Genomic DNA, 112,659 nt, shown 5'->3' on the forward strand with positions numbered 1-112,659 from the left:
TAATTCCAGATGCTGTCTTGGACACAGGGTGGTAAAGGTATAAGATAAAAACAGTTAAGAACTCCATCTTTACAGAAGCTTATACTGATATACAAAACCAGGGTGCACAAACCCAGTGCTCTCAGGATTCAGGCAAGTACTGTAACTGGATGAACCCTAACTCTATAGCAAGACAAGGAGTTGAAAAGACTGTGGGAAGCCTTAGACTACAGGACCCACCTAAGAAATAACTGCTACTCAAGGCCAGAATTTCTGCCTTCGGGAATGTGAGACCACTTGCCAGTTTCCAGCTTGAAATCTGAATCTTTATGTGAAAATTTCTAATATTTAACACAATAAGCGGTCTCTCCCCCCCCAAAAAAAAATACATACACACACACACACACATATATATATATATATCTGAGGGCCAGATATAGTCCATGGGCATGCAATTTTTCAACCTCTGGGAAAGATACGTGTATAAAGATGTTCACTGCAATAAAAAAATTGGTTGAAAGACAGAAACCATTCTCAAAGCCAACTCTTCGGGCAGGGATAGGACTGGACTATATGATAGAAAATGATACTGGCGAGGAGTGAGCTTCTTGGCTCAAGTAGACACATGAGACTATGTGGGCAGCTCCTGTCAGGAGGGGAGATGAGAAACCAGAGGGGGACAGCTGTCTGAATGGACGTGGAAATAGAGGGTGAAGAGGAGGAGTGTGCTGTCTTATTAGGTGTATATAAATTTTTGTATGAGAGGCTGACTCAATTCATAAACTTTCACTTAAAGCACAATAAAAATTTTTTTAAGTTGCCTGAGTAAGTTGAAGCTGTTAAAAGAATGTTGTCGCATCTCCTGTCTGGAGGGGAGATGGGAGGGTAGAGGGGGTTAGAAACTGGCAAAATGGTCACGAAAGGAGAGACTGGTAGGAGGGAGCGGGCTGACTCATTAGGCGGAGAGTAAATGGGAGTATGTAGTAAGGTGTATATAAGTTTATATGTGAGAGACTGACTTGATTTGTAAACTTTCACTTAAAGCACAATAAAAATTATTTAAAAAAAAGAATATTGTCTATCTACATGCACTGATAGGGAACCAAATCCAAGATAGATGGTTAAATGAGAAAAAGGTAGGCCCAAAAGAGGGCTATGGTATGCTCCCATTTGATACGGGGAGGCGGGGGCGGGGGGCAATAGGAACAGAACAATATGAGGTAGAAATTGAAAGGTAGAGCTTGACTATGCACAGAATAGCTCTAGAAGTTTGCAGAAGAATCTGGCAGTTGTGGTTACCTTTGAGGAAGAAGCTAGAAATCTGGGATAAGAAGAGAGCCTTACTTTTCACTGAACATCCTATTAAAAATGCCATAATTTTCCCCCAAGTACATGTATCATTTTTAACTTTTAAAGAGTTAAACTTTTGAGAAACAATAGTAACAAAACAAAAAAGGTGCTCTGCATATGGCTTAGAAATGCTAGAAAGGGGAGAATTCTGCTCTCCATGGTTAGAGGTGGGGGGGGGAATCAGTGAATTCTCTTCCTCTATTTTTTCTGTTTTCTGGTTTTATTTTTCCCCTTTTCACCCCTTCTCGTAGTCTTCCTTATTTCTGGTTTGTCAACATTTATTTCTCTTCATCTCACGATCCACCCTACCCCCATCCCATCCCGTCCCCCGCCCACATCTCTCTTCTCAAAAAAGGAAAAGGAGCTGATGAAAATAGAGTGATTGGGGGAAAAAAGTTAGAATTGCCCCCAAACCCAAGACTGGAAAAGCAGACCTTGACCTTGGATTTTCTAATATCAGAAGCTAGTGGTAAAATACAGGAATACCTCAAGCATTTTTTTTTTCATATAATTCTCCACAGGGACAAGCCATAGACACGTTACAGCCAAATAAACGTACTCCTTTCCTGTTCTTCAAGCCCACACTCCATCCCCAAGTCCTATGGGTTCCACCTCAGAAACATCTCTCAGGTCCACTCTTTCCTCCAGCCCCATCTCCCATTTCCTGCTGCTTTCAGACTTTTACATAGTAAACTATGTAGGAGGTTCAGAAGCATCTGAACTCTCATCTACCTTTTTACAAAATAGCACAGACTCAAGAGCCTGAGTTCAAATTCTGACTGAACCATTTACTACCATGTGACCTTGGGCGAGTTATTTAACTTCTTAATACTGCAGTTTTCCTCATCTACAAAATGGAAATAGTACCTACCTCATAGAGTTGCTGTAAAGATTACACAAGTTATAAATGTGAAGCTCTCAGTGCCTGGCACATAATAAATGCTTAGTACATGTTAAAAAAAAAAAAATTTTTTTTTTTTTTTTTAGTACATGTTAGCTGATATTATTTACCAGCTGGGAAACGCTTGCTCATCCCAAGACCCAGGCCAGAACTAGCTCATTTCTCACTGATACTGTCACTGTTTCCTCTGCTCCACCATTGCTCGATCCGGTCTCCAATGCAGTCCTTTTTACTATGTTATCATTAACTATTTACATATCTGTGTGCTCCAATAGATCTTGTAGCTCATGAAGGGCAAGAACTCTCTTACTCATCTTTGTAGCTTCAGCATCCAGAATGCAGTAGTTCCTCAATAAACAATTTCCCAGAAAATCAATATAGTCCCAATGGGATACCTGTAATTCTCAGACATGCTAGTTTGTTTTATGACTCTGTGCCTAGGCACATGTCTTTCCCAGCTCCTCTCTTATCCCTTGGTAAATCCATTCTTCCATCTTTTCTACGCATACTTTCTCATTCAAGGCCTAGGAGTTAGTTCAAATGTCACTTCTTTTGAGGAGTCATCTTTGACTCCTTCCTCCCTTCCCAGTGAGAATTATTTCCATGTCTATATCCTCCTGGCATTTTATAGCATCTGTCTTTACAAATAGGAACCCTGGTGGCACAGCAGTTAACAGCTTGGCTGCTAACCAAAAGGGTCGGCAGTTGGAATCCACCAGCCATTTCTTGGAAACCCTTCGGTGCAGCTCTACTCTATCCTATAGGGTGGCTGTGAGTTGGAATCGACTCGACGGCAATGGGGTTTATCTTTACTAACTCTTTTAGATATTTTCCTCCACTAGACATACTTTTGAGAACTCAGTGTGTAGTACCGTGCATGGCATATAGTAAACCAGTGGCCCTTGATTCTAGCTATGTATCAATTATACACACAGTTTTTTAAAAATACTGATTTGTAGGGTTCTATCCTTAAAGAGTCTTATTCAACAGATTTGGGGTTTGGCCCCAAATTGCTCTTTCAGGTAGCTGGTAGACAGCCAGGGTTGAGAACCTCTGTAGTAGCAGCTACACAAACTTATGCTGAAGGCCTATATCCATCCATCGAAGGGAAGACACAAAGCCTGTTCCATTAAACCTGAACCAATTCTGAAGGTTCCTCACTCTTAAGAAACATAGGGGTAGTATGCTATCTACCTCACTAGATGCTTTGGTTCGTGACTGTAAAACTTACACACTTTAAAAGTTCAATGGAAGGTAGCAAAAGTTGTTAAATGTGCTAGGCCCAGCCAAGGTAATGGCACAGGTGAACAGAGACCAGGAGAAATAGCTTTATTTGGACTGAGAGCTGGAGAATGTGAGTAGGACCTGAGATACCATACTGAGCTAAAGAGTAGAGATGAGGTTCTGCAATGGCAGTCAGAGCTCACCAACCAAAGGAACTCCACTTCCCAGCAGGCTTGCAGTTAGTACAAACAATAAAAGGCTTACTGGGAAATGTATTTGCCACTGAACCATTGAATTATACCACCATTACAAAAAAGGTACAGGATTTTTTTTTTACATTGTCAAATTTCCAAACACACCCCCATCCACCACTATTACAAAATAAAGTTTTTTTTCAAATCACATTTTACAGATCTTAAACTTGTCTTCAGCATTTAGTTCAAAGGGCTCACCATCTTCAAAAAACAACGCCCCTGCTAAACTTATTAGCTAAAAATTCTATCCGGGAAGCAAGAAGGCCTTTACTAGCCCATGGCAATCCTTTTCCCACTTTCCCTAGCCAGTTGGGCTGAGCGGCAGGGTGAGGTTCAGGCGGGAGGCACAAGGGTTAATTTCCCTCAGTACAACATGGCATCTGAAGCTTGATGGGAGAGCAGAACTGGTGAGACTTGAGGGAAGGGTCCAGGCCCTGTATTCAGTCAGAGTCACTGCTGGAAGAAGAGGAGGAAGAAGAGGAATGCTGCAAGGGGAAAGGGGAGAGGAGATAGCATCAGATCCAAATGATCCTTGATCATCCCAGTGGCCATTCCTTAGTGCCCCACCCCTACACCCAGGTACCCCTTCCCCAAGAAAGTCAGGAGTTGGGAACCAGACTGTCCCTTCAACAGCAAAAGCAAGGGCTTCTTTCAGCAATAAGCATACAGGAATGGATGAAACCATCCTAAATCATTGCACAGAATATAAGGTATTGCATTTGGAGCAAGTATGCAGCTTTCTTTACCTAAGTCAATGCCCAGACAAGGAATCAATTGTAGGCACTAGAACAGTACAGCGCTTAGAAACAGCTGCTACCTTATAAATACCTGTTGATTAACTGCATAAAAAATTTCTAGTGGCTATGAATCTAAGAAAAGTGAGTAGAAACCGCAGCTGTATGTGCATGTATCTCTACTTTTTCCTAAGCCTCACTGGGAGAAAGTGGGGAAGATGGGAGAGAAGGCTAGGGGAGTCCCATTCAAGGTTCCTTATATGCATAATCCCATCAATACCCACTGCCATCCAGTGGATTCCGACTCACAGCAGCCCTATAGGACAGAGCAGAACTGCCCCAGAGGGTTCCCAAGGCTGTAAATCTTTAAGAAAGCAGACTGCCATATCTTTCTCCAAGGAGTGGCTGGTGAGTTTGAACCACTGACCTTTTAGTTAATAGCAGCGCTTTAACCACCGCACCACCAAAACCAAACAACCAAACCCATTGCCATTGACTCTGACCCACAGTGACCCTATCGGACAGAGTAGAACTGCCCCATAGGGTTTCCAAGGAGCAGCTGGTGGATTTGAACTGCCGACCTTCTGGTTTACAGACATAGCTCTTAACCACCGCGCCACAGGGCTACCATTAAAAACGTTTCTGAGTCTCCAGGGTAATTTCTTCCCCGTTCAATCTCATCTTTCATTCTCCTCAAATTTTAATCAAAGACTCAGAGTCAGGATTCAAGGCCTAATATGGGCCTTAAGAGGGAGTCCTGGTGGTGCAGTGTTTAAGCACTCAGTTGCAAACCAAAAGATCAGCGATTTGAATGCACCAGCCAGTCCATGGGAGAAAGATATGGCAGTCTGCTTCTGTAAAGATTTACAACCTTGGAAACCCTATGGGGCAGTTCTACTCTGACCTACAGGGTCGCTATGAGTCAGAGCCAACTCCATGGCAACGAGTTTGGTTTTTTGGTTTTTATGGGCTTCAAGAGGAGCCCTGGTGGTGCAATGGTTAAGTGCTCAGCTGCTTACCAAAAGGTTAGCGGTCCAAAGCCATCAGAGGCTCCTCAGGAGAAAAGACTTGGTGATCTGCTCCTGTAAAGATTTACAGCCTAGGAAACCCTATAAAACAGTTCTACTCTGTCCTATAGGGTCGCTATGAGTCGGAGTCTACTCAAAGGCACACCAACATAGGCCTTAAGAAGGAGCCCTGGTGGAGACCGTTATGCCCTAAGCTGCTGAAAGAAAGGTTGGCGGTTTGAACCCACCCAGCTGCTACACAGGAGAAGGATCTGGCAATCTGCTCCTGTAAAGATTATAGCCTAGAAAAACCTATGGGGCAGTTCTGCTCTGTCACATGGGGTCGCTATGAGCTGAAATCAACTAGATAGCATCTAACAACATGGGCCTTAAGATGCAAATTAAGGCCTCTTCAAGATCCAGGTAAGCTTAACCCTTCTGGAGTTGTCCTATGAGCTGCTCTTACCCTTGCTAATTAACACTGCTAGAACAGATAGCAGCCCTAGTGGCACAGTGGTTAAGAGCTCAACTGCTAACCAAAAGGTCGGCAGTTTGAGAATCTGCCAGCAGCTCCCCGGAAACTCTACGAGGCAGTTCTACTCTGTCCTATAGGGGCGCTATGAGTTGGAATCAACTCGACAGCAATAGGTTTGGTTTGGTGAAAACTAAGTATGAAACCCTCTTAGTTCCTGGCTTTGTTTGAGGCTAAGTCTTTCACCTGTCCTTGTCCTCAGTATCCCTGATGAATGGTAGGACAAAAGGCCTAGTTAATTAACAATACACCTTGAAAACACCAAAGGAGACAAAGGAGCTCCAGGAATTAGGGCTAGATTATTATTCTGTTAATCATTATAAAGGACTTTGCTTTGTCCAAGGGCTGACCCTATTAATCAGCATTTTGACAAACTCAGTGGATGTGTCCAACTTGTTAAAACAGGCTTCTGGAGGGGGAGGCAAAGGGGACAAAAGCTTTGGGAGAGGGAACACCAGACAAGAAGGGCTTTTGATTCAGCTATCTATTCTTAGGCTCAGCCTAGACCCTGATAGGTCCAATAAGCTAATATTTCTTCTCAGGATTTCAGTGGGAATCCTTCACAAAAAGGAAGAACTATCTACCAAAGCACCACGATCACCATCCCCTATGGCATAAGACTGAGAATCCCCCTCGACCAACCCCAGCCTGCATAATCTTTCTGAGGGAGCAGGCCCTCTCTACCCAGACTCCAGAGGAACACTGACCTTGCCATGCTTGTGGTGTTTGTGCATCTTTTTATGAGCTTTCTTCATTTTCTTCTGCATCTTCTTGTCCATCACTATTCCTGGTCCTACCATGCCAGGAGCCAAGGGATTCATTGGAGGCACTCCAGGGGCAGATGGTGGGTATGGAGGAGGGCAGGGGCCAGGAGGTGGGCAGGGTTTTGGGGGTTGGCATCCTGGATACCCTGGTTGTGGCACAGGTTGAGGGGGCCCACATGGGGGGAAAGCTGGATTCCCCTGGGGAACTCCTGGGGGTGTGGGAAAGGGACCTGGAGGAAAGGCAGGATTGGCAGGATGTGGATAGACAGGGTTGGGACATCCAGGGTTAGGGCGACATGGATTTGGCCCTGGCTGCCCTGGTGGAAGAAGTAGAGAAAAAATTAAGGTTAGAAACTACCCAGAATCTCTGATAACAACAACAACAAAGAGTAGCAGATTCAGTTTCTCACCCTGTACTTAAAAAGGAAAGGAGCCCTGGTGGCACAATGGTTAAATGCTCAGCTGCTAACCAAAAGGTTGGTGGTTTGAATCCACCCAGCGGCTCAGGGAGAGAAAGACCTGGAGATCTGTTTTCATAAAGATTAACCATAAAGATTACAGCCAATAAAACCCTATGGGACTGCTCTACTTTGTCACATGGGGTCGCTGAGTCAGAATCGCCTCCATGGCACACAACACTTAAAGGAAATGGAAAGGCGAGAACGGAGATAAGAAGGGTGGGGAGAGAAGCCTGAGTCAGGGAGAAAAAAAACGAACCTGGAAGAGCTGAGCAGAGACAAAAGCAAATGAACTTTGTAGTCTAAGGACTTTGCTTTTGGGGAGGGAAGAATCTGGGAAAAACTGACACAGAAACTTCCTGGAATGGGGCCCATCTGAAAAGGCGGTGGGGAGGAGAGAAGAGATCTAGCAAACACCTACCGGCATTGGGATTCCACATTGTTCAGGTGTTTCCCTACGCCTGAGGAGAAACAAATGAGGCAAAAAGCTGACGGCCCCCGAGGTGGGAAGGAGATTTTAGAACCCGCGACCACCCTCAACGCTTGCCGCCCCACAGTGGCCTCGCCCACTGTACTTTCAACTACCAGGACCCCTAAGAAACGTTTTCTTCCACTCGTTTTTCGCCCTGAACACCTGTTCTATTCCTAGTACCCTAACCACAGGAACCTCTCTCCCATTGCCCCTCCACCTTCCGCTACCTCCGCCACAGATGGAGGTCTCTAACCCCTCACAAGCAGGGCAGAGTCCTTGAAGCTCGCAGTTCCCGTCACTCACCCTCCCCTTCCTCAGACAGAGTCGGAGGGCTTTAACCATCCCATCGCACTGGATAAGGAAGGATCTCAAACAACTTTACCGCTCCCCAGGAAAGGAGGTGGGGGCAGGACTTTCACCCCAGGTTAAGAGAAGGAGAAGCGAAGAAGGGAGCTCAAGACAGATCCTTAAACGTTTAAATATGTAGACACATCCTCTTCCCCGTTAAAAAAAAAAAAAGAGGAAATGGCGATCTTAGCTCCCAGCGGCGATATACCCCTGACCTAGGGATGGGGAAAGGACGAAGTAACCTCGGGCTTAAAGGATGGGGAAAGGAGGGAGTTGGGGGATCCAGATACCCCATTACCTTTACACCACGACCTGGACCTGGTTTCGTCCTTCCTTCCAACCTCAGCTCCCACTTCCTGGTCACCTCTACTTCATGCTTTGGTACCCGCCTCTGCTACCGTCTAATTGGTAATAAGTGGTCATTCAGCGTTAGGACTGGAGAATACTCTCGTCAATCACCTCATCCCTACTAGGTTGGAGGAAATGCTACCTCTAGGGGCGGAGCGAGGTCCTTTAAGGCGAGGCCAGTCCAAAGGGCGGGAAATCCCGTGGGTGCGGACCTAGGAGAAACGGAATGGGGGAAAGGGCGGAGCCACGCCCTGGGCAAAGTCCTGGAGATGCAGAAGTACTCAGGCCGTCTTCCGAGCCCACAATCTGGTGGATGCAATACCGTGTATTGCGACTACACCATGGTAACTGTTGTGATACAGATATATACAGAGCTCTAGGGAAAGCTGCTGAGTCCCAGGCCCAGTCCCAGCCCCAAACCCTTAACATTGCCAGCTTCCTCCGGTCATCCATAGGGGGCTAAGAAACATTATTGAGGGATACATAAAGATTTCCTAATCTTTCCCAGGATTCCCCATCTCAATTGTACAGCTCCAACTCTCGAGTTGCATAAACCAGAAGCCAAGGGAATCATCCTTGAGGTCTGTTTCTCCATCTCCCCTCCCTCACCCCCATCCAACATGAGAACATGTCCATTTTGTCTGCTGAATAAATCTGGAATCACTCCACTCTCGCCTGGATTGCTGCAATGCTTCCCCCCCCCCCTTTTTTTTAACAACCCAGTTTACAAGGTTGATTTAAGGAACATGTGTAGAACCATGCACTCAAAATTCGAGGAACACTGCTTTTTCTTAAACATACCTAGAACATTTATAAAAATTGATCACATTCTAAGTCATACAAGTCTCAGCTGATATAATTCAAATTTTAAAGAATTGTATAATACATATGTTCTTTGACACCAATACAAAATATAAATAAAAACATACATCTGGAAATTAAGGGGAAAAAAAGCCTTCCAAATAACTCATGAGTCAAAACCATAATGGAAATTACTATCATAATGAAAATACTACATCCAAAATTTGTGGGATACAACAAACAAGAAGAAGATAAAGGTTATGCTGAGTTTATCATCTTGAACCAGAGCCTTTGATGGATTTTTTAAAACTTTTTATCTTGAAATGGAGTCCCTGGGTGGAGCAAACCATTTGAGTTCGCCCAGAAGCACCTCAGAAGAAAGGCCTGGCAGTCTACTTCTGAATAATCAGCAATTGAAAACCCTGTGGAGCACAGCTCTGCTCTGATACAAATGGGGTTGCCATATATCAGAATCTACTTCATGGCAACTGGTTTGTTATTTTGAAATAATTTTAGACTCATGAAAAGTGCAATACTACCCAGCATTCCCATATACCCTTTCCCCTAATGATAATATCTTACATAACCGTAATACATTCTGACAGATTTTTATATCAGGGTTGTGCTAAATACTTGAAATGGAACGTTTTCCATATTTTCTTAAAGCTGAGGGCAATTTATCTATTCATGATCTTTTTCTTAGAAGATTATTGAATTTGAAAGAAATTATTGATGTATCCATATGGGCATGATACCTTTTAGAAATTAAATATTTCACTTACTGCTTTTTTTAAAGCAGCTTTATTGAAATATAATTCACATACCATACAACTCACCTATTTAAAGTGTAGATTCAATGGTTTTTAGTATATTTAGATGGTTGTGCAACCATGGCCATTATCTAATTTTAGAACATTTTCATCCCCCCTAAAAGAAATTCTACACACATTAGCAGTTAATCTCCATTTCTCCCCCACATTGTCCCCGCCCCATCTCTAAGCAATCTCTAATCAAAGTTCTGTCTCTGAATTTGCCTAGTCTAGACATTCCCTATAAATGGAATCATATAATATGTGGCCTTTTGTGTCTGGCTTATTTCACTTGGCCTGTTCTCAAGGTTCATCCATATCAAAGCATACATCAGAACATCATTCATTTTTATCCCAAATAATATCCCATCGTATGAATATACCACATTTTGTTTATCCATTCATTTGTTGACAAATACTTGAGTTTTTTTTCCATTTTTGAGTTATTACGAACATTGCTGCTATGAATACTCTTGTACAAGTTTTCAGGTGGACATACATTTTCAATTCTATTAGGTATACACACCTAGGAGTGAAATCGATGAATCATATGATAACTCTCCATTTAACTTTTTGAAGATGGCCAGACTGTTTTCCAAAGAGACTGCACCATTTTACTTTCCCACCAGCAACATAGGAGGGTTTCAATTTCTCCACATCCTTGCCAGTACTTTTTATTGTCTTTTTTATTGTAGGCATTCTATTAGGTGTAAAATGGTATCTCATTGCAGTTTCCACTGGCCTCTTAACCACCTTATCAGCATCCACTCTGACCTCTTCCAATTCATTCTCCATATTGCAGCCTAGGGCGTGTTTTTTAAAAGCCAAATCTAAGGTGCCACTCCTTAAAATTTTTTAATGGCTTTGTATTATCCTTAAAGATAAAAATTATCTTTTTACATTTATGTATGTATTTTTATATGTATTTTTGCTTGGACAGATATAGTAAAACCTGTAAAAACAGTAACCTATGTAAGGCAGAAACCTGTCAGAGAAGGAAAACTCAAAATTTTCCACTAAAAGGAATATTAGAAAAATGGTAAGACTGCACCCTCTCAAAGGCAAAAAATGTGTAAGACTCTGAAAAACAAGGCAGTCCCATCGAATTTCACTGTAATATGTTCACATGACTTAAAAACCAAAAAGGATAAAGAGGTATAGAGTGAACATGAAGGGTTCTTCTTCATCTATCAAGCCCCCTTCACAGCCCCTGTCATTAGTTTCTTATATTCCATTATTTTTTTATGTTGTTGTTGTTAGGTGCCATTGAGTCAATTCTGACTCATAGCAACCTTACGTACAACAGAACGAAATACTACCTGGTCCTTCACCATCCTCACAGTCATTGCTATGTTTGAGCCCATTGTTGTAACCACTGTGTCAGTCCATCTCCTTGAAGGTCTTCTTTTTTCCTGACACTCTACCTTACTGAGCATGATATCCTTCTCCAGTGACTGGTCCCTCCTGACAACACATACAAAGTATGTAAGAAGAAGTCTCACCATTCTTTCTTCCAAGGAGCACACTGGCTGTACTTCTTTCAAGACAGACTTGTTTATTCTTCTGGCAGTCCATGGTATACTCAATATTCCCCAACACTGTAATTTAAGGGCATCAATTCTTCGGTCTTTTTTATTCGTTGTCCAGCTTTCACGTGTATAAGAGGTGATTGAAAATACCATGGTTTGGGTCAGGAATACCTTAGTCCTCAAAGTGATATCTTTGCTTTTCAAAACTTTAAAGAGGTCTTTTGCAACAGATTTCCCCAATGAAATATATTGTTTGATATCTTGACACCAGAGCTTCCAGACTAAGACAGATTAGAAAGAAAGACCTGGAAGTCTTCTTATAAAAAAAATTGGCCAGTGAAAACCTTATGAATCCAAAACCAAAAACTAAACCCATTACCATCAAGTCAATTCTGACTCATAGTGACCCTATAGGACTGCAGAGAACTGCCTCATAAGATTTCCAAGGAGCAGCTGGTGGGCTCAAACTGGTTAGCAGCATTTTGGTTAGCAGCAGTGCTCTTAACCACTGCGCCACCAGAGCTCCAACCTTATGAATGGCAGTAGAATATTGTCTGATATAGTGCCAGAAGATGAGCTCCACAGGTTGAAAGGCACTCATAATACGACTGGGTTAAGAGCTGCCTAGAGTCAACCTTAATGGCATGGATGGAGTAAAGCTTTCAGGACCTTCATTTAATGAGGTGACATGACTCAGAATGAGAACAGCTGCAAATATATGTTAATAATCAGAACATGTAATGTACAAAGTATGAATCTAGGAAAATCAGAAATAGTCAAAAATGAAATGGAACATAAAAAGATCGATATTCTAGGCATTACTGAGCTAAAAGGGATGGGTATTGGCCATTTTGAATCAGACAATTATATGGTTTACTGTGTTGGAAATGACAAATTGAAAAGGAACGGTGTCACAGTCATCGTCGGAAAGAACATTTTAAGATCTATCCTGAAGCACAACGCTGCCAGTGATAGGATAATATCTGTATGCCTAAAAGGAAGACTAATATAATTGTTTTTCAAATTTACATACCAACCACTAATGCCAAAGAAGAGGAAATTGAAGATTTTCCAACTTCCGCAGTCTGAAATTGATCAAACCTGCAATCAAGATGCATTAATAGTGACTGGTGATTGGAATGCAAAAGTTGAAAACAAAGAAGGAGGATCTGTAGTTGGAAAATATGGCCTTGGTGATAGAAACGATGCAGGAGGTCACATGATAGAAATTTTGTAAGAACAGCAACTTATACTCACTGCAAATACCTTTTTTCAGCAATATAAACTGAGGCTATACGCATGGACCTCGCCAAATGGAAAACACAGGAATTAAATGCACCACATCTCTGGAAAGAGACGATGGAAAAGCTCAATATCATCAGTCAGAACAAGGCTGACTGCAGGACAGACCATCAATTGCTCATATACAAGTTCACACTGAAGCTGAAGAAAATTAAAACAAGTCCACAAGAGCCAGAGTACGACCTTGAGTATATCCCACTTGAATTTAGAGCCATCTCAAGAATAGATTTGACACATTGAACACTAACAACCAAACACCAGATAAATTGTGGGATGACATCAAGGACATCATACATGAAGAAAGCAAAAGGTCATTAAAAAGACAGGAAAGAAAGAAAAGACCAAAATGGATGTCAGAAGAGACTCTGAAACTTGCTCTTGAATGTAGAGCAGTGAAAGTGAATGGAAGAAATGATAAATTAAAAGAGCCAAACAGAAGATTTCAAAGGGTGGCTTAAGAAGACAAAGTAAAACATTACAATGAAATGTGCAAAGACCTGGAATTAGAAAACCAAAAGGGAAGAACACACTCAGCATTTTCCAAGCTGAAAGAACTGAAGAAAAAATTCAAGCCTTGAGTTGCAATACTGAAGGATTCTACAGGGAAAATATTAAACGACGCAGGAAGCATCAAAAGAAGATGGAAGAACTACACAGAGTCACTATACCAAAAAGAATTGTTAGATCTTCAACCATTTCAGGAGGCAGCATAAGATCAAGAACCGAATGGTACTGAAGGAAGAAGTCCAAGCTGCACTGAAGGAATTGGTGAAAAACACAGCTCCAGGAATCGGCAAAATACCAATTGAGATGTTTCAGCAAACAGATGCAGCACTGGAGGTGCACACTCCTCTATGCCAAGAAAGTTGGTGGACAGCTGTCTGGCCAACCGAACGGAAGAGTTCCATATCTGTGATGTCTTTGAATTATGGTGATATCAAAGAATATTGAATACAACATGGTATTTTCAATATTGAATACACCATGATTCAAATACATCATTTCTTCTTTGGTCAGGCGCTGTATCCATTTGTTGAACCCTCAACTGATAAGCTATCAATTCCTGGAGCCTTGATTTTCACCAGTGCTTTCAGTGCAGCTTGGACTGCTTTTTGGTATAGTGACTCTGTGTATTTCTTTCATCTTCTACTAATGTTTCATTGGTCTTGCAAAATGCTATCATATGATATCCTGTGTCATTTCTATCACCAAGGCCATATTTTCCAACTACAGATCCTTCTTCTTTGTTTCTAACTTTTGCATTCCAATCACCAGTCACTACTAATGCATCTTGATTGCATGTTTGACAAGTTTCAGACTGCAGAATTTGGTAAAAGCCTTCAATTTCCTCATCTTTGACCTTAGTGGTTGGTGTGTAAATTTGAATAATAGTCACATTAACTGGTCTTCCTTGTAGGCGTATGTACTTCAGGATAGATCTTGAAATGTTCTTTTTGACGATGACTGCGACGCCATTCCTCTTCAATTTCTCATTCTCTACGTAGTAGACAATGTGACTAACCAATTCAAAATAGCCAATACCAGTCCATTTCATCTCACTAATGCCTAGGATATTGATCTTAATGTGTTCCATTTCATTTTTGATGACTTCCAATTTTCCTAGGTTCATACTTTGTACATTCCATGTTCTGATTCTTAATGGACATTTGCAGCTATTTCTTCTCATTTTGAGTCACGTCACATCAACAAATTAAGGTTATGAAAGCTTGACTCCATTCACGTCATTAAGGTGGACTCTACTTTGAAGAGGCAGCTCTTTCCCAGTCGTATCATGAGTGCCTTTCAACCTGAGGGACTCGTCTTCCAGCAATGTATCAGACAATGTTTTGCTGCTATTCATAAGGCTTTTACTGGCTAATTTTTTCAGAAGTAGACTGCCAGGTCCCTCTTCCTAGGCTGTCTTAGTCTGAAAGCTCAGACCAGTGTTCATAGCAGTGTTATTTACAATAGCCAAAAGATGGAAATAAACCTGAGCATCCATCAATAGGTGAATGGATAAACAAAATATGTTGTATATATACAATGGAATATTATTCAGTCATAAAGAGAAATGAAGTTCTCATACGTGCTACAACATGAATAAACCTTGAAAGCATGCTAAGTGAAATAATCCAGACACAAAACGACAAATATCCTATGATCCCACTTACATGAAATATCTAGAATGGTAAAAATAAATGCATAGAGACAAAAGTAGATTAGTGGTTACCAGGGACTGGAGGAAGAGGGAAGGAGGAGTTTTTGCTTAAAAAAAAAAAAAAAGAGCAAGGGGAACCTGTGCTGTCAGTGGGGCAGGTCAGGCAGTGGTGTTTTCACGGAGGAGACACTGGAGTTGGGGGCAAAAGAAGAGGCAGGAGGATGAGAAGCCCTAGCAGAGGGAATAGCACATGCAAAAGCCTAGAGGCATGAGAAAGCTGGCCTTGTGCTTTCCTTTGAAGCAGACCTACTGAATGGTGAAGGCTTTTCCTTTCTCTGCTGCTTTTCTCCACCTCCTCCCCTCTCATTTTTCTCTTTGCTTGTCTTACACAATCCTATCACCTAGAACAGGAGTTCTTAACCTGGGGTCCAAGGATAGAACCATGGGGGTGGGGGCAGAGGATCAAACTCAGGGGCCTGTGAAGTTGGGTGCGGAAAAATTACATTCCCTTTTCAACTGCCCCTAACTGATAAAACATTAATAAAAAGAAGCTCATTGACTCTTTGCAGGAGTTAATCCCACTGGTTGGAGGCTTGTTAGCACCCAGAATTTATAGGTTGGGAGCCAAGTATACATAGATAACCAGGCTTTCAAGCGTTCAAGCACACCAGGAGAGGGAGGTGGGGAGTAAGTAGGTTAGTGGAGTGAAAAAAGGGTGTACGGATGAGAAAAATGAGGCTCAGAGAGGAGAAGTGACTTATTGCAGGTTCCACCCAGGTCAAGAATCCAGGACACCATCCAATCCACTAGGCTGTATGCAAAGCCCTAAATCCATTGCCTTCAAGTTGATTCTGACTCATAGCAACTTTATATGACAGAGCAGAATTGCCCCATAGGGTTTCCAAGGCTATAATCTTTACAGAGTAGACTGTAACATCTTTCTCCTGCGGAGCGGCTGGTTGGTTCGAATGACTGACCTTTGGATTAGCAGCCAAGCTTTTTAACCACTGTGCCACAAGGGCTCCTCAAGGCCCTAACTAAACTGGGTGCTATAAAGGAACCAGAGGAATATAAACTATGTTCCCCCACACCCTCCATACCTTCGGTGACAGTCCAGTTAAAGATATGAAGCTCACAAATGAAATAAGAATTTCAGCAAACAACATATCAATAAGCACAAAATATGCTATAAGTTGTGCTTATAAGTGCTGACGGGTGGGGCTGTAAAGTCGCATGTGACTGGTAAGGAATATTTCCTAGTCATAATAAATGTGTTTACATGTTTTTCTTAAATTGTAAACGTAATACATGAGAATTAAAGAAAAGTTGGAAAATGCAGGAAAGTAAGATCAGAAAAATAAACTACTTTTGAGGTCCTATCAGTCAAACAGAATCATTATCGTTAATATTTTTGGTGTATTTCCATGTAGTCTTTTTTCTAGGGATAAACAAACAAACAAAAAACCAGTTGCAATCAAATGGAATCTGACTCATGGTGATTCCACATGTGTCAGAGTAGACTTGTACTCCATAGGGTTTTCTGTGACTGATTCTTCAGAAGTACATTGCTAGGCCTTTTTTCTGGGTTGCTTCTGGGTGGACTCGAACCGCCAGTCTTTCGGTTAGCAGCCAAGTGCATTAACTGTTTGGACCACCCACAGGTTTTTAAAAATCTTAGTTTGTTAGGGCTGCCTTAACAAAAAATAGTGCAAATGCATGACTTTAAAGAATAGACATTTATTGTCTCACAGTTCTGGAGGGTAGAAGTCCAAATCAGGCATTGGCTCTAGAGGAGAGTCCCTCATCAGTAATCCTTGCGTTTCGTGGCATTCCTTGACTTGTAGATGGTTCATAACATGGTCTCTTCCCCCTCACCACCCCTGTGTGTGTGTGTGTGTGTGTGTGTGTGTGCATCTGTTTTCCCTTTTTATAAGACACCACAATAAATAGGAAATCAATGCAAAAAAAAAAAAAAATCAGGGCATTGGCTCTAGAAGATTTCTCCGTTAACATTTTACATCAAGTATGGCACATTTGTCAAAATTAATGAAGCAATATTGATACATGATTATTAGCTAAGGAAACTCTGGTGGCATAGTGGTTAAGAGCTATGGCGGCAAACCTAAAGGTTGGCAGTTCAAATCCACCAGGCGCTCCTTGGAAACTCTATGGGGCAGTTCTACTCTGTCCTATAGGGTCGCTATGAGCCGGAATCGACTCGACGGCAACGGGTTTGGTTTTTTCTTTTTTTTTATTATTAGCTAAAGTTCATATTTATTTCAGATTTCTTTAGTTTTTATCTTACGTCCTTTTTCTGTTCCAAGACCCCATCCAGAATATCACATTACATTTAGTTCTCATGTCTCCTTAGTTCTCAAGGCCCTTCTTGCTATGACAGTTTCTCAAACTTTCATTGTTTTTGATGACCTTGACAGTTTTGAGGTTTTGGTCAGGAATTTGTAGAATGTCCCTCAATAGAGATTTGATGTTTTTCTCATGATTAGTCTGGAGTTTTGGGGAGGAAGACCACAAATGTAAAGTGCCATTTTTATCACATCAATCTTGTTACTCAAAGTGTGATCATGAGACCTGAGAGCTGGTAAGGCAAGTAGCATCTCAGGCCCCACCCTAGATCTAGTGAATCAGAATCTCCATTTAAATAAGATTTCCAGGTGATTCACAGGGGTGTTAAAGTTTGAGAAGCACTCATCTACAATTTCTAGTGGCTCTGTTAAATAAAAAAAAGTACCAACTGAGCTTGAAGTTAAACCAGTACACTTTTGTTTCCACCGTATGATTTGCATGTTAACCAGGAGGTACCTGTTTGTTCCCAATTCTATTTAAATCTGTTGTATTTGTATTATAATTGTAATATTATTGAACTCTTATAAATACATAATACATAAACCAAGAAAATATAAGTGTGAAAGAATTTTTATTTTATAAAAATTAAGTTCAGTGCTTTGGAAAAAGTTGATAGATTTGAATTGCTAAAAAACATACTCTTAATTTTTTTTGTTTTTGAATTAGGTGTCAGTAAGACAACTGTGGAGCCCTGGTGGCCCAGTGGTTAAGAGATCAGCTGCTAACCAAAAGGTCAGCAGTTCAAATTCACCAGCCACTCCTTGGAAACCCTATGGGGCAATCCAGCTCTGTTCTACACTGTCAGTCACTATGAGTCAGAATCGACTCAATGGCAATGGGTTTTTTTTTTTTTTAAGATGACTGTAAAATGTGAAAGAAAAAAAAAACAAACCCATAAGATTAGAATGATTCCTCTTCAGATTGCTTAAAGTGTATCTATTTTACGCCCCTTGGGAAAAAAACATATACTGGAAATTGTAAGTCTTAAGCATATAGCCACAACTGTATTACATAAGGTTTTCAACGGCTGATTTTTCAGAAGTAGATCACTAAGTTATTCTTCCAAGGTGCCTCTAAGTGGACTCTAACCTCCAACCTCTCGGTTGGCAGCCAAGTACAACTTCTGTACCACCCAGGGACTCCTCACCCAGGGTACTTACAAAAAAAAAAAAAATTTTTTTTTTTTCACATTTCATTTAATCACCATGTCTTCTTAGACTCCTCTTGGCTGTGACAGTTTCCCAGATTTGCCTTGTTTTTGATAACCTTGACACTTTTTTAAAGAGTACTGGTCAGTTATTTCATAAAACGTCCCTCTACTGGGATTTCTCATGATCATAGCTTTATTTTTTATTTAGTTTAACACTATCATCATCAGTATATGTTTGTATGTGATGCTTTTCATGTGAAATTACCTATTTCTAATTTATAGAGTCTTCAAACATTATTTTTAATGGCTGAAAACCCTTGTTATTTTAAAAGCCATGTGACCTCGTACATGTTTTCTAAGCTTCTCTGAGTCCTTGGTTTCCTTCTCTGTAAATGGTGTTCACAGGTGAGAACGGCAAGTAGACTGTTGAGCACAGGTAAGACATAATGAAAGTTTTATTGAAAAATTATCCAGAGAGTGGTGTTTAGGACTACACTTGAGGAAAGATAGCCGATCAAGAGGTAACTGCAATAGTTGGGGCCTGCCATGCCTAGGATGAAGGCAAAGGGGAGACGCCAAGAAGCAGGCCCGGCCCAGGAAACCTCAGGGGGAACTAGGTAGTGGCAGGGTCAGCTGGGTCACAGGAGGGGACAGAACACCATCCTAGTTGGTTAGGACCCTCTGGGATCAAGAGAAACTTGGTGCCCTTGTGAATCGGGAAGAAGGGGAGGTGGGAACTTGGATTTTGACGTGTTTCGTTTCGGGTGGTAGTTGCCGACCCAAGTGATAATGTCTTGTACAGAACTGGAGATCTAGGTTTGAAGGAAGATGAAGTCTCAGGGCTTGAGAGCGGACAGTCTCTCCAGAGGCTAATTCTGGAACTCTAGAACAACTAAGCTAGAAAGGGCCTAGGGATCATTGCAACACTCAGTTGCAACTGCTGCCATTTAACGAGTGTCCACTACAGCCTTGGTGATAGAAATGATGCTAGAGATCACATGATTGAATTTTGCAAGACCGACTTCCTCATTGCAAATGCATTTTTTCAGCAACATAAACGGCAACTATGCACATGGACCTAGCCAGATGGAATATACAGGAATCAAATCGACTACATCTGTGGAAAGAGACAATGGAAAAGCTCAATATCATCAGTCAGAACAAGGCCAGGGGCCAACTGCGGATCAGACCATCAATTACTCATATGTGAGTTCAAGTTGAAACTGAAGAAAATTAGAACAAGTCCACAAGAGCCAAAGCACAACCTTGAGTGTATTCCACCCGAATTTAGAGATCATCTCGAGAATAGATTTGACACATTGAACACTAACGGCTGAAGACCAGATGAGTTGTGAAATGACATCAAGGACATCATGCATGAAGAAAGACATGCATTAAAAAGACAGGAGAGAAAGAAAAGACCTAAATGGATATGAGAAGAGTCTCTGAAACTTGCTCTTGAACATCGAGTAGCTAAAGCAAAAGGAAAAAATAGTGAAGTAAAAGAGTGAACAGAAGATTTCAAAGGGCAGCTTGAGAAGACAAAGTAAAGTACTATGATAACATGTGCAAAGAGCTGTAGGTAGAAAACCAAAAGGGAAGAACACACTCAGCATTTCTCAAGTTGAAAGAACTGAAGAAAGAATTCAAGCCTTGAATTGCAATACTAAAGGATTCTACAGGGAAAATATTAAATGATGCAGGAAGCATCAAAAGAAGATGGAAGGAATACACAGAGTCACTGTACCAAAAAGAACTGGTCGACGTTCAACCATTTCAGGAGATAACATATGATCAGGAACCGAACAGTACTGAAGGAAGAAGTTCAAGTTGCACTGACGGCACAGAATACCAACTGAGATGTTCCAACAAACAGATGCAGCATTGGAAGTGCTCACTGGTCTATGCCAAGAAATTTGGAAGACAGCTACCTGGCCAACTGACTGGAAGAGATCCATATTTATGCCTATTTCCATGAAAAGTGGTCCAACCAAATCCAGAAATTATCGTACAATATCATTAATATCACATGGAAGCAAAATTTTGCTGAAGATCATTCAAAAGTGGCTGCAGCAGTATATGAACAGGGAACTGCTGGAAATTCAAGCTGGATTTGGAAGGGGATGTGGAACCAGGGATATCATTGCTGCTGTCAGATGGATAATGGCTGAAAGCAGAGAATACCAGAAAGATGTTTACCTGTGTTTTATTGACTATGCTAAGGCATTTGACCGTGTGGATCATAACAAAATATGGATGACATTGTGGAGAATGGGAATCCCAGAACACTTAATTGTGAGCATGAGGAATGTGTACATGGATCCAGAGGCAGTCATTCGAACAGAACAAGGGGACACTGTATGCTTTAAAGTCAGGAAAGGTGGGTGTCAGGGTTGTAACCTTTCACCATACGTATTCAATCTGTATGCTGAGCAAATAATCTGAGAAGCTGAACGAGAGGAAGAAAAATGGGTTATCAGGATTGGAGGAAGGCTCATTAACAACCTGTGGCGTTATGCAGATGACACAGATCTGCTTGCTGAAAGTGAAGAGAATTTGAAGCACTTACTGGTGAAGATCAACGACCACAGCCTTCAGTATGGATTACACCTCGACATATAGAAAACAAAAATCCTCATAACTGGACCAATAAGCATCATCATGATAAACAGAGAAACTATTGAGGTTGTCAAGGATTTCATTTTACTTGGATCCACAATCAACACCCACGGGAGCAGCAGTCAAGAAATCAAAAGACACATTGCATTGGGCAAATCAGCTGCAAAAGACCTCTTTAAAGTGTTGAAAAGCAAAGGTGTCACCTTGAAGACTAAGGTGCGCTTGACCCAAGCCATGGTATTTTCAATGGCATCATACGCATGTGAAAGCTGGACAATGAATAAGGAAGACCGAAGGAGAAGAACTGACGCTTCTGAACTGTGGTGTTCGTGAAGAATATTGACTATACCATGGACTGCCAAAAGAACAAACAAATCTGTCTTGGAAGAAGTACAACCAGAATGCTCCTTACAAGCAAGGATGATGAGACTACGTCTCACATACTTTGGACGTGTTAGGAGGGATCAGTCCTTGGAAAAGGACATCATGCTTAATAAAATAGAGGGTCAGCAAAAAAGAGGAAGACCCGCAGCTATATGGATTGACACAGTGGCTTCAACAATGGGCTCAAACATAGCAACAATTGTGAGGATGGTGCAGGGCTGAGCAGCGTTTCGCTCTGCTGTGCATAGGGTTGCTATGAGTCGGAATCAACTCGATGGCACCTAACAACAACATCTAAGGCCAGGTGCTGGGCAAGACCTGTCACATGTTCATTCTCCCCCTGAATCAACTCTGCAAGTAGGTTTTTGCTTGTTGTTGTTGTTTTTTAATTGCAGTGAATATATAGGTAACAAAACATTTGCCTATAACAAAACAGCAATCTTCACATATACATTTCAGTAAGCGTAGGTGTTTTTATCCACATTTTACAAATGATAAAACTGACATTCAGAGGGTTAAGTAACCTGCTCAAGGACATAGAGCTAGTTGGTCACTCACCAATTGGGAAGCAATCCCGCTGTAGTGACTTTAAAGCTTTCCATTCTGGGATAGGCCAGAGGCCCCCAACTCCCTTATTTTGCAAACAAGAAACCTGAAGCCTAGAGAGAGAAAGTGACTTGCCCAAGGACACTCAGGTAGTTAGACACTGAGCTAGAGCTGTAAACCAGGCACCTGCCCCTGAGGTAACTCTGAGGGGCACCCAGACTGGCTAGGGTGGGAAAGAAAAGCCAGTAAAGACAACACAAAAAAGTGATGAAGACCCAAAGAATATAATCAATGGTCACTGAATTGTACATGTAGAAACTATTGAACTCGTGTATATCCTTCTGTGTATATTCTTACAACAACAAAAATAAATTATATTAAAAAAAAAAAAGGTGAAAGAACTTCTCAGCAGGGCTTCAAGACCTTGCGTACAGTTCTCCATGTCACCTCACCTCTCCTGTCTCCCTCTCTTAGGCTGGGTTCTCTAGAACAGCAAAACCAGTAAAGCCTATAATTATATATAGAGAGAGATTTATATCAAAGAAATGGCTCAATGCAATTGTAGAGTCTGGAACGTCCCAAGTCTGTGGATCAGGATAGAGGTTTCTCTTGATTCACGTACCCACAGGGGCTGGCAAGCCCAAGATTGGCTGGTTGGAGGGCAGGGCTCTTGCTCACAGGCTGTGGAGATTGACAAATCCCAAGATTGGCAGGCAAGACCACAAGGCTTCTCCTGATACACGTAGCTTCAGGGACTGCCGAACCCAGGATCAGCAGGTCAGAGGGCAGGGCTCCAGCTCACAGGCAGTGAAGATCGATGAATCCCAGGATCAGCACATAAGCTGGACAGTGCAAGTCCCAAGAACCAGAGGTCAGATGAACAGGAGGCAGCTGCAGGATCCAGAGTGAGCAAAAAGCCAGAATGTCTGCTTATATTCAGATGCAGGCCACACCCCCAAGGAAACGCCCCTTCAACTGATTGGCTACTAACAGCAGATTCCATCATGGGGAGTGATCCTACATAAATACGGAGAATCATGGCCCAGCCAAGTTGACACACAGTCTTAAACGTCACACTCCCCATCACATACCCTACACTTTTGCCATCAAGATTACTTGTAGTTTCTTAACCCACCAGGTGATATAACACCTCACTGGGCCAGGAATGCCCTACTGCCCCCACATGCTCTGTAAAACTTCGGCTCATTAAACACTCAGCTCAAGCATCCTGTGCTCTGTGAGGCCCTCCTTGACCCATTCAAGCCTAGAATGTGCCTCTCCTGTTACTCCCAGGACACTGGACAGAACCTCAACAAAGTGAGTTGCAGGTTTCTGAGTACCTTCAGGGTAGCAATTTCATTTTATTATTTCATCTTTCCCCAGTTCCCAGCATGAGATCCCAGCAAATAAATGGTTCTGGTGAAGAAAAAGCAGGAGGGACATGAGGAGCCCAGGATCACAGGAACAGAGGAAGGCCCCAGCACATGGAGTCAGGAAAGTTGACTTTAATTCTTTCTTGCACACACCTACCCTCAGTCACCGGCCAGGACTGCAGTGGACTGGATGCCCACAGAAGGGTCTAAGGATCAGCAAGTGGGAAACCAGACGGGCATACGATCACCACATTTATGTCTGCGTGTACATAGGTTACATGTAAACTGCATATTTACACATGAGACATGGTACAGGCAGGTTAAGGATTCCTGGAAGAGGGCCTTGTTGAATGCTGCAGTGGCAGACTCTCAGGTGAGACCTACAAGGGAGCATAACAGAGGGCAGGAGTTGAGGGACAGTCTTCTGGGCAGAGAGGTAGGCGGCTGTGTGGACAGCACTCTGGGCAGGGGTGGGCCTCTTAAGGATGGGCCAGGGCGGCCAGGCGCTGCTGCACACACTCAGCCGTCAGCCGTGCTTCCGGATCTGCATCCCAACAGTCCTCTAGGAGCTCCTGCAGCCCACCAGGTTCCTGGGAGGGATGACCAGGAGGCAGGTTTGACCCCGGATCCTGAGTGGCGCCATGTGCTCGGGGGTTAAAGAGCATCTTCAGTGTCCACCACACCCCTGTTTTCAACACTCCACTTCTGATCCTTTCTAGAGTCCCCTTTTCCTCCCCGACCCTGAAAGCCAGCTTCCTGCACCTTGTTCCCTATGGAAGGGTCTTTGGGTGGCTTCCACGGGGTCCACTTTTTCATCTTAGCACCATTATGCTAAAAAGCTTAACATGCTAATGGGAAATTATTCTCCTTTCTCTTGAGCAATCAGGGTCTTCTGGAGACAACACCTAGGCCTCTGTTGCCTGATCCAACAGACGCTTGTTTAGTGGAAATCTCAGACAGGTAGCAGGGCAAGGGGCATCATGTTAGGAAATTGTGCAGATGCCTGAAATTTCACTGTGAGGTCATTTCTTTATGCCAAGACCTGGCTTTTATTGGGTCACAGGCAGGAACATGAATAGAGAAGACAGAATGGGGAGTTAATTTTGGGCTCCAATGTACCAGGACAGGAACCATCTTGGGGGTAGAACTCAGGGCAGAAGCAAAGCCAGGGAGGGCTTCCTGGAGAAGGGAACTGAAGAACAGAGCTAACCAAGGATGAAGAGGGCTGAGACATACTGGGCAAAGGTGATCAGGAGGTTTGTGTCTCAGGTGCACAGAATGGGTGTGTGAGATATCGGGTAGGAGAGAGTGAACTGAGGATGTAAGCAAGTTTGAGCAAGTTTGCCTGGCTCTGGCTGAACGTGAGTCAAGGAGTGGTTGAAGATGACAGAAGATAGGAGTAGATGGGCTGGCTCTGCATAGAAGTCCTTGATGCCATGCCCAGCCCCATTCTCCAGGTCCCCAGCCAGCCAGTCTGTGGTCTCTTACCATGGCAAAGCAGTGCCAGGTGGATGGGATGTAGGGGCGCCTTCTCTCTTCCACTGCCAAGGCCCATAGCTCGCAGGTGGTGGGGGTGCTGCCCAACTCTGCCTCATAGGCCAGTTGGAAGGATGGTGGTCTGCTGTCTGGGAAAAGGCACAGGGTATAGATGTCAGTTAGCCCTGGGGGTGCCTCCTATGTGGAGAGGCCAAGGGGGAGAAGGGCCGGGCTTCCTAGGAACCATGTCAGTAGGTAGGTGGGGCTTGAGTGGGTGGGTGGGGCACCACTGTCCCACTCATCCTGAAAACCCACTGCCATCGAGTCAATTCTGACTCATAGCAATCCTTTAAGACAGAGTAGAAGTGCCCCATAGAGTTTCTGAGGCTGTAAATCTTTATGAAAACAGACTGCCATGTCTTTCTCCTGTGGAGCAGCTGGTGGGTTTGAGCTGCTGATCTTTCGGTTAGCAACTGAGCACTTAACCACTGTGCCATCAAGGCTCCTTCCCACCCATCCTTACCGGGCTGCAAATCTGGGCAGCGGCTCAGTATCTCCCACAGGAGCAAGGCCAGAGAGTAAACATCAGCTCGCCGGAGGGCTGTGCCCCAGTCCTGTAGGTCCAGAGTCTTGTCTAAGAGCTCTGGTGCCATATACCTCTGGGTGCCAGCCTGGAGAGCAAGTGAGGAGTGTCAAGTGTCATCTCCGTGGCAACCCTCAACACAACGTTGGTTCCATGCAACATTCCCCCAACTACAGACTCAGCTATGTCCCAGACACTGTAGGCATGCTGTCCTGTTGCCACAGCAACAGTCATATCTCCATCAGTACTACCACCAGCATCATGGGCCTCACCTCTACCCAGAGTATTCACCTCCATGATAGTAGCTGGGCCTTGGTGTTGAGTAGGGGCCCAGGCAGGGGGCTGAGTGAGGCCAGGGAGCACCAAGGCGAGGCCCAGGTCTCCAATGGCGCACGACCCATCTTCCCGAATGAGTACATTCTGGCTACTCAGGTCTCGGTGGGCAATACCTGGTTTATATTGACCTGTGGGGGAATCCAAGGTCAAAGGATCAAGGATCTTTTTCCTTTCACTTTTGACCTAATCTTTCCCCTCCAAACTAAGGGAGAATCAGAAACATAGCAGTGTGGTTCCTGACTCCCCTGGCTTCCTAGTCCCAGGTCACCTACCATCTTGCCAGCGTTCCTCATGGAGAAATGCCAGGCCCTGGGCCAGGGACAGTGCCATCTGCAGGGAGCTTCCCCAGTCACTGGTATGCTGGGTCAGGTAGTGGCACAGGGAACCCTGAGGAGAAGCAGGGAGAACAGGGGACACACAGAGCTGAAAGGGGCTGATCTATTCCAGGGAGCAGAGATCAATTCACAGGCATCCCTCTTGCATCTTCCAGCAGACAGATACGCTGAAATCCAGGCCAAAGCAACAGACAGTGGAGGGGTGAGAACATGCACAAATCAGAGTGACGGGAAAAATAATAACTATAGCTCAAGTGTACTGAGCACTTACTCACTGAGCCAGGTCCTGTGCTAGTTTAAACCCAAAACCAAACCCACTGCCATGAAGTTGATTCCAACTGATAGTGACCCTACGGGACAGAGTAGAACTGCCACATTGGATTTCCAAGGCTGGTGCTATAATCCTTACAACAAACTGTAGCATGGGTACTCTTATCTCTCCATTTTACAGATGAGGAGGTGTAGAGAGATTTAAGTAAACTTGCTTGAAGTCACTTGGTGACAGAGAAGTGGAGTGTGAGTCCAAGTAGTCTGATTCTGGAGTCACTCACTATTAACTACCACCCTTTACTGCCTCAGAGAGCTGGGACGAGGCAGAAACAGAAGAGGTGAGACTAAGGCAAGCTAGGCAGGGGTATCCTCAGTTAATCACCTGGCCTGAAGGATCAGGCCTGTGTAGACACAGATGGGTAGAACAGTGGGTGAGAGAGTGAGTGGGAATTAGAAGGGAAGGAGCAATAGAGTTCCTTGTTCAACAAACATTATTGAGCACCTCGGTGTGCCAGTAACTGTGTTCAGACACCAAGATGAATACCTCAGGAAGCTCAGGGACAGGTAAGAGGTAATGAAAACGTATAAATATAGAATGTGGGAAAACGTGATGCTGGGAGAATAAACTGAGTGCTGTGGGGCATTAAGTAGGAGAATTAATTTTTTTTTTTAAGCTATTTTTTAGCTGGGCCTTGTGATATGTGATCAGAGAGGACTTTCCAGAACTTAAGATTTCAGAGGTGGAGCAGCTACAAAAAAAAAAAAAAAAAAAATTGAATGTTCTGTTGTGTACTTTTTCACCAAAAAAAAAAAGTTGCCTTCTATTCTGACTCATGGCACCCCAATGGTTGTGATCTTTCTGAAGTAAATAGCCAGGCCTTTCTTCTGAGTTGCCTCCAGGTAGATTCAAACCTCCAACCCTATGTGGCTAGTAGTGCTCAACTGTTTGTGCCACTGAGAGACTCCAGAGCAGCTGCAGGTGGTAATAAAGTCCAGGAAGGGGCCACTGCATTCAGCACTAAAATAGCTTGAAGGGATTGAGCTACAGTGAAGCGAGGGAGTTGTGCAGGGGTCTTCCACATGGACAGAGAAAAAGTCCTGATGGAGGGGTTAACAGGAGAAAAGCTGTACCATAACACATGACAATGAGCCAGCCTCCAGCGTCACACAGACCCTGGACAAATAATTTCCCTTTCCTGAGCCCCATGTGGGTAATAATTGCTACCTCACAGTGTTTGTGTGAAGGTTAAGTATGAAAATGTGTTCAGAGTGCCTAGTGCAATGCCTAGCACAAAGTAGACAGTAAACCTGTTCCTATGGAGTCTATTCTGTACACAGAGTAGAACTGCTCCATAAGGTTTCCAAAGAGCAGCTAGTGGATTAGAACTGCCAGCCTTCATGGTTAGCAGCCAAGCTCTTAACCACTGAGCCACGAGGGATATATAGAAGCTAAAGCCAGCTTAAAGTCCAAAAGCCTTAGCAGGTCCATAAGACGAATGGTGGTGGTCTGACCCTGTCTGCCTTTTCCTCTTCCTTCTTCTTGCTTATTGTCCTCTCCCTCATCTTCAGTCGTCCTGGAGCTGGCCAGGGTTCCCCTTCTCTCACAGGGTAATTGCCCACCCTGGTTCTACCCTCTACTCACTACCACCATTAACTTTCACCTCCCCTCCAGATCCTGCTCAGCCATCACCCCTTAGGAAAGCCTTCCCTGTACCCCAGACTAAGCCAAGTCTCCTCATTATTTGTTCTCTCTTACGTTACCATAGCCCTCTCTTTCATAGCACTTAGCACATTTGATATTTTTGTGTTTATTTGATCCATTTCTGTCTCCCCGGTTAGTCCATAAAATCTGTACAGGCAGGGACTGAGTATGTTTTCCCCAGCACTTAGCACAGAGCCTGACAGATGGGTCATATATATTTGTTGAATGAATATTTGAATGAGTTTGGAGGGCTATGCCTGGAGGTATTTCTTTAACAATGGCTTTCTTTAAGATTGGAAATGTGAACTGTTTTGATTTCTCCCTTTCCTTATCTATATTGTATGGGTTAAAATAATTCATGTGTTTTCTTTTGTTTTTAATGTTTTGAAGAAAATCTGAGGCAGAAAAATAAGCATGGACAGGGTCTCCGCTGCCATCCGGCGCCCCCCTCTCCGCCACACATATATACATTCCTGGATCCTTACCTTGGGGTGCAGTTCCAGCACCAGTAGGGGCCCATAGGGCAGGGGGCCAGGGCTCCCCCGGCTGGCGGTGATAAAGCGGACAATGTGCTCATGCTTTAGGCCTGGCAGCTCATACAACGCTCGCTCAGTTCGGAACTGGGCCACAGCCCTCGGGGGGAAGGCCTTGATAGCTACCGGCTCCCCGTGCAGTCTCCCGGCCCACACCACCGCATGGCCTCCTTCCCGCAGGACCTGGTGGGAATATGATGCTGGGTGCGGGCCTTTGAGCTAGTGCCAGGGCCAGGCTCCCTCCCCAGCATAACCTCCGGGAGTGCCCAAGAAGCCTTTCCCTCCTTCCTGGGCACCTGGGAGAAGCACAGCTCTGGCAGCTCTGGCAGCTCCTCACTCCAGTCTCTGCTTGAATCTGGCTCTGGTTCTGGTCCCCCTCGCACTCTGCAGGCCTTTCGCTGTAGCATGCCTGGAGCAGAGAAGGACCTTGGGGTCAGGGTGCACAGGCGCAGGGACAGGGAATGGAGGGTTGTGGAGAGGGAGCTTTATGAGAGGTAATGAGGTCAGGCTAGAGATCCCAGGACCATGGAGTCAGGGGAGCCTGGAGTGGGGTCAGTGCTTTGGAAAAGTGTCTTGGGGTCAGCAGAGAGGGATGGGGCAAATTAATACTCAAGATGATGCTACCCAGAAGCAGCAGGAGGAGGAGGAACAGCCCCAGCAGCACCAGCGCCATCCAGATGGACTCGCCTGGACATCAAAGCAAGAACGTAGGCTGGTGAGCCCTGCCTCAAACCCGCCCACTGCTCCTCTCCCCCTCCTCAGAGTGCTTGCTTCTCCACCCACCTCTGCCCTGGTCACAAGCACTGTATCTCCTGGTCACCAAGGCAACCAACTTCTCAAGGCCAGGAGAGAAAAGCAAGGGGCGGGGGTAGGGTGAGAAGTAGCCCTTGGTTCTACTGTTTTTCCTACCCTGGGCCCCAACCCCCACTCAGCTCCAGCACCCATGAGGATGGCTACCTGGGGCAGTCTGGGGACCCTGGGAGCCAGGAGTCCCAGGGCTCCCCAAAGGAGGCAGATGGCTGTAATTGGCATTGCAGAAGTCAGTGCCACAGGAGCAGGTGAAGAGAATAGAGCCGGGGCTGGGGTGGGCTCGGGGGGTTGGGTCACAATGGGGGGACTCACAGCCTGGCTCATCACTGTCTCGACATCCTGATGGCGTGGGATTAAGAGGAGAGAGAGAGCGTAATGGGGTCTCAGAACAGAAAGGATAAATTCTTTCCCTGTCAGAGGCATCCCTTCCATCTCACGTGGGCCTTTCTTTTGCTCTACACATTCCATTTCTCCTCTTCCCCCTCTGCTGCCACCCCTCTCCCAAGGATGCTCCTGTCTCCCACCATGGTTATCACCTGCCATATACTTTGCCATTCACCTTGCATTTCCACTTGTGCCTGGTCTTGGGTCAAGTTCCAGATCCCAAAGCAGCAGTGGCTGTAGAGGCAGCGGATAACCCTGGGGGGCCCTGGTCCTGCATCTAGCAGCTCCCCCAGTGTCTTTGCACTTCCCCGTACACCAGGGGCTTCAAAAAATACACAGGTTCGCTTTCTTGGGGGTGCTGCAGCCCAGGATGGGGAAAGGAGAGGGTTCAAGATGGGAGTGAGTGCAGGGGCAAAAACAGCAGCCAAAAGGAAAGATCAAACATGTTTTATATCCCAGAGTCAGCCTATAAAGCCACAGGAGCAAATAGGGTCAGCAGAGGCCTGGAACCTGACCCCCCCCCCCCCCGCTAACATGGGGATACATAGCTCTATCCTTCTCCCTCACTCACCGACCCCGCTCACCCTCCTTGGCTGCTACTTCAAGTGCCCTTTTCCTTCACTGGGTGGGTGGAAAGACCCCGCCCCTCCCCGTAGACACTTACCCTGCACAGCTGCTGGAAGCAGTGCCCAAAGCCCCAGAGTCCCCAGCATCTTGCTGAAAATGGCAGCAGGAGGAGAACAGCTGCCCTCCTCCAGAGTTTCCTTCAGATACTGGGCACTGTGGGCTTTTCCACCCCTCAGTCCCCAACTCCGCCTCCCTTGCTCCTATCCTAGTTTCTGTGGGGGAGACGGCTGCTGTGGAGGAGAGGGTGGTTGTGGGGGATAACAGGGAAGAAAAGGGAGGAGCAGAGAACCAATCTCATAACCTCCAGCCTCTTCAGCTACCTCTTCTTTTCTCTGAATAGCTAGAGGAGGGGGCCAAGCTGAGAACCCAGTGATGCCTGAGTTCAAACCTCTGCCCTTTGATGACCCTGGAAGAAGGTGCTGGTCTCTGTCAGCCCTTCTCAGGCTGGAAACCTAAGTATGCACCAGTGCTCAAATCCACTCAGCAGTACCCAAGATCCTTTCTAATTTATGTTTTCAGGGCTTAGGTCTGCAGTCCCCAGAGGGAGGCACACAGCCAGAAGGGCCTTCACAGCACATAATTAGAATTGTAATCCATACTGAATTGTGTAGTCTTTGATCTTCATCAGTAAGTGCTTCAAATCCTCTTCACAGTATGGATTACACCTCAATATAAAGAAAACAAAAATCCTCACAACTGGACCATTAAGAACATCATGATAAACACAGAAAATATTGACGTTGTCAAGGATTTCATTTTACTTGGATCCACAATCAACACCCATGGAAGCAGCAGTCAAGAAATCAAATGGGCAAATCTGCTACAAACAAACAAAAAAAAACAAACCAATTGCCGTCGAGTCAATTTCGACTCATAGGACCTCTTTAAAGCTAAAAAGCAAAGACGTCACTTTGAGGACCATGGCCCCAAGCCATGGTATTTTCAATCACTTCATATGCACGTGAAAGCTGAACAATGAATAAGAAGACCGAAGAAGAATTGATGTCTTTGAATTATTGGGCTGGCAAACAATATTGAATATACCATGGACTGCGAGAAGAATGAACAAAACTGTCTTGGAAGAAGTACAGCCAGAATGCTCCTTAGAAGCAAGGATGGAGAGACTTCGTCTCACGTACTTTGGACAAGTTATCAGGAGGGCCCAGTCCCTGGGGAAGGACATCATGCTTGCTAAAGTAGAGGGTCACTGAAAATGAGGAAGACCCTCAACGAGATGGATTGACACAGTGGCTGCAACAATGGGCTCAAAATAGCAACAATCATGAGAATGGTGCCAAGACTGGGCAGTGTTTCGTTCTGTTGTAGATAGGGTCGCTATGAGTCAGAACCAACTCAGCAGCACCTAACAACAATTAGAATTGACCTCACTTTCCAAACTCAGAATCAGGAAGCATTTATATAAAACTTCTCAGAGTTTAAAAATCACACTGAGAATGGTTATGAAGGTAAATTTTATATTATGCGTATTTTACCACAATACAAAAAAATCACATCGAGTCACACACTGAACAAATCACCATTATTGAAGAGGTAAACTTTTTTTTTTTTTACTGAGCACCTACTGCATACTAGGAACAGCTAGTGCTATGCATTTTACAATCACCTCATCTAATTCTCCCACTGAGATGTTCATTATCTTCACTACATAGGTAAAAACGCTGAGTTTAGGTAACCTGCCCAAAGTCACTCTGCTAGAAAATAGAGCTGGGATTTGAACCTAGATAAGTCTGACTCCAGGAGCCCTAAAGGTCAGCAGTTCGAACCCACCAGCCTCTAAGCAGGAGAAAAGACCTGGCGATCTGATGCCATAAAGATTTCAGCCAAGGAAACCCTTTGGGGCAGGTTACTCTGCCCTATAGCATTGCCATGAGTCAGAACTGATTTGATGGCACACAAAAACAACAGTCTGACTCCAAAGCCCAGGCTCTGCTCTTTGCATTATATCATCCTGCCTAAAAACAAATAACAAAATTCAGCAATCAAAATGCATTTAATACTTGAATATTTGACTTTGGATTGTGGAGAAAATATACACCACACTACCTGCCAGCAGCCCACTAACTAGGAAGGGAGGATATAGTTCAAACTACCACCACCAGAGGTCAGCAGACATAGGAGAAATTCAGGCTGTGGTGAGGGGGCAGAGGACGCCTCCAGTGATGAATAACACACATCCTACACCTCCCTAAGTTGCAGAAGCTATAAAATGTGAAGGGATGTCAGCAGGGAGATGGAAGGAGAGGTCTATGGCTTGTGTCACAACGCAGCAACCGAAGTCCAGCTCCGTCTGGCTCTTCCCTGGCGTTGAGAAGCAACGTAATAGGTAATTATTTCCACACCTGTGAGCAGCTGGGTTCCATGAGAATTACGGTCAGAGGGAATTAGTTCCCTGCTAAATTTTTTTTTTTTCTCCTAGCCTTCTGTCCCCCTGGTGGCTGCCTGGGAACCCTTTCTGGGAATTAACTAGTTTGGACCAGGCATGAGGGTCTGAGTACTAACTTTAATTCTAGGACCTTTCTCCTGGGGTAGCCTGGATGAAAAGAGAGGGCAAAAGCTACAATAGTTGTGAAGCAGAAGCTGGAGGAATGACCAGAGCTAGGGGCAAGTGGACTATTGCCTATCTTTCTGTCAGCCCCTCCAGGAGTCTGCAGGGCCCTGACAGGACGGTGGAATGTTATTCTTACTTCTGGCATCATCTTCCTTTACCAGCTCTCAGATCAGATAGGTCTGGGGGACAAGGAGGAGGAATGGAAGGATAAATAGCTTCTTATGTCTGGAGTATCTCAGGAGACTTTATCTCCTCAGAGTGGGAGCAGGGATAAGAGGCAGGAAGTAAGTCTCCGTACCCCATGGCCTTAGATAATTACCCTTCTCAAAGACAGACATTCCCTCCAAGTTTATGGGAACTACACCTGCTCTGGGTGATCAGGACTTAAAATTAAGATGGTGATAGAGAAAGAACCTGAAAGCTGAGGGATTAGGAAGGTCCAGAGAAATGACCTCAAGGGAAGAGTAAAGGCTTCCTGGATTCCACATACACAAGGAACTTCATTAACAGTTGCTGTCAATTCTGACTCATGGTGACCCCATGTGTGTCAGAGAACTGTGTTCCATAGGGTTTTCAACGGCTGATTTTTTGGAAGTAGATCCCAGGTGCCTCTGGGTGAACTTGAACCTCCAACCTTCGTGTTAGCAGCTGAGCAAGTTAACCTTTTGCGCCACCCAGGAATTTTCATTAGGGTTCCCCAATTCAAGCCTGCAATGGCCCAATAATTTACCTTTGACCCCACTGACTACAGGGATACAGTGAGCTGGCTATTCATTCAATTCAGCAAGTATCTAGTAGGTCCCAGTCTTAAAAAGGTACTTAATTAGGTCCTGCCCGTACAAAGATAGAGCTGTGATCCCTGCCCATAGCTCATGGTTGAGAAAGGCAGGCAGGTATATCAATAAGCAACCAGAATATTCTGTGTCATACTAGGGGTATGAGCAATGAAATATACAAGCAGAAAGATTAAATAAGCTAATTCTGCCTAAGGTATTAAAAAAAAAAAAAAAGGGCATAGAAGGGAAGAAATATGCCCAGAGGGTTTCATAAAGAAAGGGATATTTAAATCATGTCTCACAGGTAAACAATGATGTAACAAGAGAAAGGTGGTTATTTTAGACAGAAGCAGGGTGGTGAACACAAAGTGTGTGCATGTGTGTATAGTTTGGTGGGGGTGCTGAAGAGGGGACAGTGAGCAGGAGAGATCGGGTATATAAGGCAGAAAATCACCTTAGAAGGGTAGACTGGAATCAGATTGGAAAGGCCTTCAATTCTGTATCAAGGAGTTCAGCCTTTTCCTAAAAGTAAAGTTTAAGCAGAGGCCTGGTGGCAATGTGGAAGGTGGATGACTGGAGCTCAGGAAGACTAAAAACAGGGAAATTAATTACAAGACCTAAGACCTGAGCAGTAACCAAGGTTGAGTACTAGACTACTGGACAGTGAAAATAAAAATTAAAAGGGAAAATTTTGAGATACATTGTCTAGGTAGAATTGTCAGGATTTGGTAATCAAATGTGAGAGAAGTAAAAGATGACTTTGAGGTTTCAAGTATGAGTGATCAAGGGAAGGTAATGCTTTCAAGGGAGATAGGGAACATAAGGGTTATTTCCTCTTTTCACATGTTGAGTCTGAATTATCTGTAGGACATTCAAACGAAGAAGTCCAGTAGGCAGGTTTCAGGTCAAGAGAAAAGTTAGGGCTTTAGGATTTAGGAGTACCCAACATGTATATAAATAGCTAAAGAGTGGGTGGGACTTGTTTAAGGGTGAGAAAGGTAAAGGAAAGGGTGAAAGACAAGGAACACCGACGTTCAAGGGACAATTAGAAGTAAAAAAAAAAAAAAAAAAAAAAAATTTTAAGAAGGAGAATCTCATGGTGGTAAAGATTAAACACTAACCAAAAGGTCTGGTGGTTCAAACCCACCAGCCTCTCTGCAGGAGAAAAGACCTGGAGATCTGCTCCCTGCACCTGTAAAGATTAAAACCCCCCAAAAAACCCATTGTCATCAAGTCGATTCCAACTTACAATGAATCCATTCAACGGCCACAGGATAGGCCAGAGTGGAACTGGCCCATACAGTTTCCAGGCTGTAAATTATTAAGGTAGCAGACTGCCACACCTTTCCAGCAGAGCGGTTGGTGGATCCGAACTGCTGACCTTTTGGTTAGCAGTCCTGTGCTTAACCACTGTACCACCAGGGTTTCTTCCATAAAGATTATAGCCTAGGAAATCCTATGAAGCAGTTCTACTTTTGTCACCTTGGGTCGCTGTGAACCAGAATTGACTTGACACACACAACATAAAGAATAAAAAGAATATTCAGAAAAACAGAACCAGGTGAGTATCAGTTTCACATTCTATGGGAAGAAAGCTTTAAGATGGGGTGGTAAACAGTGGTACATTGTTGCAGAGAAGTCTAAGAGGCCAAAGACCCAGATCACTGGACCTGGCTGCCAGGTTATGATATGTATGAGAAAAATGTTGGTATATGATGGGTACTGAACAAAGTATGCAGTGGCCTGAGGGCTGAACAAAGAAAGAAAGAAAGAGTGTAAACTACTTTCAGTAATTTTGGAAATAGAATTAAATCAGTAGCTTGAAGAGGAAGCAGAAAAGTTTTTTCAAAACGGGGTCGGGGAGTGATTTAACTATGCTTGCGGGCTGACAAAAGAGAACCAAATGGAGAGACTGAAGATACAAGGTGAAAATATCAGTGAAACAAAGAACAAAAGGAAGTCAAATAAAATGGGGTTGATAGCCAAGCGGCAGGAGGGGCCCTGCAAAAGAATATTTCTCTCCTAGGAAAAGAAAAAAAAAAAAAAGAGAGAGGGGCCGTGTAGACTTGTGACTGTACATATGTTTGTAGGAAAAACCCAGTGCCGTCGAGTCTTTTCTGACTCATAGCGACCCTATAGGACAGAGTAGAACTGCCCCAGAGTTTGGAGGATTCAAACTGCCGACCCGTAGCACTTAATCACTACGCTACCAGGGTTTCCTTTTGTAGTAAAATGAAGACGTTTAAGGAAATTCATGCTTCCATTTTCTCCATTGAGAAAGAGGCAAGTCATCTGCTGAGAATGGGGTCAGGGTTGGGAAGCCCGCAATTAATGCTATCTGTCTCACTCACCAAACTATTAAATACTTAGTGGCAGAGCTGCCTTTTTTAACCATAGTATAAACTGGCCAAGGATTCTTTGATGGGTAGAAAGGGAAAGCCATAGCCTAATGGGAAATTGGAAAGGCTATCAGGAACTTCAATTTCAATTTCAGAGGGGACACAGTCCAGATTAAATCATGTTAAATGCTGGTTTGTATTAACTGAATGTACATACCAAGGCCCCTTGTAAAAAAAAAAAAAACGAAAAAGGCTTATTCTAGGGTTGGTGCAGGAATTTATAAGCCTAAAGCATCTTGTGTATCAGAAAGTAAGAAAAAGCTCAAAAAGCAAAAGAATAGGGACATGTCAAAGGGACATAGGAGCCAACCCAATGGCCAAAGCTGGGACAATGTGAGCAATAACATAGTAACGGATTATAACCCAAAGTATAAAATAAATGTACATGAATTCATGCTAATATAAATGATTGAATAAACAGACGAATCTTCCTTACAGAATTCTGGATATGTATACATTACCCTCTCCAGGAAGTAAAGCTTAGTACCCCTACCCCAACCCCATTGAGGCTGGGCAAGATTTACCGATTTGCTCCCTAAGAATAGAGCAGGGAGAAAAAAATCATTAACTTACAGTGGGGAGACCTGGCAACACTACCTTAACCAAGCAATGAAGGTTATCATCACCGATGTCATGTGAATATCACATACCCCTGATACATTATGATGAGAGGGCACCTCACCTCTCTGGTATTCTTTCCAAAAACCCATAAGCTCAGTCTTACGAGAAAAACATTAGACAAACCCAGAGTAGGGGATAGTCTAAAAGACACATGGGCAATACTCCTCAAGACTGTCAAGGTCATGAAAAACAAGAGAAACGTCACAGACCAGACTGGGGTAACATCATTGTAAAAACTGGTGAAACCCAAATAAAGTCTGGAGTTGAGCTAATGTACCAATGTCAGCTTCTTAGTTTTGACACATGTACCATGCTAATGTTAACAATAGCGGAAACTGAGTGAGGGGTATATGAAAACTCTCTGTACAATTTTTGCAACTTTTCTATAAATCTAAAATTATCCCCAAATTTGTTTAAAAAAAAGTTTATTAAAAAAAGTTGGGGCTGCCTCCATCCTCTTGGTCCTCCACATTTCTATGAAGTTGTGACACACTAACCTGGCCGTGGGATTGCTTACCTGGTAAGTGTGGTACAGCTGCACTGATTAACATGTATGGAAGCACAACATATTGTAGCTGGAAACCTTTGTTGGTTTCCGAATTTGAAGTTATAATAACCATATTCTTTCCCCCATTCCCAACCCTCAACACACCAGAGACATGGCTTTTTATTAAAAAACTTTTTTTTAATTGGTTTACAAAGAAGCTACAGACTACATTGAAACTAATCTTTGTACAAAAAGGCAAAAAAAAAAAAGAGAGAGAGAGCCCCAAAACACCCAGAGAAAAAAGGTAGGGGGGGAGACAAGACAGGAAGATATAAGAGAGCAGGAAGAAACTGAAAGACAAGAGATTAGCTTCATACATACACAAGACCAAGGAAAAGAGAGAAAAAAAAAAAAAAGCCCAAGAAAGATGAGAGTGCATTTAAAAGTATTTCCCCACACAGCCCTGGTGATAATCAGATTGGAACCAACAACAAACACAGCATGAGATTATTAAGAGGTTTAAAAAGGCAACAGTGGTATGGAGACTGGTTATTGCCAGTGTTAAGAGAGAAATAAACTTGTTTTAGGCACCAGAGATTGGAGCACCGCCCCTTCCCCCAGAGGATGACAGAGGAGGGAAGAGGAAGCAGGCCCTAGGGCAGCTGCCATGGGTATGTGTAGAAGGGGTATTCTCAGTCAATCTCAGCATATTTTCCCCAAAGTCTATATGCCCTAGATTCTGGTGAAGGCTATGGATGCCATTGGGAGAAAAGGGTAAGCAGAAATATGAAGGCCTGCCCTTGTCCACACCGTTCAAGGGCAGTTGCCGACAAAGTGGAGGAAGCCCATCCCCCAGGTGAAGGCACAGTGTAATTCCTGAAGGTGAAATATAGGAAAACACACACCCCAGGAGAGGTAGCAACAAAGTCCTCATTACCTGAAGCCCCAACCTAACCCCGTTTTTCCAATACTGAGCTGGAACTTAGGGGAGCTGCGGGACAGATCATCGTATCTGTTTCCTTAGCAGAGACAAGGAAGGCCGGGACTGTTCGATGATGAGGAAAGGGTAAAATGGAACAAAATACTCAATTCTCTCAAATGAACATTGAGAAGGAAATCTTTTTGGGTTTGGGGAAGTCAGACTGGAGAAGATGTAGGGAGAAATGAAGCCAAGGACTCCCTTCTTTTCCTTTCCCAGCCTTCAATCTGAGGCAAGTGAGCCAAATCTGGAAGAGGGAGTAGGAATTTAAGCTTAGGGCTGCTTACCGTCTTCCTGGGGACTGGTGTTTAGGGAAGGCAGACAAAGAAAAGAAACAGGTCAACCTCAAAGCTGGTCTGCTCATCCTCCTAGAAGAGGTCTGTACCCCAGGAGTAGAGCCAAGAGAGGCACCAGAGAGAGCACAGGCTCCCAAACAAAAGTAATAACCTGCCCATATTTTATCAGCAGATTTCAAAAGCAATGTTTTCCGGGGTTGGAGAAGTGCCATATCCTCCTCCCTCCCTTTCCCCAAAGCTACTGCTTCTACCTTTCATCCTTGCACACAGTTACTGGCTCTCTTCTAAGGGAGATGAAACTCTGAGATTTCAGGATTCTCCTCCCAGCCGCAAAAGACTACCCAGCTTCAGACAGGAGAAGCTGAGCTATACAAAGGGACCCTCACTTCAGGCAGCTACACTATCCTCATTTCCTTGGTATGTAATTTCCAAAAATCTTTTGATCTGATCCCAAGGTCCAAAAGGCATCAAGATACTTACAATCGAATGAAAACTTTAAGCAAGTAGCACCGGGGCTCCCCCAAAGCAAACAGGGGCGTGATGCGCACCCCTAGAAGAACCCCTCAAATAGTATATAAATTTATTGCGTCCTAGCAAAGATCTGCAACTTCCAGTATTCACATAACGTGAAGATATCAACAATACAAAATATATTCTGAAAGTCGAACACCTGCAGTTCATAGTGCTTTCTCAGATTTGTTAAAAAAATACAATGCTTAGTTTCCTATATAGGATATACAAAAGCAAAAAATATATATATGTATATAGTAGAAATAAATCAGCCATAGTAATTTACAGCTTTTGTCTCCAACCCTCCCCCAATCATAATCTTTACCCCACACTTCAGTCTATACTTTCTGGGATCAAGGGTTCTATTTACTCTGAACCAGGCTGAGAAACATCCATTAAATTGCGTATCTTCACAGCACCCACAGCTATACCAGCTGGGAGGCCCCTGAAGGAAGATGGTATGGGTTGTTACTGCTCTGGTTTAAAAGTGAGACAGTCAAATGTGATGAACAGATGAGCACGAATGGGTAACTTGAAAGGATAAGTGTATGAGTGCCTTAATATTACTACTCCTCTGGGTAACCTACCCCTGCAAGGTTTGGTCATTAAAAAAAACTAATAAAAAAAAAAAAAACAGAATCAATATGCCTGTCAGTTCCATTAATTTCTGCTGGCCAAAAATTCAGGGAAAGGGAATTTTCAGTAATGAGCTCCTGACTGAAGGAATGTAAACTCCTAACTTCCTGTGGAAAAGACAGTGGCTCACTGCTGCTGGGAGACAAAAGCAGAAGCTGTTTCAGTTTTGGGGCTAACTAAGATACTGAATCTGGAGCTTCCTTGGTGAGAAGGGAATAGGGAAAGCGGAAAGAAGAATTTAATATAAATTCACTTACAGTAATGCTAATGAAGTAGGTTGAGGATAAACCAGCAGCTTTCCATCCAAAAGAGAATCAACATCATCAATTAACCATCAAAAATCTTGCAGTCCTCAGCATCATTAAGCTAGTTTATATGCAATAATTTCATATTGGAGATTTCATTCCTTGAAATGCTCTAGAGCAAAACACTACACACTCCTGTGAGTTATCCTGCCCTTTCCTCCAAAAGATGCCAAAGTACATGATTACAGACATAAAATAATAGGTTCTGAATTCCACCTTTCAGTAGAGAAATGAGGGTTTCATAGTGGCTGTGCATGCATGCCTTTTACTTTAGCGTTAATGAATTAGATCTGGGGAAAGCTCCTTGCAATAGTTCCTGAGTATTGCAAACAGGATTCAGTCTGCGAGAAAGGACCAAATGAAGTGAACTATTGCTAAGAATATTAACAATTATTCTATATTAGGTTAAACAACAACAATACAAACTTATCCAAACCCTAATTTAGATGGATTTTATATAAAATATATAATAGAATCACAGCATCATCTATCTGTAGCCAAGGCAAAAAGACTTATGAAAAGAACTAGGACTCTGCCATAGATCTGGATGCTGGTTTCACTTTCAAACACAAAAACAGCTTCCTCTTTTAAAAGTGCAGTAGAACAGCCCCCATTCATAATTACAGCTGATTTAGCATAAGCAAAGAAATGACTTCAGGAACATACCCAGGTTTTAAGATAGATTTCTAGGTAATGGGCCTGAAAGGCATTTGATCTGGATTTGATTTACTTTCTAACAATTTCAAATATAATGTTTCATCCGTGTGTAGATATATACAGGCACGAACACACATTCGAACACAGTCATACACAAAAACTTCACTTTCTATCAGATCAGGGTAAATTTTTATTGCAGGTCTCTTTTAGAATTGGCTAACAGAAAACCTATCCCCCAATCTAACAGATTACACACATACGCACAGTCATTTCCACACTTCCTCACAGTGAAAAGCTCTCTGACAAGATACCAGAAGGTCAAGAGAGACAATGCTTTAATGGCTGGGCCTTGAGGACAATTCTGGTTGCATTTAAATCTTAGTGCCAAATGCACCAAGAGTTCCCTGCCGCTGTAATTTTTGGATCAGTCTCTTCTGGAATCAGGCCATGTAGAAAAGCAGGATGATTTCTCCCAATCTCTCCTGTAAACCACAGTGGTAAGACAAGATTTCTTTTTGTTCTGGGCTATCACTCCCATGATCCTGTGCTTCCTTTTCCCTTAAGAACCACCCAAGTACATACAGGAAGAGTTAAGGGAAGAGAACATAAGAACCACTGCCTTGCCACTAGTACATGCTCTGGAGCTCTACAGAATGGAAACCCACAACAGATTCATTAGCTGATGCTCCTTAGTAACTCAACGGGAAAGAAACTCTGAAGATGTTCAAAAGAAATGTATTTCCTTTCAGAATGAGAACACAAAGCCCACACAACAAAGCCTAGAGCTACCTTGGAAGGAAGACAGCTGTACAAAAGTCCAAATACTCCACTAACTCCTGAATCCAACTACTCTGAATCACCTCCTTTTCTGAACACATCGTTTTCCCATTGAAACCCCTATCTATTATTTAACCATCTTTGGACAGTTTATTCATTCTGATCCCAGATTATCACCTTCAGAGGGTCTCTTCTCCATTTATATAGAAAACTTCTGAATCTCGATGCTTAGAGCAGCTAGGGAAGGGAGGTGCCTTGACTCTCCAGCGCCAACAGGGTGCCTGCGTCAGTAGTTTTTTTAAACACTCCCCCCACAGCTACCTCAAGCATCAGCCTGGGCTTCAAGGCTTCTCTGTTCTGCTGCTAGGACTAAGGACTTAAAATATTGACAGAAGAGTATCGTTCAGGGATCACTACCAAAAATAAAACATGACGTGATCAGGTAAGAGAAGGGGAGATTGAATCAGGAAAGGAGCACAAGAAGCTGATCCCAAATAAAGACAAAATTAAGAGAGGAAAACATTATGTATGTATATATAAACTAAAAGCAGAGCATATGAATGCTTAATCTGGTGGGAAGCCAGGACAACATCTACAGAAAAGCTTGATGTGTCACAACAAGGCTCAGCCATAGGGAAATAAGGCAATATAAAAAATGACCAAGGTATTTTGGTCACAGAATGGTCTCCTTCCTCCTCCCAGCCAACCCCTGTGAATGCATCTCTATATATCTTTATATATATATATTTATATATATAATATAGAATCTGTTTTTTGTTAAAAAGTATTTCAATGATCATATATATTTATCAAGGCATGATGGCTTTAGGAAAGGGGAGGGGAATCCATCATGGGGGAGCTAAGATGGGAAAGGCAGGAAGGGGAGGCTGGGGTAAGAAGTGTAAGAGGAAACTGTCTGGGGTCAAACAAATGCTCATCAAAGGGTGGCACCAACAGAATTTTCACTAGTTTCACACTTCAAGGAGCCACTGATGATACAGGTGGGTGCCAAGACCCCATCTTTTCTCTCGCATCCCTCCCCCAATTCATCCCACCACCATACATGTTAATGCCTCATGGCTCTCTCTCCCACATGTCTCTTGGACCCATGCTACCTTACATCCCGGGGTTGATGGGTATGGCCCATATATGTCTCTGGCCCCGGGAGCCTGATCTCAGAAGCCATTGCCACTGATATTAATGGACTGCAGATCCGCCACCTGCATGACGTTGATGCCACTGTTGGCAAGACGAGCAATACCCTCAGGACAGATGGCCTCCATGGCTACCATATTGGTGGTAATAAGAGCTGAAGGAGTGGCAGTGCCACTGCCTTCTGAACCTGCCCCACTGTCCAGGGGCAAAGTGCCCACACTCAGGGCTACACCGGGGCCCCCTTTCTTATTCTGGTGGGTCTTGATATGCTTTGACAGATGGTCACTCCTCATGAAGCGCTTGGGACACTCAGGGCAGGCAAATTTCTTTTCACCTACATAAAGGAAGAAAAAGAAGGTAAGAAAGTTGACATCGTAAGAAGTGGGGATACCCTGGCCCGATTCACTGCCACTAAACTATATTAGGCAGAATAAGATGATAAGAACAAGAGAAAGCTGCCTTTTTTGCTTTTTGGGAGAGAAAAATAATATAAAGCTGGGGAGTACTCACTCAGTAAGGAAGGTGGAACTTAGCAGAAAGTTAAAGCAAAACAGAAACCATGAAGAATAATGGGTCAACTCTCCCCCTTAAAATTCCACTCAAAACCCTAGCTTCTTTCTTCTTGAACGTTTTCCAGATTAACCCCAATTCCATTTGTGGCTCATATATTCAGTTTCTAATGTATGTTTTTCTTAATTTTTTAGTTATTTCATACGTACATTTTATATCTTTCTATTTTGGTCTATTATTATTTCTTTCTTCCTCTGGTTTCTACTCACCTGTGTGTGTACGTTTGTGCCTCTGCAGCTCATCTGAGCGTGTGAAGCGTTTTCCACAGTATGACCAGGTACACATGAATGGTCTCTCGCCTGTGTGCCAACGCAAGTGTGCCCTTAGGTGTGAGGTCTTGCCATATACTTTGCCACAACCTTGGATGTGACAAATGTGCTGTTTCTTTTTGCCAGGGTCCCCAGAGCCCCTGCAAGTGAGGACACAATTATTTATCATTTATTCTAGAGACAGAATTAAACCACAAAGCATCAAGAGCAACTACTTAACCCACTCAAAACTAACGCAAATTATTATTTTAAAAAAGGGCTTTTCTTTAGTATCAGAAGATAAATCTTTATTTGATTATGGTTCTTAACACCCCAAATTCAAGTTGTAGGTTTGTTCTCTAATGGATATTTGTGCTTTCCTCCTCTACTGTTGCTTAATCAATGAGTTTCTCACTCAAAAATTTATACACAAATTGTTTTTGTGACATTGGTTGCATTCCCCACAATGTGTCAGCATTCTCCTCCTTTCCCTTTCCACTCCGGGTTCCCTGTGTCCATTCATCCAGTTTTCCTGTCCTTTCCTGCCTTCTCACCTTTGCTTTTGGGCAGGTATTGCCCATTTGGTCTCGTATACTTGACTGAACTAAGAAGCACATTCCTCAACTGTGTTATTTTTTATTTTATACGTCTGTATAATCTTTGGCTGAAAAGTGGCCTTTGGCAGTGGCTTCAGTTCTGAGTTAGCAGGGTGTCCAAGACCATAGTCTTGGGGATTCTTCAGTCTCTGTCAGACCACTAAGTCTGGCCTTTTTTTGTGAATTTGAATTGTGTTTTACATTCTTCTCCTGCTCTGTCCAGGACCCTCTATTGTGATCCCTGTCAGAGCCGCTGGTAGTAACACCATCTAGTTCTTCTGGGTGCTTAATTTTGATGTTTGAATGTTTGGATATTTCTCGTGCGACTTGTGCAGTTGGTGAGGCATTTTCTTGAAATTTTCAGGAAGTTTAAGTCTCAATCCAAGGAAATACTGTGATTTTGGTGATATTTTGGGCTGGGAACTTACTTAATGAGCAAGAGTTTTCTTTTTAAGACCTGGTGGAGAACTTTAAGGAAAATATAATATTTTGCAACTATATAAATTTTCTCCTAGAATAAGGGTCAAGAGGTAAAAATGGTGAAGACTGAAAACTGAAAAGCTGGGACAGTATTAGTGATTTCAGTGGAAGAAAAGGATGGGTTGGATCTAAGTTAAAAAAAGAGAACATCAAAACTGATTAAGCAAAAGGAGAGCAGAAAAGAGCAAATATCCAGTAGGGAAGAAACCTAACTAATTCAAAGTATATAAAGAAAAATTCCCTGTATAAAGAGATCCCAAGGTTCTCTCAAGAATTAGTTCTGCAAGGTTTTTTTTTGTCAGACCAATTTATTCCATGTGTGATCCATTAGTAGGCACTGGGGAGATTTCCAACAGGGATTTTACTTGGGTTTTAACAGCACGTTATTGGCAGGGGAAAAAAAACCCTAACAAAAATGAAATCACACTTAGGTGGAAATCAGACGATTTCCTTCAGAAACTTAAATCCACTTTAAGCTCTGCTAGAGAGAAACTGTACTTACTCAGTACTTTTGACTCAGGAGGACTTTGCTTTTCCTGTGACTTATGGTTGTGGTTAGGTGCCGTCAAGTTGGTTCTGACTCACTGTGACCCTACCGGACAGAGTATAACTGCCCTGTAGGGCTTCCAAGGAGCAGCTGGTGGATTTGAACTGTCGACCTTTTGGTTAGGAGCCAACCTCCTTAACCACTATGCCACCAGGGCTCCTTTTCTGTAACTTGGGTTAACCTATAAAGAATTCAAACTATTTTTTGTTTTGGTGCTTTTCCTGTTTCTTGTATTTTTGTACTTATTTGTATTGGGACAAAACTTCTAACAGATTTTTCAAAGGCATTTAAAAGACCAAGTGGCTTAGTTTACTCTTCCTATTATCTTTCAAAAGCAGTGACACTACAGGGAAAAGAATTTAGAACTCTCTAGAGATATTAAATAACAGGTATTACTAATGAAAAAATTCATCAGACCTTTGCTCTGTAGGACACTTTAGATTCTCTGATGGAAAGTTTTTCTATCTGGAGTAAGCATTTTTGTCTATTTTAAAGAAAGGCTCAAAAAACTTATGATTCCCACATAGCCACTATAAAAAAAAAAAAAATCATTACAGTAGGTAGGTAGGCGTAGTTTCTTTTTCTTTACAAGGCTGTTTAGCAGGCAACTTTGTTAAACCCATCTCAAAACAGACATTTGGTAGCAACTATCAGACCTGCTGGCTCACCTTATTTCCTTATCTCTAGGTGAAAGCAGACACCTATTAAGGTTCAAGGTCTTAATGGATGAAACAGCCAGAGCTGGAACCAAGATCCTGTAATACAATCTATTCAAATGTACCATCTCTGATCCCTTTGTAAAGCTGCTGAGTCTTAAACTTGAAAAAGTTAATCCTCTTTCTCTTATATCTAAACCCATTAACTTTTCTTTCTTATACTCTTAAGAGACTGAGTGGGTAAACTCACCTTCCTTCACTGTCTTTACAATAGGGACAGGTGCATGCTTCCCGCCGGGTCTTCCGACCAGGCTGGGGTTGGGGATCTGGGCTGTTTTCTCCTTCTTCTCCACCTGCTGTGTCATCGTGTATTCCATCACCACCAGCCCCATGGAGGCCAAGCTGACCTCCATGATCACCTGAAATTGGGAGAGAAGAGTCAAGGCGGAAAGCAGAGGAGGTCATTACAACTTCAGGCATTTAAGTGACATCCTACATTCACAGCACCATTTCTTCAAAGTTCTGAAGCCACATTCACTGATACCACTCATGCCTGACATCTAAAGAATCACCTTTGGAAAAAAGTCAATAAATATATGAAAATATGGTCAATCTCACAACTTTAAAAATGCAACTCTACTTATGATGAATTTTTTTCATTCTTCACATATCAGATTATAATACAGAGCACTTGTAAAAAAAAAGGCATTTTCATATACATGTGGTGGTAAATTGGTACAACCTTTGTGAAGGCCAATTTGGCAATATTATCAAAAATTTAAAAGCACATCTTTTTTGAACCAGCAATTCTGCTTTGAGCCAGCAGTGTCTAATGGATATACTCATAAGTACACAAAGATATGTGATGATAACGTTTCCTATAGCTCTGTAATAACGAAAAACTGGAAACAATCTAAATGTATACCATTAAGGAACTAAATAAGAAAATGATAGATTTATAAAACAGACAATTAAATAGCCACTAAAAAGAACAAAATAGTTATGTACTGTTATAGAAAGCTGCCTGGCAAATCTCTTATTCACTTCCAGGTATCTCCAGAGCTAAAGTTCTATGGAACCAACCAAATGGAAATGACTGAAAGTAAGGCTTCACGAGATTCCAAACCAGAAATCATACAAAATCTAAGTGTTTTAGTCATCTAGTGGTGCCATAACATAAAGACCACAAGTGGATGGCTTTAACAAAGAGAAATTCATTTTTTCAAAGTAAAGTAGGGTAAAAGTCCAAATTCAGAGCATCACTCCAGGGGAAGGCTCTATCTCTGTCAGCTCTGGAGGAAGGTCATTCTTGTCAATCTTTCCCTGGACTAGGAGTTTCTCTGCGCAGGAACCCCAGGTCCAAAGGACGTGCTCTGCTCAAGGTGCTTCTTTCTTGGTGCTATGAAGTCCCCCCTCTTTGCTAGCTTTCCTTTCCTTTTTATCTCTTGAAAGATAAAAGGTGATGCAGGCCACACCCCAGGGAAACCCTCTTTACACTGGGTCAAGGATGTGACCTGGTAAAGGTGTTAGAGTCCCACCCTAATCCTCTTTAACATCAAATTACAATCACAAAATGGAGGGCAACCAAAGAATACTGGGAATCACGGCCTAACCAAGTTGACACATATTTTTGGAGGCCACAATTCAGTTCATGACACTAAGCTAGCATGAGGCTTAGATGGTATAGACAGAAACTCATCACTCTGCCTTCTGAAAATGAGCAAAATTGTGGCTGAATATCCAGCAGAGAATAGTACATGTATATTTTTAACTTTGACACAATGAGGAGAGAAAAAAACTGATGTCAAAGTGAATTCTGTATAGCTAAGCTATACACTCCAAGAAGATTTTGATTTGGGACTGTATGTTTCTTAAAATGCTAAAAGAAAGAAAATATCGAGTGTACGTTCTAGTATGGTATTTGATGTCATGTGCTTTTACAAAAACTTTTTGTGATCTCACTATAATTTCTCTCCTGGTTAACACAGATAAATGCTACAGATCTGTAGGCCAGTGTTTTTCAAACTTTTAAAACTTGCAACCCACAGTAAAAAAAAATGATATCGTAACCTGGTACACACAGACTTAACTGAAACAAAAGTTTCACAAACAATACTTACCCTTATTATAAGCAGTGTATCCTGAAATTTTCTAGACTCTACTTTTTTCCTTAATGCTGGTCGTGGTCTAGTATATACTGACACAACTTAATTGGCCACTGCTGGACCAATAAGCAACATCATGATAAATGAAGAAAATACTGACGTTGTCAAGGATTTCATTTTACTTGGATCCAAAATCAACGCCCACAGAAGCAGCAGTCAAGAAATCAAACAGACAAATCTGCTGCAAAAGGCCTCGAAAGTGAGGATTAAGGTACACCTGACCCAAGCCATGGTATTTTCAACTGCCTCACATGGATGTGAAGGCTGGACAATGAATAAGGAAGACCGAAAAAGCATTGATGCCCCTGAACTATGGTGTTGGCAAAGAATATTGAATACACCATGGACTGCCAGAAGAATGAACAAAACTGTTTTGGAAGAAGTAAAGCTGGAATGATCCTTAGAAGCCACAATGGTGAGACTTGGTCTCACCTACTTTGGACATGTTATCAGGAGACACCCGTCCTTGGAGAAGGACCTCATGCTTGGTAAAGCAGAGGGTCAGCAAAGAAAAGGAAGACCCTCAACAAGATGGACTGACACAGTGGCTGCAACAACGGGCTCAGGCATAGTAACAATTTTGAGGATGGCGCAGGACCAGGCAGTGTTTCCTTCTGTTGTACACAGGGTCACTATGAGTCGGAAGTGACTTGATAGCACCTAACAACAACCTATTGATTTTAGGACCACTAATGGGTTTTTTTTTTTTTAATGGGTTACACCTGACATCTGAAAAACACTGCTCTAGGGTAATGGCTAAAACGTAATGTTTTATAGAGACAGATAACACTTTTCTCGAGTTTTCAAAGCATCTAATATATTAAGTATTCACTTACAAAAACAACCTGTAAACAAGTTAATAACTATTGATGTTTAAGATTCCAATAAATGGTAGGTGTTGAATTGCCTGCTTAATTTTATCTGTTTTATAAAGAAAGAAACTAAGCAACTGGGGGTCACTTAGGCTTAACATGTAAAAATCTAAGCTCTTGGTTTTACACTGTGCCTAATTCCCCACCTTTTCAGCTCATCAACATAGTTTTGAGTTACCATGCCTCCGCTTTTTGCTTTCCATTTAACTCTACCACTTTTAGGCAATAACTGATGACATTAAAATTCATTTAAATGTTCTGAGATTGTCATGACACTGGTGGAGCTAAAACTGGGAGGAAGTACTAGAGTATAGGGTTAAGAAGAGGTTTTGGAATAAGATAAACATAGATATGGATTCTTATACCACCATTTGATTTGCTTTCTAACAGCGAGCAGGCGACTTAACTTTTCTAGTTATCAATTTCTCCCATCAGAAAAATTTGGATAAAATATTATCAATCTGATAAAGTTGCAAAAAAAAAATAATAATAATACGGGTAAGGTGCTTCCGCACCGTTCCTGTCACACAGCAATCATTCAACGCACTGTAGATAATATTACTAGGGAAATAATCTTGAGGAGTAGCAAAACCAGTGAGGAATTGTGGCACAAGATATACATTTTGTTTAATCAACTGCTATTAAAATTTACTTGTTACTGAATGGAAACTCCCCCTAGTGGGGGTGGAGAATTTATATTTTGAATTATAAGTACGGCAGGCAAGGCAGGATATCTAGTACTGCCAGTGGATATGGATATCTACCAAATCACCTTTGGAAGAGAAATTTATGAGACTGTAGATCCAGCTATCCACTCTTGGTCTTTAGAAACAAGTCAAAATTGAGGAGCAAATAAGCAAACCAACATCTTCTTTCAACTACTTTCCAAGCTAACGTAATTCCACTAAAATTTGGGAAGCAGTTCATTATTCACCATAGTTCTCCCCTGTCCCATCTTCTACACAGTTAATTGGGAGGTAAACCTTCCTCCACTTTATTGAAATGTCGGAAAAAGTTTCAGGGCAGGCATTCGGTAAGGAGGGAAACAAAGAAATAATTAAGTAGTAGGACTCTAAAACTTTATCTCCAACCCACTTCCAAATTCTTACTAAACAGATGTCAAAACTAATATCCTCCTGGCTGCCACACCATAAATTCAAAGAATTATTTTTTAATATAAAAACTGGAAATGGGGTAACATAAAATGAACAGTTTCAAATTTCAAAAAAAAAAAAAAGAGTGAAATACCAACAAAGCACTAATATCAGACCAGAATCAGTTTCCAGCCCCCTTTAAAAAGTTTTAAAGAACAATTTTATCTTAAAATATGGCACTAACTAAGCAATGAAAAAAATTAAAAATTCTCCTTTCAATGATGGAAGCAAATTAGTAAACTAGAGCCACAGTTTAATGACAGCTTTGCCTGGCCCACTGTTTGGCTCTAGCATCAGGTTCTGAAATAGCAATAGCAGTTACACACTTTATTTCAGTTTCTTCAAAATGATAAAATGTGCCAAAGTCATGAACTTTCAAGCAGACCATGATAGGTCAAATATCCTATTCCTCTCTGAGAAGAAATTTGGGCAATAGTAAAATAAGATGAAATAAGAAAACGCCCCAGTAACTTTCAAAAGGCTGGTTCCTATGCACTTCCAAAGATACTGCAGGGCTAGAATTTTCCTTCCCCCTATTCAACTGTGTTCTTTAATTCAGTATTAATACAGAAAGGCTGAATCTGAAAACTATACCTATATTAAGCACATACTGGATGTTTCATTTTACACAACAGATTTAATCCCAAGAAGCATATCTCAGACAATGAAGTATTTATGTGGTCAGCCATGTTGAAACAAAATACTGGTAACATTTATCACTGACGTGTGAGGAACATCAGGAATCCAGAATTCAGGGGGAAAAAAGTCTCTAGGTAACAGAAATAGATGTTTCATAATACATGGTACTTTTTTTTTAAATACTGTAATAATAATTTTACCTATCTGGTTTCCTAGTCAAAAGTGAATTAGAAGTTGCAAATTAGAGAGGAAGAGGGAAAGAGAATATAAGGGAATAGAAAAATTGTACTGTTAATGACAGAAAAACTGACAGCTAAGAATGATAAAATTTAATACTAAAAAATTATATTACTTGACCTTCGAAATTTATCCCCATTATCAACTATTTTGTTACTGTGAGGTACAGTTAATGTAGGAGAGACAGGATAAATACTTCATTGTTTTTAATTATCAGTTTTCAAAATAATGGTTTCCTAGAATCCTCTAAAAATGACCAATGAGTTTTCCTTTTCTTAAACATCAGGTTCATTGCGATACAATTTACACATAACAAAATTCACTCTTTTGATAAGTTTAGACCAGGGATTCTCTAGTGGGAACAATTTTGCTCCCCAGGAGACATCTGTCAATGTCTGGAGACTTTTTTTTTTTAAGTAATTTTTATTGTGCTTTAAGTGAAAGTTTACAAACCAAGTCAGTCTCTCACACAAAAACCCATATACACCTTGCTATATGCTCCCAATTTTTTTCTATTTTCTATTTTTTATACACTCCCAATTACTCTCCCCCTAATGAGACAGCCTGTTCTCTCCCTCCACTCTCTCTTTTCGTGTGCTTTCGCCAGCTTCTAACCCCCTCCACCCTAGTCTCAAGTGTCCACCTGACTGGAGACATTTTTGATTGTCACATCTGCTATCTGGTGCTGCTAAATATTCCCACATAACAAAGGATTATCTGGTTCAAAATGTCAACAGATTGTGTGCCTAGATTGAGAAACCCTGGTTTAGAAAATGTATACAGTAGTCTAAACACTACTGTAAGCAAGATATAGAACACCTGCACCTCAAAAAGTTCCCTCATGCCCCTTGCCGTCCATCTGTTTCTTTTTTGTCTAACTGTGAAAATTCATGGATTTAAACATATCTGATCCATTGCACTTATTATCCCCATTGATGCTTAAACTGACCCACACTTAGGCCACAGAGACATATGCACATCAGCTTCCGAGTCCTTTGGATATGATCTCTGTAGCCTTCTTTACTTTCTTGTGTGAAAAGATACTCCATGTCTGGTATATTAATTTTCGGCTCCAAACCTAGGATCAGGTATTTCTTTAAGTATTCCTAAGTTCTTTTAATGGGTAACAGTATTTAAACACCAAATCCGGTTCTTCAGTTATTCTGGTTATTTGAAGCTCTAGTAGATTCCACAGAAAGGAATCATGTGAATACGTCCCTGAGTGTTTATGTTAGTATTAAATTGTCTGTGGCCTTTATACTTGATGGTCTATCTGTCTGTATATAAAATTCTTGGCTCAAATTTCATTTCTTTGCTTCTCTTAAATTTTAATCCACTGTCTTCTGGCACTAAACATGCTGTCACAAGTCTGATGACAATTAATTTTCCTTTCATTTATAAGTGAATAGGTCTTTTTGCTAGGATGCACAAATCATTTATTCCCCTTAAAGTCCACTAGTTTTCTAGAATATATCTCAGCATTGGCCATTCTGGGTCAATCTCCCCAGGTGTACTTTGGGAAAGTCTTCTTCCTGTTCCACAGCTTTGGTTTGCCTCCTTTGGAACTTTGTTCATATGAATGCTGGTTCTTCTTTGCCTATATGTGTATCATTTTACCTCTTTTAGCTCTCTTGTATCTTTTATTAAAATTTATTGAATTTACCAAATTAAAATTTATTATATACTATGTATAAAAATATTAAAATTTTACTTTGTCTCTTTCTTTTATTGAGACATCTGCTATGCTTATTTACTTACTCATGTTCCTTTTAGGTTCACCTTTATTTTTGAAATTATTTTCTCATCTATTTCTTATTTTTTCCTGAGGTCTGCCACTTTTCAAATTCTCTTCTTTTCCAATTACCTCATCTGAGTTTTTTTAAATTTGAATTTATACTTTTCCTTCATAAATTCTATCATTTCCTTAATATCTTTTTAGATTATTTTGAACCACTAGGTTACTGAACATCTCAGATCTATCCTGAAGTATAATGCTGTCAGTTACAGGATAATATCCATATAACTACTACAAGAAGACCAGTTAAAATACAACTATTACTCAAATTTATGCCCCAATCACTAAGGCCAAAGGTGAAAAAAGAAAATATTTTTACCAACTCCTGCAGTCTGAAATTGATCAAACATGCAATCAAGATGCACTGATAATTTTTTTGTTTGGTGATAGGAATGCCAAAGTTGGAAACAAAGAAGAAAGAACAGTAGTTGGAAAATAAGGCCTTGGTAACAGAAACAATGCTGGAGATCGCAAGATCAACAACTTCTTCACAGTAAATATCTTTTTTCAACAACATAAACCGTGACTATATATGAGGACCTCGCCAAACGGAATACGCAAAAATCAAATCAGCTATATTTTTGGAAACAGACAATGGAAAAGCTCAATATCATCAGTCAGAACGAGGTCAGAGGCTGACTGAGAAACACACCATCAATTGCTCACGTGCAAGTTCAAGTGGAGGCTGAAGAAAATTAGAATAAGTCAACAAGAGCCAAAATATGACCTTGAGTATAACCCACGAATTTAGAGACCACCTCAAGAACAGAATTAATGCACTGAACACTTAAGACCGAAGACAGGTGAGTTGTGCAAGGACATCATACCGGTAGAAAGCAAGAGGGCATCAAAAAGACAGGAGACGAAGAAAAGACCAAAATGGATGTCAGAAGAACCTCTGAAACTTGCTCTTGATCGTAGAGTAGCTAAAGCGAATGGAAAAATGATGACGTAAAAGAGCAGAACCGAAGACTTCAAAAGGTGCCTTAAGAAGACAAAGTATTATAATGAAATGTGCAGACCTTGAGTTAGAAAACCAAAAGGGAAGAATATGCTCAGTATTTCTCAAGCTGAAAAACCTGAAGAAAAAATTCAAGCCTCAAGTTGCAATACTGAAGGATTCTATGGGCAAAATACTGAAAGACACAGGGAGCATCCAAAGAAGTTGGAAGGAATGCAGATTCACCATACCAAAAGGAATTGATCGACATTCACCCATTTCAGGAGGTAGCATGTGATCAAGAACCAAATGGTACTGAGGGAAGAGTTCCAAGTTGCACTGAAGGTTTTGGTAAAAACAAGGCTGAAGGAATTTATTGAGTATCAACTGAGATGTTTCAACAAATGGATGTAGCACTGGAAGTGCTCACTCCTCTATGCCAAGAAATTTGGAGGACAGCTGTCTGGCCAACTGACTGGCAAAGATTCATATCTGTGCCTGTTCCAAAGAAAGGCGATCCAAAAGAATGAGGAAATTATCGAATAGTATCATTAATATCACATGCAAGTAAAATTTTACTGAAGATCATTCGAAAATGGTTACAGCACTACATTGAAAAGGAACCTCCAGAAATGCAAGCCTTATTGAGAAAAGGACGTGGAACAAGGCATATCGCTGCTGATGTCAGACAGATCTTGGCTGAAGGCAGAGAATACCAGACAGATGTTTACCTATGTTTTACTGAATATGCAAAGGCATTTGTCTGTGGATCACAACAAATTATTGATAACACTGCCAAGAATGAGAATTCCAAACCAAATAAAACAAAACCCACTACCATCTAGTTGATTCCAACTCATGGTGACCCTATAGGACTGAGTAGAACTGCCCCATAGAGTTTCCAAAGAGCACCCGGAAGATTCGAACTGTCGACCTCTTGGTTAGTGGCCGTAGTACTAGGGCTATCAGTATGGATGGCATCTCAACATAAAGAAAAAAAAATCTTCAAAACTGGACCAATAAGCAACATCGTGATAAACAGAGAAAATATTTAAGTTGTCAATAACTTCATTTTACTTGGATCCACAATCAATGCCCATGGAAGCAGCAGTCAAGAAACCAAACAATGAGTTGCACTAAGCAAATCTGCTGCAAAAGACCTCTTTTAAAGTGTTAAAAAGAAAAAATGTCACTTTGAGGACTAAGGTGCACCTGACCCAAGACAAGCCATGGTATTTTCAATCGCCTCATATACTCACAAAAGCTGGACAGCAAGGAAGACTGAAGAAGAATTGATGCCTTTTAATTATGATGTTGGCAAAGAATGAACAAATCTGTCTTGGAGGAAATACAGCCAGAATGCTCCTTAGAAGCAATGATGGCAAGACTTCATTTCAAGTAATCTGGACATGTTATGAGGAGGGACCAGTCCCTGGAGAAGGACATGATGCTTCATAAAGTAGAGGCTCAGTGAAAAAGAGGAAGACACTCAATGAGATGGATTGGCACGGTGGCTGCAACAATAAGCTCAAACACAGCAACGATTTTAAGGATGGCACAGGACCAGGCAGTGCCTTGTTCAGTTGTACACAGAGTAGCTGTGAGTCAGAACCAACTTGATGATGCCTAAAAACATTTTTTATATCAAACAGATAACAGCTTTTAATTTTCTTCGTCCAACTCCCAGAATTATATTATAAGTGAGTGAGCATCTAACAAAAAAATTTAATGGTGAGAATTTATTAAATTAGATCACACAATAATAGAGAATGGGCACCAAAGACTTATTTGCTCTGTGCCAGAATACAAGCCCTTGCTCATTCATGAGTAACCTGTGCTCCACACAAATCCATAACTTGTTTCTACGCTTACTTCTTCCATACTGTCTTCCCTGATTATCGATAAAATTACAGTATACACGTACACATAAAACCATAATTAATAAGCCTTACTATATATACAAACATCAACAAACTTGTCTCCTTCAATATGTACAGTCCTTTAAAACTTATCCCTACGTGCCCTATACCATATGGACCTCTTATGTAGACTGCAGAAATGTTTATCAATTGTTTACTGTCTATTGTTCCATGTACTATACTAGGCTCTGACGATTCAAAGACACTGTTCTTGCTATTCAAGAGCTGACAGCTTATTAAAGAAGACAGAAACAGAAAATTTCAATATAATGTGATAAACGTTATAGTAAAAGGCATTCAAAGGATGTTCTAGTACTGTAAAGAGTAATTTCCCCAGCCTCAAATTGCAGAAGCGACATCTTAGAGGAGGTGACACTTGGGCCAAACTTTAAAGAAAGAATAGGAGTTAGCCAGGTGAAGAATGGTGGCAAGAGGAGGATGTTCAAGGCAGAGGGAACACAATGAACAGAGTAAAGGAATGCTGCATAGAAAGAACATGGTGTGCAGGGATGGAGGTGGGGTGGAGGAAGAAGAGGTGAGAGATGAACTTCGAAACAGGTATTATTAGATGCTAGACAGGTATTAAAATTTAAAAAAAAATTTTTAAGTGATAGAAAATACGGCATAGAGAAACAAGCACTTTCATACAGTTCCCAGTAGTATAAGCGCACAAAAACATAAGCAGGAAAACATCACAGTGTGTGTGTAGGGCTTTTGGCAATATAGATCAAGTCTTCCAGGTGTGACTAATCTTCTAGGAATAAGGACTATGTGTCAGATGCTGTATTAGGCTCAGGGGTGGTTAAAATAGATATAATCCTGACCATTATAGAGCTTGTATCTCACTGGGAAGATACAAAATGAAATAAACAAGTATAATATATGCTCTATAATTTGTATAATAAAGTACTAATAAGATGTTCTGACAAAAGAAGCATAAGAGTTGAATGGAGAAGTATTAGAAGAAAAAAAAGTAGAGTATTCCATTAGATAATGTCGAGAAATAATAAAGGTCTCAAGTAGGCAAACAGCTGCAGTGATGAAGAGAAGGACATGGATAAGAAATATTTAGGAGTAAAAATAGAATTTAGTAGTTGAATAACAGAAACTTCAATAATGTCTGGGGTAAATAAGTCAAACAGCAAGGCTGCCATGAACAAAAAAGGGACAAAAGATATTCCTAAGATCTTTCAAAGATACAGGCTAAATAACTCATCAAAACTGAATCTAACCTAGCAATTCTACTTCTAAGTATATACCCAAGGGAAGTGAAAATATTTCCACACAAAAACTTGTACGCAAATGTTCATAGCAACATTACTCACAATAGCCGAAAAATGGAAACAACTCAAATATCCATCAACTGACGAATGGGCAAACAAAATGTGGTATGTCCATACAATGAAATATTATTTGGAAATATAAAAGAATGAAGTACTGTTACTTGCTACAACATGAATCTTGAAAATATTATGCTAAGTTAAAGAAACCAGTCACAAAAGACCATACATTATATGATTCTATTTATATGAAACATCCAAAATAGGCAAACGTATAGAGACAGAAAGTAGATTTGCGGTTGCCTAAAAAAAAAAAAAAAATTGGGGGGGCTAGGGGTTGGGGGCAGGAATGGGGAATGACTGCTAATGGAGGTGGGGTATTTCTTTTTGGGGTGATGAAAATGTTCTTTGTTTGTGTTGATGGTTGCACAACTACTAAATATACTAAAAACCACTGAACTACACACTAATGAATTATGTGGGGTATGTGAGTTACAGCTCAATAAAGCTGTTCAAAGAAAGTACGGTTCAAAAAATTCTAAAGAAAAGGTTCAAAGAGGGAAATTGAGGAAAAAAAAATCTGAACCTAGATTGCGGGGTGGGGGGTGCCACAGAAATAGGGAAGGAAGATAAAAACACACTTTATATTTAAGACTGCAGTCAAGGAGCCACAATCTAAGAGATAACACACATTAAGAGAATGGGAGTTATCTCCGGTTGCCCTTTTTGCTCTAGATGTCAGGAGACTCAGAGACAAATCTGATGTTCAAAATAACTTCAACTGTTACCACACTTCGAAAATAATTCTGGGTAAAGTTCAATGTTTACAAAATTGTTAAAACAGGCACACAAACGTTCACATACTACAAACTAAAATACAAAAACATACACGTAGTAAAATGACTGAAAGGACAGACTAGAAGGAAATTCAACAAAACACTAACATTGGTTTCTTTAAATGATAGGTTGCCTTCTTCCTATTTTTTAATATTAATTACAATGAAAAATAAAGGAGGGGGAGTTAAGTACATATATTTTTAAATATGGAGGAAAGAAATGAATTATCAAACTTTTAGAAGGTATCCCTATGTTACAGGATTTTTTAAGCCATCAAAGAAATCACAAAAGATTAATTCATTTGACATATAAAAATAGATGGCTTCTGTACTAAAAAAATAAGCACCTACCAGCCAAAAGACAGTGACTCATAAAATAAATAATACTGCCATGAGTACTGTACTCCTCTAAACAAGCATCTAAATGAGACCTAACATTTACCCTAGACCAAAAATGAGACGGTAAGGGGGAAGAAAAAAAACCAAACCCATTACTCTCGAGTCAATTCAGACTCACAGCAACCCTGTAAGACAGAATAGAACTGCCCCGTAGGTTTTCCAAGGAGCGGCTGGTGGATTTGAACTGCTGTCCTTTTGGTTAGCAGCCAATCTCTTAAGCACTGTGCCACCACAGCTCCACAGGGCACAAGAAAGCTAGATTAATAGAGACAGAACAACCAGAATGGAAATAATGAGAATGCTGACACACTGTGAAAAGTATAACCAATGTTACTGAGTAATACAGACCAAACAAAAAACCAAACCCATTGCCATCAAGTCAACTGTTAAATGAGAACTTAATTTGCTATGTAAATTTTCTCCAAATCACAATGAAATATTTTTTTAAAAAATAAGCAAACAAGAGTTTGAGGAAGTTGTTTTCAGCAAATTTGAAAAGGAATTAATTTCTTAAAGTTCAGGCAAATGGCAAATAAAAAAAAAAACCTACAACCAACAAAACTGAGCCTATGTGCCCCCTCCCTTTTGATTAACAGTGTTCTACAGATTTAAGAACTAGCTCTTCACAACTCAGAAAACAGGCAGCTTTCCTTACATACAGGGCAATCAGCACAATGGTGGCAAAGGCTCTCACCAGCAGGTGTCACTGTACCTAAGTGATAACAAACAACCAAACTTTGCCATGGAGTCAATTTCGACGGCAACGGGTTAAGACCTTATAGGACAGAGTAGAACCGGCCCATAAGATTTCCAAGGAGCACCTGGTGGATTCAAAAGGTCGGCAGCCATAGCTCTTAACCACTAAGCCACCAGGATTTCCAACTAGGCAATAGATGGGTATTTTTTAAAGTCCACCCTCCCAGGCAAGAGATTTAAATATGAAGAAGGGAGAGAGGGGGAAGTGGTTTGTATGGGGGTGACACAAATTTTAAATGGGACCATTTGAGAAAGTACAAAATAATTCTGATGCCTCCACTGAAACTAGATTTTTTTTCAGCTTTGGTAGTTTCCTTACTAGTTTTACATTATCCATTATGAATCCAAAGGTACAGATTTCCCCATTTTTCAAGTCCAAGAAAATCAAGGATTTGGAAATTTGATTATCAGTAACATCATTCTGTCCTGTAGGGTCACTATGAGTAGGAATTAACTCAACTGCAACAGGTTTAGTTTGGTGATAGGTAACATACTGAGAATCTTGTGAATTCCAAGACTTTCACCTATTTTCCTGTCAATATCATTCTATAGTGAAAATTGTTTTCCAAGGCAGAGATATTAATTGGAATTCTCTTATCATCTCCCCCAGCTCTCACCATAGTGATGATTTCCTGGGGAAAGCTACTAACTTTAGCATCCCTCCCCAAACTAGCTATGATTACCTATTATTCAGATTGATAAAATAAAAAATTCATTTAAAATATAATACATACATAGCATATAGAGGGAAAAGGTAGAGGAGAGAGCATAAAGGTTAAGAGAACATAGTCAGGGACCAAACTGCTGGGCTGAGGGCTGTAGGGCCCAAGGTCTTGGGGAATATCTAGCTCAACTGGCATAACATAGTTTATAAAAAAAATGTTCTACATTCTATTTTGGTGAGTAGTGTCTGGGGTCTGACAAGCCTGTGAGCGGCCCTCTAGGACACTCCACTGGTCTCACCCGTTACGGAGCAAGGAAGAATAAAGAAAACTAAAGACACAAGGGAAAGATTAGTCCAAAGGACTAATGGACCCCATCTACCATGGCGTCTACCAGACTGAGTCCAGTACAGTGAGATAGCGCCCAGCTACCACCACTGACTGCTCTGACAGGGATCACAATAGAGGGTCCTGGACAGAGCTGGAGAAAAATGTAGAACAAAATTCTAACTCAAAAAGAAAGGCCACACTTGCTGGCCTGACAAAGACTGGAGAAACCCTGAGAGTGTGGCTCCCAAACACCCTTTCAGCTCAGTAATAAGGTCACTGCTGAGGTTCACCCTTTAGCCAAAGACTGAACAGGCCCAGGGAACAAAATAAGACTAAAGGGGCGCACCAGCCCTGGGACAGGGATTGGAAGGCAGGAGGGAACAGGAAAACTGGTAACAGGGAACCCAGGGTTGAGAAGGGAGAGCGTTGACATGTCGTGGGGTTGTTAACCAATGTCATAGAACAAAGTGTATACTGTTTGATGAAAAACTAGTTTATTCTGTAAACCTTCATCTAAAATTCAATAAAAATAAAAATTAAAAAAGGAAAGAGAATACAGCCAGTTTTTGGTTTACTAAAAGAACAGCAAGAGTGTTCCAGAGGAGAGTGACAATTTTGGACTTTGTTTCACACCCCTATCATTTCTGTGAATCAAAGGAGTATGAACATAATTAATTCCTTCCATTTGGGTTTTAATCAGGTTCTTATAACTGACTGTTGCACTGTTCAGATTTATTAATTGATATTTAAAAATTAATGAGAGACTTTGATGCTTAAAATTAATAGGGTCATTACATACACACTGTAATATACTGTAATGGTTCAACAGAACAAATCTAGGTTTGACTCCTAGTTTCACCATTTATTAGCTAAATGACTTTGAGCAAGTTACTTATCCTCACTGGGCCTCAGTTTCCTCACTGGCAAAAAGGATATAATTATATATATTATGAAAATAAGCTCTCATTGTGATGTTTAATTTTTTTTCTTCCATCTACACATGAACCTTTACTATCCACCTAGGGGAGTCCTTTGTAACATCAAATTCAATTGTCAATATTTCTAAAATAGCAGCAATAAAAGAATATTGTAAAACAAACAAAATATGAAATGCACAGGAATCTACCATTTTGTTTCTCACCACTGGATTTACCATTGAAAAAGGATGACCATGTCAGAGCCTGCAAGCTATACTTCATCTGTTAAAAATAGCTTGGGGTTGATTAATAATGCAGAAATAACCTTTCTGAATGTACAAGGCTGTCTTGAAGGAAGAAACAATACAGATTAAATTTCCTATTTTCAGAAAATTTTCTGGATAAACTATAGAATAAGCTGCTATGTAATAAAGCATGAGAGAATGCAGTAGAAAAGCAGAGACCTCTGGGGGAAAAAAAAACCAAACCTGTTCCTGTTGATTCTGACTCAAAGCGACCCTGTAAGACAGAGTAGAACCACCCCATAGGGTTTTCAAGGAGTGGATTTGAACTGCCAATCTTTTGTTTAGCAGCCGAACTCTTTACCACTGTGCCACTAGGGCTCCTCCCAGATTCCATTTAAATAGTCATCGACATGGTGGATACATTTTTATGATAACCTACCTGTACTACTAAACCTGTTGCCGTCAAGTCGATTATGACTCATACCGACCCTACAGGACAGAGTAGAACTGCCCCACAGTTTCCAAGGAGCACCTGGTGGATTGAAACTGCCAACCCTTTTGTTAGCAGCCGTAGCTCTTAACCACTATGCCATCAAGTATTCCAGATCTTGATAGGGCTCTCTAAATTAATGCATGAGCAACGGCCCTAGAACAATTATATAATCTGATATGCTACAGCTGATGGAGCCCTGGTGGGACAATGGTTAAGAGCTCAGCTGCTTAGAAACCCTATGGGGCAGTTCAACTCTGTCCTGTAGAGTCACTATGAGTCGGAATTGACTCGATGGCAATTGGTTTGATGTACAAACTCTAAGGTAGTTTTTTAATGTGAGAGATGGACTTCACCTTGTCTTAATTTGTCCAGATTACTAGGTAAGTACTAAAAGCAGATACCTGGTTTTATACCTACTTGGTGCTACAAAAAAAACACACCACAGCTTTAAACTGCTAATGTCAGTATGACAAAAGGATTTAAAGATGGAAAAGCTATTTCTTGAAAATATGCAACCAAAAAAAAAAAATCATTACTTGGTAAGACCACATATTCAGCAGCAATGTTAAAAAGTATTAGGAAAAGCAAACATTTTGTGGGCTTTAATACCAGTAATGAATTATTTTGTGAACTGGGGTATGGGTAAAAGAATATCCATTGCATTATCCTTTATACCTGCTTAGATATCTTAAATTATTTCGTAATAATTTTCAAGTGCCAGGATTTTTTTTGAGAGGACGGGACAGGTGAGAGACAGGAATTAGTTGGGCATGGGAAATGATGAAAGAAGTAAAACAGTGCTTAAGTAAAACCAAGTTCTAGAGCGATAAATGGCAGAAGAAAACAATTTTTTTTCAATTTACAGAAAACCAAACAACTTTTAAAATGAAAGTAGGAAGAGTAAAATAATTCATTGAAATAGGAAACTGAGAAACCATACGATCACTAGATGGAGTATCAACAAGGTGTTCATCAAGGAGAATGTTTTTCTAGCAAGCAGACTATAGAGAAAACACAGAGACACTCTGCAGCAAGTTCATAACCATGCTAACGTGAGATTAAGAAACAGAAAATCCACTGGTAATCCCCAAAACCTTCTCCTCTGTCACCTATGGTTTTTACCAGAATGGCTTCTTAAAGAACAAAGCATGCTGGCTGGAGTTCACTTCCTCTGGTAGTAGTGGTTTGGCGAATAGCACCATGGACAAGAGAGACAAAGGGCAAGAAAGAATGTAAAGAACTGGATAACAACTTGAAAGATCAGCCTTGAACTAAAAAGTGACATTCTATGTTTAATTGAGAGGGAGGACTGCAAAGAATGAAACTTTAAGAGAACTAGTATGTGTTAAGCACCTATTATGTGCTCTTCCCTGTTGTCTATTTCATTTAATTCTAATAATCCCGTGAGGTAAATATCAGTATTAACCCTTCTTTTACAGATAAAAGAAACCTCATCTCAAAGAAATTAAAGAACGTTCCCTAAACCACACAGCCATATATAAGAGGCAAAGCTATGATTTGGACCCTATTCTATCTGCCTACAAATCACATGCTCTCACTTCTATCCATATACTAAATATCGCATTGAGGACATAGAGGGACAAACTTTCTTTCTCTTTCACAAAGGATTTGCAATCAATTACTGTTTATTCCAGAGCTGGAGTTTATTTTCCCCATTAATTCCATCAGATTAAGGACTATACTCATAGCTAAACCATTCAACCATACTACACAGGATGTGAGAGGTTCATCTGCAAAGAACAGTTTGTAAAAAAGAAAAACAAACAAACAGCATTTTGGGTTTAAGATTCCACTACATTAATCTGTAACAGCCCACCCAAGGGAATGCTAATCAAGTGGGGAAATTTTATTTGAAACTATTTCCCAACAATTTTGTGGATTTTTATATTGTACTTTCAAAGAATGACTTCATTTTTCCCTCACAACAGCAGCATAACAAACGGGGAGAAAAGCAGTAGCCTTTAGCAAGCTCCTGAGTTTGTTCATAATACCAACGTCACATAGGAGGTAGGGAATAAAAGTGGGGGTAGGGTGGAGGGAGGTATTAGAAAATTGGAGACATGACACAATATGATTAATTTATAAATAGAACTTCATTCACGTGCAATACGCAGGTTTCATTATCAGCCCCCATTTCTGCTTTTAGAAGGCAGCTGTATGAGCCTCGTAGAGGTTTAGAACAATCATAACTAGAAAAGTCTCTGAAGAACTTGACTTCCTGACTGAACAGAAAGCTTGTTTTCCAAGCATAACCTTTATACTTTTGTTTCCTCTAGGCACAAACTTGCGGCGCATGCTGAGTACAATGTCAGTTATCTCCAACAATCTTCCATTGAGTCCTGGGATACTTCACTTTTATGAAGCATCTTCAGGTGATGGAACACTGGTAGTCAATTAGTTGTCGGACATTCTTGGGAATAAATCAAAGAACCATCAGTAATTTAAGACTGGTTGCATCTGAATTTGCTTCAAGATTCAGTTAGAAACAATGTAATGTGATGATATGTTAATACTCTTATTAAGACCAGCCAGCCATTTAACTAAAAGATTATCACTACAGCAAAGTGCCTGGCCATGCTGCAGTTTCCTACACATCTGTATAAACTAGAGATGAGAAGTATTCATTGTCTGGGATGACAGGGCAATTGTCATTTTCTGGGCCTCACAGGGTCACTGAATTAACTCCAACAAAGGGAAATCCCTCCCAGCAACAAGCCTTCTTTGGTCTTTTACACTGCAGTAATTAAAATAAGGAGGTAAACAATTACCCGTCACCTAAAAATGATTTATCTTTGAAAGCATGCTCAAACGCACTGCATATCATTACTTTTCTTGTGCAATGCTAAACAGCACCAATCCTTGTCTCAAGTTTAACCTCTGAGCCCCATATTAAGCATCTAACTTTACAGATATTTAAGATTTAAACAAAAGCAGGTGGATATCAGCTGGAATGTATCAATGCCCTTGCTCCATTAGGCTGGGAAATTAGGGAACACTCTTAATAGAAAACCACTGAAGTAGAAACGCTTAGAACGCAATTCTGACTAAAATCATGGTATGAACATGTGAGGTTTTTTATGTTTGTTATAGAAGTTAAAGGAATCCCTAAGTGGCGCAAATGGTTAAGCATTCAACTACTAGTCAAAAAGACTGGCAGTTAGAACCCACACAGAGTGGCCTCAGAAAAAAGGCCCAGCAATCTGCTTCTAAAAGGTCACAGCCTTGAAAACCCTATGAAGCAGTTCTAGTCTACTCTTAACCATGAGTCAGAATCAGCTGCAATGAGTGAGAATCAACTGCAACTAACAATGACCCAGAACTAAAAGAAAAGGTGTATATAAAAAAAAAACAAACGCCTACTCCTCACTTATCCACCATTTCATTATCTGACATTGCGCATTTAGGACAATAATAATAAAAAAAAAAATCTACTATTCAGCTATTCTGCACACTTACAACATACATCTGGCAGTAACGAACACCAAGGTGCGAGGTGAGAGTAAAACCGGCTGTGATGGTTAAGACTACGTGTCAGCTTGGCTGGACCATGATTCTCGGTAGTTTGGCAATTAGGGAATGACGTAATTTTGCAATTATGTAATGATGTAATTTGGCAGTTACACAATGATATAATCTGGACGTTTTGCAATGATGCAGTCATCCTCCATTTTGTGATCTGACATGATTATCCTCCATGTTCACATAACTCCAATTTCTGCATAACAACCCGGTCTTTGGAACCTAACCATGTTGATAAGTGAGGAGTGGGTGTACTGTTCTGTATATACTTTCAGTTAAGAATGTCTTTCTCTACAAATATATAAATAGGGATTTAACAGTGAACAAAAATATCATTAAGTAAATCCAATATTTATGTATTTCTCCCTCCTCTTTTCTATACTTTTGCTTTTATAATTTGGGCCCAAACTATAAGCCAAGGGATAAACAGTTAAGAAAATAGAAGGATGTGGTAGCATTTTTAATTAATAATATGACCTGAAAACACAGAATACAGCAACAGGAGATTATAATATAAATCCAAAATACATGTGGGTCCTGTTATTTCATGTATTTTGCTACAATTCTCAGGAATAACAGTGAAAACTGGCATCCTCTGATATGCGCTAAGAATAGGTAACTACAGCACAACAGCAACTGAGGCACCATGAAGACAGAGGCCATGTCTACTTCATTCAACTTCCAGAACCTAGCAGCACATTTGGCACATAGGAAGTGCTCAATAAATTCTGTTCCATTTGTTTATGAACGAAGCATCAAACAATTGGAACCCATTTCTACATTTATACTTTTGTACCTCATTCTTCTTAGACCTGCTGGGAGCAATTATATTATTGAGTATATTGGTCTCCAGTAAATGCCTATATAAGCTAACTAAACGGCATTTAAGGCTAAACCAGAAGACTATTAAAATTGTGATACTGCCAAAACAGTTTTTTAAAGGAACACTAAACTAAACCAAAGAAGCTTCTTGATGATTTGGAAAATTTCTAAATAAAGTTTTCAGAGTTAAGGGATTTTATCTTCAAAACAACTAACTGTAAAAAGTACATTTTTTCAATGCAAAAAACTCAAATAATTCAAAACACAGCATGTTTCAGATACGTCAACAATAACTGTGAGCAACAGTACACATGGAGTACCTGGACAAAATTGAGCCCTGTATAGTCTCACATGTTACGTTAACTGCCATCAAGTCAGTTCCAAATCACAGCGACCCCATGCACAACAGAATGAAACACTGCCTGGTCCTGCACCATCCTCACAATCATTGCTATACTTAAGCCCGCTGTTGCAGCCACTGTGTCAATCCATCTTGTTGAGGGTCTTCCTCTGTTTCACTGACCCTCTACTTTACCAAGCATGATGTCCTTCTCTAGGGACTGGTTCCTCCAGATAATACATCCAAAGTATGGAGACAAAATCTCACCATCTTTGCTTCTAAGGAGCATTCCACAGTCACCATTTATGTTGTAGAAAAAGGTATTTACCATGAATAAGTCACTGGTATTGCAAAATTCTACCATGGGATCTCTAGCATAGCTTCTAACACCAAGGCCATATTTTCCAACTACTGATCCTTCTTTGTTTCCAACTTTTGCATTCCAATCACCAGTAATTATCGATGCATCTTGATTACATGTTGATCAATTTCAGACTGTAGATGTTGGCAAAAATCTTCAATTTCTTCACCTTTGCCATTAGTGGTTGGTGCGTAAATTTTGTTTATTTTTTTTAATCCCAATGTACTAGTTGGGGATATGGTTTGACCAACCCATAGTCTCACACAGGACTGTTTAAACCATATCCCCAACTAGTACACTGGAATTAAAAAAAAAAACAGAAATGTGGGGGGTAGAAAAAGGAAGGTATTAAAAAGGAACTTCCAGAATAACAGAAAACAACAGACAGGGAACAAGGAGATAAAATTCGCTATAAAAATGTCTCAAGCATATCAAAGAAAAAATAAGAAAGGAACAGTCAGGGAAACAGATCACATCTTCCTAATTTAAAAAAAAAAAAAGGTGGGGAGGAGGAGTAACCCCATACACACACATTCACACACACCAGATATGACACAGTTGACCTTCATGTTTTCAAAGACTGATTATATAAGTCCTTGATTTCTCTTTTGCCATCTTGCTCCTCTTTTCCTATGTTTTGATCATATCACTGGTCATTTACACTTCATTTCATTACCAGATTTCCACTACACTATGATTACAACAAATTCTGATTCATAAAGAACCTTATAAAAAAGTTGTTTATTAAACCATGTCTTTTGCTTCTTTTTCTTCCTATTTTCTGTCCTAGACTACAAATGTTAGTAACACACCCAAATAATTAAACTTGGTAAAGAAACAAATCTATTTTTCTACTTTGGAGAAGTCCAGGTAAAGCGTGGTAGAAAGGACACTGCTCTGAAAGTCAGAATACCTCTGTACATTGTGTCAGCAACCTTTGGCAAGTTACTGTATCTTTATACAACTTAAAAAACAAACAAACAAACAAAAAACCTGTTGCGGTTGAGTCAATTCTGACTCAGAGCAGCCCTGCAGGACAGAATAGAACCACCCTCCCTATATGGTTTCCAAAGAGCACCTGGTGGATTCAAACTGCCAACCTTTTGTTTAGCAACCCTAACTCTTAACCACTACGCCACCAGGGTTTCCAATTCTACACCTTACCAAAACCAAACCCAGTGCCGTCGAGTCCATTCCGACTCATAGGGACCCTACAGGACAGAGTAGAACTGCCCCATAGAGTTTCCAAGGAGTGTCTGGTGGATTCGAACTGATCACCCTTTGGTTACCAGCCATAGCACTTAACCACTACGCCACCAGGGTTTCCTTCTACACCTTAAAAAAAAAAAAAAAAATGTCCATGAAAATAAGGGTATTGAATAGGATGAGGATTTCCAGCTTTAGCAACCTTCAGTCTAATTACCAATAGTGTATTTGCAAAGAGCTATAATTTTAAGCCATTCTTTGATCTGAAAAACATATTGAACAATTTGAAAAGAATCACCTCAGAGCATTTAACTGAATCTACATTATTTGCAGCAAAAGAGATGTATAGATTTTAATTTAGTTCTCTCATGTCTCAAAGGGCAAGTGTTTGTCTTGATCTAGGTATTTTATATTTTAATTCCTTCTTTAAAGTTGTTAAATTATTACGAAAAGAGAGAGTGGAGGGAGGTAGCAGGTTGTCTCAGGGGGAGAGCAACTGGGAGTATGTTTTTAGCAAGGTGTATATAAGTTTTTGTATGAGAGACTGACTTGATTTGTAAACTTTCACTTAAAGCACAATAAAAAGTTTTTTTTTAATTTAAAAAAGTTGTTAAATTATTTATTTTGTACAAAGATACAGAGATAAGAAGGAAGATTCACAGTAAATTAGATGGGCACATTCAAACTTGTCAAACAAGTAATACTGCCCAGGTTCCATAAGCCACTCAGGCTAAAACACACTGGAGCAAAAGTACAAATTCAAATCACAACCTAGATTCGCAACCAACTTTGACAGTCATTTAGAAAAAAATTTTTTTTCTATAGAAATGTCTTTCAGGATCTTCTAAAGTGAACAACTCTTGAAACCTAGCACAGCATTAACAATATAGTCCTGGTATGGGCGACCACATTTTTAAATAATGCTTCGGCACACCAGGTCCTGTATTAACACTGCTAAATGTTAGAGAAGACCTGCTGCCATCGAGTCGATTCAGACTCAGAGTACTATTGTTATATACCTTCTATATAGGGTCCCTATGAGTCAGACTCAAGGGCAGCGAGGTTTTTTCTGTAAAAAACACGAAAAAACAATGTGCTTGTTTTTCAATTAAATGAAAAAAAATTCAACTATTATCTATTAATATTTACAGATACCAGTAACTTACAAAGCATTATATAACAAAGCTTTTCCACAGATGTTCATCTTCCATCTTAGAACATTTCCAAGGAGGAAAAACAAAACAAGGAATTATTAGTGGCAACATTTGCATGCTACTTGACAAAAAAGAACAATTAAAGGAAAAGGGAGATATGAGAACAGAACAGATATTAAACTTTCCTGAAACACTAGTCACCCTTGTGCTCTTGTTATTTAATTAAGAACTAAAATGGCCACATCACACAATGCAATGTGATTTTAACAATGACGTCATTTACAGAAAGCCACCAGAATGAATAAATAGGAGCAGTTGAAAAGGTCTCTGAAGACTACCTTTTGGTATCCCACTGATTTTCAAATCAATCAGAGCACCTAGGTTTCTAACGTTTTCTATTTAAACTGAAATCACTATTTAAAAACCATTATCATTCTAAGAAACAAGCACAGTGCATAAAAAAAAAAGGAGGCAAAAAATGTAGACATATTTGCTGTTATATCAAATATACTTTATAATAAAGTGTATCATTTTTTAAATTAAAAATTCTCTTATATGACCTTTTGCACTAGAATAATTCTAAATGTATTTTAATCATATAAACCTACTTATCACTAATGTTCAAATGCACTAGTCTAAAGCACAACTTTTTAACAAATTAGGTCCCAGCAATCTGACCCCAAGTTTAGTGACCCTGTTGGCAAACTAAACCTGGTATCACATTCTTCACTTTAACTTCTAAGAGAAGGAAGACATTTTCCTGATCCCAGTAAAACCAAGCAGATGTGAAATTTTTATTTTTAGTGCCTGAAATTTGCTTCTTGAGTGAATTATAGCCATCAAGGAAATATGTTCTATTCTCCTGCCAAAGCCCAGCCCTGCACTCATTATCAGGCAGAACTCCCACAAAGTCATCCAAACTCAATCTTTCACAACCCGCCTCCCCTTAACCTGGGGCAAGAGTTTTCAGCATTTAGCCGTGGCTGAGGAAAAAAATCTGAGCTTTAAACTGAAAAAACAAGGTCTGTCAGTGTGACTACAAACTGAGAGGAAAGGATGCTGATAAAGAGGAAAGGGTAATGTCTTGAAAAAAGAAAACAGTCATTTCACTGCTTGGAAACTAAGCTCAGTTTACTGGGTGGTCCTTTCCTCACTATCATCCGTGAGGGGCAGAGCCATGAAAAACAACAACATAGGTGCTGGTTTATTTTGGTTCTAACATTGTGCCTTTGCCTGTGTATTCAGCAAACTGAAGCAGAAGGAAAGTCAACCGGATGGCTTAAAAGATTTTTAAAAGGTAATTAAAAAAAAAATAATACATGTAAACAAAGTGAATACTTTGTAAGACGCAGCCTTCCACAACCACTTTGTAGAGTGCTATATATATGTATATACGTATATATATACGTATATATACGTTTATATATATATACACATATATACACACATACATATATCTATCTTACAAGATGATTTCACATCAATGCTTTCTACTATATCGTACTGCCAAGGGGTTCAATTTTCCAGTAAAAAAAAAAACTGTATGCCAGAAAAGGGGGTAAAATGAGACACTTTGTAGCAGACGGGCAACAGCTGAACGACACTAAACTTCCAGGAAATGATTTTATTATCATTCATTAAGGATAAAGTCAAATTAAAGGGGAAAAAATGTTGCACAATTATGACTAACTAGAAAGGAGGAAACTTGTTTCTTCAGACACCACTACTAATGAAGCAAACAATTTCAACCCTCACAAAATGGCCTTTCAGTGCTGCTTCATTCTCTCATTAGAGAATGTCAAGCGCTGCTATCTTACAGAAGGCATGCATTTTCTTGAGCTCAGAGACCATCAATAACAGCTAGGCAGCCCTATCATGTGACATATTACATGGCAGACTTCCCCAGAGCATGATTTAGCAATGAGAATGCCTCATAACTTTCTCTAGAGCTTAAGTTATAAACCTTTTAGAAATTGCAAGGATTCAAATTATTATTAATTTAAGAATAATCTCACAGCCTTTTTTTTTCTTTAAAGAAAAGCCAAACAGCTACAACTACTGAAGAGTAAAGAAAAAACAAACATGCTGGTTTACATCGCCCAGAAAGTGTCCAATTTTCAAGACTGCTGACTTCAGTTTTTACAAAACTTTTGCAATTTCTACTCCTATTAGATGAAGCCTTTTAGCCTATAAAACCTGTCAGCTCTAAAACATTAAATTTTTAAAAAGAAAGACACATTTTCTAAAACATTTTTAACAATCTTAAGGGTTTCTCAAGTCCTAAATTATAACTAGCAGGACTAGGAATCGAGGAACTAATGCAAGGCCTAGCATTGTCAATGACTGGCTGTTGTCTCATTACTTAACTGCTTCTCACTACCCGTTTTTTCATCTAGAAAATAAGGCCATTGTATTAGATTATTTCTTAGGTCCCTCGCAGCTCTAATTTTCTATTCCAAGATCTTCAGTTCACTGAAAAATATTACTGCCTTGTTAAAGATCAAAATATAGTCATTTTAAACACACTAGAGAATCTAAGAAAGTTAAGAAACTTTAATAAATGTTCCCCCCAGATTTTCTGAAACTGGAGGACGCAGGAAATATAATTGTCTATTTACTATCATCACTTACAAAAGAACCAACCTAAAGGGAAAGAGAACTCTATAGCAAAAGTAAACAACTCATAAACCCATAGGTGTTCAAACAGAACCTGAAGTTTGATGGTATTAAACTATTTTCCATAATTTGTATATATCACCCCAGATTATAAAAATATATATGTAGCCTTCCATTTTGCTTTATTAAAAGATTAACTCCACTGTAATGAAATTTAAAATGTTAAGTTCTAAAGAGACTTCCATTCCCACCAATTTTTATGGATATTTTAAATTCCAGATTAACCTATAGTGAAACATTGTTCAAATTAATGATCAAATATTGTTATCAACTGATTCAATATATATTCCAGTATATACCTCTTCCCTATTTTTCCTTCAGTGCTGTCTTTACTAACTCTCTCCCTTCCATTGCCCACCTTTCCTACTCCCCTTTTCTCTCCTTCCTTTGTCAACCATACACAGTACTTTCTAAAGCAGTCTAGGAAGTGGTTCTCTACCAAGAAGTACCAGAGTCACCTTGGAAGCTTATAAAAATACACATTAGTGCGAGGAATTCCGCTTTTAAAGTAACTCTGAGTAAAAATAAATTAATAAACCTTGGTTAACAACCAGCTTGCTCAGAGATGCCCTAGCCAACTAAAGATTAACCAGGGAATTTACTTTGTTGAAAAATCTTTCCGGAATTCATTGGGTCACTTTTCTCTTGCTTAGCAGCTACAATTCAAGACAAACATCTGATGATTTAACAATTGTTTTACAAATAGGTCAAGTTTATAATCAATTCTTTATTCTAAAAATAACTGGCAAACAATGGCCCACAGGGCAAATACAGCCCTCGAGCTAAGAATACTGTTATGTTTTTAAAGGATTGTAAAACAAAGAATATGTGACAGAGACCACATGTGCTCCACAAAACCTGAAGTATTTACTATTTGGCCCTTATAGATAAAGTCTGCAAACCCGTGTTCTACAGCACCAAAGACACTGGAGGTACAGAGGCTCCAGGACATCCCCCGGAAGTGCTCCTTTCTCATTAGATTAATGGAAGGGAAGAGTGAAAAAACTTTGTTAATTTGGTTTCAACAGTATCACTTAAACAGAACCACTGTTATTTCTCTAATTGACTTGCCTAAATAACTAACCTTTAAGAAAGTGTTATCCCAAAAGGCAATCTATTCCATTCCTCAGACCCAATAGTTTCAGAGGAAAATTTCTAGAGATAGCTCTGGAAACACAAAAGATTGGAAGTCTTACCTGAGGCATTTGCTATAGTCAATGGCAGGCCTGGAAGCTGGTGCACCTGGATTCCTGAAGCACCCAATGCACTGAGGTTAATGGTCTGGAGGCCTGGCATGGAGGAGAGCTGTGCAGCATTCACAGTGACTGTGCCAGCAGGGATGGAGGCAGCTGAGGCAATGGGTGTAAGGGTGGTGTTGCTGCTGCTTGTCTGCCCCAAGGAAACACCCTGCATTGGAGCCAAGGTGATTGTCTGGGCCTGTGGGTTCTGAACTTGGAGGTTCTGCAGCTGAAGAGTCTGCCAACTGACCTGTCCATTGGGCCCCACCGTTGGTGTCCGGATGATGATAGGGCCAGAGTTTGGAACAGCCTGAAGCTGGAGGTTCTGGAGGGTTTCCTGGGAGATAGCTTGAGTTGTAAAGGTCTGCCCTGACAGTGGTGCTGCTTGAAGGGCCTGAAGGGCCTGTCCCCCTTGAACTAGCTGAGGCTGAATAAGAATCTGTTGTTGCTGTGTCTGCTGGTTTTGCTCTCCCTCTTTTTGCTGACTTGTTTGCAGTGAGCCTCCAGATGTCTGGTTCTGCTGGATGTTCAGAGCATCAGACCCCTGTAGCCCACTGACCCTCTGGGGTGTCTGGCCTTGAGAGTTGGTCCCTGCTGATCCGCTGGTGGTAAAGTTCATAATTCCCATGTTGCTGGTGGTAGTAGTTGTTGAGTAGCTATTGGCATTGGTGAAAAAGGAGCTGGAACTGGCTTGTGATACCAGACTAGCAGAACTGATGGCAGTCCCTGAGGTGACAGGCTGTGAGCCACTCTCCTGGGACCCAGAGCTGCTGATCGTGACTGCCTGAGAGCTGGGAGTCAAGGTAGCTGCAGAAACGCTGTTGACAGGTAGCAAGGTGATGTTCCCATTCAGGGCCACTGGTACATTGGTCACATACTGAGTCTGTCCTGAGAGCACATTATTAGCCAGGCCTTGCAGGGGGACAGCCTGCTGGAGCAGGTTTGGCATAGCAGCAATGATGTTGCCTCCACTTCCTCGATTTGTGATAATCTGTTGGTTTGCACCTGGTATGATCTGAATTTGACCAGAACCATCCTGCTGCACTTGGGCCCCAGTGGCTGCAAATTGCAGCTGCTGCCCATCAACGGTCTGGAACTGTGGGATTACTTGATACTGAATATTGGGCATCACCCCAGGCAGTCCTGTTAGGACTTGCTGGTTCTGCAAATTGGGGGCCGCAGCCACAACATACTGCCCACCAGAAACCGTGCGATTCTTGGAAGACTCACTGCCATTGCCGCCATTAGTGCTGCTGCCACTCTGCTCCTTTGAGGTAGGGGTAGCCCCAGAGGAGGAAGAGATAATCTGCCAGCCATTGGCACCCTGTGAGAGTTGTGTGGCTGCAAGGTCCAGCTCACCTGTGCCCCCTGACTGGCTTGGGCCCTGGGAATTGTTGCTGTTTTCATTGGGTGACTCAATTCTGCTGCAAGTTGCTGCTAAAAGAGCCAAAGGGGATGGCTGGGACTCCTGGTCAGAAAACAAGGAAGAGAAAAGGTGTTATTGACACCCAGCTGCCAGCCTAGGAGGACAGTGCACAACAAATAAAGAACAAAATAGTGCAGACAAATAACGACTAAAAACCAGAAACAAAAAACCAATCTATCTGTATTGCTGCAATTTCCATCTCTGGGGATCTCCAAGTCATTTCTCTCTCTCTATACTTACTTCCTCTATCTGTAAAACTGTTTAGTCCTTTCCTAAAATTTTTTGTGTGAGTAGTTAAAACAATTATCTAGGAGTATTTACATGCTCTCAACATATTCCCCACACTTTATCTCTAATCATCACTTACCTGACCTCCTCCTCCTCCACTGCTGCTACTGCCTGTGCTGCTGCTGCGAGCCTGAGAAAAGGCACCACCACCATTACCACTGCCCCCATTATTGCCACCAACTCCTTTTTCAATCTTCACCACTGTTGTCATTTCATCCATGGAGTGATCTTGTTCTAGAATGAAATAAAAATAAACAACATAAAACTGGGGAGAAAAAAAGGGTAAAAGAACATTATGATGAAACAGAAATGACTAATAGGAAGGTAAAAGGTGCCTGTGTAAAGAAAATGGATTAGGGGGGAGCAGTTGTAGGACAATATGACGTGAACCAGGCTCTATGGTGCCAGAACTGGGCCTCAATTTTCCTTTGTACAAAATTAAACTCAGAAAACATTCAAAAAATGCTTTTGGGATAGGAAATGTGAGGGACTGTGGGTATGTTGAAAGAGTTTTAAAATAAAAAACATGCCAGGGGAAAAAAGGGAGAAGGCCAGGTAAGGCAAAAAACAACATGTGGGTGGATGGAAAGCTTGCTAAAATTAGTGTTAAAGGACACGGAAAAAGAAAAAAATACAAACGTAGAAAGTAACAAGAGAACAGAAAAGGGAAAAATAAATGATGAAAAATGTGAGTGGAGACACAGTAGTAAATACAGGTAAGGAGCTAAAGGGGTCTTGGGATTAGAAATCAGGTTTCGGGGCGGGGAGAAGGCGGGCCCTAGTGAGAAAGGGCGGTTTCGGGGTGAGGGGCGTGGAAAGGGCGGGACGATGGGGGGGAGGGGAAAATACAGAAAAAGGGGGGGGGGAGGGCCTTGGGGCAGGCGGCGACCAGAGGGCGGGCCAGAGAGGCGGTTGGCCCGGGCGGGGCCTGCACGGCTTGGGCCGCCCCCGCGGCTCCAGCCCCCGGCGGGAGGAGCCTCAGGCGGGCAGTCGAGTAGTGGGGGGTAAGGCCCGTCCCCCGTGGCCGGGGCGGGCAGGGGGCGGGCGAGGCCACGCTGCCCCCTCCCCCGGGGCGGGCGGCCCATCCCCCTCCTCCTCCGAGGCCCCGCCACTGCCCCTTCTCCCTCCCTTCCCTCCGCCCCGGGCGGGACCAAGGCCGCCGCCGCCGCCGCCTCCCGCCCGCCCCCCCTCACGGCGGGGACCGCCCGGTCGGCCCTCGCGCGCGCCCCCTCACTCCCCTCCCACCCCTAAGCTTGGAGTGGACTCATCCTTACCGCTCATGGTGGCAGCTGAGGGACGAGCTCAAGGGGGTCCTGTCCGGGGGGGTTGGGGGGGGCCGGGAAAAACGCGGACGCTGACGAGGCAAGCGAACCCGGACCGGACGGGGAGGGGGGGGGTAAGGAGGAGGGAGCAGCGCGCCACAAGCTCGGCCTAGGCCCCGCCCCTTCACTGCTGCCCCGCCCAATGAAGGAGGGGGAAAGGCGGGACTTGTAGAAGAAAGGCGGGCAGGGTATCCAATAACACGACTCAATTGCTCTCTAGGGCGTGTAAGACAGAAGTGCGTGCCTGGTATCCGCCCCAAAATGCCGCCCTCTCAGTTTTAAAAACCAGTGAAAGATGCAGGAAGTGAAAATGGGCGGGAGCTGGAGATGATAGGCTTGGAGGGAAGCCAGTCAACTGCCAGGCGGGCTCCCTGAGCGGTAGCGATAGGGAGAGTTTTGATAGGAGTGACAGAACAACGACCAACCAGAATTCTGGACATGCCTGGGCAAAGTCCTTGTGGGAGGAGAGGCCGGAACGGGAGAGGATGAAGTTGATCAACACCAATCAGAATTCAGGCGGGCAGCCAGAAAAGTCATGATTGGATAGACACTGAAAAGAGACAGATCAGGACTCATATTGACGTGACTAAAACCCTATTATCCGCCGAATGAACTCTGGGGGCGGGAACCTGGAGGGGGCAGAGCAGAGTTGGCGTCTACCTCAATCGCTCGGCCCAATGAAGGGGCGCAGTAGGCCAGGGACCGCCCCCAAGTTGGCCAATGGGCGTTACTAGAGCCGCCCATCATGGGGAAGGGAACAGGGCTGTGCCAAGAGGAGTTCGTCGCCATATTGGCCCTCCTTAGGGGACGTCTTTTACAGTGATTAGATGGTACACTTAAGCAGTACCCTGTAGCTCCACAGGTGTCAGGGCAAAGACCAAGAAGTCCCTTCAGCGCGCAGTTCTGCCCCACCACCCCGGCTCGTTTGAGTCCTCATTGAACCGCCCTTAGAAAGTACCTCTCACCCCTCCCGAGGCCGACGAATGCCTCTGAGTGTGGGTGTAAGCCCTGTGAGTGTAGGCGAGGTGAGATCTGGCGACAGCACTGTCAAAATCAGTTAATACGGAGCTGACCAATTTATAAGGTTTTTGTGAGACTCTAGCAAACACTATTAAGTTCCCGCAGAGAAAGCACAAGCTACTTACAGCGGGTTAACTTTTCAAGAGTTTCTCTTTGGGGCTAAAGTGCATTGGAGAACCTCCCCAAGGTCCTAAACGGCTTCCTTTTTTAACCCCCTTAATTGTAAATACCGCGTAAGTGTAAAGCAAGATAGCCGAGTTCCTGTTTCTTGAGACGAAAGTTAAAGGACATGGTTTTGCCCGAGGCCCCTTAAGTTCTGGCCTCCATTTTGCCTCTTTATCCCTGTTTTAGTGGAGGACGACTGGGTGGCTTGTAAGTGACGTAATGAGGTCATTCTCTTTAGCACTTTTATCTTATCACTTCTTTATATATTTTCCTGTTTTAAAGTCTGAATTTCCCCTAAAAGATTTTAAGCCCTTTGAAAGCAGGAACTTAGGCTCTGGTCCTTTGGGCAAGGCTTGGAAGCGATGAAGTGATTGTTGAATGCATACTGTGTTAGGTGCCAAAGTGGATTAGGTGCTTTGCGTACCTTTTGTCATCTTAATAAGAACGATATTATTAAGTAGTGTTAATATTATTTTATAAGTGAAGAAACTTAAGCTGAAAAGTTAAATAATTTGCCCAAGGTCACAAAGCTTTTAAGTTGAGCCAGATTCCAGACCAGAACAGTTCCGCAAAAAAAAGTCTACAAATTGTTAAGTGAATAAAACAATGCCTTATATAACCATTTGTATAAGGACATTCTCCAATTTTTGTTGTTGTTTTTGAAGAAAACTGCTTTTGCATTGTTACTTTCTATCTCCTGAGAAAAACCTACCTATACACTTTTTTTTTTATACACTCAGGGCAGCTGAAATGGCATCATCTTGTACACCTTTATTACAAAATTTATCACTTAACCAACATCAAAGTTTCTCAAAATGTAATATCAGTCTGTAACAATCATCTGGGGTGCTTTTTTAAGAAGCAGATTCCTAGGCCTCACCCCAGACCTAGTAAATCAGATTCTCTGTAGTGGAGTATGGGATGAGGTTTAAGAATATGCATTTTTATGCCGTTTTTTCAAGTGATTAGTTCCTAATCCAGAGTTGGAGAAACACTAAGGGAAGAACTGCATTACTCATCTTGGTAAACTAAACACAGGAGATTCTAACAGCTGTTCAGTATAGTCAACAAAAGACCACACCTAAATTTACTGGGGAAGGGGAAAGGAACTATTTTTAGCACACTCTCTAAACACTTCAAATATATTGTCTAACTTAATCCTTTTAACTGATAATAAGAGACGCCATACCCTTTTACAGATGAGAAGAGAGAGGCTCAGACACTTAAATTATGGCCTGTTGTTTTAGCTCCAAAGCCTGTGGGTTTTTTTGTTGTTTTTCCCATAGTTCTTATAAGCTAGTCTATGCCTGAAATGGAAACTAGGGTTTGGTTTTATTCCCAGGTACTGAGAAAAAGATCTACATTTAGACTCAGAAATTCAGTAGCCATCCTCCCTTTCACAATTCTTTCCCTTTGCTCTTCCTAGGACTGGATAGAATTCAGCACCTGACCAATGAGGAATGTCTTTGACATATCCTTGCTTATTGATAGTCTCTGAGAGCAAATGAACCATGATCCATCTTGTCCAACTCTCCTGCAAAAACTGTAGCAAAAAAAATTTCTTTAGACCAAACCAAAAAAATTTGTTTTTAATGCATAAACTTATTTCAGGTCTTCTCAAAATCCTTCCAGTGTCTGTCTACAAAACCATTTGCAAGATCATTTAAATAACTCCGAAGGACTTTCTTTAAAGAGCAATGTGATTCCTATGAACTTGAATTGTGCCTGGCTGTGATGTAGTAAGCCTCACACATACTAAGTGCTAACACAGCAGCATGGCATTGAAGTCTCTTAGCGGTCAGCCCTTCACTTATTCAGGCTCATTATCCATTACTGTCCACTGTACTCTCTTACCCTTCACTTTGTTCTTGTTGAAATTTCCCCCAAAAGCCATGCTTTCTGGGATCTTCAAAGTCTGGACTTTTATAAGTACAGTCCACTCAGCCCGTCTTCCTTCTGGGCTACCAGACAAACTCTTATTCGTATCTTTGATAAGTACAACTTCTCTGAAGTCTTCCCTACCACTCCCAGGTATTGAATATTCTGTCCACTATATCTTTTTTACATACCTCCATTAAAAGTATCTAAGTATCCATTGTCCCCCAACTAGACTAGGCAACTTGAGGACAAAGATGATGTCTTTTCATTTTGTATTCTCAAGATAGAGCATATAGTTGACACCCAGTAAACACTGTTAAATGAAAGGAGAGGCCTAGTAGTGACCATCCTGAATAGGTCTCGAGACACACAATGGAATAAATCATTCTTCCTGATTCTGAAGCCACTCTTCAGCTTTGATCAATTTCCCAGTTATGGATCTGGTAATTATCTGATAATTGGGAACATTTTGTAAATTAAAATATACAGATGATCAAAACCCTCCTTTTATACCATCATTATAACCTTGCCTTTCAGCAAACTTTCAACTAAAGCTAAGAAGAAAAAAAATAGTGACTTAAGATAATAATGTCTAAACAGTCTTCTAACCTTTACTTTCTAGCTCTCTGAACAAGAAAACAAGCCTAAGTTTTTTTCTCATCAGTCTGTAGTTAGTAGGCTAATACCGTTTGCAGTGCAATGGTGACTGTAGAGGCTGGATGGGTCATCACACACATCCCTCAGCCTTTTAAAGGCCCTGGAAAGGCAAGAGCCTAATCCAGAAAAGAACTGTAACAAGGCAGGCTTTTTTTGTTTGGGAAGTCCAAAACCTGGCTACAGATATTATTATTACTATTTAAAACAACTCATCCTGTACCCTTTCTGTGCCTTTGTTTCCTTATGTGAGAAGCATTGTGATTCATCCCTGCCTAAACTGTACTAGGAAGGCATTCATTCAGTCCATGGCTGTGATGATCCTGAAGGCCCAGGAGGAGGAAGAAAGGGAGGGCAGGAGCAGGGCCGGATGTGTTTTTCTGTGACAGTTGGGAGAAACAGTCAAGAAAACAATTTAGTTTTTGTTGGAGCTGAACTCTGGCCCAGCCTTCCTGAGTATTCTCTTCTGAAGGATACTCTTAAGATCTGAAGAGGTCTGCAAGAAGACAGCCCAGACTGTAAACCTAGCTGATAGTTTCTGACCCTTGAAGAGTCTTTGCCAAATAAAGGTGGTTTGAGGTCTAGTGGAGAAGAGGAAGAGAAATTCCTGAGCCTGCAAATTCCCAAATCCTTCAGAATCGAGAGCTAGAGAAGACAGGCTCAGGGCACCCAGAGGGGTCAGAGACCAGCCTAGACCATAAACAGTGCAAACAGCGCTTTTCTGCACATTAAATCTGACCCCTAGGGGTTCCTGCTTGGAACAAACACAAAATCAAAACATTTCTCTCCCCCAAAATACTCAAACTCCTCAGGGAGCCAGAGCTCACCAGAGCTAGGAGCTGCAGCAAGAGCAAGACACGGAGAGAGGAAGCCAGTGCTTACTACCAATGTACCCTCCTCACAGACACACACACACACACACACACTCCTCCCAGCCACTCTGCACCCCGAGGGCGACTGGAGTCCTGCCTGGCAATTCAGCATTAAAAAAATAAAATAAATTCTCTTTTAACCAAAAATGAAGCAGTTTCCTTTTCTCCTTCCTCTCCTGGGCCGAGTAGCCCTGAGACTCCACCAGAATCCAGGGTTGGGGAGAGAGCTACACCACTCCCAGTCTCCCATTCTCAGAAACGGAGAGTGTCCCCGACAGGGTCAACAGGTCTGGGAAAAAGACGTACCCTCTTCGGGCACCCACCGCAGAAGTTGAAGGAAGAAAAGAGAGCAAGCAAAGGGAGAGGCCAGGGGGCTGATCCTGTTTCCCCCTCCCAAGGAACTTGGGGCCACCCTGAGGGCGGGCGGAGGGCCGGGCTGGGGACGAGGGTGATGAAGTCGTAAACAAACCCGCCAGGGCCACGAGGTGCCCAGAGGAATGGGGTGGGGTTTACAAGCTTCTCAGGCCCTGCCGGGAGCTGGATGACTGGTGTGGGCTGGGCCCAGCTGGGGCCTCGCCACCCCCAGTTTCCGGCTAGAGTTGGGCCATCTGGCTCTCCCCAGCCTCAAACCCCTCCTTGCTGTTTTGCCCTCCCACGCTGGAGCCCAAGAGGCCTGCCGAAGTTCGTACAGGGTGACACCTGACCTCTCTTCTTGCCGAAGATTTCACTGTCCCCAGGAGGAAAAGCAGATGCTGCGGTGGATGGTTCATGTGGGGAAAAGGCCCTGAAACACCCTCAATTCTTTCTTGCCATAGTCAGGGAGATTGTGGGTAGGGGAAGGTGAGAGAGAGCATAGCTGCTCAGACTTTTGCCTCTGAGAGGGGGTTTTACCTTTTTTTGCCTGTGACACAAATCCCTGGCTTAGAGTGTTAACCTTTACCACTGTCTTCCTCCACAACTGTGTCAGAGGTGCCTGGACAAAGGTCCCTGGGAGTCTTCCAGGAACAATTTATCTTCAGTCACTCCCAGTTAACACCCGTAGATATTGCACTAGCGCCATCTTAGAGATTAGGAAATCAATTCAGAATTTGACAGATGTGCCCAGCCAAAGTCACAGGCAAAATTTTGTGGATCCCTAACTCCAGTTCTACTTATCCAGCATTTCCCAAAGTGTGGTGCACTTAGTACTTGAATTTTAGAAAGAAATTGAACTACTTATCAAGGGAATGATTTCACAAATATTGTTAGGATAAAGAAAAATACAGTATACAGTGGAACAAGCAATACCTGATTATGGTAAAAATGATGAAGGTGGTGTGTTAATGATTGAAGTTTGGGGAAATATAATGCTGTACCATACTGATTTTACTATCTTACATGCAGATATTCCTAAGGAAGAATGAGGGAGAATGGCAATGGTTCAGTGAGAGGATGAGTCTAGATTATCCCAAGGTTCCTTCCCCTCTGACATTCTAAACTTTAGAGCAATCAAAGACCATTTTAAGGCAGGAACTGGGAGCCAAGAAAAATGGAGCTAATAAAGTTAGGAATTTTCTCTAAGTCATTCCACCTCCAACCACCACCAAAGGGTCCAGAGCCAAACAGGAAGGATTCCTGCTCTCCATAAGTAGAGAGTGGCAGGATAGAGTGAACAGATTTTGGAATGGTCCCACCCCAATCCTTGGGAATTTGGTTTGGTTATTTTCATTCATGTAAGGTGTACGTGCCAGGAATGAAGGGCGACTCACCTTTGCTCCCCTGCACCACCGCTTATGTGGTATCTCTGTCCTACAAGACCTTATGCCCAGTCCTACCTACCCAAGAACTGAGCCAGCCCCCAACATCAAGGTATCTTAGCTGATGCTTCTCTGAATGCCTCCTCCCTGACCTCAGCCCACTCATGCCTAGGCCCCCTCAGGTATAACATCTTCCAGCAACTTCAAAGACACTGGCTCAGACAAGCAGATAATACGTGCATTATGTGCCCCTGATGTAATGTAATCTAAAATATGCTGCATCACCTAACAAATATTCTTTCAAAAAATATTGAACCTCAATCTAAGCGACTCTTTAGATCAAATCTCCAGTTTGCGGAAAATAGGGGCTAGAGGAACAAGATAAAATACAAAGAAGCAAATTAGAAAAATCCAAAAGGTGGGACATTCTACAGGGCAACTGACTATTTTTTCAACAAGCCATGGGTTTCTTGAGATGGGACCATGTCTCCTTCATGTTAGTTTCCCCAATGTCTGGAGCCCTGCCTTGCATAGAGCAAGTTCAACACAGAGGAAAAGAGAATCCAAAGAATCAGTAGCTGGAACTGGGATGGAGGGAGCAGAGTATGGTAGTGGTGTAAATAATAACACAGAATGGGAGGCAGGAAGTTCCCCAGCCTACTCCCTCCCGCCTCAGCCTGGATCAGAAGCTTGCCCCAGTGGGGATTGTTCAGTTTTCCCTGTGCCCTCTTCATCTCTGGATTAGCTGGGACATGAGTGGCTTCAGTGCGTCCCATGTTTTGCCGCCACCACCTGGTAAATGATTTTGAGACGGTGTTGAGGAGAAGCCTCAGACTTCTGTTTCCCTACTCTAAACCACGAAACCCTCAGATGGATGGCAAGAGGTGGCATGTCTTTGGCATTCTGCCATAGGCTGATGTGGCAAGGGGAAAAGAGGAGAGCACAGCTGAGAAGCTGCTGAATTCCACAGAAAGGAAAGGCAGCCCAGGCCTGAGACTGGGAGTGTGAAAGGAGCCAATGGATGTTTTAATTTTTTTTTCTTTAAAACATTTTTAACCGTTTGTATTATTAAAAATTATCACCCAAAATATTTCCAGTTTCACTTATACTAACACTGTAAAAATGATAGTTTTCCCAAATTCTCCCCCATTTTAAAAATTATCAATCTGATAATTCTGTTATTGAAATTTGCATTTTCTCTCTATTATTGTCGATATGCATTTTGTGGTCTGTGAATTATCTTTTCATATCCTTTGTCTGTTTTCTGTTGAATTGTTCGCCTTATAGAAGCTGTTTATGTTGATTCTGACTCATAGCAGCCCTATAGGACAGAATAGAACTGCCCCACAGGGTTTCCAAGGAGAGGCTAGTGGATTCAAACAGCCAGTGTTTTGTTTAGCAGCTGAGCTCTTAACCACTGTGCCATCAGGGCTTCTGTTTATGTATAAAAAAATTTTTATGTATACTAGATATTAATTCTTTGTTTAAAATATGGCAAATGTTTTTTCCCTGTCAATTGGTTTTTGTTTTTAATTTTGAGATTAAAAAAATACTAACTTTAGTGATGTATATTTTTTATACAAAGTACACTTCAATGAATTTAGACAAATGTGTATGCCCATGTAACTACCACAACGATCAAGATACAGAACAATTCTATTACCCTGAAAAGTTGGCTAGTGTGCCCTCCTCCCAGACAATCCCTGCTAACCACTCCCTCCCCCTAGCCCCAGGCAGCCTTTGACAGGCTTTCTGTCACTATAGATTAGATTTGTCTTTTCTAGATTCTCAGGAATAGAATTATACATTCTTCCCCCCACCCCCCACTCCCGCCCCGGTCTGGCTTCTTTCACTCGGTTTGTTTTTGAGGTATACCCACGTTGCTGGGTGTATTGTAGCTTGTTCCTCGTTATTACTGAGCGGTATTCCAATGTATGGATATACCACTATTTGTTCATTCCTTCACCTATCAACGGACACTTGAGTTGTTTTCAGATTTTTATTATGAATAAAGCTGCTATGAGTTGTCATACAAATTTTTGTGTGGATATGTTTTCTCTTGGATAACTACTTAGGAGTGAAATAGCTAAGTCTTACGTTTAACTTTATAAGAAACTGCCAAACTGTTTTCCAAAATTACTGTACCATTTTACATTTTTAAATACTTTTTTTTGTATGCTGGATATTAATCCTTTTTTTAAGTATTGGAAATATTTATTGTCAGTTGGTTGCCTTTTAAATTTGTTTTTGCTGACCAGTACCCCTCACCATCTAGTCAATTCCAACTCATAGCGACCCTAAAGGACAGAGTAGAACTGCTCCATAGGTTTCCAAGGCTGTCATCTTTAAGGAAACAGACTGCCACATCTTTCTTCCTCAGAGTGGTGGTGGATTCAAACTGCTAACATTTTGGTTAGCAGCCCAGCACCTAACCACTGTGTTGCTAGGTGAAAACCCCAGGTTTTGCTCCGCGTGATTTGTTACAGCCAATAAACAAGAGGCTGAGGTGGGAGATCAGAAAGACATCTTTATTTTGTTGTACAAGGAAAGGAGGAATCAGAATGCTGCCTCTCAGACAGTTTGGGAAATGGGCTTTCACAGGAAGCTGACCAGGAAATGCAAATTCGTCATGAATATTCGGGATTGACCTTCAGGCAGGCACTCAGAGTTTAGGGATGGCAATGGATTTTCTTTAGACAAGTATTTGATCCCCCAGAATGGAGGAAGGGATGAATTTTTCTTAATTATTGTGTTAAGTCTCCACCCAGAGGTGGGTTGAGGCCATCTATGGCCAGTCCTGTGGTTATATTGTCAAGGACAATTTCAGAAGAAAGGGCAGCTTATTTTGCTCTGTGTAGGAGGATAAGTCAGAGCAGGTGCCTCGTAGAAGGGCTGGGATCTGAGGCTGCCTGCCTCAACTGTGCCATAAGGGCTCCTTATCTATTCAATAAAAGTTATTTTGTATGGATCAAATCTGTTCATGTTTGCTTTTTATACCAAGTTGGGTCTTACTTGTCTTCGCATCCTCAACACTTGGACCTGTGCTGGGCACAAAATAGCCCACCAATAAGTGTTTACAGAATGTCCCAACAGCAAGAGTTAGGAATTCCACTGCCATCCCCAAGAGTGTGTAAATAGGCTCAAAAACCAAAAAAAAAAAAAAAAACCAAACCCACTGCCATTGAGTTGATTGTGACTCATAGCAACTCCATAGGACAGAGTAGAACTGCCCCATAGAGTTCCTGAGGAGCGCCTGGGATTCAAACTGCTAACCTTTTGGTTAGCAGCCGTAACACTTAACCACTATGCCAGCAGGGTTTCTTAAATAGGCTCACCTTCTGATAATTTTTTTTTTTTCTGATAATTTAGCTAATATAAGTCAAAGGGGATTGATTCAACTATCTGTAAAAGAAATCTGTGACACAGTGAATGACTTAATAAGGCCCCTTTAGCCATAGTCTTTGTAACTCACATGGAATGACTGGGTGGGACTATGCAAATAAGGTGCTTGTGGCCCACCAAGGGGATTAGGTAGCTTGTTAATAATGTAAATAAGGTTCATGGCACACTTGTGGGGTTGGGACCGTGCAAATAAGGTATATGGGACCCTAAGGAGGGGATTGGTCAGTTTTGCCATCCTGCTAGGCTTAAAGGGAGACACTGGGTGGAAGAAGGAGGGAGAAGTTGTAATACAGAAGACAGTGAGAGATGGCAGCACAGGAGTAGCAAGAGCAATAGCAGCATGAGATGGCAGAAACCAGGAGATGGGCATGAGATGGTATGTAATACTTGCCCTAAAAGGCTCCCAGCAGGGCTCAGTGGCAGCAAGGCCCCAGCAGGCCCCACCAGCAGAGGGCAAGAAGGAGCTGTCCTGATTGAGGAACTGCATCCTGAGTTGTTTCTGTTACTTCCAATTCAAGATACTTCCTTAATAAACCCCATAGTCCATGAGTATGGTCTCTTAAGACCTGCGTGCCCATTGCAATGAGTTATCAAAACCAGCAGAGAAGTAGAGAGTGCAGTGGGAGGGACCACTGGTGTCAGAATTATTGAAAAGGTTGGAGAGAGGCGGTATGTTTGACCTCCATTTCATAGGAATCAGCCTTGGGCAGATGCTGATGGTGATTCTCTCTCCCTCTTGTGAAGTTAGAGGATGTGAGACAATGTTGTCACGCTATTTTTACAGTCGGTATCAGAAGTGGGATTCATTGCAATGGCTCCAGAGTCATGGAATCATGGGACTGTGTAAGGGAAAGAAGGAACGGATGTGGGAAGTGAAACTTTTCTTAGATGGTTACTTTGGTTGTTGTTATCTGTAATGGCTGAAAGGAAAGTTTAAGAGATGTTATGCTGCAGTTGAGTAGAGAAAAGCTGCATCTGGAATGGGGCAAAAGCTGGGCCGGATAAGCAAGATAATCACAGGGGGCCAGGGTATTCTGGCTCCACTAAGCCAGAGACCCAAGGCCAGCCATATGTATATGAATGGGAAGGTAGTCAAAGGTGTGGAAAAAAGAAGATGAAATTGGAATGTTTTCAAAACAGTTATGTGCTTACATGAATATATGTTTCTCCTACTTAGTGTTGTAAAACAGACCTAAAATGTATGATGGAAATGAATATTGGGCATTATAGATTACAGAGAGTGTGTAATTCCGCCTTCAGACAATACTTGATTACGCAAAAAACCAAACCCATGGCTGTTGAGTCGATTCCAACTCAGGGTGACCCTGTAGGACAGAGTAGAACTGCCCCGTAGAGTTTCCAAGGAGTGCCTGGTGCATTCAAACTGCTGGCCTTTTGGTTAGCAGCCATAGCTCTCAACCACTATGCCACCAGGGTTTAATACTTGATTACCCAGTGCGGTCCAGTCGATTCCGACTTTAGATATGCTAAAAGAGGAACTAGGATTTACTGGAAGGAAACACAGGCTGTAGGTTTGAATGCAGTAGCCCTGTATATAGAGTACCGGAGGCTTAGGTCCAAAAACCTGAGCACCACCCTGGAAATTTGCATTTGAAAAGACATGCAGACCTAACCTGAACTGCTGGGAGAGGGGAAAATTTGCATTTGAAGGAAGGACTTGAAGGAAAAAAAAGACTTGCTTTTTAAATTTTCAGCAAGTGGTGTGCCTTTGGGTGCATTGAGGCAGGAAAAGTCAGTGCTTACCTGAAGAACCCCCTTCCAGGACTGGAAGTTAAAGGGAATCAGCAAGTAGACAGCCTGGTGTGCTCACTTGAGGCGGCCACTTGGGGCCACAAGATAAGTGGAAGTGGGGGAGGTGCAGCAATGAAAAGATGGGCTGAGTTTGGACATGTTCCACTGGCATCCACTGACGTACCCCACAGGGGCTAGGGATGAGAGAGAGAAAAAAAAGGAATGGCTGGTCTAAAGTGCAGGGAAGTGTGTGGACTCCTGAGCCCACAGCAGGTACCCGTTGACCTAGCCCACAGGGGCTAAGGGGTGAGCTGACCAGAACCTGACTGACTGAAGAGATATTTGACACTGTAAGCTGGTGTAAATTGCTGCAACTTGATGGCTTGCTGTGGGCTGGACTTTGCTTATGGATGCAGATGCTCAAAGTTCCTACTGGAACAGAAGATTCTTCAAACAAAGGAACATGCTTGTCTCCTCAGAATCCAGGATTCATAGGGACGAACGATTTGAATATGGGCTATCTAAAGGGGTGGGGGGAGGAGATAAAGGCATAAAAGGGCTGGCCCACATGCCTTCATGAGTGTGTGCTAACACTCAACATGAAGGGGGCAAAGGGAACTGTACACATTCCTACATTTCTTTGGGGAACCTGGGGAAGAGGGGGTGGGAGAGGATGCTGGTGCCACTCTACAGTTCTTCCCACATCACCTGAAATTGCTTTATCCCTGCAGAATGCTACAACCCCAGGACCAGGGATGCAGCTGTGGGTGCTGGAAGCAGGGATTATCCCTTAGCGAGAGACTGTAGCTATACCCCTGAACCTGTATGCTAGAATTCCCAAGGGACTGATGGGATGGATTGTACCTTCCCCCTATCTGGCAAAATTGGGGTTGACAGTGAATATTGCCATATTGCCTAGTGGTCGAGATAGCCCACTAGTGTCGTACCTATGTAACTTGACCCAGTGTGAATGGGAGCAGACTGAGGGGGAAGCGCTTACTAGATTGGTCTTGGTACCAGCACTCTGAACTAGCACAGCAGCTGAACTTGATGTCCCTTCCCAAAGTGGGAAAGTTTGGGTAAAAATAAATGACAAATGGGAGGAAGAAGAAATAATGGCTGAAAGTAAAGGAATGAATAAATGAGTTATGCAGCAGAGGAAATCTGACATTATGCTGATACTTTGAGAGAGACTCATAGCAAAGGAATAATCTTCTCTCAGCTAAATTTTATCAGAGGCCGGAGAAGGTGAAGCCAAAACGACTTTTGGAAAACCTGACCAGATTAGATGGATACCTGCAGCAGACTTGAGTGGCTGGTATCCGAGTAACCTCACTCTGAAGACAATTTGCCCTTTGCCCTACTGAAGGACTAATTGTTAATGACTGTTTTAGACTGGTAAAATGTTTGGGAGGGGAAAGTTAATCCTTCAAGTATGAAAGGGCCAATGGCTAGAAGAGCCAGGGGGTAGCCTGCAGTACAGTGAATTCCTTAGTACAGTATGTCCCTTCTAGAACCATAGTTACATGCTTTGTAACTCCCACCAAATGATTGGGTAGGACTATGTAAATGAGATGCCTGTGGCCCACCAAGGGGATTGGATAGCTTGCTAATAATGTAAATAAGGTACATAGCACCCTTGTGGGGGTGGGACCATGCAAATAATGTATATGGAGCGCTAATAAGGGGATTGGTCAATTTTGCCATCCTTCTAGGCTTAAAGAAAGAAACAGCTGCTTAGCAATAGCAAGAGTGATAGTGGCATGAGACAGCAGGAACCAGAAGACCAGAGCAAATGGCTGCAGTGGGGTTTGCTGGGGTTTGCCAGCCCACAGAGCTAAAAATTATGATACTTGCTTTGAAGGACCCTAGGAGGGCCCAGAGGCAGCAAGGGTCCAGCAGCAGAGGGCAAGAAGAAGCTATCCTGATTGAGGAACTGCCTCCTGAGTGTTCCTGTTACTTCCAAATTGATTTTCATCCCAAGTTGTACCTATTACTTCCTTAATGAACCCCATAATCCTGAGTATGGTCTCTAAGTTCTGTGTGGCCACTGCAACGAAGTATTGAAGCCAGCAGAGAAGTAGAGAGTACAGTGGTAGGGAAGGCTGGTGTTAGAATTAGTGAAAAGGTTGGAGGAAGGAGGTATGTCTGACCTCCACTTCATAGGAATCAGCCTTGGGCAGATGCTGATGGTGATTCTCTTTGCCCCTCGGAGCCCCTAGTGAAGTTAGAGGAGGTAAGAGGCTGCTGCCAGGCCATTTTACAAAACCCATGAGATTATCTGCAGAGGAGGGACTGATAAATTTTGGGAACACCCAAATCCAGTCTATACTCCACAGTACACCCACAGAGATCCTTTAAAAATGCTAATCTTATGCTTTTACACTCCCCTGCTTAAACCTTTTCAAGGATTTCCAATACCCTTGGGACAAAGTCTTCCAGCCTTAACTTGGTCTGTAAGGCTCTGGGCCATCTGGTCTACATCAAGCTTGGCCACCTTCTCCTCCTTCCTGTCCACACATGCTTTCAATTCTTCCAATGTGCATGTCTTCCCCACTTCAGGGTTCTTTCACATGCTGTTCTTTCTCCCTGGAGCACTCTTCTGTCTCCCTCTACCCCCACCTAACTTCCAGTCACCTTTCTGGACTCAGTTTAACAAATTCCTCCAAAGGGAAACCTTCTGCAACTCCTGAGACAGCCTTAGGCTTCATATAACCCTGCAATTATTTGTTCAACTTTTGTCGTCCCGGAAAGACTGTAAGCTCGACAAAGGCTGTAATGCTCTTATTTGCCTCTTTACCCTCATTGTCTAGTATATTGCCTGGGTCATAACAGACACTTGGTAAAGGTTGAATGGATGAATGAATTAAAGATTTAGAACCAGAAGATATTGTGGGCCTCATTAAAAAGTACGGACTTTATCTTGGAGCTAAAGGGAACCACTGAAAGACGTTAAGCAGAGAAATGGGGTATAAAAGGACTCAATCAGTCCCACTAGACTGAGATGAACGATTTTGATAATTCAGCAGTAGAAATCGCACAGTGATAGAGTGAACACGTAAGGGGATCCTAATCCAGCTTGGAAGTACCTGAACTGAGCAAGAGATCATGATTCTTAAGCAATTTAACCCAGTGTCATCGAGTCGATTCCGACTCATAGCGACCCTATAGGACAGAGTGGAACTGCCCCATAGAGTTTCCAAGGAGCGCCTGGCAGATTTGAACTGCCGACCTCGTGGTTAGCAGCCGTAGCACTTAACCACTACGCCACCAGGGTTTCCAACCAATTTAAGGATCTTTTAAAAAACACCCATATGTGGGCCCCTCTCCGGTCCGCTTAAATCAGTACCTCTGAGGCTGACTCTCGGGCATCTATCTATATGCTTTAAAAGCCTGTAATGTGACTTTAACATGCAGCCAAAGTTGAAAACCACTGAGTCATAAAGACACTCCAGGCAAAGAGAAAGGTAGAGAAGTGAAAAAGAGCACAGGTGTAGTGGGGGAGGAGGGACATTTACAAGCAGCTAAGTATTGCAGGACATAAAATTCTAGACAGAGAGCCTTCGACTTGATCTTCCAGATTACGAGAAGCTTTTGAAGAATCAGAGTCTAGAATACAGACTTTTTTTTTCAACCTAGGTGCAAGGGGTTAAGTTAATCACACTTCTTGGTTCATAGTGCACTATCATCATGTGGGTTTATACAAGGCTCCTCCCTTGTTGATTTTATTCCCTCCTTCACTCCTACTTCCTATAAGCATAGTCTAATGTGTTTATTTACCCTTAAATATACATATATCCTTGTTTTGTGTTTAATTTGCATGAAGAGTTTAATTATTCTCTAAATCAAATTTCTAACTTTTTTTTTTATTTAGCATGCTTTTTAAGATTTAGCCATGTTGCAATAGGTATATCTAATTTATTACTTCTAACTGTTGCATAATACTCACTTTACTTACTATCCCCTAAGAGATGGATAGCTTGCTTCCAGCTTCCTGACACCACAAATCTTGGGTGAATATCGTCATATATGTTCTCTTGTGGTTCTGTTCGATACTTTCTCAGGGTGATTGCTCTAAAATAAAAACCCCGCCATTTCACTCCCTGCTCCACGTCCTTCAATGTCTCCCCATTTCCTTAGGGTAAAGCACAAACTCCTTAGGATGACAAAGGCAGCCATCCATCTAGATCTGGCCCCTGTCCACCCCCAGTCATCTTCTGCTACCCATCCTGAGTATCTGCAGCTTTCCAAATATTCCATACCGCCTTTGCACCACTCCACCTTTGCACGCATTGTTTCCTCTGCCTGGAATTCCCTTCCATTTTTGGCTTTGCTATTACCTTTACATCTTTTAAAAGGAGCCCTGGTGGTGCAGTGGTTAAAGTGCTCAGCTGCTAACTGAAAGGGCTGGCATCTCCAGCTCATCAGCCAGAAAAATATGGCAGTTCACTTCCGTAGAGATTTCAGCTTCAGAAACCTCATGGGGCAGTTCTACTTTGTCGTATAGGGTCGCCATGAATCAGAATCGACTTGGCAGCAGTAAGTTTGGTTTTAGGAGCCCTGGCAGTGCCCTGGTTTAGCACTTGGCTGCTAACTGAAAGGTCAGAGGTCCCCCGGAGAGAGTATTCTGCTTCCATAAAGATTTATGCCCTTGGAAACCCTCTGGGGGCAGTTCTACTCTGTCTCAATTGGAATCAGCTTCAGCACTGAGTTTGGTTTTTTGATTTTACATCTTTTAGAACTCAGCATAAGCACCTCCTCTCTCTGAGATGTCTGTCCCACACTCCACTCCCCTACATCTCTAGGTAGAGTGTCTGTGTACTGTCAAGTCCTTTTCCCAGTGTAAAAGAGAGGCTGCTTTCTGCCCTTCCACATTCCTTCAGGCTGCAGAAGAAGTCACAGGGAGCAGAGACAGGAACGCTGAGAGACTCAGTAGTTAGTTGCCCTTGAGTCAGTTCTGATTCATGGTGAGGCCAAGGGTGCAGAGTAGAACTGCTCCGTAGGGCTTTCCAGACTGTGACCTTTCGGAAGCAGATTGCCAGGCCTGTCTTTGAAGGTGCCTCTGAGAGGATTGGAACTACCAATCTCTCAGCTAGTAGTTGAGCACCTAACTGTTTGCGCCACCCAGGGACTCCACAAGTGAGTGAGCTTGGGCCAGTCGTTTTATATATCTTTTGCTTGTTATGAAGACCTAACAATACTTGCCTAGTTGATAAGGCTCTTGTAAAATTTTTTTTTTTTTTAAAGATCAAATCAAATGAGTTGCTGTAGAAATAGTACCACTAAAACCTGTAAAAACCAGCCAATTCAGACTCATGGAGACCCCATGTGTATCAGTGTACAGCATGTGCTCCATAGGGTTTTCAGTGGCTGATTTTTCAGGAGTAGGTTGCCATGCCTTTCTTCCAAGGCACCTCTGAGTGGACTCGAATCTCCAACCTTTTGGTTAGCAGCCAAGTGCATTTACCAACCTTACCAACCAGGAGTTTGAACTATAGACATGTTGATTTTATTAGTAGATTCTAATAATGTTTTCTCCCCTTCAGGGTAGGTTTCGTGTTTATTTCAGCCAGACTTGAATGGTACGAAAATGTGGGTGGTAGGGAACGGGCATCCCACTCATTGGATTTTCCTGGCAGTGATCAGGACTCAGTGTTAATTGGGTGGTGTGATGACAGAGTGAGAGTGAGAGGGCTAAAGGTGAGCCAAGCCCAGGCTAGCAAGACTAAGAGGTTTGGGGCCCTTCCCTTGCTTCTCCCAAATTTCTGTAGGCTTCCTGAGAATAAAGGTCATGCTTTTATTTCTTCATTTACCTTCATTATCTCTTACAACTCTTGAAAGAGGTCCTCAGTAGGTGCTCACTAAACGCATATTGATTTATGGAGAGAATTCAGGCTATGCCAACTTCAAAATGAAAAGCTAGGCTTGTCCTCAACCCTGCTGCTGGTGATCAGGGGGTGTGCATCGATGTTCCCCAGAGTTTGTCTGTCTTACTCCTTCCCTGCCCACCTGCTCCAACCCCACCTCATTCCCATCTTCTCCCTACCCCACCACCTATGTATCTCTTACTCATTCTTCAAGTTTCCACTCAGTGGAAACTTCTCTGGGAAGTTTCCTCTTGCCATCACAACTGAGCTGAGTGCCGCACCCCTAGCGTTCAACACTTACAATAACGACTACATGGCAGGCAATGCCTCTGTATACATTATCTTTTGGCCTCCTTATGAGGTCATTTACCCCCATTTTACAAAGAGATTGTGGCCCAGGGGAGATGCACAACTAGGAAGTGATAGAACTTGAATTCACACCCTTGTCTGTCTGACTTTCAAGGGTGTGCTCTTAAAACTACTCGAACGGCCTCTCAGCATCGTACTCGAGTGTCGCTGTCAGCCAGTTTCTCACCCTCAAGATTGCACTCCTCTTGTTAATTGCTATATTCTACACTTCTGGCACAAACCTGGCACACAATAGACGCTCAGGAAATGATTGTGAAAGGAAGGCAGGCAGGCAGGTGGGGCAGGAATACACCTGGCACTACCTGAATTCTGGACTAGGTCACAATTCAACAGTCAGGACACCATTGTGACCATTGAGAAGTGCCTTGCCCTCTCTAAGCCTCAGGATCTTCATCTCCTAAACAGAGTTTGGATAATGACCTTAAATGTCCTTCCAATATTCAAATGATAAAACCAAACCCGTTGCCATCAAGTTGATTCTGACTTATAGCGACCCTATAGGACAGAGTAGAACTGCCCCATAGAGTTTCCAAGGAGCGGCTGGAGGATTTGAAATGCCAACCTTTTGGTTAGCAGCAGAGTTCTTAACCTCTGCGCCATCAGGTCTCCTTCAAAATAATAATACTGTAATGATAATCGCGATAACGGTGTTTTGTTTTTTTTTTTTCCAGATGGGAGGGGCATAATCAGTACCATATCCCTCTGAGACTTCTTCCCACCCCAGCCCTTGCCTCTGCACAGAAAGATCTGTCACTGCCCCTTTCAAAAAGTGGCAACGTTCTGCTCCCAGGCACATCTCGGCCGGAAGCTCTGGAGAATGGGTGATAGGCGGAGTCTTGGAGCAGCACACTCCTGCCATCTAGTGGTTCTGAGCACTCTTGCTCATTGTCCTACAGAACAGCCGGTGTGTGGTTAGGTGCAATCGGCTTGGTTCAGACTCACAGCGGCCCTATGCACAACCGAAGGAAACACTGCCCAGTCCTGCACCATCCTCACAACCGTTGCTATGTTTGAACCCATTGTTGCAGCCACTGTATCAATCCATCTGGTTGAAGGTCTTCCCCTTTTTTCGCTGACCATCTACCTTACCAAGCATGATGCCCTTCTCCAGGGACTGGGCCCTCCTGGTAACATGTCCAAAGTACTTGAGACAAAGTATCTCGCCATCCTTGCTTCTAAGTAGCATTCTGGCTGCACTTCTTCCGAGATAGATTTGTGCGTTCTTCTCAAATCCATGGTATATCCAATATTCTTCAACAACACCATAATTCAAAAGTATCAATTCTTCTTTGGTCTTCCTTATTCTTTGTCCAGCTTTCACATGCATATGAGGCAACTGAAAATACCATGGGTTGGGTCAGGTGCACCTTAATCCTCAAGGTGACAATCTTTGCTTTTCAACACTTTAAAGAGGTCTTTTGCAGCTGATTTGACCAATGCCATACATCAGTTGACTTCTTGACTGCTGCTTCCATGGGTGTTGTCTGTGGAGCCCAGTAAAATGAAATTCTTGACATCTTCAACCTTTTCTCCATTTACCATTATGTTGCTTATGGTCCAGTTGTGAGGATTTTTGTTTTCTTTATGTTGAGGTGTATTCCATACTGAAGGTTGTGGTCGTTGATCTTCATCAGTAAGTACTTCAAGTCCTCCTTACTTTCAGCAAACAAGGTTGTGTCATCTGCATATCACAGGTTGTTAATGAGTCTTCCTCCAATCCTGATGCCATTTTCTTCTTCATATAGTCCAGTTTCTCAGACTATTTGCTCAACATACAGTTTGAATAAGAATGGTGAAAGGATACCACCCTGATGCACAACTTTCCTGATTGTAAACCACAGTGTCCCTTGTTCTGTTCCAAAGACTGCCTCTTCGTCTGTACAGGTTCCACAGGAGCACAACTAAGTGTTCTGGAATTTCCATTCTTCACAATGTTATTCATTAGTTTTCTATTATCCACGCAGTTGAATACCTTTGTGTAATCAAGAAAAACACAGGTAAACATCTTTCTGGTATTCTCTGCTTTCAGTCAAGATCCATCTGACATCAGCAATGATATGCCTCATTCCACATTCTCTTCTGAATAAGGCTTGCATTTCTGGCAGCTCCCTGTCGGTGTACTGCTAAACCATTTTTTAATTATCTACAGCAAAATTTTACTTGTGTGTGATATTAACCATATTGTTCAATAATTTCTGCATTCCGTTGGATCACTTTTTTTGAAGTGGGCACATATACAGTATGGATCTCTTCCAGTCGGGTGGCCAGGTAGCTGTCTTCCAAATTTCTTGGCATAAACCATGAGCACTTCCAGCATTGCATCCCTTTGTTGAAACATCTCACTTGTTATTCCCTCAATTCCTGGAGCCTTGTTTTTCTTCCAGTGCCTTCAATGAAGGTCCCGAAGCTTTGTTTTTAGCCAATGCCTTCATGGAGGGTCTTGCCTGAAAAGGCTAGAAGCTACTTGTACCCTGCTCTTCCCTGTAGGAAATCTTTCACTGGAATTCCTTCTGCACAGCGCACCCTTGACATTCCTCTTATCCTAACCCACTTAGTTGATTTGAACTGATTTAAGGCCCTTAGAGATCCTAAGCTCTGAAAAGACTGTGTTGCACATCTTTACGTCAAGAATGCCAAGAAAAAAACAATACTAAAATTAAAATAAGGACAAGTAAGGAAGTACCACAAAATTCTGATTTTTCTCACAATTACTACTTTATTACTTTTATTTTTTTTAATATGAATTATCAAATTGTTTCCCGTTGTTTTAGTGCCAGTGCTTACTGGGCCTTGATTTGAACAAAGAGAATTTTTCTAAAGTAACCTGCAGTTCTCTACGTAACTTATGGGCTGCTTGAGGGCAAGGGCTGGTTGTATTTTATGTCTTTGTCTCTCCTGGAACCCCACTGTGCCAGGGATATAACAGGAGCTTAATCAATGCTTGTTTTTTAGTTTTTACCTGAAATGAAGCTCTGGCCTGTTGTCAGGATCCTTGGGAGCTCATCTGTACCTTTTCACAACCTTTCTGGGTGACTAATACCTGCCTCTTTGCATCCTTTAGGGTTTTTTTTTTTTTTTTTCCTCTTCTTCTTCTTCTTTGCAAATCAGAGGGCCCCTCTCCACTCCAAGAAACCCAATTTTAGTTCTAAGAAAAGATCCTCAAACTCTAGAACTTTAGGCTAGAAGTAACCGAATACTAATATTTTTACCATTTGTTGAATCCTGTTTTCCAAATGAGATTTATTAAGAATAACCATTTGAATGTTGTCAAATGTCTTCTTAGCATCTATTGAATTAACTTTTTTTTTTTTTTTTTGCTTGTTTGTTTTCGTTTAATGTGATCTTTATTAATGAATTCCATTATCAAAGAATGGTTCTAGCATTCCTTAGGCAAATCAGAAATGAACCTTGGAGATCATCTAGGTCAGTGATTCCCAATTAGATGCAGCCAAATTCCTTCAATTTCAGAGTAGGAAATGGAGACACTCAGAGGAAAAGTAGATCATCTATGCTTTCAAATATCCTTCCTAGTTTTTTCATGCATCTAGCTTTCCTAACCAGGCCATTAAGCTCCCAAATAGCAAGAACTGAGGATTCTATGTACCATTTTTTAAATAGTATTTCACCCGAGAGAGCACTCAATAAAAGCTATTAACTACTAAATTAATTAATGGGCTTCTTGCTACAGCAAGAAGTTGCCTGCTAAAGAGGAAGATGAAGCTTACGCCAAATAAAGGAGTTTTGAATAGTTTGTGAGGTAACCCATTAGACAGGTGAGTAAAGATGTCTTGAGGTATGGCCTTCCCAGGTGAACTTGAGAAAGAGGAGGATGTGTCTTCTAGCTGGGCCACAAGACTGGGGAAAGGACACAGTGACTTTTGGCCAGGCTGACTGTCTTTGATTCTCCTTATGATTATCATATTCCCTCATCCCTCTATGGTGACCTTGTATTCCAGATTTTCTGGAATTTTCCAATTTCAAATATTTCCCCTAAACCAGTAAGTTGTTCCAGAAAAGAGCAAACTATGTATTTCCATCCTCAGCTTTTCCATAACTCTGTTCCATATTATATTCATCCACAAATCTGTACCCTTCGTAGGAGGAGGCGAACACGTGGAAGTTGAGATTTCGGGCCCTGTACTGGAAACGTGGTGGACAGAAGAAGCTAAAGAATGGATTGAGATGAAGACACAATCCCCAAGCTTTCCTCCATCACCCTGGCTGAGATAGAGAGATCAGGGAGAGCTGAAGAGGTAGGGAGAAGAGAGGGTTCAGGGGTGAGGCCACAGGTCCCCAGGCCCCCCAGTCTTCCTGTCTGCCCTAAGAGTTAGCCTGGTGTAGTGTTCCCCTTCCTCCTCCAGGCTCTCAGAACTCCCTGCAGCTGCACATTCTTGACCTGTCTTTGTCCCTTGGCTGCCATTTTTTGCCATGAGTGAGCTCACTGGACACCATACGCCTTTTTGAAGGAATCTGGAGGCATGAGCTTGAGGCAACCAGAAAGTGCTCTGAGGGTAGCACTCCAGAGGGAACACCCTAGAGTCTTCTACGCCCCTTCCCAGGACCCTGGAGAAAGGGGTCAGGCTACTTAGTCCTCCAGAAGCGGAATGGGGAGGTGGGTGGGCACAAGTAGCCTTACATGTCTCAATCTATCCCTGACCCTGTGTTAACTAAGGTCTCACTGTTGTCCTACCCCAGTATTCTTAGACTTCTAAGGTCCGTTTATCTGGCAAGGAAGACCCAAGACCCAAGGACACGTTAGAGGGGTAAGGGGCTGGGTGGAAAGTATGATCATTGATTGGTGTATGTGTATGTTTATGTGACTTTGTATGTCTCCTAGGACATGGCACCTGTGGTTCATGTGTGTCGCCTCCATAAGTGCCCATGGATATGTGACTGTGGCATGTACTGTGTGCCTTTGTTGGCCTTTGTGTGTCAAAGCAGGAGCTCCCTGTGTTGTGCATATGTGTTGGGAGGGGATGATGGTGAGAGCCTGGCTCCCTCTCCTCCTCCCCCATCTCTGCTCCCATCTGGCCTTGATCAGGCGGTCCCCAGGGAGGGAGCCGCGGTTTCGGATACAGGAAAATGTTCCAGGAAGCGGCCACTGTGCTGGGCCCTGCTCCGGCTCCCCCAGCGGAAATTGTCCAGGGGGGAGGGGGGAAGGGAGAATTAAGATAGGATTAAGGGAGGAGAGGCAGTGGCTCTTGGCTTCCCTCTCCACAGGATAAAGCAGAATAAGATGATAGGAAGCTCAGATCATCCAGGAGCCTGGATGCAGCTGCCTAAATCTTCTAATGCAGGAAAACTGGTAGCCAGCAAAAGAGGGACCGCTTTCCTACCTAGTTCTCTTTCTAGCAAAATTTAAGGATTGGGATCTGGGTGGCCCTGGGGGCCCCTTTCCTGGGCCTGCTATCATGTCCCAAGCTGAGGATCAGGACACCTGGGTCTTGCCTGAAAGTGGTGTGGCTTGGGAGAAGGGGGGAGAGAAAGGATTCAGCCCCCTCCTCCCCACTGAGGGGGCTTTGAAGCTTGCATCCAGGACTGGGAGGGCTGCCTAATTGGGATAATGGAGGTTAATGGGGCGCCTGGAGGGGGTGGCCACGCTCCTAGATCAAAGAGGCCAGATCTTCCCAACCACCACAGCTGGAGGTCACAGCTGGAGGGGGAGGGGAGGGGGGGCTTCAAGCCAGCCAGCAGGGGGTGCTCTGGCCCCTGACTGCCTGTCTTCTCCCGTCTCTGACCCTGTCCTTTGCATAGAGATTGCTTTGGGAGGAACAGGGGGTTGCGGGCGCCCTGAGACTCAGATTCCTCTTTGTGTGAGGGGAGCTGGGAAGAGAGAGGTCATGAGAGACTGGCAGCCTGGGGTCACCGGGATGCTAGGACCGTAGGGACCTCGGGCACTCAGGGCCTAGAGGGCGAATCCTTAGACTTAGGTCTCGAGAAAGCCAGGGTTGGGGAGGCAGGACTCCAATCCTAGGTTCAGGCTGTTAGAAAGGACCGAGCCCGGCAGCTGGGGTGCTGGCTGGGGCGGAGGGGAAAGGGGCACACAGAGCTCCCCCGCCGCCGCCCACCCTCCCCCCTCCCACGGTTGGCGCTCCTTCTCGGGCTCTAATCGGCGCGGCGGCCGCAGCGGGCAGAGTCAGCGCCGCCAGTCTCCGGGACGCGACTCCCAGCAATTGTGGTCGGGACCGCAGATATGCAGCTGCCTCCTGCCCGGGCGCCCGGCCCGGCTGGCCCCGCCCGCGCCCCGCCCCCCTGCCGGCCCGCCCCTGCATCTCCCCGCCCCGCGGGGACACTGAGGCACTGAAAGGAGGCGAGGTCCCCGGCGGCCCTGAGCTCGTGTAGGCTGCGAGAGATTGTGGCCGAGGCCCTCGGCTTCTCCCCGCGTCCCCCGACTTCACGACCTGTGCGTCTGGGGGCACCTATCCCCTCAACAGCTGGAGCTGAGGGCCGAGACCTCCAATGCTACTTTAACTTTACCGCTCCTCTTGCCTCAAACCTCCACGCCGAAATTGTCAAGCGGTGCTTTGAGATAGAGACGGGGCGTCGAGTTGAGGTTGTGTGGAGAAGAGGCGATAGTGGTAATGCCTAAATCCCAGACTATCGTTAATCCGGGCAGTGGAAAAAGGAAGGATGGGGAAGGGTGGTCTAAGCGGACTCAGAATTTACAGACACTTCAGAGTTGTTTTTTTTTTTTTTTTTTTTTTTCAGAGGAGGAAGGGATTGGGAAAAGTCAGGAATGGGTGAGAAAGGAGGGATTAGGGCAAAGTGCAGGACAGGGGACCCTCCTGGGAGGCTGGGGGCCAGGTTCTCAGATACAGCACTGTCCCTTCACCCTTGTTGACCAGATCTAGCGGCTGTCAAGGACATCCTCAGATCTGAATGAAAAAGAAAACCAAACCCTTTGCCGTCGAGTCGATTCCCCGTAGGACAGAGTAGAGCTGCCCCATAGAGTTTCCAAGGAGCGCCTGGTGGATTTGAACTGCCGACCTTTGGGTTAGCAGCCGTAGCTCTTCACCACTACGCCACCAGGGTTTCCCAGATACAAATAGTTCACTATAAAATGCCTGCATGTTTTATGTGCACGAACATATTCAGGAAAGTAGTCCTTGACTCTGCACTGTCCCTCGCCTCTCACATACAGTCACCAAGTCCTGGCTATATGAAAAAAACAAACCTATTACGGTGGAGTCAAGTCATACTCATAGCGGCCCCACACGTGTTTCAGAGTAGAACTGCACATAGGGTTTTCAAAAGTTGTAATCTTTAGAGGAGCGCTGGAGGCACAGTGGTTAACAGCTAGGCTGCTAACCAAAAGGTTGGGGGTTTGAACCCACTCAGCGGCTCCACGGGAAAAAGACCTGATAGATCTGCTCCTATAAAGATTACAGCCAGGAAGGCTTTATGGGGCAGTTCTGCTCTGTCACATGGGGTCCGTATGAGCTGAAATGAACGCGACAGCACCTAACAATAACAACAACGATCTTTAGGGAAGTAGATGAACAAACTTTTCTTTCTAGTCTGTCTTAATCTGGAAGCTCAGCTGAAAGTTGTTCAGCATGGTAACATGCAAGCCTCCACTGACAGACAGATGTAAATGGCTAATTTACCCAGAACTGCTTGGCTTTAAGCCTCTATTTATTTCATTCTCTCTGTGCCTGGTGTGTGGTGTTCTGTGCCCTGAGTCGAATCCGACTCATAGTAACACTGTAGGACAGAGCAGAACTGCCCCATAGGGTTTCCTAGACTGTAATCTTTACAGGAGCAGATTGCCAGGTCTTTTCTCCCATGCAGCCACTGATGAATTCTAACTGCTGACGTTTTGTTAGCAGCTGATCTCTTAACCATCGTGCCACCAGGGTTTCATATTCTCTTATTATCTCTGTAGCCAGGGTCATCTTTCTAACATACAAATATTCCCTTATATTGCCCTTTGGATTAATCCCAGGCCCCTTAGACAGCTGGTTAGATTTCATCAGCTTCCATTCTCTCTACTCCAGCCACATTCAATTATCATTACCTCAAAAGTGTGGTTAATCTTTCATGCCTCTGGGCCCCCTTCCTATAACACTTTTGCTCTCTTCGCCTGGCTAACTCCTATTCATCTTTCAGTTCCTTTACTTAGTCATCCCTTCTTCCAGGAAGCTTTGATTTGCTTATATGCACTCTTTTGTCTCCTATAACATCCAGTGCTTTATCAAAATGCTCATCACTCTTAATGTTAGTTGCTTGTTTATGAGGCAAAGAGCTGGGTCTGGTTTTTTCATGGTTCCATGCCTGAGCCAAGTACTGTGTGCTTCCCAAAAAGTAGGTGCTCTCTGAGCATTTGTTGAGTTAAAGAATGTCCACTGCCTGTCTCAAAAAAACTGTGTTCCCAAGAAGAATCAAAACAGGTCAGAGAAAGGCGGGGTGAGGGGGAGTCTTCAAGATTTTGAAAGACCTTTCCTCTGGGTTGTCTAGCCCCATTCCTTAGGATAGAAAGTGCAATCAGGACCCCATCACTACAGGTTCTCTTTATTTAAAAACGCTAATATATTTCACATATCAGATGCTAGGTTATCTTCTTTATAAAGGGATATTTTCTGAGGATGAGCAGGGTCTTAATTCATTGCTAACCTATGGGACAACCCCCCACCTAGGGTGGGTTCCTTTGTTCCTGATCAGGCCTTCAGTCATGAAGCCCCTTCCCTCCACTTTCCTCTTTGTCCCTTGCATTCTAGCTCCTTCCTCCTTCTCTCCATAGCCCTTCTTTCTCTGATCTGCTTCCTCTGCAAGTACTGTGTTATCTTGGGGTTCAAATGTCAGTTAAAGAAACTGAGGCTCAGAGAAGAGGGGAGCCAGAGCTAGTAGGAGGAGTCCTGCCTTGTAGCTCTGTGCTGGAAGGAACAGGGAGACCTAGCAGAGAGGGAGGGAGGTTGAAGTATGCAAGTATGTGTAAATGCATATACATGTATACAGAGGCTGCTGGCCCCTTAAAAGCTTCCCATCTTTTCTGTGTCCTCAGCTTTGCCTCCCAGAATTGAATTCTCTTCCCCAAGCTGCCGGAGCCTAGACTCAGAATGCTGGGTCAAGACACTAGGCAGTGTCCAAATTCTGAGGCCATGACTGGATCTCCTCCTATAACTCCCCTCTAAGGGTCAAGCTTCTCTGAGGCCTGGTCACCAGCCCCTTCGCTCTTGGGGGAATCTACCAGATTAGCAACTGTCCCTCTGGGTCTCTTATCTGTATCCCCACCACCTCTATGCCTCTCTTCTTGTTCTGTTTCTCTGTCTCTTGGTACCTTTTTCTTTCCTGTTCCTTCTGTGTTCTTTGTCACTAAAGTCTCCAACGGAGGCAACGGCTGGGCCTAGGTGCATGGGGGAGTAGTGGCCAGACAAGGGGCCCGGGACATGAGCGCAACTTTCCAAGCTTCTCTTCCAGGCCCCTGTGGTTGGGGAGCTCCACAGAGGGAGAGATGAGTCAGCAGGGCCGCAGAGCAGGGGGGGCCTGGGTGGGTGTGGGGTTGCCGGGGTTCCCCAGGGCCAGAGAGTTCTCTGGGTCCATCTGGGACTCAGAACTCTGATGGGTGTGGGGAGAAAGGGGTCAGTGAGTCCCCCAAAAGTAAGGTGGAGTTTTCTACAGTAGTAGGAGTCATAGGCAGCAATTGGTAGGACTGACAGTGCCCCCCACATCACCCTCATCCCCAGATTGTTTTAGAAAGAGGGGTCCCTAAATGTCCCCTAGGAGACCTTAGTGTCTTTATAACTGTAAAATTGTGATGATAGGCCTGTGTGTATGTATGTGACATTTGCCATATCTGCAAATGTGCGTATTGATGGGAGTCTGTGTGTGTCCACGTGGGGGGTATCCTGGATGACTGAATCTGTGTGTGTGTACATATACTAGTGTGTGCATTTTTGTGATTGGGGGTTAGGGTGTAAGCCTTACCTGTATATGTATATATCAGTGTGTGTCAAGGTGGATGTCTGCGTAGTACATATATATGTGTGTGTATGAATTACGTAACCCAGTGTGTGTGCAAGTATGTGTCTGAATGTGTGTTACTTACTACATATGTATAGAGCATGCATTACTCTTTGCATTTCAGGAGATCTATTCTTTGTGTAGGAAACCCTGGTGGCATAATGGTTAAGTGCTATAGCTGTTAATCAAAAGGTTGCCCATTCAAATCCACCAGGCGCTCCCTGGAAACTCTATGGAGCAGTTCTCTTCTGTCCTATAGGGTCGCTATGAGTCAGAATCAACTCGACAGCAATAGGTTTGGATTTGGTTTTTATTCTTTGTGCAAGGAACCCTGGTGGCACAGTGCTTAAGAGCTCAGCTGCTAACCAAAAGGTCCGTGGTGGTTCAAACCCACCAGCTTCTCCGTGAGAGAAAGATGTGCACTCTGCTTCTGTAAAGATTGTGGTTAGGTGCCATAGAGTCAGTTCCAACTCATAGCTACCCTATGTACAACAGAACGAAACACTGCCCAGTCCTGCGCCATGCTACGCTTGAGCTCATCGTTGCAGCTACTCTGTCAATTCATCTTGTTGAGGGTCCAGGCCCGCCCACCTGTAAAGATTACAGCCTTGGAAACCTGATGGGGCAGTTCTACTCTATCCTATAAGTTTGCTGTGAGTCGGATTAGACTTAAGAACAAGGGTTTTGGTTTTGGATTTTTTATTCATTGTTGGTTGGTGATTCTCTCTAGGTAGCCAAACCTTCTACGGTAATAGCAAAGGGAAGGGTTAAGAGTCCCTTTGAATTAGGAATATCAGAGTGTGTCTAGCCCAGGAGAGTAAGCAGAGGGTAGTCAGGGTGGAAAGAGATAGCTTTCTGAGGAATAGGGGAATAGAAGTCTCTCACTCTCCCCAGCTTGCATGCTCTCTCCATTCCCACTATTCTTCCCCAAAAGATCCAAGGCCACTAGAGAGAACTGAAGCAGATTCCAGATTCAACCCTCTGTAACCTAGAAATCCCACTCTGATTTTTCTAGGGGAGGGAGTGAAGGGAGCGGTCCCTTGTGGTTCAGCTCAGTCCTGGGGTTGGGAGATCAGAAAAGCACCATCCCACCCCTTCCTTCAGGGCTATCCATCTCTGGGAGCTCAGCGTCTGGGTGGCCATGGGTGGAGGCTGAGGGGCCCCCAGGGTGGTGGGGGGTGGTGGATAGAAACCAGATGCCTAGGGGGTTTATACTGGAAGGACCAGAGCCGCAGCCTCAACCCGCCCCTGCCACATGGCGCCTCTGCCTGGGCTGCCCCACCCCCTGGGAGCCTGGGCAGGAGTTCTGTGAGGGTGGAAGCAGGTCCTTGGTCAGGGTTTCCAGTTGCTGCCCCCAGCCCCTGAGGGTACTGGGAAGGGCATGATGGGCTGGACCCAAGAGTACCAGGGGCTTGGCCAGGCTGCAGGACTATCTTGAAAAAGAGCATAGAAGTCAGAAGCCAGGGTCCTAAGGGTAGCAAGCCTAAGGAAGGCCGCCAGAGGACTCAGGCAGCCTCCCCACCTGATTTGGCATAGGCCTTTGGGCAGCGGGTTCTGTGCCCAGGGACTATATTACTGGGATTGATATCAGGGCCCCTGACTCACACTGACCTGCTCCTCCTCTCCCTTCCCTAGCATTCTAGGATTTGAACACTTCTGCCCCTTTCCTGGTAGGATTACAGACTAAAGCCCAGAGTGGAGCGGAAAAAGTTGACCCTCTCTCCCTCAATCTCCTCTCTTCCAGTGCTGTCCTTTCTTTCATCCTCTCTCTTTTTCCCTGTCAGTCTCCTTCCCTCTTCTCCGTTCTAACTGGAGCCGCAACCCTTTCTCTCACCCGCCATCTCTTCTCTAGATTCTAAACTTTGCTCCTCTGCCTCAGTTTTCTGTCTGATCTGACTGGTCTCAGACTTTTCTGTTGGGGGTGCAGTAATTTCTTCAAAGCTTCCCACTCTTCCCAACTTCTGAGTCGGGGACCCCAGAGGTCCATCTGGCACCTCACGCTCAGGTTTCTCCCCCACCAGGGGGAGACTGTGAGGCCACTGGGACACCCCACCACTGGCACTTCCTCTTGGGCAGACGGGTGGGGTGGCCCTTGTAATCATGGGACACAATTATGTGCTATTTATACCCCATCCCCGCCCCCCACCTGCCAGGCTGCTTAACCCTCCACCTCCTCCAGACCTGGCCATGCCTCCAGCTATTTTCCCTGTCCTTCTAACCCATTGTCTCCTCATCTTTGTTCCTCTGGGCTGCTTCTTTTTAGGTTTTTCTCCTCTCTCTTTATAAAGCCACGTCTCTGGTGATCTGTTTCCTCTTCCCTCTCTCTTTCCTATGCTCCATACCTTCTCCTCTTGGTTTGTTACAGTTGCTTTGTGTGTCTTTCTGTGTTCCTTCTGTTGCTTCTTTCTCTTTGTCTCCCAGCCACCGTGGTTCCTTAACCCTTTTCCCAAAAGCTGGGTTCACAGGATTCCTTGGAAATCAAATGGGGCTGGAATCCAGAACTCTTGGGTCCTACCCTGAACTATGCTTCTGTCTGCTGTTTAAACTGAGACTGCTGTGTAACTCCCCCTGGACCTCCATCTGTTTCTTCTCCCTCCCCACTTTTTCCTTGAAGAGTTAAGAGAGCAAAGGAAGCATGGAAGTGGGCACTCAGTTGTGGTCAAAAGAGAAAGTGAGGGGACTGTGTTGGCAAGTAAGGAGGATGGGAAAGGACAGGGCTTCATTCCTCTGAGGGGCAGGGCTGGGAGGGGTGAGAGGTGTGTGCTGGGGAATAACTTGTGAAACAACCCCAGCTGGCTGGGCCCCTCTGTGGGAGAGATGCTGGTTCTACCACTTGCCTACCTAGCCCTTTCTCTCCCATAAGCTTACCCCAGAGCCCAGGTTTCAGTTAATAGATTTTTTGGGTTTCCCTCTCCCAATCTGGTTGAACTTCCTTCTCTTCTTCCCCATTTTGGTGGGAAGTAAAAGTTGGGAAGTCCCGCCTAAGTTCTAACTCCAATTCTTCCTGCTGCAGAGGGAACTGATGTATGGCAAAGAAAAAGGAAATCAGAAGCTCCTTCCCAGGAAAGCATGATCACTCCCGAGAAGATCTATCCACTAAATGATGGCTATCAGATCTGTGGCTAAGAGGGACCTAGGGATGGTAACCAGCAAGGAATGATAGAGGCTAGGGCATTTCTTTTTTGAGGAGTTGATTCAAAGGGGCTAGGCCAAGGCATGAATGAGTTGATCCAGTTACCTTCTATCCCTGCCCACTCTTACTCCTGCCTGCCTTAAAATTTTCTCGGAATTAAAAGATCCAGGTTCTGCCCCACAAAGTGAGATAGACTAGAATGCTATTTCCCAGAAGTGAAACTGAGGCACTGGGAGGAAGACTTGGGAAAACCCACAAGACTGTGCCAACCCCCACCCATTCACTTCAGGCCTTGCTCTGGAACCTAGCTCAGTAACCCTGAGAGTCTGAGCAGTAGAAGCCAACAGCGCACGCGTGTGTGCATGCGCGCGCGCGCGCGCACACACACACGCACACACCCGTACACTGGTCTCCCCATCAAGGGGTGGGTGACTGGAGAAGTAAGCACCTCCGTGGCCAACTTGGGTATGTGTGTGCCTCCAGCCGTGTCACTGTGTTAATTTGTGTGTTAGTTCGTCTGTGTTCATTCATGACCGTGGCTGTACCCGTGTGGGTAGTACTGTGTGTGTGTACGTGTGCATGTATCATCCCTGTGTTTGTCCATGAGTGTGTGTGTCAGTGTGTTCCAGTCTCTCTGTGTGAGTGTCGTCCCCAATCCCCCATCCCCCCCCTGGATCTCTAATTAGTGGTTTGGGGTTTGTTCCTTTTCCCTCCTGTTCCTTTCCTCAGCAGCGGTAGCGGCGGAGGCAGCAGCAGCGGCAGCAGCCTCAGCAGCAGCAGCAGCAGCAGCCAAGCACCAGGAAGGACTCTGGAGTCAGAGTAGGATCTTAGAACCGGAGCCTGAGTGGGAACAGGAGTGGAGCTGGCCTGGGACAGGAGCAGATCCTTTCTGGGACCCACAGGCCTTCCCTTGCCTGCACTCTCACTGCCAGACCTCCAGAGAAGAGAGACCCAGGACACCCAGCCCCAGACTCTCGCCAGGTACATGATACCACAGATGCCTATGGGAGTGCTAGGGGTGTGTAGGACACCTGGGTCCACAATTCCTTTAACCTTTCCCCTCTCAGCACCACCTAAGGAAACCCTGACAACTTGCCCATGTTCCTATTCCCCCTTCTGGCCTCCCATCCCTTCCCTGGGTGCCCCTTTTTCTCCTCTCCCTCCCAGATCCCTTCTTGGGGAGCTCAGCAAATGGAGCAGGAAATTTGGACCCTCTGCCTCCCTCTCTCACCCTCCTCATTGGATCCGGAGCCTTCTCCGCTGGGAAAGCTGTAATTAGAGGGTGGATCCCTACAGACAGAGAGCAGCCCCCCCCACCCCCCACCCCCCAGTCCCTTCTAACTTTAGATCTCTTCTCTCCCATTCTCCCATTCTCCCTCCCTCTCCCTCTTTCTCCGGCTAGGCTGTCTCCATCTGCCTGGTTCCTTGGGACCCGTTCCCCAGCCTCAGGATGGCGTCCTCCCTGCTTGAGGTAACTGCCCCTTCCTTTCCCCAGGAAACCAGCAACAATCTTAATGCCTCATCGCTGCCCACCCAACCCCCAACTCACACAGACAGTAGCTGTGGTGCTTGTCACTTCCAGGGGTCCCTCTGATGAGGAGAGAGGAGTGGGTTCAGAGGAAGGGAGAGCAGAGGAAAGAGGAGCAGAGGATAGGAGAAGGGGGAGGAGACAGTAGACCAGGGATCAGAGAACAATCAAACGCAGGTGAAGGGCGGGGGTAAGTCAGAAGGCATGGACCCTAGTGTCAGCCAAACAGTCCAACTCTGAGGAGTGAAAAAGGAATGGAGAAAGAAGGGAGAAGAGATGGAGAGTGGGGAGAGAGGGGTGAGAGATAGATGGGTTGGTAGCAGACGGGGCAGAGATAGAGGACAGAGGGGACAGGTTGGGTGGGCATAGAGTGACAGCTGGATACAGTTCTTTGGGGGTGCTGTCTGCTGGGACTCCTAGCCTTAGCAACATCTCGTCTGGTCTGTATGTGGCCAGGGGGCTGGGCCTCTGGGCTGGTGTGTGTAGGAGAGGAGGTGGGCTATGAGAGAAGGAAGAAGGGCAGTCCTGTGCATGTGGGGGGGCTGGCCAGGGGAACTGAGCCCAGGCCTGAGAGGGAACCAAAGGGGAGGGACAGGGTCTGAGGCCGCCTGCCCGGCTCACAAATATTTAGCTTTCAGCCAAAGACAAACTCAGCTCTATTTTGGGAGTGGGAGGCTCCAGGGCGGACTGGGCCACTTCCCCTCCAGGCTGGGACCCCAGCATCCCTTGCCTCTGGCACTGGGGATGGAGGGAACTGGGCTACCAGAAGGGTTCAGGGTTTGGATCCTTGAGAAATCACTGACTACCAGAGTTTCTGGGGGTCCCACAGTGCGTAGCTGAAGGAGGCCTGGAGGGCAGCATCCTGCTGGGAATGGGGAACTCCAGTCTGTTTTAATGTCCTGAGTTCTCCCTGCTTCTGGGTCGCTGACTATTTATCTGTCTCTATCTCTGTCCTGCTTTCTAGGTCCCCCTGCAGAAATTTGGGGCCAAGAGCCATTCCTGAATGCCAGCTCTCTTCAGTAGCCTTGAAACTTTACCACTCTTTGTCCCCTTTAAAGCTCCCATCCCTGGTTCCCAGTACCCTAGCTCAGGTCCTAGGGGTGATGGGCCAAACAGGAAGCAGACTTAGCCCCCTGTGAGAGAGAGCATGCGTTGAGATGGGATGAGAGTCTTTTAGCGTCTATGTTCACCGGCCTGAGCGTATGCATTAGAGTGTAAACCAATGCACTTGCATGTGGTTGGTTCCCTGAGAGTACAGGTGTGCATGTGTGCAAGCTGTGCTATCTGAGTGTCTGCTACTCTAATGAGGAATGGTGTATTTATAGGGCTGTGAGAGTGAGTTTGTGACTGAGTTTGTGGAAATGGCATGCAAGCCAATACGGTGGGTTCCATGCTCTTTTCACTGCTGTGTATTCAGTCAGGGGCCTCCAGGTATTGTACTCTACTCCCAGCAGCAATGGGGGCATATTGCCCACCCTGCCGTCTCCCCAGTGAGCTCTATATTAAGTCATCATTGTAACACTGTGGTCCTGAGGAAGCTAGAGGAATAAAAAAAAAATGCATGGAAATCCTGGGTCCATCCAGGGCAGGGGCAGTGTCAGTGGGGGTGGGCATCATGCCAGAGTTGCCAACGTGGCACTGGTGCCTGGGGGAGGGGCTGGCCCAGGAACCTGCAGGAAAGACATGGAATGGGGATAGCACTGGGCAAGAGGAGTGTGTGGAGGAAACTGGGTTTGCATGTTCCCTCACTCCCTGTGAGCCAGAGATGCCCCCAACACAAAGATACTCCAGTCCCTCCACCTCTTTCATCTATCTTTTGGTGACCTGGGCCCTTAGCCACTTCTACTACCACCAACAGGAATCCCTCTGCCTGGTATGGGCAGGATCTCTGGCAGTGGGAAGAACTTAGGGTTCAGAAAAGGGAGCAGTTCCTGCTTGATGGGAGTCTCACCTGAGCTGGGCAAGACAGCGAGGAACAGGGAGGAGGGAGAAGTGGGGAGCTGGGTGGGACAGGAGAATTGGGAAGCTGGTAAAACTAAGAAACTTGAGAGGGGGCTGAGAAAGATGAGATCTGAAAACTGGGGCCTTGGGTCCCCAGAGTCCATGGCCCATCAGCCCTCAGATGTACAGAAAGCCTTTCCAGTGGGAGGTCGGGCTGGGCACCAAGACTCCCCGGAAAGAGGGGACCCCCTTCCTCTACTTCCTATCTGGATCTCTTAGCTTCCTATCTTTTCTTTCTCCAGAGACTCCCCCTTCAGTACTTTAAACATTAAAAAAAAAAAAAAAAAAAATTGTTAATGGGGTGGAGGTGGTGGGGGGAAACAACTGGAAGGCTGGCCTCCTGGGCCCTGGAAAGATAAAACATTTGATCAGGTATGGGAGAGCACACTCGGAATGCTTAACCAGGACCTCCTGCCCAATTCTCAGGCGAGAGCAATCAGCAAGAGAAGAAAACTGAGGCTGTGGTGAAACTTAGCCTGGTGCCCAGCTCTTGGCCTCCACAACAGCCTGAAGGTTGGGTCCAGTGCCTTGCTTCCTCTTCCCTGCCCTCAAGGGTCCTGAGGGCCTCCCTTCCCAGGGCTGGGGTCCCTTGTTGGCCTGGGGCTGGCTGTGTTCTTTCACCCCTCCTTCTCTCCTCAGCTCCCCACAGCTGGGTGGGGTCCCTGGGCTTGGCTGAGGCCCTTGTGGCCACAGTGTGAGGGCCGGGCGGGGGGACCGCGTCGGCGTTTTTAAAAATAAACCGACCGCAGGGAAACCAACGGAGCCGGAGCCGGGCTGGGCTGGGCAGAGGAGGAGGGGGTGGTCAGGGGGAGAAGGAGGGAGGAGTGGCCTGGTCTGGGGGTTTTCTGGGGACTAACACCAGGGTGATTTTCTCTTAGGTAGGAAGTTAGCCTTTTTCCTCTCTCTTCCCTTCCTATTCCCCCCCTTCCCATCTTCTCTGTTTTCCTTAGCTTTCCTGTGCCAGTCTCTTCTGTCACCTCTCCTTCTTTGTTTATTCTGCTTTCCTCTCTCTCTCCCTTTTATCTTTTTTACCTTTCTGCTGTTTTGGGTCCCTCCCATTTCAGTCTTTTAATGTCAGCTTTCTCTCTCTGTTCCCCCATTCCGCCTCCCCATGAGGTTTTTATGTCAGTCCTTTACGCTGCACAGGGACCTTTCCTGTCCATGTCTCTGGGTCTCTGCCTCTCTTATTCGAACTCCATGTTTCTATGTCTTTCTGCTAGGATTTGACTCCTGCCCCATCAGCTACCCTGCCTTAACCCACCCTCTGCCTGGAAGATTAGAGGCTCCAGGGAAACTCTGATTGGGAGGGACCCTAGGGGTTTATTGTGGCCAGATTTGAAGAGGCTTTTGGCATCTCAAATTTAGGAACTCATGGAGCCAGCAGGACCTCAAAGAGAGGTAATGGGGCGGGGGGGCGGGCAGCAGATTTGCACTTGTGGAGCAGTGCACACACCCCTCACTGCAACCTTAAGACCCCAGACATACCTCCAGGATTGAAATTACACACATGCTCATCCCCAAAGCTAGGGGCCACCAGGGAGGAGCTGGGAATCCTGGATTATTGGGTTCTTTCTCAGCCTCACTGGGAAGGCACCAGGCAAGGCCCCTGGGTGGTGCAAAGGGTTTGCGCTTGACTACTAATTGGGAGGTTGGTGATTTGAACCCATGGAAGAAAGTGGCGCTCACGAAAAAAAGGCCTGGCAATTTGCTACTGTAAAGATCACAGCCAAGAAAACCCTATGGAGCTCAGTTCTACTCTGTAACGCACGGGGTCAACATGAGCCAGAATCAACTCAATGGCAACGGGTGTGTTGTTTTTTTTTTTTTTAAACCAGGGAACTGCGCAAGGTCAGCTTTGGGGGGCATACTTTTTGGGGGAATTCTCTATAATGAATGCCTATCTATGCCAGGAGTTCTGGAGGGCATCTCCTCCAGGGAGGTCCTGAGGCTGACCCAGGGAGGGCACCATGAGCTCTTAAGTAGTGTGATCTTGATTGCTCTTTGTCCCACCTCTTGCCTGGTAGCAGCAGCAAAGTTAGAATTAAGACAATACCTTTGTGTTTCTAAGAGACCCTATGCTCCACATATACATACTTTCTCTTGCTCACTGTGCTAGAAGGGTGAAGAAAGACCAACTTTGCGGACTGCATATTAGGGGACACCGAGGTATGGAGGAATGTAACTGTTAACCAGCTGTGAGCCTTGGAGGGGTCTGAGGGCATCAAGCTCTTCCCACCCTCCCAAAGGGGTACCAGCTGGCGCCACAAAGCAGGAGATGCCCACTGCCCGCTTAAAAGACATTCTTGCCTCAGCCACAGTCCTGGTTTGGCGGCAGCCCTGTTCCCTCTCAATGTCCCAGTGTCTCTGCCATTGCCCCAGCGTTCCTGCCAAGAGATTCCTTACCAGGGACATGAGGACTGACCTCAGGGAGACCAGGCCACTGCCTTAATCAGGGGCTGAAGCAGAGACAGGAAGTGGAATATGGCATGAGATCAGAAAGACCTGGAATGGGGGCAAACTCCAGTCCCCTAATAGATTACTTTCACTTCATGCTGCTTTTCAAGCGTCAACTTTCCTCTCCAAG

The 112,659-nt window shown here is 43.4% G+C and overlaps 3 protein-coding genes across 6 annotated transcripts; all 3 read right to left on the reverse strand.

The window, feature by feature from the left end:
• Positions 1-3,536: 3,536 nt before the first annotated feature.
• PRR13 (proline rich 13) lies at positions 3,537-8,486 on the reverse strand. Of its 2 annotated transcripts, none has more exons than XM_003405051.4 (4): positions 8,322-8,486; positions 7,625-7,664; positions 6,689-7,062; positions 3,537-4,193 (listed from the first exon to the last, which is right to left on the reverse strand). In XM_003405051.4, exons 2-4 carry the CDS (start codon positions 7,641-7,643, stop codon positions 4,149-4,151), a joined length of 438 nt encoding a protein of 145 aa, XP_003405099.1. In that variant the 5' UTR covers positions 7,644-7,664; positions 8,322-8,486; the 3' UTR covers positions 3,537-4,148. The 2 variants fall into 2 exon arrangements, with proteins under 2 accessions (XP_003405099.1, XP_023412774.1); XM_023557006.1 differs by lacking the exon at positions 8,322-8,486 and adding an exon at positions 7,979-8,288.
• A 15,186-nt stretch (positions 8,487-23,672) lies between these two features.
• Positions 23,673-34,875, reverse strand: AMHR2 (anti-Mullerian hormone receptor type 2). 3 transcript variants are annotated; one of them, XM_064284138.1, is made up of 11 exons: positions 31,062-34,875; positions 30,011-30,193; positions 29,599-29,790; positions 29,266-29,328; positions 28,938-29,050; positions 28,594-28,824; positions 26,074-26,188; positions 25,757-25,929; positions 25,406-25,553; positions 24,895-25,031; positions 23,673-23,996 (listed from the first exon to the last, which is right to left on the reverse strand). In XM_064284138.1, exons 2-11 carry the CDS (start codon positions 30,015-30,017, stop codon positions 23,886-23,888), a joined length of 1,290 nt encoding a protein of 429 aa, XP_064140208.1. In that variant the 5' UTR covers positions 30,018-30,193; positions 31,062-34,875; the 3' UTR covers positions 23,673-23,885. The 3 variants fall into 3 exon arrangements, with proteins under 3 accessions (XP_064140208.1, XP_064140211.1, XP_064140207.1); XM_064284141.1 differs by lacking the exon at positions 25,406-25,553 and having other exon boundaries at positions 23,866-23,996; XM_064284137.1 differs by having other exon boundaries at positions 23,890-25,031.
• A 1,975-nt stretch (positions 34,876-36,850) lies between these two features.
• On the reverse strand, positions 36,851-75,807 carry SP1 (Sp1 transcription factor). Its single transcript, XM_064284136.1, has 6 exons — positions 75,691-75,807; positions 74,496-74,650; positions 72,661-74,170; positions 45,977-46,145; positions 43,409-43,608; positions 36,851-42,963 (listed from the first exon to the last, which is right to left on the reverse strand). The coding sequence occupies exons 1-6, from the start codon at positions 75,695-75,697 to the stop codon at positions 42,650-42,652; spliced, it is 2,355 nt and encodes a 784-aa protein (XP_064140206.1). The 5' UTR covers positions 75,698-75,807; the 3' UTR covers positions 36,851-42,649.
• Positions 75,808-112,659: the final 36,852 nt, after the last annotated feature.

Source organism: Loxodonta africana, chromosome 4 (assembly GCF_030014295.1).
Source record: "Loxodonta africana isolate mLoxAfr1 chromosome 4, mLoxAfr1.hap2, whole genome shotgun sequence".
In the NCBI taxonomy this organism is placed as follows: Eukaryota; Metazoa; Chordata; class Mammalia; order Proboscidea; family Elephantidae; genus Loxodonta; species Loxodonta africana.

What these genes read in the sequence shown, in the direction of transcription:
- PRR13 (XM_003405051.4), bottom strand. An exon ending in AACACCACAAGCATGGCAAG is followed by an intron (nt 4,194 to 6,688) that starts GTCAGTGTTCCT and finishes TTCCCCTTGCAG; the next exon opens with CATTCCTCTTCTTCCTCCTC.
- SP1 (XM_064284136.1), bottom strand. An exon ending in GTGGAGGAGGAGGAGGTCAG is followed by an intron (nt 74,171 to 74,495) that starts GTAAGTGATGAT and finishes TTTTCTGACCAG; the next exon opens with GAGTCCCAGCCATCCCCTTT. An exon ending in GCACAAACGTACACACACAG is followed by an intron (nt 42,964 to 43,408) that starts GTGAGTAGAAAC and finishes TCCTTTATGTAG; the next exon opens with GTGAAAAGAAATTTGCCTGC.
- AMHR2 (XM_064284137.1), bottom strand. An exon ending in GGGTCCCCAGACTGCCCCAG is followed by an intron (nt 29,329 to 29,598) that starts GTAGCCATCCTC and finishes TTTGATGTCCAG; the next exon opens with GCGAGTCCATCTGGATGGCG. An exon ending in TGCTGGAACTGCACCCCAAG is followed by an intron (nt 26,189 to 28,593) that starts GTAAGGATCCAG and finishes GCTTCTCCTCAG; the next exon opens with GGTTCCCTGTGCCACTACCT.